General features: G+C 43.3%; 1 protein-coding gene across 2 annotated transcripts; it reads left to right on the top strand.

Annotated features, from left to right (window-relative positions):
* Positions 1–15,673: 15,673 nt before the first annotated feature.
* PLPP3 (phospholipid phosphatase 3) lies at positions 15,674–103,509 on the top strand. Of its 2 annotated transcripts, XM_069592655.1 has the most exons (6): positions 15,674–17,057; positions 60,160–60,317; positions 75,550–75,830; positions 76,228–76,285; positions 87,890–88,066; positions 102,412–103,509. In XM_069592655.1, exons 1-6 carry the CDS (start codon positions 16,919–16,921, stop codon positions 102,535–102,537), a joined length of 939 nt encoding a protein of 312 aa, XP_069448756.1. In that variant the 5' UTR covers positions 15,674–16,918; the 3' UTR covers positions 102,538–103,509. The 2 variants fall into 2 exon arrangements, with proteins under 2 accessions (XP_069448756.1, XP_069448765.1); XM_069592664.1 differs by lacking the exon at positions 87,890–88,066 and having other exon boundaries at positions 15,928–17,057; positions 102,412–103,503.
* Positions 103,510–137,000: the final 33,491 nt, after the last annotated feature.

Genomic DNA, 137,000 nt, shown 5'->3' with positions numbered 1-137,000 from the left:
GGATGGGAGGGGTGTTTTGGGGAGAATGGATACATGTATATGTATGGCCAAGTCCCTTTGCTGTTCACCTGAAACTATCACAACATCGTTAATTGGCTATACCCCAATACAAAATAAAAAGTAGAAACAAAACAAACAAAAAAACCCCAGCTAGAATGAATCTTTAAAAAATTAAGTTAGATCATCACTCCTCCAATTCCAGCTCTAAAATAGATTTTCATTTTACTCTGAAAAAAGGCTAATGTCCCTTTCATGAAACAAATGTTTACAGCAGCTTTAGTCATAATAACCAAGAAGTGGAAACAACTCAATGTCACTAAATAAAATGTGGTGTACCCCTAAGGTGGAGTAATAATTGGAAAGAAAAAAGTTAAAGATTAATACATGCTACAACTTGGATGAACCTTGAAAATATTGTCCAAGTGAAAGAAGTTAGTAAAAAAAGACCATATACTGTACAACTCCCTTTACATGAAATCTTCAGAATAAGCAAATCCATAGATTAGTGACTATTTAAGGCTGGATGGATTGGAGGAAATAGAAATGACAGCTAAAGTGTACAAGTTTCTTTTTTAAAAAAACTATTAAAGTATAGTTGATTTACAGTGTTCTGTTAATTTCTGCTGAACAGCAAAGTGATTCAGTTGTATATGTGTATATATTTTCAGGTTTCTTTTGAGGATGATAAAAATGTTCTAAAATTGTGGTTATGACTGCTCATCGCTGTGCATATATTAAAACCATTGAACTGTACACTTTAAATGAGTGTATTTTATGGTGTGTAAATTACATCTCTATAAAGCCATTAAAAATAGAAGCATTAAAGGGGAAAAGAACATAATAAAAGGGGCAGTGCATGTAAAGACCCCAAATTGGGAAAGGACTTAACGTCTATAAGGAACAGAGGGAAAGCCAATGTCCCCAGAATGTATGAACAAGGTGGGAAATAAGCTGAAGAGTTAGTTAGGGACCATATCAGGCAGGATTTTAAATTTTATCATAAGCCTCAAAGTTTAAAAAGCAGGTAAATGACATAATCAAATTTATGTTAAAAAAATCATTTTGGTTGTTGTGTGGAAAATTGTGTGTGTGTGTATGCTCATTCACTTAATCATGTCCAACTCATTGCAACCCCATGGACGGTAGCGTCAGGCTCCTCTGTCCATAGGATTTTCCAGGCAAGAATACTGGAATGAGCAGCCATTTCCTTCTCCATGGGATCTTCCTGACCCAGGGATAGAACCCATGTCTCTTGAGTCTCCTGCATTGGTAGGTGGATTCTTTACCAGTGAGCTGTCTGAGAAGCCCAAAGTGGGCAAATGTAGAAACAGAGCAATTAAAAGGTTATTGTAATAGATTAGAAAGAAAGGATGGCTGACATTGAGACAGGGATAAGAGACAGATTTTGTGATCTACTTTGGAGGGAGAATCAATGAAAGTAGGTGATTGATTGGATGTAGAGCATGAGGTAGCTGGAGATTCTGTTTACTCAGATGGAGACTCCTAAAGGTAGAGTGGTTTGGGATATTGTATTTCTGGACATTCTTAATTTGAGATGCATTTGAGAACAACCCAGTGTCTATGTACATGGGTAGTTTGATAGATGGTTTAGATTGGGTTCAAATATGGGCTCTGCCATTTACTAACTCTGTGACACTGAGAAAAATTACTTTTTTTCCTGATCCCTTCACCTGTTAATGGAAATAACAATAACCTCTAATAGCCAAATAATAGCATACTGGGTTATTAGAGCTTGTTGGTTAAGAGCACAGATGGTGGACCCCAACTCTCTGTTTTGGATCCTGGCTCCATCATGACTATTGTTGTGTGACCTTGGGCAAGTTATTTAACCTCTTTGAATCTCATTTTCCTAAACCCCAAATGGGGTTAATAAAAGCCCTTGTTTCTTAGGGCCTTTAATTAGTATATGCATTAGATAATGCCAAGCAAAGTGCTTTGGACTTGGCATATAAGCACAATGTAAGTGGTAGCTATTACTATTATTTCACAGGGTTAACATGAAGAGTTGAGCTAATACATATGGAAGATACTACTGTATTGTCTGAAGAATGGGACTAAAATTTCTTTATTTGTCCACCTGAATTTTGTCTTAATCAAAATTTTACTTTTATCCTGACTGGATCAACCCAAGATATTCTCTCCTAAGGGAAAGCACACTACACTGCCCAACAATCTAAGATGGGAGAGAAAGGCCAGTTAACATTGTTGAAGAGAGGACAAAAGATGGGGAAAAAACAATGTCTAAGGGGAGAAACAGTCCAGGCTGGGGAGACAGAATGCCAATAGCAAACTTGGAATTCATCTTAAACAGTAAAGCAGACTGTAGTTCCTAAGGAACTGTAGTTTGTGAAAAAAGGAGAGTTGGGCTGGCCTGGGACACTGCTGCTAAGAGACGAAACCCTACAGCCATGTCTCGTATCTAACAAATATCAATAGAGCAGGCCTCCTACAGTGAGGACTCTGGCTTGACAATATTTAAAATTATCATTAACTCTTCCTGAAGTGTTCACGAGTGCCATCCCAGGTAGTCATTCATTCATTCACTTGCTTGTTTGATTATTCACTAATTCAATTATTTACTAAGTTGGTTATTTACTAATTCAAACAAGTATTTGTCAAGCGCCAATCACTAAGGAGACACAAGGCAAAAAAGAAAAAAGACATAAATTCTTTTCAGAATTTGAAATCTAGTGGAGAGAGATAGGAAAGAAACAGCATAAATTCTATGGGACAAAAGGTAATGGCATCAGGAGAGATGCAGATATGGTAAATAAAGTAAAGGGCTGAAGGAGGACAACATTTCAACAGAGAGAACACTCAGGGCAAAGGCCTCACATTATCTTGCCTCTACCATTCTGTATATTTCCCTACCCTCTAATGTTTAAAGAAAGAAAAGATTTTTTGGACTGAAGAAAGTAATGTACTTAGTAAATCAAGCTATTAGTTTCTTAGGGCTGCTTTGAGCAGCTTTTATTTTCAACGCTTTGTTTGAGAGATTCATCCATTCTCCTCTGTGTGGATGCAGATCATTCTTTTCGCCGCTGTATAGTATTCCACTGTATAATGTATGCTAATTCATTTAGTTATTCTATTTTTGATGGTCACTTGGGTTGCTTCCATTTGTGAGCTATCATGAATAAAGCTGCTCTGAACTTTCTTGTGTAAGTCTTTTGATAGACATATGCCTTCGTCTTTGTTGGGTCATAGGAGATGTATATATATACATGTGAAAGTGAAAAGTGAAAGTGAAGTTGCTCAGTCATGTCCGACTGTTTGCATGGACTATAGCCTACCAGGCTCCTCTGTTCATGGAAATTTCCAGGCCAGAGTACTGGAGTGGGTTGTAATTTCCTTCTCCAGGGGATCTTCCGGACCCAGGGATCAAACCTGGGTCTCCTGCATTGCAGGCAGATGCTTTACCATCTGAGCCACCAGGGAAGCCCTATATATATATATATATGTATATATATGTATATGTATATGTATATGTATATGTATGTATATACATCAGTTCAGTTCAGTTCAGTCGCTCAGCCATGTCTGACTCTTTGCGACCCCATGAACCGCAGCACGCCAGGCCTCCCTGTCCATCACCAACTCCCGGGGTCCACCCAAACCCATGTCCATTGAGTCAATGATGCCATCAAACCATCTCATCCTCTGTCTTCCCCTTCTCTTCCTGCCCTCAATCCTTCTCAGCATCAGGATCTTTTCCAATGAGTTGGCTCTTTGCATCAGGTAGCCAAAGTATTGGGAGTTTCAGCTTCAACATCTGTCCTTCCTATGAACACCCAGGACTGATCTCCTTTAGGATGGACTGGTTGGATCTCCTTGCAGTCCAAGGGACTCTCAAGAGTCTTCTCCAACACCACAGTTCAAAAGCATCAATTCTTTGGCGCTCAGCTTTCTTTATAGTCCAACTCTCACATCCATACATGACCACTGGAAAAACCATAGCCTTGACTAGATGGACCTTTGTTGGTAAAATAATGTCTCTGCTTTTGAATATGCTGTCTAGGTTGGTCATAACTTTCCTTCCAAGGAGTAAGCATCTTTTAATTTCATTGCTGCAATCACCATCTGCAGTGATTTTGGAGCCCAGAAAAATAAAGTCTGATACTGTTTCCACTGTTTCCCCATCTATTTCCCATGAAGTGATGGGACCAGACGCCATGATCTTTGTTTTCTGAATGTTGAGCTTTAAACCAACTTGTTCACTCTCCTCTTTCACTTTCATCAAGAGGCTCTTTAGTTGTTCTTCCCTTTCTGCCATAAGGGTAGTGTCATCTGCATATCTGAGGTTATTGAGATTTCTCCCCGCAATCTTGATTCCAGCTTGTGCTTCCTCCAGTCCAGCATTTCTCATGATGTACTCTGCATATAAGTTAAATAAGCAGGGTGACAATATACAGCCTTGACGTACTCCTTTTCCTATTTGGAACCAGTCTGTTGTTCCATGTCCAGTTCTAACTGTTGCTTCCTGACCTGCATATAGATTTCTTAAGAGGCAGGTCAGGTGGTCTGGTATTCCCATCTCTTTCAGAATTTTCCACAGTTTATTGTGATCCACACAGTCAAAGGCTTTGGCATAGTCAATAAAGCAGAAATAGATGTTTTTCTGGAACTCTCTTGCTTTTTCGATGATTGAGCGGACGTTGGCAATTTGATCTCTGGTTCCTCTGCCTTTTCTAAAACCAACTTTAACAGCTGGAAGTTCACGGTTCACGTATTGCTGAAGCCTGGCTTGGAGAATTTTGAGCATTACTTTACTAGCGTGTGAGATGAGCGCAATTGTGAGGTAGTTTGAGCATTCTTTGGAATTGCCTTTCTTTGGGATTGGAATGAAAACTGACCTTTTCCAATCCTGTGGCCACTGCTGAGTTTTCCCTATTTGCTGGCATATTGAGTGCAGCACTTTCACAGCATCATCTTTCAGGATTTGAAATAGCTTAGCTGGAATTCCATCACCTCCACTAAATGGTTGTCTGAGGAGGCCTTACAAATAGCTGTGAAAAGATGGGAAGTGAAAAGCAAAGGATAAAAGGAAAGATATACCCATTTGAACGCAGAGTTCCAAATAATAACAAGGAGAGGTGAGAAAGCCTTCCTCAGCGATCAATGCAAAGAAATAAAGGAAAACAACACAATGAGAAAGACTAGACATCTCTTCAAGAAAATTAGAGATATCAAGGGAACATTTCATGCAAAAATGGGCTCAATAAAGGACAGTAATGGTAGGGTCCTAACAGAAGCAGAAGATATTAAGAAGAGGTGGCAAGAATACACAGAAGAACTGTACAAGAAAGATCTTCACGACTCAGATAATCATGATGGTGTGATCACTCACCTAGAGCCAGACATCCTGCGATGTGAAGTCAAGTGGGCCTTAGGAAGCATCACTATGAACAATGTATATACATACATACATACATATATATATATATATATATATATATACACACATATATATATATACACACACACACATATGTATATTCAACTTTAGTGGATATTGCCAAAGAGTTTTTCAAAGCAGCTATACCAATTTTTACTTGGTCCACATCTGCCAACACCCAGTACTGTCAGGATTTTTAATTGTAGCTATTCTGATAAATATATAGTAGTTGATTTGCATTTCCCTAATAACTAATTTTTCATACTCTTCATGGGGTTCTCAAGGCAAGAATACTGAAGTGGCTTGCCATTCCCTTCTCCAGTGGACCACATTCTGTCAGACTTCTCCACCATGACTCGCCCATCTTGGGTGGCCCCGCGGGCATGGCTTAGTTTCATTGAGTTAGATAAGGCTGTGGTCCTAGTGTGATTAGATTGACTAGTTTTCTGTGATTATGGTTTCAGTGTGTCTTCCTTCTGATGCCCTCTTGCAACACCTACCATCTTACTTGGGGTTCTCTTACCTTGGACGGGGGTATCTCTTCACGTCGCTCAAGCAAAATGCAACCATTGCTTCTTACCTTGGAAGAGGGGTATCTCCTCACCACCGCCCCTCCTGACCTTGAACGTGGAGTAGTCCTCTAGGCCCTCCTGCGCCCCTGCAGCCACTGCTCCTTGGACATGGGGTTGCTCCTCTCAGCCGCCACCCCTGACCTCAGGCATGGGGTAGCTCCTCGCGGCTGCCGCCCCTGGCCTCAGGCGTGGGCTAGCTCCTCCCGGCCACCAGCCCTGATCTCAGACATGTGGTAGCTCCTCTTGGCCACCGCCCCTTGGGCATGGGGTCCTCCCGATTTCTGCCCTTGACATCGGAGGTGGTCAAGAAATAGAGGAAGACAACAGAATGGGAAAGACTAGAGATCTCTTCAAAAAAATTAGAGATACCAAGGGAACATTTCATGCAAAGATGGGCTCGATAAAGGACAGAAATGGTATGGACCTAACAGAAGCAGAAGATATTAAGAACAGGTGGCAAGAATACACAGAAGAACTGTACAAAAGATCTTCATGACCCAGATAATTACAATGGTGTGATCACTCACCTAGAGCCAGACATCCTGGAATGTGAAGTCAAATGGGCCTTTCAAAGCATCACTATAAACAAAGCTAGTGGAGGTGACGGAATTCCAGTTGAGCTACTTCAAATCCTGAAAGATGATGCTGTGAAAGTGCTGCACTCAATATGCCAGCAAATAGGGAAAACTCAGCAGTGGCCACAGGATTGGAAAAGGTCAGTCTTCATTCCAGTCCCAAAGAAAGGCAATTCCAAAGAATGCTCAAACTACCTCACAATTGCACTCATCTCACACGCTAGTAAAGTAATGCTCAAAATTCTCCAAGCCAGGCTTCAGCAATACATGAACCGTGAACTTCCAGCTGTTAAAGTTGGTTTTAGAAAAGGCAGAGGAACCAGAGATCAAATTGCCAACGTCCGCTCAATCATCGAAAAAGCAAGAGAGTTCCAGAAAAACATCCATTTCTGCTTTATTGACTATGCCAAAGCCTTTGTGGATCACAATAAACTGTGGAAAATTCTGAAAGAGATGGGCATACCAGACCACCTGACCTGCCTCTTGAGAAACCTATATGCAGGTCAGGAAGCAACAGTTAGAACTGGACATGGAAAAACAGACTGGTTCCAAATAGGAAAAGGAGTACGTCAAGGCTGTATATTGTCACCCTGCTTATTTAACTTATATGCAGAGTACATCATGAGAAATGCTGGGCTGGAGGAAGCACAAGCTGGAATCAAGATTGCGGGGAGAAATCTCAATAACCTCAGATATGCAGATGACACTACCCTTATGGCAGAAAGTGAAGAGGAACTAAAAAGCCTCTTGATGAAAGTGAAAGAGGAGAGTGAAAAAGTTGGCTTAAAGCTCAACATTCAGAAAACGAAGATCATGGCATCTGGTCCCATCACTTCATGGGAAATAGATGGGGAAACAGTGGAAACAGTATCAGACTTTATTTTTCTGGGCTCCAAAATCACTGCAGATCATGACTGTAGCCATGAAATTAAAAGACACTTACTCCTTAGAAGAAAAGTTGTTACCAACCTAGATAGCATATTGAAAAGCAGAGACATTACTTTGCCGACTAAAGTCCATCTAGTCAAGGCTATGGTTTTTCCAGTGGTCATGTATGGATGTGAGAGTTGGACTGTGAAGAAAGCTGAGTGCCAAGGAATTGATGCTTTTGAACTGTGGTGTTGGAGAAGACTCTTGAAAGTCCCTTGGACTGCAAGGAGATCCAACCAGTCCATTCTGAGGGAAATCAGCCCTGGGTGTTCTTTGGAAGGAACCATGCTAAAGCTGAAACTCCAGTACTTTGGCCACCTCATGCAAAGAGTTGACTCATTGGAAAAGACGCTGATGCTGGGAGGGATTGAGGGCAGGAGGAGAAGGGGACGACCAAGGATGAGACGGCTGGATGGCATCACCGACTCGATGGACATGAGTTTGAGTGAACTCTGGGAGTTGGTGATGGACAGGGAGGCCTGGCATGCTGGGATTCATGGGATCGCAGAGTCGGACATGACTGAGCAACTGAACTGAAATGAATGACTAATTACGTTGAGCACTTTGTCCTATATTTATTGTTCATTCAAGACTTTGTTGAAGACTTTTCCCTTCTTCCCTGACCCTTTAAAAGTTTTAAGTGATGTCTATATTTTTGATTGATTTATAGTTACTTATACATTCTGAATATGTCCTGTTTGAGGGTATATGTATTTTCCTAATCTGTCCTAATTGCCTTTTTACTTTCTTACTTATGTTTTTTAGCTGTCAGCAAACTTTTTCTGTAAAGTGCCAGATAGTAAATATTTTAGACTTTGTAAGCCATGTGACCTCTGTTGCAACTACCCAACTTCACCTTTGTAGCACAAAGCAGCTGTGGAAAGTCATACATTAAATGAATAAGCATAGTTGTTCCAATAAATCTTTACAGATACCAAAAATTTGGATTTCATGTACATTCCACATATCATGAAACATTATTGTTCTTTAAAGTTTTTTCAACCATGCAAAAATGTAAAAACTATTCTGAGCTCACAGACTGTACAAAGACATGTAGTGGGCTGAATTTTAGCCCATGGTTGGTGACCTCAGGTGTATTTTATAAATGTAAGTTCTTAATTTTAATGAAATCCAATTACATCTCTTCTTTTGTCATTATTACTTTTCATTCCCATATAAGAAATCTTTGCCCACCCAAGGTCATGAATAGATTCTTCTTTGTATTTTATCATTCATATTTATGTCAATTATCCATCTTCAGTTAGTTTTTGCAAATATTTTTTTCTCTTTTGTTTCTGTGTACTCAAGTTACATATCTTTTCCAGGTTTTTTTCATAGCCCTTCCTTATCTGCTTTGTGAAACTTTCCCTGATAGCCTGTGTGAAACTTATATCTCTTTCATTCAACGTCTACTTTTTGATGACTTATTATGTACCATGCTAAGCACAAAGATTTGGCTTATGTCTAAAGAATATAGATTTTTGAAGAAAGCAATTAAATCTTTACAATAAAATGTGATGTGTCAGGATAATACTGCAAGTATTTGTTTATTTTTTTTTTCCTACTAAGAATGAGTCATTTGATGAAAGAGACCATAAACTTTCATTTGATTATCTCTAGCATCTAGCATGGAGAAGGCGATGGCACCCCACTTCAGTACTCTTGCCTGGAAAATCCCATGGGAGGAACCTGGTAGGCTGCAGTCCATGGAGTCGCTAAGAGTCAGACACGACTGAGTGACTTCCCTTTCACTTTCCACTTTCATGCATTTGAGAAGGAAATGGTAACCCACTCCAGTGTTCTTGCCTGGAGAATCCCAGGGATCGGGGAGCCTGGTGAGCTGCTGTCTATGGGGTCGCACAGAGTCGGACACAACTGAAGCGACTTAGCAGCAGCAGCAGCAGCAGCATCTAGCGTGAATTCTAGTATAGAATAGGTGCTCATGAAAATGTGTGATTAAATTAATAAATAACCATATATATATATATACAGTGAATAAATGCACATATATGTATACAGTGAATACATATATGGGATATGTATACATTGAATTCAGTAAATAATGCAATAGATGTGTATGTATGTATATGTGTGTGCTAAGTTGCTTCAGTCGTGTCTGACTCTTTTGACCCCATGGAGTGTAGGTCGTCAGGCTCTTCTGTCCATGGGATTTTCCAGGCAAAAGTAATGGAGTGGGTTGCCATAGCCACCTCCAGGGGATCTTACTGACTCAGGGATCGAACCCACATTCCTTATGTCTCCTGACTGTTAGACAGATTCTTTACCACTAGCACCACCTGGGAAACCCATATGTATACACACACACACACACACACACAACACCTTCACACATTCTATTCTTTTTCCAGACACACACAGCTGAAGTGCCACTAGGGCAAAGCTCTAATTTCTCCCTTGTATACCTAGACAGAGGACAAATTTATTCAGATTGATGATGAGAGTCTCAATGACTCATGTATCAGATGGCCCTAGTTCAAATCCAGGGTCTACCACCTTGTAATCTCAGACCAGTTTCTTAAATTCTCTGGGCCCCAGTAACCTCATTTGTAAAGTGGGAACAGTTTCCTTATAGAGTTTTTACTGAGTTCATACGTATAAAATAACTAGAGGCCAACAGGCTCAAAAAGGATAGGAATTTTTATCTGCTTTGTTGATTGCCATATCCCTTTTTCCTAAAAGAATGTTTGGTACATATCAGTTCAGTTCAGTCAGTCAGTCGTGTCTGACTCTTTGCAACCCCATGAACCGCAGCATGCCAGGCCTCCCTGTCCATCACCAACTCCCGGAGTCCACCCAAACCCATGTCCATCGAGTCGGTGATGCCATCCAACCATCTCATCCTCTGTCATCCCCTTCTCCTCCTGTCCTCAATCCCTTCCAGCATCAGGGTCTTTTCAGATGAGCTGGCTCTTCACATCAGGTGGCCAAAGTATTGGAATTTCAGCTTCAACATCCGTCCTTCCAAAGAACACCCAGGACTGATCTCCTTTAGGATGGACTGGTTGGATCTCCTTGCAGTCCAAGGGACTCTCAAGAGTCTTCTCCAACACCACAGTTCAAAAGCATCAGTTCTTCGGTGCTCAGCTTGCTTCACAGTCCAACTCTCACATCCATACACGACTACTAAAAAAACCATAGCCTTGACTAGATGGACCTTTATTGGCAAGGTAATGTCTCTGCCTTTTAATATGCTGTCTAGGTTGGTCATAACTTTCCTTCCAAGATGCTCAATAAATCCTTGTTGCATGAATAATAAATACTGGATCAGGAAAATATCAAAAATTATTGACTATTATCATTTAATGTACAATATAAAAATTCTGAATTATTCTTACAGTTATTCCACCAGCTACAATGTTCACTTTGGGAATCCTAGCATTTTTCTAAAATGACACAAGGTGGCAGCATCAGTCTCCTTTTGAGTTAGCAGCCATGCTCCAGTTTTACTTGGTCTAGAGACAAACTGCCACATCTTAAATTTGCAAGTTCCTTTGTCCATTCTGGATTTTTTAAAAAAATTAATGAACAGCATTGATTGTTTAAATTATTATGCAGTTAGTTCTTAACTGTGTAGTTTTAGCTAAAGAAAAGACTGTTGCTTGTAGAAAGGTAAAAATATTGACATGAATTGAGGCTGCTTTACAGTAATACTAGTGATTTGTGTTCTCAAACTTCCTTTTGGTAACAAATAACTGCTTGACAAACAGCGGATCCAAATCTTCCTTTTCAGTGACACACAGTGCAACAATATCATTCTTTTCCAAATCTATAAGAAAAGACAAAACAGTGTAAAACTTTTTCTAGTTCTTTTTAATAAAGATGTGAGACTAATTTTGCACTCCCTTTAACGTACTCTGAAACCATAGATGAGAAGCAGAAATTTCTGATCATCTTTGAGGATGTAAAGAAAAGAATCTTGATTTAGAAATTAAAGAGTGCTTCTGGAATTCTAGAGATTCCCTGGTGGCTCAGCTGGTAAAGAGTCTGCCTGCAATTCGGGAGACCTGAGTTTGATCCCAGGGTCGGGAAGATCCCCCACAGAAGGAAATGGCAACCCATTCCAGTATTTTTGCCTGGAGGCACCCCATGAACTGAGGCACCTGGGGTGCTACAGTCCACAGGGTTGCAAAAGAGTCGGACCTGACTAAGGGACTTCACTTTCACTTTTCACTTTCAGGAATTCCAGTGCTTCAGGAATCCCCTTAACTCCAACTTTAAGTAAATCTCTTATCTTTCAAAAATTCAGTGCCTTCACTTCCAAAATGAAGATAATGATCTCTGCCTTACCTACCTGAAATGAGATCAGTGAATGTAAATACCTTTATAAACTGTAAAGGGCTCTATTTTACACAGCATGAGCTAATGTTAGAATCATTTCCATTTTACCTTCGGGGAAAACCATTCCTAGCCAGTTAAATGGGCTTGCCTCAGTTTTCTCATCTATAAAATGGTCTAATGATATCAACCCCACCTACTCTGGTGAGCTGTAAGAATAAAATAACAGATGTGAAAGTGCTTTTAAAATGAAAGTACTCCACTTGTACAAGATCATTAGTTTAAGCAAATAGCTTTTCTTGAGTTTCACAAACAATCCTGAAGAAAACCATGTGTAACTAAATAGTGTAACCGAAATAAGCATGCTTGATTTAATACCTTCAGAATTCTCAAGAAACTGCACATTTAAAAAACATATAGATATAAAGATGCTGAAAGTGTTATTTCATCTAGAGGAAAAATCAATAAAATTAAATGATACATTCAGAGTTAGTACTGGATGGGTGTTAGTCACTCAGTTGTGTCCAGCTCTTTTTGACCCTATGGACTATAGCCCACCAGGCTCCCCTGTCTGTGGAATTCTCCAGGCAAAAATGCTGGAGTGGATTGCAAATCTCTCTGCCACATCTTTATTTGCATCCTAGGCAATCTGATACAAGAATCACAAAGACTTTAACCCTCGATCTATACTGGATAACTTTTAAAATCTGAATTTAGAATAGGTATACTGTAGAAATAAAGTGCTCATTTAGGATTGTAACATTTAATTAACATTTGTCAACTATCTGTTGTATGTATGTGGGTGCACATGCTCAGTCATGTCCCACTCTGTGACCCCATGGACTGTAGCCTGCCAGGATCCTCTATCCATGGAATTTTCCAGACAAGAATACTGGAGTGGGTTGCCATTTCCTACTCCAGGGAATCTTTCCAATCCAGGGACTGAACCTGGGTCTCTTGAGGCTCCTGCACTGGCAGGTGGATTCTTTTACCACTGTGCCACCTGGGAAGCCCATTTGCTGTGGTGTACTAGGTATTTTCAAATCTTATTTCATTACTAATGTTTTAGTCCCTGAAACCAGAGAAAAATGTCAGTTCCATTGAAAAGTTGAGGAAATTAAAGTTCAGAGAGGTTGTTGAGTGTTTCTCAAATCAAACAGCACTCCCAAGATATTCAGACCTTAAATCCTCTGCTCCTTCCTGCCTTTCCTCCAGAGTGTTGCTCTGGAGGTCTCTGCTTAGTTCAGTGGGAGCTCTTGTGCTATTGAATCCAACACTTAGGAGCAGCAAGCCAACAAGTTTTGTTTAGTGAAAACCAGAGATGGAATGTAACACTTTAAAAGAACCTGGATAAATGGGTACTTGTTAGCCAAAACTTAGGTCTCCTTAAGTGAATTTCAACGACTTGGGAAATTTGGGCTCTGACCTTTTGACTACACAATTTTATGTAAAGAAACCCAGTTACCTTTCCTTTAAATATTTCCAAAGCCAATTCATGCCTTTTCAAAAAATAAAGAAATGATTAATTATTAAATGTTAGGGGTTAAAAAGGGAGAGAAATAAAGTTATGAGGTAACGAGAGATCTTAGAAATGAAGGCCATTTAAATCTCTTGGGAGGTATTAGTTATTTAAGAATGATGTGCTGTTGTTGCCACACATAATAAGTTAATCTTAAGAAGGCATTTATCCCCGCTGATGTTATAGTCTTTATACAAACTAGTTTAGTGAACTGAATGTCATTTTCAGGTGTGCATTCCGGTAGGCTATGTTTACCAGGAATTTAAATTATGTAATTACTTTGAAATGACACCACTCTAAACTATCAAGTCAGTTCTGTTGCATTTTACTTGCTAGTTGGTTTGTCCAATTTTAGGATTTAAAGCAAAGAGGCCTTCAAATGTATGCATCTGGGGAGGCTGTTTTATATCCTATTATCTAAAGAATGATACTGACACTATGCTTATGGCTTGTTCAAGTCCATTTTAATGAGTATCTGTAGTGTTCTGCTCCTTTGAAGAGTTATCCAAATGTAATGGTTGTTTGCACCCAACAACATGCATCAATTAGCACTATGATCTTTTTGTTATGGAAAAAGTAGCCCACAGAGCCTTGTAAATGGAAATATAAAGCTCTTATTTAAACATTCATTTATTTTCCCCCTTTTTCCACTCCTGGAATAACAGATTTTTATCCTTCTTAATAAGTAGCTGAATTTAATCCAGGGAACCTTAAAGCCAAAAAGGTTCCTGGTATTCAGTGTAGTGCTGAAGTTTACCATCAATCTTACTCAGTAACTTTAAGGAGCCCAACAGCTATTGTTGAGTTATACCATTTAACTACAGTAAAAATCTAGCTTTTCAAAACGAGTATTCTTAAATTAATAAAAGTCATTCCATAGAGAGGGAAAAACAGACAGGAGATGTAAAGGGAGGTAACTTAAAATTCAGATAACAGAACAGAGGAGTCTACAGTGGATATAAGTGGCTGTCAGTGGCACTTAATGATCCTCAGAGGACTTTTGATGCTCGGAGGAGGGAAAAATCAGAGGGGGCTGCTGAAGTCTCAGGGGCTTGTTTTTACTTTTCATCTGGGATTCCAAAGACGTAGTTTGGTGACTTAGAACTTCAAGGACGATCGTCATAACAAGGAGCGTGGGGTGGGCAAGGGTAGACATCAGAATCCCAGAGTTCCTTTTAGAATGTCAGTAATGGTGAATTGGCCTTGTAATTGTTGTAATTGACCTTCTACTGTTTCTGCTATTTTAACATGTCAGGAAGAAGCATTTCTCACTGTAAAGGTGTCTAAGGGATCGGTTCTCTTAATTTCCCTGACTTTTCCTTGCTGCTATTTGAATGGAGAATGCTGGGTCTAATCTGTATCTAGATACCGCAGCTCCAAAACCGTCTTGGAGACAGAAGACAGTGATTTTGCCTCTCTGTGCCAACCCACTGGTTGCTATGCAGTCTAGACTTGAGCTTAATTTTGCAGGCACCAAACTCTGTGCAAGATACCTGGGAGATGCTTCAGAGCTGATAATCTATAGAGGGCACTAGTCTTTACTAACTATAGTACCAAATCAGATTGTGATAAATGCTACGAGAGTAAAGTGTTGAAGGGGAAATTAATTCTATTCAGGGGTCAAGGAAGGGCTCAGAGAAAAGGTGACATTTCAGACCCTAAAACAAGAGAAGCATTTTGGTAGTTAGAGAAGGGATAGATGTGTATTACAGGCAGAAGGAGAAGCAGGACAGAGTGTGGAGTGGGAAATGACTATTGGAGACAAGCCAAGTGGCTTGTGGTGGCTGGATATAAGGTTACTGAACCCCATAACAAGTCAGTATAAAAAAGAACATGATCAATATAATGCATAAAAAGCTACAATATTTCTATTTCTGGATGTACAGAAAAAAGACATCTGGAAGGAATACCTATTTATGGTACTGTGTGCCCAGTTTTCCTATAGGCACTACAGAAGTTAAAAGGAAAGGCCCTTGCCTTGGAAATGTTTGTACTCTACTTGGAAGAAAAATTAAGAATTAAATACATTTTAAAATAAAATTAAAAATGAAATCAATTAAAAATAAAGTAATTTAAGCATATAACAATCTCTAAGGCAAAGCATTAGATCACCCCCAAACTACCCCACACCCGCCTCCCTCACCCCCCGCATAGTGGTATAGGTGGGTTGGGGGCCAGTTGATCTAGTGGAGGGCTTGGAACTCCTTCACCCTGGAAACAGGAGTAAAAATCACAGTTAACACCTATACCTGGCACTGTTCTAGGCCCTGAGGTAGATTAGCTATTTAAGTCTTCACAGTTCCTCTGTTTTGGAGAAACACATTAACTCCAGTTTACATATTGGGAAATCCAAGCACAGAGCTGTGGCCAGGCCAGGATTTCAAACCACAGGTCTAGTTCCAGAGTCCTGCAGTTCTTTTCCTGCTCCTATCCTCGGAATCCTGGGCTTCCCCACCTGCAGTGCAGGAGATGCAGGAGACGAGGGTTTGATGCCTGGGTCAGGAAGATCCCTTGCAGAAGGAAACTGGCTACCCACTCCAGTATTCCTGCCTGGAAAATTCCATGGACCACGGTGCCTGGCGGGCTACAGTCCATGGGTCCATACAGTCACAAAGCGTCAGACACGATTGAGCACACATACACACACGCACCCTCAGATTTTACCCCAGTATCTGGTGCTGGGTGTTAAGATCTTAAAAACAATAAAAATAGATTTTTTTCTTTGAATATTTTTGGGATAATACGATTCAAATCAAAATAAAGACTTGAAAGCCCCAAACGTGTCATGGAGAAGAAACGCTTTTGAGCTGTACAGCTTAAACTTTTGCCTGACCCAAGGCCAGCAAGAAAATGTTTCTTTTTATACCGTTTTTCCCCCTCCTTTTGTGACAGTTCAGTGTTTCTGAACGCTAGGGGCTCCCGGATTCTCTGGTTTGAGAGTAACTTTTCCTTTTAGGATTTTTTTTTTTTTTTTTTGGAAGGGGGTGGGGGAAATGTGGCCTTAATTATCCTACGTCTTAGGCTGCTTAAGGAAGGGGCTGTGCTTTCAGAATCCCTTCTGAGCCAAGTAAGGAGGTCCCTCTCTTTCCCTCTCTCTTTTTTAAAAGGACCTCGTGCAATAAAAGTGCTGAAAACAAACCCTGGTGATCACAGCGGCAGCCGCGGCGGCAGCAGCAGCAGCAGAAAGAGGAGGAGGAGGAGGAAAGTTGGAGTCGCGGCAGCGCTGGAGGGTGGCTGGGCTCCGCTCAGCTCCGCTCCGCGCAGCTCCCATTCATTAAGCAACCAGGCGCGGAGGAAGGTGGCCGAGCGCCCGAGCTGCCCACTCGCAGCTTTGCGCACAGACACGCCAGCTCCGCGCGTTGCAAGCAATACAGCGCTGCAGAACTTTCCTCTCGAGAAGTTGGCTCTTTTCACCCTGGACTTTCGAACGATTCGCGGTTGAGACAGGAAAAGCAGAGGAGCTCCAGGGGGAGCAGAAAGCACCACCGCTTGCCTTTGGAAGCGGGCAGCGGGGCCGCACTCTCCCGCCGCGCCCCGAGCAGTCTCGGCCGGGAGGCGACCCGGGCGTCTGGGTGTGTGGTTGCTGTCGCCGGGCGTCTTGACCAGCGCCATGCAAAACTACAAGTACGACAAGGCGATCGTCGCGGAGAGCAAGAACGGCGGCAGTCCGGCGCTCAACAACAACCCGAGGAAAGGAGGCAGCAAGCGGGTGCTGCTCATCTGCCTGGACCTCTTCTGCCTCTTCATGGGTGAGCCCGGCCCCTCTGTCCCTCGGGCCCTCGGCGCCCGGCGCGCGTCCCAGCCCGAGTCGGGCTGCGCGCGGGGCGGCGTCTCCCGGCCGCGCCGCGCAGTCCGCCTCGGGGGCCCCTGCAGGCTTCTCGGGGAGCGTTCGCGCGGCTCTCGGCCCCCGGGTCCCCGCCCTCTCGGTTCCCGCCGCCTCCCCGGCCTGTAGAGGAGTCGGGAGCGCTGTAGGCTTTCGCGGGCCACTTGGCCACCGAATCCTAAAAGCCAAGCTGCAGTTGGAAACCCGGGCAGAATCCCACGGAAAGAGTGGGCTCGTCCCGCTAGGGAAGGGGAAGTCGATGGAACTGGGACCCGGAGCCGGCGTAGAGCTGGTTGGACATCCATCCAAGTAAGATGGATCTCCTGGAGCGCCGGGCTCCCGCCTGGAGAGCGCTACCTTCTCCCGGCTGAATGTAAACATCCAGCCCTTCCGCTGAGACTGCCCTGGCCTTTTCACTTGCTTTCACTCTCCTGAACGCCCCCCAGGGGTTGGGAGGGTGCTCTCTAGGGGCTTGATGCGTGGTGCCTACCCAGCAGTCACTTTTAAAGCGCCTACTGTGTACCAGGTGTTAGTTTTGACTGGCCCTCTCCGTGACTCGGTGCAGTATGAGCGAGGAGGTCCATTTCACCAGTGAGGAAACTGAGGCACTGGGAAAACTAGCTACCGTCCTGCACTGGGACCAGCATTAATTGTACTCCCGAAAAGTTGAGGCAGTAGCTTTCTTCTGCTTTCCAAACTATTTGGAAGTCACAGCTAGAAGGAGTATAGGGCGTGGGGTGGGAGGGTCAGGAGGATTTGTGAACTGCCCCCGGGGCGCGGGGTGGCTATTGACACGAATATACAGGAGTTCCAAGGTTGAAGTCAGCTTAGGGTTGTTTTTTTTTTTTTTTTAAGCTAATCATGGTGAAATGGAAAGCGCGCAGGACTTGTCATCAGAACAGGGCCACTCTGCCACTTGCTGAGTGTACCACCTAACTGCCTCTTTGGCCTCAGTTTCCTTATCAATTGAGTGAGTGGGTTGAACTAGTTGCTCTCTGAGGCCCCTTCCTGCATTAAGAACTCGGATCTGGTCCAGGGGCTGTTCTGCCAACTCTGCTAACTGAAGAAACATCTGTGTTCCCAATTTCATTCCCTTAAAATAGAACTCCTGCACAGGAGGTTCAAGTCCCCTTTGAATTGGATTTGTGCACGCAGAGTGTGCAAACCAGAGGCTTCTTGGGCTGGAGTCCCGGGTCCCTGTGTTCATGACTCTGTAGCAGGGTCCTTACTGAGGTCCGTCTGTCCTTGGCTTGACTGTCCATAGTGAATTTTCAGAGTCAAAGGAAGAAGAGACTCTTGGAGTTTAAATGGAAGAATGGCCTCCTTTAGATACACAGAGACAGCTGAAGGTCAGTTGTGCTCTATGGAAGGGGAGAAAGGTGCCTGTAGAAAGGTGGCAAATCCCATTCTCACCTCTTCATACAAATTCAACATTAAGATGTTATGTAAAGGAATTGTCACTGGGGGGCCCACCTTCCTGAAGGCAACAGACTTATGCACAGTGGGGAGATTAGTGCTTAAAGTCTCCTTGCCAAGCTATTGAAGTTTTAAGAGATCCTCCCTGGTCCTGGGGGAGTACCAGGAACCCAGAAACACATTGAAGCTGTTTGCTGTAAACTTATCTGGGGCTTCCAGTCTTTACTGGTGTGTTTTGTTGGTGGAAGGGTGAACTCTTTCTAGACTGTCTGTTGCCATGTACCCTCCTATCTCCTACTTGGTGGTTAGGGAAGCAGAGCTCAGACAGTTTTGTTACCCTTCCCTCTGCTTTCCACTCTGATTTCAGAAGGCAATCCCAAGAGATGGTGTGTCTTATCAAAGGAAAAAGTGTGAAGGAATTTGCAGAAAGACACACCTATCAGCTATAGTTTAGCCAGGGACACACAAAACCAAAGATACTGTTGTGCGTTGAAGGTGTAAGTAAGGTGTACATTTGTGCATTTCAGCTCTTCATCTGTCCCGAATCTCCCTGTGTCCCTTCCAAAGCTAACATTCTATACCTAGCTGTTTGTTAAGTTTATTTACCCTTGGCCTGTTCCAGCAAATGGTTTTGTTTACTGTAAAAAATGTTTATAAGATAACAGAATCTTTTATTTTACCATAAGAATCACACAGCTCTCCATTTTAAGGGTATATGCCCTGCCATTAACATCATGTCAACCAAGTCATTTAAAATGTGTGCATATCCCCTGTGCATAGACCAAATCACAATATCACTAATTTGATGCGTCTTGACCTCCTATAATAGGAAACACTGCAAGGTAAACATTTACTTGGGAAATTTATGCAGGAGAACTCCCTTTGACTTCCAAAAGAAAATTATTAACACAACATGTGATTTTAATATTCCACACATCACAGTCCTAAAAAATTGTTTCTACTTGGTTCACTTTTTGCCTGGGACTGTCAGTCATGATTTAATTTTTATGTAGTCTATTGATCATGTGGTCAGGATTACAAAGCCCTAGTATATGACAAAAGGGAGACACAGTTTTTTGTTTATTCTCTCACAGGAATGAATATACACCAAGATTCCTCTCCTTGTGTCTGGAAAAAAATAAGAGGCAATGTGCAATATATGTGTTGTTACCTTTTTGGAATGTAAAATTCTTGGTGAAACAACAGAAGTCCACTCGCCTTTGAGAGTGAAAGGAATCTGGTGTCAGACAATCACCTGTGGGAGTTTATATCTCAGAAAATAGCTATCTTTGCCAATTATTGCTTATAAATATGGTTATGAATCTTTGCATAGTAGTTTTTCTGAAATCAATTTTGTTTTTCTTTTGGTTGCATAATATGGATGGCTTTCTGTTTTTTTTTAATACAATGTTTTTGCTGTACCAGGTTACAAGAGAGCAGCAGAGACAATTCCCATACAAGGAGGAAGGAGCATCTTTTCTATCTAAGCTCTATTAGACTCTTTGTCAAGTAAATTAGTTTATGTACTTTTCACTGCAACTGATGAAGAGACTATCTCCGTTTTATAGATGAGAAAACTGAGATTAACACAAGTCAATTTGAGTTGATCCCAGCGGGCTTGACTGGAGTCCATCCCCCTTCCCTCATCAGAAGAATCCTAAAACTCAGATTATTAGAAAATTTTTAAAGCTCTGTTGGTAGAAAGCCAGGATTTCTCTGGTGGTTCAGTTGGTAAGGAATCTGCCTGCAATGCTGGAGACAGGGGTTCGATCCCTGGGTTGGGAAGATCCCCTGGAGAAGAAAATGTCAACCCACTCCAGTATTCTTGAGTGGGAAATCTCATGGACAGAAGGAGTCTGGTGAGCTACAGTCTATGGGGTTGCAAAAAGTTGAACACACTGAGCAACTAACACACACACACAGTGCCCCTCCACATTTTCCAGCTAATTATTCGCAATGAAACAGATGGATAAAGGTGGTTCAGCTCTTCTGGTCAATGATATGGTCTTGTTGCCCTAAGGCATTGCTTTGATTTGGGGCTGTTCTAACACTGAGTTATTCCCAAATTTTGAGGGTGCTTTTTTACCCTAGGAGACAGTGGTTCCAAAGAAAGCACAAACAGCAGTGCATAACTGTAGTGCAAATGTGCAAATTTGGTAAATCTATGTGGAGCTTCTCTGCTTCATCTCACCTCTTCCTCGTCTCTCTCCCCAGGTATTTACTGACTGCCTCCTCCCAGCCCGTGCATTTTGATAAGTGGGCAGAGTTAGACAGGTCTAGCTTTTTGTCAAGGGCTCTATTCAGGGGCCTTCATCCTCTGAGGTCAGTGAGCCCATCTGTGAGATGGTGATCAGAGTAGCCGTTGCATTACGTGGCCGTGAGCATCAGAGGAAATATTGGATGTGAAAATTATTCGTCATCTCTCAATCCTTGGGCAAATGCAAAGGATTTATAACCCAGACCCCTATATGAAGCTTTTGTTGCTGTGTTTATATGCTGTGTCTCAGAATCATAGGTAGATGAGACCATGAAACAAAAACTCAAGAACAATATTATAGCAAAGACCACAAAGCATCCACGTCCAAAAGGAGAAGTTCACACTGGCCTAGTAGGTTGAAGACAGATGATTTTCATTCATTGTTGATCTAAACTTTAGCTGAGAAGGCAACCCCTAAAATTTAGCAGTATTTTGAGCCATCACATCTTCACAGTATATTCTGAGCATGCTTTAGAGAAGGTTCTTTGTTCAGAATTTTGAGCATTACTTTGCTAGCATGTGAAATGAGTGCAGTTATACGGTAGTTTGAAGACTGTTCCTCCTTTGACTTTTGATCCTAGAAGGTGGGGTAACTGAGTTTATGGTGGGGGTGGGAGATCTTTGAAGGAGCAGGTGCTCAGGCAGGTTTGGTTTGAAAGGCTTGGCTCCTGTGTCATTCCTAACCAGGAAACACAGTTAGTGAAGCAAAGAGAAAGAAACTCAAATGGGTAAAAATAGTGAATTTGGATAGTCAGCAACTATGCTAGTAACTTAGTGGTTCTAGAATGTTTTTGGACACTTCTTGATTTGCAGTTAAATGGCTGAAACAAAATTCTAGAACTGGTTCAGTCTATGGGATAAATAAAATTATCATGTATTATTATTAAACTCTTCTCTTTTACTAGTGAGAGGGAGGCAATGTGATGTAGTGAAGAAGATGGGAGACGTGGAGCCAGAAGTTCAGGTTCCAGGGCGGCCAGTGCCAGCAGCTAGTTGTGTGGTTGTGGCAAGTTAGTTTTTAATGGGTCTCAGTTTTTTTCCAACAGTGAAATGACTGGTTGGGCGGGATGATGTCTAATGTCAAAAGCTGCCTTGTGACATTCCAGGACTGATTTCTAGTAGAGAAGAATGGCACTTGGATTCATTGAATGTCTACCTGGTACCTGATACTTGCGCTCTGCTTAGCTCTTGGTTGTATATTAGCTCAGGAAGTCACAAGAATAAGGGCCTAGGAGTAGGAGCTCTGGTCTTGTATCGCTGTGTTGCTGTGTGACTTTGAGAACATTCCTTTGAATTTTGTGGGCCTGATTTCTTGATTATGATCACAAAGGAAAGGGATTAGATCATCTCTCAGACCCCTTCTAGCACTAACGATTTTATGAATCTGTGCTGATAGATAACTGGTGTAGAAACCCAGAAATTTCTTCTCCTCGATTATTTATCAACAGTTGAATTTTTATGTTTTTGTATCAGAGAAGTATTGCTGACAATTAGCTTGAATTGGGGTTCATTCCGGAGGGATAAAGAGCATTGTCTTTTCTTAGAGCTCATCCAGTATGCTGAGAAACTGGCTAGATTTTTTTCCCGGCCAGATGCGTCCTTTCACCTGCTTCCTAAAATTTATAGGAATTACAAATGAACAAGGAAGCAAGCCCAACAGGTTTTTCCCTTCTATTTTTTTTAAACTCTGCTATTATAGTCACTAAGTATGTGTTTTTGATAATGCAGCAGACTTTGATAACTTAATCTACCACATGAACCAAAGAATTTAGAAATATATTTTCACTTAATAACTAGTGAACCTTCCAGCCAAGAAGCATCCTGCACTGATTGAAATGAGAAGGGAGCCTCCATTTCGTAGGTAAGCCCTGCTGACTCTTCCAGGACAGTTGAAAACGTTTGTTTCTTCATTGTCTGGATTGGCTAGTTTTTTCTTTCCTCTTAGCTCTTTCATCCCTTTCTCTTGTACTTGATATATACCGTAGTGGTATAGCTGCCTTTGTAGGAGACTGTTAAAGTCAGGGTTGGCAGCCTCTTCTACTTTTAACGCTATTGATCTCCTGTCAATTTGACATTCTTTCTTTTCTACTTCCTGTGCAGTTGTTTGGGCTGGCAAGCCCTGTTGTGCATAGCATGATATTAATAATGCCAACCCCCTGGGGCTACTTCCCAGCTTAAAAAGTTTTATTAATGGAGACTCACTACCCTGGGTGTCAGTTCAACATGGTACACATTATCTGGGGAGTGATAACTTTCAGGATTCCTGCTATTCAGGATTCAGTACTTCATAGCCTCAGCTAATAAGAACACCTGTTTGTGTGAAATACAGATTCTCAGGCTTCTTTCCAGAAGATTAAAATTCAGTATGCTCTGGACCACGGCCTAGGATTCTGTGTTTTGTAAAAGCTTCTAATGATTCTTATCAGGCTAAATTTGAGAATCACTGTGTTGTTTAATAGCTAGTGTCTTAATGGCGATTGAAAAAAAGCTATTGGTTTATAGAGAAGGATTAAATATTCTGGCACTTTTTAAATTGTTAGATGGTCTGTATTTTTTTTTTTCTTTTTCTGTTTGTGGTCAGTATACCTGTCTTCTCCAATAAAAATGTTTAAGACACCTAGAGATGACCATCCTAAGTGAAGTGAGTCAGACAAAGACAAATAACATATGCTCTCTCTCATATGTGGAATCTAATTTTTTTAAAAAATAATACAAATGAACTTCTTGACAAAACAGAAACAGACTTGCAGATGTTGAAAACAAACTTATGGTTACCAAAGGGGAAATGTCCGGGCAGCAGAAGGTGGGACAAATCAGGAGCTTGGGATGAACCCATAGATACACTATAATATATAAGATAGATAACCAACAAGGACCTACTATACAGCACAGGAAACTCTACTCAATATTCTGTGATAACCTATATAAGAAAAGAATCTAAAAAATGAATATGTGTATATGTATAACTGAATCACTTTGCTGTACCCCTGAAACTAGCACAATATTGTAAACCAACTATACTCCAATAAAATTAAGAAAAAGATATTCAAGACTTTTAGAACTCTTTCAAAAGGAAAAATTACCACTGGGTGCTTGCCTGAAAGTCTCCTGTGATTTTCAGTGTGAGGACTTGGTGAATGTGAAAGTGTCCAGCTCTATGCAACCCTATGGACTGTAGCGCACCAGGCTCCTCTGTCCATGGGATTCTCCAGCAAGAATACTGGAGTGTGTTGTTATTTCCTACTCCAGGGAATCTTTCCCATCCAGGGCTTGGTGGTATCTCCTAGTTGCTGAGAATCTGGGATTTTTATTTAAACTGAGCTCTCGGTAGTATACTTATTGAAGGCCAAGTAACCACTTTGGATAAATGAAGTGTAAACTCTATAAATATTTTCTTTTGAGATATTGAAGTTTGTTGTGTGTGAGTAAAAAGTAAAATGAATGAATTAGATTTCTAAAGAGAGCCTTTAAAAAACCAAAGTTAGCTTGGCAGAGTACTGGAGAAACAGTACAAGCTTTGGATTCACCCAGAGCTGGGTTCAAATCCTGACAGAATGTCCTCTACACATGTGACTTGGGCAAAGACTGTTTAATCTTTCAGGCCTCAGTTTCCTCATCTGTAAAATACAAAAGCAAACCTCGTGACACTCATGTATGGTACAGCTTAGATGATATCATAAATCTGAAACTACTTGGAAAAGTTTTAAAAGCACTAAGTCATTATTGGGTCGTATGTGGCTATTATTATTCATAGTAACAGGATTTTCCTTTCCTTCCCACTGTTCTTACTCTTCAATGGTTCTATGAAATCTTTTTTAATGTTTTGGTTGCAAAGTTGCCTGAAATATATTAGGGGAAACAATTGTGAAGAGAATCTAAGAAAAAGCCAGACAGGGAATACAAATGTTTTCCATTAACCAGAGGAGAGCAGTGGCAGGTTTGGGGAAAGTCAGTGTGTGGGAACCTCAAGAGCCTTTGGTGGTTACTTTCTTCTCCTCTGGAAGTGACATGGCCGTATCACTTTAAGGGAAAGACAGATACACCTTAGGAAGGCTGGGAGGGAGTTTGGACAAAGGGCCTGTTTCAGGGTCAGCTGTTTTATGTGTCTTTTGAAAGCCCAGGGGGAAAAAATCTAACTAAAAAGAGCAGCCATGTTTGAAAATAATTGAAATGCTTGTCATCCAGGGCATTCTCCATGTCTCTTGAGGAAGGGAATAACTGTGACAGTCATTATATTCATTGCTCATGCCAACCATGTGCTATAGATATTAGATCCCTTTAGAGAGGAGGAAACTGCAGTTCAGAGAAGTTAAGTAACTTGAACAAGAGCACCCAGCTAGTAAGGAGTCACTAAATTTTCCAGAACTCTTGTCGGCTTACCTTGCTGCCCACTTTTCAATGCAGTTTATGCCATGAAGGCTCCCTCTTTCTATTCCATTCCATTTCATTTATGTCCATTTTATTGGGTGCACATATGTACAAATGTGTTCTGTAGGCCCAATATCACTTCGTGTGTTATGTCTTAGTTCTTCGACCGGAAGGCATGTGGGATCTTGTCTCCCCAACCAAGGATTGAGCCCTCTGCACTGGGAGGCAAAGTGTTAACCACTGGACCACTAGGGAAGTCCCAATATAGGGTGCAAATATGAGTCTTTTTTTTTTTAATTTTTTATTTTTTTCAAATATGAGTCTTAATGCAAGGATCACATTGGGCAGTAAAGGGGACAGAGTTATATAGAGATAGCTGTGGAACAGCTTGGCCTGTGCTGACAAGCCTCTCTGTGGACATAAAGAAAATTCCATCAGAGCAATTTCAGTGCCTAGATTTGTGGACACTTGAGAATTTGAAAGTACCTTGAGGATTTCATTATCAACAATACTGAGATCATTTTTCTATCTCAGTCAGAAAAATAGGCCTCTTTGAACAGGGGACAGGTAGGAGATCTGAGGAGGAAGCACAGGCTTTGGAGACAGACAGGTGGGAGTTTGCTTGCGGTTATAAGCTGTACACCCTTGGGCAAGTTGTGGCTGTCTCTGAGGTCTCTGTTTTCTCACCTGTGAAATGGGATGGTATGCATTGTGGACCTGCGAGATGATGCCTGGTAGAGTGCATGGCGCTGGGCATTCGCCAGCTGCGATTGTCACTGTCACCATGTCCTAGTCGGTGCTCCTCACATAGGAAGACGTGGAGGCTGGGACTGGTTAGTGGTTGTCCAGTGACAAAGGAGCAGGGCCTAGAACCAGTGCCTTTTTGCCACTTTGCTTTTCTGGTGTGTCCTTGTCAGTTTGAAACTTGATGTCATATATGAGGTGGTTCTCCAGAGAGCTCTATTCTCGTTTTTCTCTTGCCTGGGTCAATTAAAAGAGGAACAAGACAAACAGGTTTAACTTTTAATCCAAATCAGAGGATGATAGTTGAGTGAGGCTAGAGACACGTGGTGCAGATTTGGACTAGGCAGTTTTTTTTTCCTATATCGCGTTTCTTCAAACTGGCCCTTGTTCTAGAAAGTGCTTATTACCAAAGATCCCTGCTGACTGATTTGAACTTGAACAGGCACCATCTTTTTCAAATGACCTGTCTCAGGAAAGGAGAAAGAGAAGCCAATGTTTTCAAAGTGTTTGCTTTTGACTGAGGAGGAAACTGAGTCTCAGATGAAATAATTTCCTCAAGCTCATGCATGAGTTGGTGGTCCCCATATTCAAAAGAAGGCTAGGTCAGTTTGTCTGACATCCTTGTGAAACTATTCTTCCCTTAAGTCCAAGTTAAATTATAAATGATGATCTGCATTAAAATTCCCAAATTTAAAACAAACTGAACCAAACAACACACTTGAGATCCAACTGGCGACTTATGAAAGGAACTTGATGATTTCTGTGTGCTTTTAAACTATACATTGCAATCAGAGTATTGGTGGGAAGTGTGTTTTTGAGGTTTGTCACAAATTAACAAAATTATATGCCTAGAGAGTTTTGCAGAGAAATGCAAATCAGTGTAAGCGCCTTGTCATAATAAGCAGTATGCTTCGGTTCCTGTTTATGTGTCCTTAAAGCACATAAGACACATGATTATTGACATGAAGGAAGCTGTTCTCATTGATGGTTTCTTTATATCTGGCCTCCAAATTAGTTTGTGGCATCAATCTGTATAATTTCTAGAGAATCTATTTAATTTTTATGTTTATACCTATCTTTCAAGTATGTCTCCTCTTCTGCAGTTGTTTCCTGAGCATCCACTATGTGTAACCCTCTCAGTCCCTCTTCCCCTCGGTTTGGGTCGGGTGGTAGGGCTCCTTGCACTTCAAAAATTCCCAGATTGGAAATGGGTACAGACTTTTTAATAATTTCACACATTTAGTCCCAGTGACTTGGGAGTGGTAAGGGAGGGGCTATAGCTGCACAAGGAAAAGCAATGAATTTGCCTGAGGGTATGGAGCTGGATCTTGCTAGAGAAATGATAGCCCACATTATACAGAGTAGAGAAGGAAATGGCAACCCACTCCAGTGTTCTTGCCTGGAGAATCTCAGGGACGGGGGAGCCTGGTGGGCTGCCATCTGTGGGGTCGCGCAGAGTTGGATACAACTGAAGCAATTTAGCAGCAGCAGCAGCAATATTCCATTATATGGACATACCACATTTGGTTTATACATCTATTGGTTGCTAGCGCATTAGGTTATTTACCCTTTTTGGCTCTTATGAATAGTGCTGTTATAAATGTACATATACAGATTTTTGTATAGACACAGAATTTCAGTACTCATGGGTATATTTACCTGGGAATAGATATGCAGGATGATATAGTAACTCTATGTTTAACTTTCTGAGGAACTGCCTAACTATTTTCCATAGTGGCTGTACCATTTTATCAATAGAGGTGTCTTAAAATTAATTAAGATATATATGGAAAAAATGCAAACGTTTTACTGAAGACTTTTGGAATTAACATATTTATGAAAACACTATAGTGTTGCTTTGTTTGTCAGAGAGTTTTTCACAAAGAAAGTTTTCAACCAGTTTAGCAGTGTCACTGGGTTTAAGAAGAGTGAATGGAGAATAACAAAACTGCTTGAGGAATAGCTGGGTGGTCAGCTAGACCTACTCATCCACTGAGTAACATACTTCCAGAAACTCGAGTGTGACAAGCAGATTCCTGCTTCAGTAAAATGAAAAGCAGCCTTGGATCTTCAGAGTACCCTGAAAACAGTTAAAAGTACAAATATTGGAATCTATATATTAGATTGGATTTGCTTTATGATATTTTTAAGACTGTGAAATAGAACTGTAGGTCCTGATAAGACTGATTTCTTTTTTCCCATCCTTTCACCACTGGAGATACAGCTGTATATGTGATCGCCTCTCAGAAACTAAAATTACTAAATCTAAAATTACATCTTTTAGATTTATGTGCTGGACACTGGGTGATATTAGAGTATAAGACACAAGGACAAATCTTTAGAAATTGGTTGGAACTGCAAATTATAGTGCAGATTAAGCTATAAGTTAATGAAAAATTAGACCACATACAATTCAAGAGGGTGAGGAAAAGGCACTCAACCTTGAATATTAGGAACTTTAGATGATATTTCAATTGATCTTTCCAATCACAGAATAGGGTAGATGTCAATAACTGGTTTTGCAACTCAGAGAGGGTAAATGATTTGCCCAAGTTCACACAACTAATAAGTGTTAGGTCTGGGGTTTGGACTTAAGCCTGACTAAATAATGACATTTGCTAACGTTTACTGAGCACAAGTATGCACCTCTCACTGGGCTACCCAGGGTGCAGGCATTCTCTTATTTAATCCTCCCAATGTGCCTATGAAGTCTTTATTACTATTATCTGCATTCACAGAATTGAGATTCAGAGATATTAGAAATAACGAAAGTTACGAGCAGGTGAGTTTAAGTTGGGGTCAGACCTGAGAAATCCGTCTCATGAGGCCATTCTTAAACAATAGGCTCTCCTGCTTGTGTTCTATTTCTGAAGCTCAAGTTTTCCCCACTGTTCCCTGCCAACTCTCACATCAGTAACACATGAAGACTTGTCCAAGATGAATTAGTCTTGTGATCTTTACCATGGGTTCTCTGGACCCATCAGTGTCTACTAGGGCAATCACAGGACATCTCGTGCGCTTTTCAGAGCTTCAGAAATACCTAACATGTACTGTACATTGTTGAATGATTAACTTGCCTAGGTTAACTGAGAGCATCGGCCTCTGCCCAGACTGGTCAAAGCGCTGGCTTTCTATGCTTGTGATTTGAGGGTGGAATGACACCTGGCAGATCCCTCTGGTCTTGCTGGTTATTTCCACTCATTAGGAGATGTGATTGGCGCTTCCCATGCTTTGATTAACAGAAACAGACAAATGACTTACACGTAGTTTACCTGGTAAATAAAGATGTCATAGAGAGCCATGGAAGAAGGGCAAGGGATCTTTGGTGGTGAAAATGTTGAACATTCTAGAATGGACGGGCAGCTCTGTGGATAGTGGACACTAATTAAATGCCTAGTGTCTTCTTTTGAAGCAGCCGCTTGTATTGCTAGCAAAGGGAGGAACTTCTGGCAGGCTGAGATTTAAAAATATTTCCGAAGGTGTCACCAATTTATAGTAGTCCTCCTTTAATCTGCTGTTTCCTTTTCCATGTTTTCGGTTACCCTTGGTCTGAAAATATTAGGTGGAAAATTCCAGAAATAACTCAAAAGTTTCAACTTGCACACAGTGTGAGTGGGGTGATCAAATCTCTCACCAGGACCCCCAGCTGTCAACATGGGCTGCTACTGACCTCCAGCCATCCATGTTGTTATGTCTTGATGATCCGCAGTCACCTGATGCAGATGGTCCTGCTCCTGACGTAAGATCAGAAGGTCAATAGTAGCTTAATACTGTGTCGAACTTTATCTTATCATGTAGGTATTGTATCATCTTACATCATTGCAAAAAAAAGGGTGGCTACAGTACGAGCAGATATTTTGAAAGAGAGACCACATTCACTTAACTTTTATTGTAGTATTATTATCATAATTGTTTTTAATTTCTTCCTGTGCAAAATTTGTAAATTAAACTTTCTCATAGCAAGGGTATGTACATACAGGGAAATTCTTAGTACTTATATTATTCAGTACTGTCTACAGTTTCAGGGACCCACTGAAAGTGAAAGTGAAGTCACTCAGTCGTGTCCGACTCTTTGCGACCCCGTGGACTGTAGCCTACCAGGCTCCTCCGTCCATGAGATTCTCCAGGCAAGAATACTGGAGTGGGTTGCCATTTCCTTCTCCAGGGGATCTTCCCAACCCAGGGATAGAACCCAGGTCTCCTGCATTGGAGGCAGACGCTTTAACCTCTGAGCCACCAGGGAAGTCCTATATGCTAAGTCTCTTCAGTCGTGTCTGACTCTTTGTGACCCTATGGACTGTAGCCCGCCAGGCTCCTCTGTCCATGGGATTCTCCAGGCAAGAATACTGGAGTGGGTTGCTATGCCCTTCTCCAGGGGATCTTCCCAACCCAGGGATCGAACCCAGGCCTCCCGTCTCGCCAGCAGATTCTTTACCATCTGAGCCACCAGGGAAGCCCCAGAAGTCTCGGAAGTCTCCCCAAATAGGAAGGCTACTGTACTGGAATCTTGTGTTTAGCAGGCTTCTCATTTAACTGTTTAAAGAGAGTGGCTACAGTGACACAGAAGGAGGGATGATGGTCCCACTCTTTGGATGGTCTGTACTGTAGGCCTGGTGTGAATGCAGACTTCTCTGGGGCTGGCTGGGAAATTAAAGTATACTTCTTGGGTCAAAGCATTCAAAATACAGAGCTTTCAATCTCAGGGGAAAATAAGCCCTCTTGATTTTAGGTTTAATTTTCCAAAGGCCAATTGATGAAGTTGAAGAACTTTAATTATAATTTTGCTTTAAATTGGTTGTTTGTAGCTGTGTTGGCCTCTGCTGTGAAATCCAAACACTAATTATTAATTAATAATACCTTTCACTGAATAGTGCTACCAAATGATAATGTGTGCATTAGATAATTTGAATGTAAATATTCTTTCTTGCCTCAGTTCATTTTTCTCATTCTAGCTCTTAAGCTTCCCAGCCCTGAAAAGCCCACAGAAAAATATAACCAAACCACCCTACTGAGGAGGTCATTTTCCAGATGTCAACATGAAAAAGACTGGGAAAGGAACATTTTTGAACCCTTCCACTATAGTCGAGCACATTCCCATATCTCATCAAAGTCTACAATGGTGAAGGGAAGATATTACTGTAACTGATTTTACAGATGTGGCAGTCGCCCTTGGGAGAGGTTGAGGAGCTTTTGGGGATCCTGTATCTAGAAAATGGTGGAATGCCTGGGATAAGAACCAGCCAACACTTATGTGGACTCCTTCCTCCCATGGTGAGGACTGGCATTGAAATTTGCACTGGCTGCTATTTTCAATAATAAGCATATGAAGAGCCAGCAAACCAGCCAGAAAGTTTTAAAGTGAAATGACCAGGCCTTGTGAAGTAGTCAAGTGTTATTTGGGGGTTAAAGCATTTTGCCCATTTTTTACTATTGTTTGTTTCTTTCTAAATTCCTGGAAGATAGAGATTAGACTCAAAAACCTCTGGGGTGGAAGTGGGAAGGGCATCTATCTCCATTGCAGGCAATCATGCAAGGGGCTGGTTAACCTTGAATTTCACAGCAACCTATGGAGGAGGGTGCAGAGTTCATTTCAGTTTTCTCAGAACCTGGTTAGCCCTACCTGTCTCAACTTTTTTTGGTGGGTGGTATATTAATAATTTAGCTAGTTCATCACTAGCAGAGATTGTTTACTGAGATTCCAGGGGAACTGCTTTGCTAGAATCTACTTGGAGCTGGCAGCTTGGACCATGTATCCATTTTAATTGAAACTATGTCACAGAGCTTCCCAACTCCAGTTTTGCAGAACTTCAGATGAAAAGGGCAGAAGCCTTGGCAGGGGAATACTTTGCCGATTTTGTACAGGAAGGGAATGACCTCTCTTCATGCAGAGGGATAGCAGCCTCAGATGATATTGTTAATTCTTCTTATTGGTCTTCTGCAAAGGAGTTTAAAAGGCCGAGAAATGCAACATTTTGAGTGCAGCAGCTTACACTTGGGTTAGAGGCTCTGTGTATTTCCCAGGCTATTGTAGGGCTCCTATTCAGCTGGGATTTGAATGGAGTGTGATTTGCATAAGAGCAAGTGTATAAAGTAGGTCTTTTTTTCCCTTTCCTCAAAGAAGTTTTGTGCCGTTTCTTATTCTGACAGAGTTGGCATGAAGCTTTGACAAACACAGAGCCATGGAAAAGCTAAACAGGACTGAGAGCAAGCCCATTTTGTACAGATCCTTCACACTTAGAATGCAGAGCAGCTGGCAGGAGGCAGCTCAGATCATAGGCGTCATGGCAGAGGCTGTTCGTCTGCTGTGAACTGGTGATGAATGGGAAGCGCTCACAGGACCAATGGGAAAATGGCTCATTGCCTATTTACCATTCTTTGTGGTTGGGGGAAACTACAGATGAGAACATTCCTGGGACTCAGCTGGCTATCTTATCTATCCTTCAGTATTTATTGAGATAAATACAAAGAGATAGCAAAGAAATACTAAGAGGCCGATCTTTCCCTCAAGGAGTAGGTAAAAAGATGAGAAGGGAAACACACACTCATTCTTGGGGAAAACATGACCTGGTGTCTTGAGCTGATCATTAAATGAAAGTTTAAAAACAGGAGGTCTACAAGGCAGCTCCATGCTGATCCTGGGCTGTGTTCCCAGCTTTGCTGTATTAGTTGGGTGATAGAATGGAGATGATGATTCATTCCTTGCCTACTTCATGAAGCTCTTGAGACCAAGAGTATGGTATCATGTTTATATAAGGAAAATGCTTTGAAACTGTAAAGTCATATTTGTACAATGGATATAAATGTATGTGCATGTGGCTTCCCTGGTGGCTCAGACAGGGAGACCTAGGTTCAGTCCTTGGGTTGGGAAGATCACCTAGAGAAGGAAATGGCAACCCATAGTCTGAATCTGCTGTCCTCTGTTCTCCCTGTTTCTATCCCATTTTATCTTTAATTAAAAAAACATTTATTTATTTGGCTGTGCTGGATCTTACTTGCACCGTATGGGATTGAGTTTCTTGATCAGGGATCAAATCTGTGCCCTCTGTGTTGGGAGTGCAGTCTTAGCCACTGAAGCAGGGAAGTCCCTATTCCATTTTAAATTCATTTCTTCATATACCTAGATCTGAAAACATTCCTTTATAGGTTTTATTTCTAGGGGGATAGGCTCTCTCATATATTATTTATGCATTAACCATATAGGAATAATTTCTCAAAACTGCAATTTTAATGACACAGGTCTTTCTCTTTGGGATTTTTTTGACCACCACCACCCCCTCTGCCCCCACCCTGCCACCCTGGTTGACTATACTAAGACTTAGTATATTTGAGGCCTTTTAGAATCTGGCCCCAACCAACCTGCTAGTCCCTTTCTTCCCATCCTCCCCAATCCCCACTTTGTGCCTTTGCCCAGATGTTTCCATTTTGTGACTATTCCAGGAACTTTCCTACCAAATCATTTCTGTTTGTTCCATACATGTTATTCACCTCTTATAATCAACTCAAATGCCACCCAGTCTGTGAAGCCCTTTCTAATTTCCTCTGGGCAGAATTAGTTTTTCTTTAGGCAATCATAGTACTTTGTGTTGACCTTTTTAATGTCAAAATTTTTGGCTTGTTTTATAGTTTGGTACAGGTCTGTCTTAATAGACTATGACTCCCTTGTATAGAACTAATGCTTGAAATTTTTTAATAAAGTCAATGCATTGAAGAAAGTGTCAATAAAAGGCTGTTTTGGTAAATATAAACAAGAAGCAAACAGAAAAATACAATTTTTGTTGCCTATACTGTACAATCTTAAAGCAGCTACTGGCACAATATCTCTTCTTTCTATAAATAGCTGAATTATTATTAAGTATAACTATAAAGCTAAGCACTGGGTGCTTAATACATACTTCCTGCAAATTAGTGTGATGGAATGGAAAAAACCTTCACTTGCTAGAGTTTGTAATAGCCTATAATAAAGTATTAATTAACCTGAGAGATTGGGAGTATGTACTTAACTAAAGGCAGCTAGATATTTTAAGTTCAAGTTTTACATTTATATAGTGTTTTGAACTTGGTCAACAGACTGAATTTGTACTAACCATGATAGCTTCCATTAAAAAAAAAAAAAAAAAAAGCTGAAGTTACCCTAAAAGCTAGGGCTATATTTTAGGATGATTTTTTGTTTTTTTTCATCCTAGTCCTGCCCTATGGAGAGGCTCTGTGAATGATCAGAGCAGAAGCCTCCCCTCAAAGATGCCCAAGCGGAGAGTTAAGAAATCTGGGTTTATGTCCTACCTTTCTTGTTAACTTACTGGATCACTTTAGCCAAGCACCTTTCCTTCTCTGTGACTCTGTTGCCTCATCTGTGAAATGGGGCATGGAGAATTCTCCGGACATTTCCTCTGAAATCTCTCTGTTCTGTAAAATACCATGAAGTTCACATTGAAGGAGGAAGAGAAGGCTTTTTCCTCCTTTCAGCTCTTTTCTATCATATCACTATTCTATTTCTGCTAGCACATCAACAGTATTTGATTCATTGCCTTTACCCACTGGAAAAACTTTTAAAAACAATCTCTTAATATCCTAAGACACCACAGTTTGTATGTTTACCTTTTTAGATATTTATCTGGGTTAATCTTCCTTCTCATAATTCTGAGAAGGCTGGGATTGAAGTACCAAAATGTCTGATTCAGAAGAGAAAGGAATTCATAGAACAGAGCACATAATGTGTTTTAGTCAATCCTTATGATATCCTTGTGTAATGGATTATCACTTGAATTTTACAGATGATAAAACTGAGGCATGAAGAGGTTAGGTACTAGGAAGTAACCCCAGTGTCTACCTTCCTATAATTTTAACCCAGCATCAACTATGTTTGGTTGTCATGCTGGTAAGTCATTATTAATATTAATAATAGTATCAGTCAGTTTTATAGTTAGAAGCCCCTGACTGATTGGTGGTGATACATCACTTCAACACATCCATTGAACACCTTTCATGTACCAAGTACTGTGCTTGGTGTTGGTGTCTAATGACTTGGATGTAGTCTTCTAGAGTCTTCTAGAATGGACACTGGGCAGTAGCAGTTCTAGAAATTCAACCTGGACACTGTATAGAGGTAGCAGAATTGAGCTGGGGGTCTGGGGGTAGTGACATCACCACTTGTTTGGATGGCCAATTCAGGAGAATGCTCTTGTGCACTGTTGTTGAAAACGGCATTGTACTGAAGAACTTCATTGAGCTGAGTGATTCCTCTGCCTGAGTTCTAACAGTTGGTACAGTCACCATCCTTTAGAATACTCTTAAAATGCAGGAGTGGAGGGGCCCAAGGATCAAGGGTTTCCCCTTACCCACTCCCATCACATAGGTGGGGAAACTAGGCTCAGAGAAGTTTACTCTCTTGAGAAAATGAGTAGAATCCAGAGCAAATAAAACCCTTACCTTGTGCAGGTTCAAGTTTAAATCCAATAAATACCTTATTTTAAAGCATCCCTTTACACCGTGGATTTGGTTATTCTGTAAATCAGATAATGGTTCTGTGTGTCATAATCTACAAAGCCTTTTAAACCTTAACATAACATCCCAAAGCACAGTAATGCACTCTTATAGTAAAAATATTCCAAAAATATGATTATGTTAAAAGGGGATAACCCTCTCACCATCCCTCCAAATTCCATTCCCTGGAGGCATTGCTGTTAACAGTTTGTAGTTCCTGCCAACCTTATTTTGAATGCACAGGTATTCTCAGTGGCATCCACCTTCATCCACATTGGTCTTATTTTTTTTTTTCCCTTGACACACCCCCACAGACGTCTTCCTTCTGGCCTTGAATCATGTCTTTGCTCTTCAAAGCACCCTCCCCTTCTTCTCTGCCTATGGGAAACAGTATCCACCCCTAGGTTGGTTTCTGCACATCTCGTGCCCTTACTAGTCCAACCTTAGGGAACTTTCACCTCTCATTTAAGTGCTTCCAGCTGAAACGCTAGGTAGTGACCTTCAATCATTTGTGTTCTGTTGGTCTTTTCCTTCCTAAATAATGGGACAGGTGAGTGAGATGATCTTTAAGCTTTGCTGAGTTCATCAAATATAAAGGACTCCACATTTAGTCAGTGCTTCCTGGTTGGATATCTTGATCCATGTTGAATTGCTGAATCCTATCAGAGGGTTGCGACATAAGAGAAGAGATGAAGAGAGTCACCCTAAGAAGTTCCCACAGTTTAAACTCAAGTCAGAAAGTTTTAAACTTTCAAAGGCCACATGACATAATGGAAAGAGAATGTGTCCTTGGGGACAGTTCTGAACTCAACTCTTGGCTCCACCATTTGCTAGCTTATAAGTGGAGGCCAGGGTTGTAACCTCTCTGAACTTCAGTTTCATCATCTGTAAAATGGGAAGAACAGTTCCTGTCTGACAGAGCATCCCAAGATCGGGAGATACAGACAGTAGGCACTTCCACATTAATCTCTACCCTCCTTCCTAAAATCTTTTTGTTTGGAAACTCTTTTATCTGTCAGAGATGGCAAGCTTCACAAGGAATACAAGATAGCATTACCTGGATGTATAGCAGATGTAGTGTACAGAGAATGGATGAGATGCAGTTTACCTGATCTGTGAAAAGGAGAACTTTGGAGTCCTTCCAGGGAATCACCAAGCAGCTGCACAGAGGTAGTTACCTTTCCATCCGCGCTTGCTGAAGGAAGGTATTTTCCCATTTGGAGAGAACCTGTTGGAAATGTGTCTTTAATGCATTCCAGTGTTCTGAGGCAAAACTTCCCAAGAGATTGAGCAGAGCCTATGAACCAATATCATTGAAAGTTGATTAAAACTATCATCTTAATTAAATACAAGGGAACAAGAAGTTCTCAGTATTCTGGTAGCAATTAAAGACTAAAAAGTCAATTTGAAGTTGTTTTCGCAACTCTTAAAATAATACTCCCTCTCCCCCACCCCTCATGAAAAGAGTTTTTAGCTATAGACATGCCCTCACATTGAGGTTTTTGAAAGCTGTGAGGACCACAAACCTGCTGGCAAAGCCTTCTGCTGCCAAGACATCGAAGTTCTCAAAAGCAAGAGGGTTCAAGCTCAGGATACGCTGATTTGGAAAGAGAGTCCAAACAAAGGGCCTTTTGAGGCAGGAAACTGGGCTTTGGCTTCAGCACAGAGCAATGTGGGATTGGAAAAGCGCCCTGGGACTTGCTGAGGAGGAGAGGGACTATGAGATCGATGGAGGAAGTATAAAGTTTCTCTATACAGTGAGAGTTTCTTTCCAAATCCTCGAAAGTTGGTTTCAGAAGCTGTTATCTTTCCTCTGTCAGCTTCATCCGCATGCCTTTTAAACGTGGACTTCACAACATGGTATGTCTTTGAACGGAAAAGGGGAAATGAGTCTCAAAGGCACTTGTGGATGTTCCCCTTTTAGCATGACGCCTGACCTGAAGGCCAGTGGTTTTCTTTGAAAACCAAAGCAACCACATGCATGAATTCATTCATTCACTCGCTTAATTGCAGTATTTTCTGATCACCTGCTACATGCTAGGTTGATGGGGCTGTAAAGTTAAACGGCACAATTCCTACTCACGGAGCTCAACATCCAATTAACCAGAACTTGAAGTATGTCCCACTGTGTTCTGTACACATGACTCTCCTCCCCTCCATCACCCTAATAGGGTTTTACATGTGACCTTTCCCGAGGTGAAACTTGTCATACTCACCTTTACAGGTATTCCAAATAGCAGCACACGCACCAACAGGAGTCCAGCAGGGCCAGTCCCGGCAGAGGAGCGCTATACGCACAGGGGAAGGCTCAATGATGGAGATGAGGGAAGAGAAAATAAATTCTGATGGATTCTAGTCTTCAAGGTTTTTTCTGTTTTTCATATTTCATTTGTATATATAAATTCACTGTCCACTGCTTGGTAAGATAGAGGGAGGGGAGTGGAAATAGAACAGCAGGAGGAACAACAGGAGGGAAAGGGTGGGTTTGGCAGAACCGCTGGCACGAGAACTTAATCTGGAGGGGCTGAGTCAGTGGAGTCTGTCCGTCACTGTAGAAGAGGAACAGTGGCTTTGGGTTATACATTTGGAAAACTGAGTTTCCTGGAACACAGAGGACTCAAAGATTTAAGGCAAAAAGGGATGAACTTCCGTGTATTAGCGATCTTAAATGTTTATTCTATGCCCCAAATGTGCATTGATAACGTAGCCCATGCTTATGTGTCTTCCAAGAATCAAGACTCCAAGCTTACCCAGTCTCTGCCTCGTAATGTTATGTGCCAGGTTACCATTAATTGCTCCTAAACAGTAGTTTTACCAACATATGCTCAATCAACAAATGCAAACATGCTTGAATTCAGAGGTGTAAGGGCTTTGAATTTGAGTAGAGGTTACCCTAATATTAGATGTTGTCCTGTGCATTAGGGATGTCTTGATTCCTACTACAAGTGGTGTTTTTGATGACTGGACTTAATCAGAGAAGTTACAATGGCTGGTTGGTAGATTGAACAAGATTTAGACGAAAACTTTCTGGTGTGTTTGTCAGCACTGGACCACACACATGGCTTTTCTCTTGCTCTTTGAATTGGAGCATTTGTATGGTAGATTAAAATTTTGGGAAAATACTGTGTTCCCTATGTATATGGAGAGATATAAAGAATAAGTGAGGGTTTATGTAGAACCTTGACAGTGAAATCTGAGGTGGGGACCTTCTTTTTCTTACTTTTCTATTTCTAGTGCTTAACTCGGGCCAGTACATATAAGTTGTTCAGTAAAAATTGAACAAAATAGAAAAACCCAAGTCAGTTTTGACACTCACATAAGTTTTATAGCCTTTTTTCTAAAGGTAAATTTGTCTTTCAACACTGATATGTTAAACTACATCACCTAAAATATAGGGAAAAGAGGGAGGATCATGTATAATTCACCAACTTGCACAAACATTATTACTATTGGGCATATTCCCTTTTAATCATTTTTTATTTAATGTTCTTTCAGTTACTTAGATTATTTCTGTGTTGCTAATAGTCACCATAATGAAAGTTACTTTGTCTTTGCTTGATTGTATGACCCTTTACAATCATTCAGAATCAAGCATCATCCTTTAATCACACAAATTTCTCTTTCACCCTCTTTCTTTTCCTTCATCCTGCTCCCCTAGACCAAAATTCTGTTGGGGGAGGCACTGTTGCCCCCCGTTTGCTTGGATGCCTGTAACAGCAGAAATGTGTTGTCTAAGAGAGATGGAGACGGAAGTCTGAACTCAGAGTGGTGCAGGGGACTCTTCCTGAGGGCCACGCAGCAGGGGTCTGCTCCCTACCTCTCTCTGGCCTGTGGATGGCTGTCTTCATGTTCACATGGCATTCTCCCTGTGCACCCTGCCTGCACCTCTGGATCCAAATATCCCTTTTCTGCAGGTTACCAGTCATATTGGATTAGGACCCACCCTACTGTTGTCACTGTAACTTGATTTACCTCTCCAAAGACCCCCTTTCCAAGTAAAACCACACTTGGAGGCCCTGGGAGGTTAGGACTCCAATATATGAAACTTAGGGGAAGGCACAATTCAATCTCTAACACCTCCCATTTATATGTGAGAAAATTGAGGCCCAAGCCAAGTAGCTAGAGATTTGATTTTCGGCCTAAATGACTCTGAGGTCATGTGCTATCATCACATCCTGTTTTCTCTGCATGAACTGAGAATATCATGAAGAAAAGGGGAAAAAAATCTTCCTTTATCTGAGTTTATTTATTTATCATGAGATAAGTTTGATGGTTATTAACTGATCAATTTAACTGAATTTGAACAGCTGAAACCTGTATAGATCATGTTATTTAAAAATAAAGTCAAGTATAGCACATTATGCTTAGTTAAAATGTTTTATTGCTCTGAAGCATCTGCTAAGCCTGTTACACAGATTCTTCTGTTCTTATTTGAAAGTACCAGGGAATACAATGACTGGTAGGCTTTATAGTATCCCAGTAATTGTCTGGCAATTGGACCACACTTTATAGCAAAATCAATCAATATTAGATATGGATCACCAGTTTTTATCTTGTCTGTCTTTCCTGTAGATTCCTTTTAGGTTTTTCATTTTCCTTCTCCTGGGTTAGTGACTATGGCAAGCTGCCCCAGGGAAGGCTGGGGCCAGCACAACAATAGTCAGCTGGTGTAGCCCATCGTGGTGCAGTTGGTCAGTGTATGGGCACCTGTGTCCTTTTGTCATTGAGTGCACTTAGGCAAGACACTACTACTCTTAATTTCCTCCCATGAATTAAACAAACAAACAAACACTTTGACTTAATGATCACTGCATCACCCCAGTTGCTCTTTTCTGTGCTTTGTTCTTTGCAGGTGCATAAAAATATTTACTGGGCAAAAGTGATTGAAGAGAAAGTGAACACATAGTCTCAATAGATGTGAACCAAGGAAGATCCAAGTGACATTCCATACAAACCAACATGAAGTGCTGAGAAAATCCCATTATTTTCTTTTAGCTGGAAATAATCAAACATTGAAAAGATGTTGGTGTTTTAGAAAACTCTGCATATACTGATGGCCTTGCCTGCTTTAAAGGAAAGGAAAGCTCCCACATAGAGACATAGGGCTACCCCCATCATCTTTCTTCATTCTAATGTATTTTGTGGGGAGACCATGGGAATAACCATAGCTTCATGAATTGAGTGCACTCTGAGATGGTACTGTACCTCCAAGCTTCACAGTAACCCCTCTACTGACCCCAGTTTGCAGATTTCCTGAGGAGGTTAGCAGCTTACCCAGTATCACAGGACTAAACAGAGAAAGAGCTGAGCTTCAAATCTATTTGACCACAAACGCTGTGCTTTTCTTAATCATCTGTATTGTCAGTTACCCACTCCCATTTCATAAAGAAACCAGAGGCTTGGTGATTTTAAGATACACGTTCAGTAACTATATGTGAAGTACATCATGCATTTTAAAAATATATTTATTTATTAATTTAGCTAAGCTGGGTCTTAGTTGCAGCACATGGAATCTTCAGTCTTTGTTGTGGCGCACAGGATCTTTAGTTGCAGCTTGTGGGATCTAGCTCCCTGACCAGGGATTGAACCGGGTCCCCTGCACTGGGAGGGTAGAGCCTTAGGCACTGGACCACCAGACAGGTCCTCATAATGGATTTCTTAATGGACCAAAGTAACACTTGTCTCGCTCCGTCTTAGAGAAGACACACCATCCCATATTCATGATACCAGTAATATTAATTGAGCATTTCAGTGTGCCTGGCATTATATGAAGCATCTTTGCATATCATATCTTTTTCATGTCATATCCCTATGGAGAGTTAACTGATGTGTTTAAGGTGGAGGCAGGACTCAGGTGTGTCTGACTCTGAAATCCACACCGTGCTACTCTTTGCCATGTTCTTCAGTAGCCAACAGATAGATTGCCACTCCCTTTAGCTGCATACTTCTTGTCTATACCTAGTTATGCTCCTGAATAGTGCTGTGTGTTAAGATAACCTGAGAGAGTCTGAAACTAGCAGTGAGTTTCATAGAGGTGCAGGAAACAAAGAGGGGAACAGCCCTGGCCACTCCTGGAGAGAAGGCAGTGATTGTTAGGGTTGCGCTCTCCAGGACCTAGCATGGTGTCAAGGCTTTCGTATCTCTTTTTAAGGGCTAATGGAGATGTGTCTAGAAAATACAGATTTTTTCCTTGGGAAGATGCTTGGTCATGCATCATAAGCAGGGAGCTTTAGATATGAAGTCCTATGCTCCAACCCCTTTTCCCTGTGGCCACCAGGGTGCTCTTTCTCAAACACAGCCTGGCCATGCTGTCTACCCCACACATATCCCCTTATTCTGAGTCTCTGCAGTGCACCCAGCACTATATGACTGAATGGCATTACCAACTAATAGGATAGGATTTAAAAAAAAAAAGATAAATAAAAAAAACAGACTGATGGCTAGGAAATCAGTCTCATTTGAAAGCCATATCCTCAAAACATAATTTTGGAACTGGTTAGAGATCATTCAGGCTAGGTTTTCTTAGGGAGGGCTCTGGAGAACTCTAGTTCTTCTAGGTTGTACATTTCCCTGTTGAAACTCAAAAGTGAACTCTGATGTAAGCTCCAAGGAAAACAGTTTGTGCCAAATATGCTTTGAGATATAACTGAGTAGTGCAGCCTCCTCTCCTTAATAGAAAAGGAGGCTTGGTGAAGAAAAGGGACTTTCTGAAGACATGGAAGTATCCAGTGTTGGGCTCCAAGACCCAGCCGTGGGCTGCTTCTGCTGCGCAAAACCTCCCTAACATTACTCTCCACTCTGTTTCTGTCTTTAGACCAGGCAGTCCTAAAGTATGTATTTTCTCCTGTATCTTGAAACCATATGTTTTTTAAGGTTTTTTCCTCCCCTCCCCTCCTAAGATAAGCCTCTGATGTTTTGTGTCTGAAATCATTCTGGGTTTTTTTCAGAGCCATTTCAGCAAAAACATTAGAAAGCTAGGTTTATGATGTGGCAGAAGAGAATGTGAGAGGAGGATTGCAGGTGTGGATTCTCCCAGGAGCTCTAGTAGGAAAGACAGGGTTTCTATGGGAATGTTACTGGCCCCCTAAATAGAGAGCTGATTGAGGGCAGGAACCCTGCTTTACTCGTTGTGATATTTCCCAGCTCCAACACACAACAGGTGCTCAGTAAACCTTTGATATTCAATATGATTTAAAATTTTGTTTATGCTTTTTAGAGTAGTGATTCCCAGATTGCCTTGGGATAGAATCATTTTGAGGTCCTATTAAAAATGGGAACTTTCAGGCCTTTGCCCCAGAAAGTCTCATTGAGTTATCAAGTGGGTTCTAGGCCATGCCCAGAATGTGTTTTTTAATAAGTGTCCCTGATGGTTTGGATGATTGACCAAATCTGAGAGTCACTATCCAGAAGATAATCTTGTTTGATCCTCCATGTCACTCTTAAAGACAGACATGAAAATAAGCACTGATCTTCAGGCCTGGAACCTTCACACAAACACACCCACAAAGAGGTGTGTGCAGAGGAATACGGAAAGGATGTATGCAGAACAATTGGCCAGTATAGCCTGGGTCAGATGGAGAGGGGCGATGGGCAGAAATGATTTGCAAGCCTAATTAGACCTGCTCCCCAGTTCTCAAACCTGCAGCTCTAAGCCTCCTGCTAATTGGCAGTCCCTTAATAGATTAGGACTTGGCATCAGGTCTGCATGTTATTATAAACCACACACAGAAAAACCCAGTGGCTGAGGAACTCCTGCCAAACTCAGGCCTGGGTTTTTGTGAGGCTTTTGAAGTGCGCTGGCCTTTCAGTATTTTGTATAGTCCGTGTACTAAAAGGCATCCAACCATTCCTTTGGATGGGATTTGTGAAGGGTGAGTCTGTTGAATAATTAATTCCCCAAGACCCATTCTGTCATCTTGATGGACAGGCCAGAGCCCACATACACAGCTCTGCTCTCAGAGGTCCTTGGAGCACGACGGGAGAGATGATTTCTCACAGGTCCTGTCCTGTTCTTAGGAATCTGTCCCCCTCCCCTTTGTGCGCTTGTGGGATGGGGAAGAAGAAACGTTAAGAGCCCATCTGCTGGAACCGGGCTGTGTGATACACCATCTCAGGAAATGCTCACAGCAGCCCTTCCAAACTGCCTGATCTGTTTTGCCAGGGAGGACGCAGATGTCCTGAGAGCTCACGAGTCCAGGGTTACTCTGCCACATGTGTCAGAGGGACTCCTACCTGAGTCTGCTCCCTCCAAACTGCCACCAGACCACACCAAAGGCCAAAGACCCTTTTTATTTTTCTTGGTGTTCAGCTGGTTAATCTGGGCAGTGAAGGAAAGTTTTCTGTGATTTACAGCACCTGCAGACATACCTGTTTGCATACCTGGATAATATATGTCTTGTAAGTCCTCCCCTCCCCACTCATGTTAGATAATAGGGTCCCTGCCCAGAGGCGTGGTACCTTTACAGGGTGCCATGTTGTGCAGAGGGGCACAGTGGACAGAGTGGGGCTGCAGAGAGGGGCTTTGCTGGAGTGCGAAGGCCTTCTAAGGGCTGCCAAAGGCACACTCAAGTATTCCTGGAGCCTTTCAACCATTCCATGGGCCTTGCCCTCTGCTCTTGTCTGCCCAATTAGGTTTCTGTGGGGGCTCCTTCCATTTTTTTGCAAGTCCATTTCCACAAAGGGTGAGCTGTAGTGGAGCCTGAGATTTCCATGAAAACCTTCCATTTTTCAGGCAAACATACCAGGCAGCTCTCGTGGCAATACCATGGTGAAGGAGAATAATGTTATTTGGCATTTCGCCCTTTTAAGAAAGTGTATGTGTTGGGGGGGGGGGGGTGCGGGGAGGGGGCGTGGGGGTGTGTGAGGGGGACAGGTTCGGGGGAGGATGGGTAGAGAGAACAGTGGGGGCTTTGTAATTTACTGCAATAGAGAGGTCAGTGGGCAGGGTCATGAGGAAAAGAGGGGAGCAGAGAAGGCCTGAACGCCCCCCCAACCCTTGGGCTTTCAATATCCTCTACTCCCTGTTTTCCTGATTCATACATTTTGAGAGGTTGTAAAGGGGACATTGACGAGTTCTTTTTATGTTTTTATTTGGAAGAAGGACTCTAGACATTCTGTCCCTCTGAGAGAAGCTGGCTCCTTGCTGCTTTGCAAGGATTAAGGGCCTGGCTTCCAGAACCGTTGAAGAAACATCCCAGGAGCTACCCCTTTCTCTTCACAGCTGAAAAATGCATCATGGAGCAGTGGCTTCCTGCAGAGTTTTGGCACAAGAGCTTCCCTCTGGAACAATAGGGTTCCTATAGCAAGCCACCTAGGAGTTCTTTACTGCTGCTGGCTCTCCCACGTGTATCTGAATGCCCACATTTTGTTTCCCTGATCCTGGTGGGGATGGGGCGGGGCCAGAGCAGCAGAGGGTGGCCCCAGCGCACAAGGATTTCTAGCTAAGGAGGGCTGACCAGTTTATGAGAAGTACCCCTTTGGAGGTCCAGTCAAAGTCGCCTACACATAGGAAATGTGATGGCTGCGGGGCACTGTGCAAAGCCAGCCTGACCTGGCAGCATTCCTGCACTGCTGCTCTGTGGACTTATTTCTCATCTTCAGTTCTGGCCTTTGCAAAATCAAGCGGGTACTGTTTACTGGAAAGGATTGCTGGGTGGTTTAGATAGCTCAGACAGTAAAGGATCTGCCTGCAATGCTGGGGACTCAGGTTCGATCCCTGGGTTGGGAAGATCCCCTGGAGAAGGAAATGGTAACCCACTCTGGTATTCTTGCTTGGAGAATCCCATGGACAGAGGAGCCTGGCGGGCTACAGTCCATGAAGCTACAGACAACTGAGCAACTAACACTTTCACTTTCACAAATGAGAGGCAGCTCAAACTGCCCAGAATGGTATCCAGTTTGCAGGAGTAACTGATGCTAATTCCCCCCGCCTCTAATCCACACTGAAATGTTGTTGATATCTACTTCTTTGACTGAGCCAAGAGCTGCCCATCTTGAATTTGGTTTGTATCTGAAGATCGGCAGATTTGGGGATGTTTTCTGAGGCTCTTTATTTTTATAAATGAGCATCTTTGAAATTTCACATACTTAAAATAGCCTGGTCCCCAGTGGCCCCAGCTGGGATAATGGACAGGAGGTGATGCCCATCTGCTCTGTGAGGATGCCATGGAAACAAAGCCTTTGGTTTGTTCAAAAATTGCCTTGCACTCCTTGGATAAAGGTGACAGCTCCAGAAGGTCCATTAGATACCTGGTAGGACCACCTCTTTCATTTTGCACTAGGGATTGCATACCTATTGGCTGCCAGGTCATGTGCTATCTTCCATGCTCCCTGAATATTTTAGAAATGCCTCTGTCAAAGTTTCCATGAAGAAATAGAACCCAAGTGAGCTGAAGTGTGATGATATAGTTAGCAGCAGAGTTAGTACTGATGAATAAACATTTTTATTATTACTTATCAGGAGAAGGCAATGGCGACCCACTCCAGTACTCTTGCCTGGAGAATCCCATGGATGGAGGACCCTGGTAGGCTGCAGTCCATGGGGTAGCGAAGAGTCGGACATGACTGAGCACCTTCACTTTCGCTTTTCACTTTTATGCATTGGAGAAGGAAGTGGCGGCCCACTCCAGTGTTCTTGCCTGGAGAATCCCAGGGACGGGGGCGCCTGGTGGGCTGCCATCTATGGGGTTGCACAGAGTCGGACATGACTGAAGCGACTTAGCAGCAGCATTATTAGTTATCATTTGTTAGTATTTGTTTTTAAGGTGGCCTTAGCTGTGGCTCAAACGGTAAAGAATCCACCTGCGATACTGGAGACCCAGTTTTGATCTCTCGGTTGGGAATATTCCCGGGAGATGGAAATGGCTACCCGCTGCAGTATTCTTGCCTAGAGAATTCCATGGACAGAGGAACCTGGAGGGCTACAGTCCATGGGGTTGCAGAGAGTGGCTACGACTAAGTGACTAACTCTTTAGCTAGAGAAACTTAAATTCCCCAAACTCACTTGTGCTGTCTTTTTACTACCAGGCCTTACTCCACTGAATTAAAAACTAGTGTGGAGATCATTTTCCTTCCAGGATATTGGTCGAGCTGAGCCAGCTCAGACTACTCAAGACTCCTCCTTGCTCAGTAGGTGAAATTTACTCAGTAGGCTAATTTACTAGAATAGAAACAAAGCTGAATGACTCTAATATACTGATCTACCTTCAACTTACTACAACTTACAGTGATCCTAGTGATGAGAAGGAGGAGAAGGGGATGACAGAGGATGAGATGGTTGGATGGCATCACTGACTCGATGGACATGAGTTTGAGTAAGCTCCAGGAATTGGTGATAGACTGGGAAGTCTGGCATGCTGCAGTCCATGGGGTTGCAGAGTCGGATGTGACTGAACAACTGAACTGAACTGAATTGAGTGATGATTAAGTTAGAAACTTTTTTCCTGCAAGGAAGAGATTTTTTCTGGAATGAGTAACATTTTAAATTCTGTTTTTTCTCTTTTTGCATCTTTTCAGTATCTGAGTTTCAGGAATTAGGTGGGTTCCCTCACACTACTTTTCTCTGTTTTTCTCAAGGGTAAACGGTAGGTAGGAGATGTGGGTGAAACACTGAAGCAGTTTGTGGGGGGTGGGAGAGGCTTTCCTGTTCTGGATTTTTCTTTTCTGTTTTGTATTGCCTTAAGTACAAAATTGGCATTGGAATGACAGCAAGGAATCTTTGAAATGCATTTACTGGGCTAGTCAATAAACCGGTATTGCATGCCTATTGGCTGCCAAGTCATGTGCTAAAGGGCGTCTTCCATGCACCCTGAATATTTTAGAAATGCCTCCGTGGAAGTTCCCGTCACGTGGCATCATGGGTAGTTGTCCCCAGAGTATGGCTTCTTAGAGGGCAGAGACCACTTCTTATTAATTTCTGTAGCTCATAATTCTCTCAGTGAGGAGTTTCCTCCTTCAAAGCAGGCTTTTTCTTCTTCACTTTCTTGCCACCCAGTCCAATTTGGAGAACTCAGTGAGGCGTGCATCAAGCCTCAGATGTCTGGGAGAGAAGTTTGACTTGTACTTTAATCAGGTGTTCTGTAATGCCATTCACTCCCTGGATACGTCTAAAACGAAAATATGGCCTAGAAGGACAGCACAGAGAGAGGAAATAAACTACAAATTAAAAAGTGATTAGTGAGTGTTTAGGCAGAAGGTCAAAGGGATTATTTTGGACTTCAAACTTTTCAGCTTTCAGGGCTTGTATTCAGTTACAAAATTACATCCTTGAATTATTTGTGCAGGTGGCAGCTGTCAGATTTGAAGAAGGTTTCTGTGTTTTACAAAAGGAACATTGACAGGGCCAGGAGTGGGGAGGGTGCTCCTGGGGTGAGGGCTGTCTTCTCAGCCGCGCACTGGAATTGCTGTCATCTTGGGCAACCTGCGTGACAGTCCTTGTCTGAGCTGACACAGCCCTGTCCAGGTTAGTCCAGCCACCTTCTGGAGGAAACCAGTCAAGCTGGTTAATTGGTATCGTGGAAACGGCCAGAGAGTAGATTTTTAGGACTGTGTTAAATGCAAAGGTACATTTAATAAATACCTTGATTAAATGTGGTATTTCATTCTCACGGCTCTTCAAAGTGGCTCTTGGCGTCCTTTTTTTTGTAACTGGGCCACAGTGAAGTTAAGCAATTTGCTGAAGATTGCTTAGATGATAAGTAGCAAAACTGGTTTTCAAATCCAGGTCTGTTGCTTTCTTGAAATCTGTGCTCTTCCTCTTACTGGGAACTTTCTTCAGGGCAGAAATTCCCAACAAGATCAGAGCAACTGGATTAGGTCGAGTTGTGCTGAAATCGATCCTTAGCCCTTAGCCGGCAGGAGAGGGTGGACCAGGTGCTGAATCACCGCAGCAGCCTCCTCACTTTACCCCTTCCTAGTATTTTCTGATAGTTCCAAGGCATGAAACACCTGGGAAACTCTGAAGATTAACTGTCTTAAAGATTATCCAGTCTAACCACCCGTTTGGTACTTGAAGCTGGTTAGGTTCTCCATAATTTATTCCGGTACAGTCATCTGTGCTTTATGAGGGTACTGTGTTGCTTTGGGAGACTGTGTTCAAAAAACAGGATTTAGGGATATGAAAGAGATTAGATTAAGTTCAGAAGGAAGGGAGTATGGCGGGGAGGATTCACAGATCATAAAGTGTGTTAGGGGTGGAGCCTTTTCTTCTGAATTTTAGTCTGTTTCCTATATATCGGGCTTCCCTTGTGGCTCAGCTGGTAAAGAGTCTGCCTGCAATGCGGGAGACCTGGGTTCGATCCCTGGGTTGGGAAGATCCCCTGGAGAAGGGAAAGGCTACCCACTCCAGTATTCTGGCCTAGAGAATTCCATGGACTAGTCCATGGGGTCACAAAGAGTCGGACACGACTGAGTGACTTTCGCTCGCTTTCGCTTTCCTATACATCTATTCAGTACATGTTTGTTGAGCACCACTAAGTGCCAGGGATTATTCTTTGTGCTGAGGATACAGAGATAGATAAAGTAAGGACCCTTTTCTGAAGAGATTTCCCAGAAAGGAGTAATCACGATGCTAGGGTGTGATGGATCTCAGTATTCCCATCTAGTAAATGGAATATACTATAAAGAAAGCTGAGCACTGAAGAATTGATGCTTTTGAACTGCGGTGTTGGAAAAGATTCTTGAGAGTCCCTTGGACTGCAAGCAGATCGAACCAGTCCATCTTAAAGGAAATGAGTCCTGAATATTCATTGGAAGGACTGATACTGAAGCTGAAATTCCAATACTTTGGCCACCTGATGCAAATAACTGACTCATTTGAAAAGGCCCTGATGCTGGGAAAGATTGAGGGTGGGAGGAGAAGGGGATGACAGAGGATGAGATGCTTGGCATGGCATCACCAACTCAATGGACATGAGTTTGAGTAAAACTCCGGGGGTTGGTGATGGACAGGGAGGCCTGACATGCTGCAATCCATGGGGTCACAAAGAGCCGGACACGACTGAGTGACTGAACTGAACTGAAATGGAATAACTGATGCCTCGGATCTCTTGTAGTTTCAGAACTCTACCAGCATATTACTATAATGTTCCTGACTCCGCTAGAGTAAGATTTGTAATTACCAGCAACTATTTGGTGGATTTTTATTTATAAATTCCTTCTCACTTGGCTTTTACTTTTTAGCATGAATGAGCTTCTAATCAGAAAGAGGCTTTTTCTTTTTTTAACACTATTGCCTTGAAAAATAGAACTCTCTGATAACTTCACCTAGTATATTACATAGACATGTGTAAGTTGTGTTTACTTCCTTCTCCTGAAGCATAACCATGTAATTTATTAACACGTACACCTTCCTTAACTTGCCAGTAAGGCAGATTCGTTCTGGCCCCACTGCCACCCTCATTGAATAAACTTGCAAAGAACTTTGTTGTTCAACAAGCCTTGGCTTCCTACCTCATTCTTTTTGCTAACCGTGAAATCTTTGGCAAATCACTTAGCTTCTGAACTTCAGTTTCCTCATGTCTAATACGCAGCTATTATTAACTGCCTTGCAATGGTGACTTGACACCATGTTTGGCTTTGAAAACATTGATAGGAGGCACAGTCTTTGGTTAAGTCTTTGACATACCTATGTACATACCCATGCACTTGGGTCTAATATGGCCATCACTTACCACGGAGGAGATGATAAGTTGAATCAAGTGTTCATTGTTTCTGTTTTTCTGGGTTCCCCTAAAGACTTTATATTCTTCAGAGCAGGGGTGGAAAAACCAAACATCTCCAGGGATCAGATATTACTATTAACATAAATGACTGAAGTGCACCAGTTACACGAAGATTGACAGTACAAACTCAATGGGAATGGAACCAAGATGTAGCCTTGGTATCAGGGGGACAGAAGGGCATGGTAGTGCATGGAGAATCTGTGTAGCTAGTTACCACTACCTACATTGATTGCCACTGGACAGTAGAGCTGGCTTAAGATGCTGAAATCTGGGACTTCCTGGTGGTCCAGTGGTTGGGAGTCTGCGGCCAAAGCAGGGGACACAGGTTCAGTTCCTGGTCGGGGAAGATTCCACATGCTGTGGAGCTACTAAGCCCATGAGCCACAACTACTGAGCCCTCGCACCCCTAGATCCCATGCTCCTCAACAAGAGAAGCCAAGGCAATGAGAAGCCTGAGCACCACAACTGCAGAAAACCCTTGTGCAGAATGAAGACCCAGTGAGACCAAAAATAAATAAATAAAAGAGGCTGAAATCTGAATGTTATGTAAGACCTCCTGTTATTAAATATTAATAATGAATTTTAAAATATCTTAAAGACTGGGGGCGGGGGGAAACAGAAGATCTCTGAAGGCTAGATTTGGCCTTGGGCTGCCAGTGTGTCAACTTTGACCTAGAACTTGGTAGGGCTGTGTATGAGTTGGCTTAAAGTGCCCTGATGGCCTTGGATTACCTGCCAGCTTGTTTTTATTCTTGCAAGCATCCACCTCAGTTCTTCATTTTTGGCGCTGCATCTGGCTCCAGCCTTGCTTTTTGACTATCTCTAAAGTGTCTGATGTCCTGCCAGTCCCCGTGTTGTTTATTGTACCACCACGTGAACTTGGTGTTTGTGTACACCTGGATAGCATGACTCTGATGAGAGCACACTGCTGACGAATGTATGTTTAACTGTTGGAAAAATAAGATGTGCTTTTCACCCTTATTACACCTCCCCTTCAGCCTCCTGTGATCTTCAAGAATGCGGGGCAGGGTGCCTGCTGTGATATTTCTTCTCTGTGTCAGGGTGCCAGGTCCTGCTAACCCCTTCTGTTTACACAATCCCAAGAAGTCCCTGGAATTAAAGGATTTTATGAGCATGCTTTTCCCGTGGGATCAGATTGCATTGGGAAAGGGGCTGGTGGGGCTGTGGCTTTTGACAGAACTCTCATCATGTCTTGTCCCTGCTTAAAAGCTTTCTGTGGCTTCCTATCACATACAGAAGCAAGAAGTAACATTTACAGAGCCAAGTGACTACTGGATGCTTTATAAGTTGTCTCAGTTAGTCCTCCCAATCCATTCTGTATGTTGAGAACTATTGCACGATGATGGAAATGGAGTTCAAAGAGGTCAAGTGACATGCCCAAGGTCATACAGTAAGCATAACAGGTGATAGAAGTAGAATCCTGTCTGCCTGATTCCAAAATTTCTGGTTAAATTGGAAAAAAGTAACTCTGCCAGAGTGGGTTACATGGCTAAGTGGCTCCTTTGTAGAAAAGATATTCAGGTCTTGAATCAGAGTTTGCCAGTGATAGTTTAATCCAGATGTTAAAAACATTACTTTCCAGAACTGTCAGGCAGATCAGAGGTGATCATTTACCTAAGAACTGTGAAACCACACATGTGATTCTTACCATGTCCTAGTTCTGGGCAGTATGTTGCAAATGAACATCTCTGGCTCATAAGAGAGACTGAGAGTAGCTGGATCTGTACAAATGCATCTCAACGTCTCAGGCTTTACTTTTTAGTCCTTGTTTAAGGTCAACCTCCTTGCAAACCATCTGCATAGACAGAGTTCATGTGTGCTTAAGAAGGGCAGGCTCACTGGCCCCATCTCTGAATGAACTTTAGAGTCAGAGTATTTGATCACATACTCTGGTTACACCTCTTGTTAGCACAGTGGACACTGAGGCAAATTATAATCTCTGACCTTCTGTGCTTTGGTAATTAACTGATAATTTAGAGGATTGGAGAATTAAATTAGTTGATATATCCAAACCTCTTGGCACACAATAAATGCCCAATGAGTGTACATGGACTGCCACCCTTATTTAAAGAGGCATCAAAAGAGAGAAAGGAGGTCTTGACCTATTTTTACCTGGAGGAGAGGAATCATAAGTCCTTTCTGTAGTAATAAAAATAAAGTATCCCATTTGTGAAATATATAATGGCAACAAAAGAGGTCTGGAATTCTCAGTGAAAGGTATAAATCACTGACTGTTGGTTGACCTGTTTTTTACTTCTTGGGGATATGGCAGCCCTTTAAAATTCCAACTGCAAAAGCCAAAACTGCCAGAGCTGAGACTTTTAAGGTGGCTCTTATTTATTCTGAAGGATAAAATGCTTTTATAATACTTTCAGTTCAGTTCAGTTGCTCAGTTGTGTCCAACTCTTTGCGATCCCATGAATCGCAGCACGCCAGGCCTCCCTGTCCATCACCATCTCCCAGAGTTCACTCAGACCCACGTCCATCGAGTCAGTGATGCCATCCAGACATCTCATCCTCGGTTGTCCCCTTCTCCTCCTGCTCCCAATCCCTCCCAGCATCAGAGTCTTTTCCAATGAGTCAACTCTTCGCATGAGGTGGCCAAAGTACTGGAGTTTCAGCTTTAGCATCATTCCTTCCAAAGAAATCCCAGGGCTGATCTCCTTCAGAATGGACTGGTTGGATCTCCTTGAGAGTCCAAGGGACTCTAAAGAGTCTTCTCCAACACCACAGTTCAAAAGCATCAATTCTTCAGTGCTCAACTTTCTTCACAGTCCAACTCTCACATCCATACATGACCACTGGAAAAATCATAGCCTTGACTAGATGGACCTTTGTTGGCAAAGTAATGTCTCTGCTTTTGAATATGCTATCTAGGTTGGTCATAACTTTTCTTCCAAGGAGTGTCTTTTAATTTCATGGCTGCAGTCACCATCTGAAGTGATTTTGGAGTCCCCCAAAAATAAAGTCTGACACTGTTTCCACATCTATTTCCCATGAAGTGATGGGACCAGATTCCATGATCTTCGTTTTCTGAATGTTGAGCACTTTCAAATTAGAAAGACCATTCAAGGTTCTTTTTCATACCCCCAAATAGACTAAGTCAGGTGTCTCTTTGTCATGGAACCTGAGACTTTCTGAAGTTATGGAATGTAAAACAGTGCTCAAGGTTGTGTGCTGAGCACCTCACCCAGTGCCCAGTGCTCAGGAACTGTCCATATGTGCTTGTGGAATCCAATTAAAGACCTAGGATTTAGACTCAAGAAACCCAGGAGCCAGGGCTGGACCTGCCATTCCTTTCTTCATTTCTACCATGTGCTTGCTTTGGGTTCTGACAATCTTCTTTCTGTGAAAAAAAAAAAAAAAAAAAAAAGGCCTGAGCTTTCCAGGACCAAAGAATTGAGCATTTGTCAAAGAGAACCTCTAGACCAGAATACTGAATGTTCACACCAGCCAACAGCAAGTGTTTTTCATGGCACCCTCTTTCAAAGGTGGGAAACGCCTTCATAGTAAACTTAGTTTTGTCTCATCTGGATTGTGTCCAGTCTAAAAATCTGGACAAATATCGTAAACCAAAGAAAGTTTGCACACTTCTAAGACCAGTAGCAATTAATTACTTTAAATAGAAACCCTGTCACTTACAAGCAACATAAATATTTGTATTTTGAACCTCTAAGTAGTAGTTGGGTTGACCATTCTGGCCTTAAGTGATTAAAAAAAAATCAGTTGGTCATATTTTAACAGGGAAGACATTTATAAAGAAAGGGAGGGTCAGGTCATGGAGTAAGAAAACATAAGCCAAAAGAAAGACAGACCTGAGTTCAAATCCCAGTGACCAGTTGACTCACTTGGGAACCTTGGCCACATTATACAAGTTCTGGCTTCAATTTTCTGTTGGGTAAAAATGAAAATAAGAGCCTGTAACTTTTCAGAGCTGTTGTGGAGATTAAAATACATTAATTCCTAATTAGATTCTAAATTCTTTGGAATCAGAAGCCCAGTGTGGTCCATCTGTATTTTTCTCTGTTTTTCTTAATATTGATTCATTTTTGGCTGCATTGGTCTTAGCTGTAGCAGCAGGATCTTTCACTGCGGTGTGGGGGCTTCTCTCTTGTTGAGGCATGCAGGCTCCAGAGCACATGGGCTCAGTAGTTGGGACACACAGTTTTTGTTGCCCCGTGGCATGTGGGATCTTATTTCCAGAATCAAGGATCCATCCTGTGTCCCCTGAGTTGGCAGGTGGATTCTTTACCATTGGAAGTCTGCTGTCGAGCTCTACTTCTGTACTGGTCTGAATTGGTGCCATTTGCTCACTTTGACTTCAGATGGACTTCTTAACCTTTCTGAGCCTTAATTTTCCATTTGCTAAGGGAGTAAAACAGTAAAATTTATAGAACTCTATACCCTAGCTAAGATGTATAAATTCCTGTTTCAGAATCATTAAACACCTAGACTGTACATGGGCTCTTTATCCAATATTATTTTGTGAGTAAATATGTAGGCTTTCTGCAGGTATTAGTTGAATGCTAGACTTGGCTCACTTTAGGGCAACTACAGTTTGGGTGAAGTGGAAAGTTGGACAGTTCTGGAAAAGGTCTACAGGAACGATGGGAAAAATCTCTCCCTGATGCTCTGATTTCAGCCACGCAAAAGTGCAAAAATTTCTCATTCACTCTCCCACCCCACTCTTCTCCTACCCTCACAAATGCTTTCTAAAAATCACTTTGAGAACAGGAGGCTGTGTTTAATTTTGCACAAACTTGAAGCTGTGGCTGGAGGGAGCAGGGCTCTGGGGTTGGGTCACTTTGGTAACACTTCCCACATGACTTTATCAATGGGTGGGCCACGAAAACTTATCCCATGTTTTTTTACACCCCACCCCCAAACCACCCAACCAGCCCAAGTGTTAGTTTTTCAAAGCCCAAGAACTTTCAAAGGCTGAACCCAACACAGGGGCTTTTCTTCATGCTTTGATTTTCTGCCCATTAAGTGTTTGTCAGTGAGTTCGTATTTCACCTCCCCTGCAGCCTACACATCCCAAGAGGTCCCTGGAGGTTTAGGAAGTTAATTGATCCTTGATTAAAAGAAGGAGAAATGCTTGAGTCCGAGGTCTTAGAATCACCAGATGGGGTGTGTCTGTGTGTGTGTGTATGTGTGTGTATTCACTTACATTTTTGTTTTGCTTTGCAAAAAGCTTATAATGTATCTTTCAGTATAGATAAATTTAATTCCAGGATATTGGCCTCAAAGTTTTAATAATATTAGACACTAACGTGTGTAGTACACGGTAAATGTTCAGGGAACAGGAGCCAGTGCTGTTGCCTTGACTGTTCCAAACAAAGCACTTTCTTTCTTCAAAGACCATGAGATTTGCTGAGCTTCAATTAATTATTAATACTCACAGGTGCTTCTATTTTAAGTGACTCATTTACTTTAGAATGTGCCCAGGAGTCAGAGCATTTGAGCCCATCCACCTCCACAGCTTTTCTGACCCAGTGACTCTGGTAAGTCACTTTAATCCCTTTGAACCTTAGGGTGACTTAATGTGTTAACTTTTATGACTGCTTCTCCTATTGGCCTTTGGGCCACTGGAAGGCTGGTATTCCAACTCAGTAGTTCCATCAGTGCTGAGAACAGAACAGGCAGCAGCTTTGTCTGACTTGCTAGTTTATGTGGGGATCCTCTGCACCTTGGGTATCTCTCCCACCTCTGTGGCCAGATTTCAAATTGTATTTTCATCATAGCAGTGACCCTCATTTTGTTGATAGCTTATTGCAGTCCCTGTACTCTGTGCTCAGTTGCTTAGTTGTATCTGACTCTTTATGACCCCACAGACTGTAGCCCTCCCAGGCCCCTCTGCCCATGGGATTCTCCAGGCAAGAATACTGGCTGGGGTCACCATTTCCTCCTCCAGAGGATTTTTCCTGACCCAGGGAAGGAGCCTGTGTCTCTTGAGTCTCCTGCATTGGTAGACAGATTCTTTACCGCTAGTGCCGCCTAGGAAGCCCTATTGCATCCCTAAGCTACACTGTTTTTATGAGTGTATTTAGGACCCCAGGCAGAAGGAAATGGCAACCCACTCCAGTATTCTTGCCTAGAGAATTCCATGGATAGAGGAGCCTGGTGGGCTGCTGTCCATGGGGTTGCACAGAGTTGGACATGACTGAAGCGGCTTAGCATGCAAGCCTGCATTAGGACCCCAGAAACCTACTCACAGGAGTGTCAAATTAAACCTCCTCTCTGGACCATCTGTAGTGTCCCCTGTAGAGTGCCCTTTTGTGTGTCATTGTACTTTCTACATCGGTCAGTCCTTACACTATAAAAATACTTTAGTGCACTTGTTTTCGTGACTTTTTTACACCACCATGAGCTTCTTGAGGCCAGGTACTTTGATGTACTGTCACCTCAATTTCCAGTGCCTATCACTAGGAATTTTCTTGAAATGAAACGGTCAGGAAATATAGTGATTGGTCATAAAGATAGTGCCAACATTGGAAATGGAGATCCTGCTTTGGATTAGAATGGCCTCATCTCTGTGTCCTGGAGAGGCAAGGCGTTATGTCACTTGAGGACTGGCTGCCCCATTGAGGGAGACATATTTACGCTTTTCCCATCAACCAAAGGGAATCTGAGGTTATTCTTTTCCTGGAGCCAAATCAAGACTCGACTGGCATCACCCCCAATCATGCCACAAGTCTGCAGGGGAGACAGAAAAGGCCACTGGGTTTTCTCAATGCTGTCTCCATGCCTTTCAAGAAAATAAAACGAACCATATTCAGATCCAACTTCTTGTCTGCTTGTGGTCATCATCCATATTATTGGAACCGGAAACTCTCCCCAAGCCTTGGACTAGGAAGGAAGGAAGAGGGTTTGGATGGCTCCCAGGTTGAGTGCAAAAGAACTGACTAGACAGATTTTCTTTCCTAACCTTCTCTGTGGGACTTTCCCTTCCTTCTTCCTTACAGAATTTTTGAGTGTCCACAGTGTGCACCAGACTCTGTGCTGACCCTTCCCCATGCTCTTGCCTGGTTTTTTCCAACTAAAACAACTCCCTGTACTGATTTCATTCCATGATCTTTATCTTCCCCTACTAGACTCGAAGCTTCCTGAGGGCAGGACTTATGTCATCCCCTGTATTCCTTGTACTTCACAGGCATATTTGAGACTCAATAAATACTTGTTGAAGAGTGAGTGAATACATTAATGTATTATACCATCCCATCCATCTCAAAGCAAGTCTTCATTTTTCCCATTGAGCAGATGAGAAGGGGGTCGTGAGATGGGGAGTAACTCGCTCAAGCAGTGGCGAGCAGAGTTGAAATCATTAACCGAGTTCAATCTGACTCCACAGCTCTCTTATATGTGTTTTATTGTCCTTAGAAACATATGCTTTACAGACCTATCATGTGAACACTATTAAAAATAGAAGTTGGAGGCCTAAGAGCGGAGCACAAATGTAAGGAACTGGGGGTCTGTTCCTTCCTGAGTTTATTAGCAACGCTTTGGCTCCTCGGCACCACAGAGGCTGTGGCCGGGCTCAGATGCGAAGCTAACAGTGTTGATCACGACGGGTGGAACTTTAAAAGCGGACTATTAATATCATACTGCTGGCTTCGCAGCTCCTTTTCATAGCCAACTTGGCCACATTTCAAAGTGTTCAGGCAGTGGAATGAAGATGGCTCAGGCCCACAGGATATCTTCTCTCTCTAGCCCCCAACCCAAGAGGACCAGCTAACTGCACTTGCCGCCACTAAGCCAGAACATGCATTCACTGTCTGCCTTCCTCCACCTTTTCTCCGTCCTTGCAGAGACAGAATTTCAAGAGCTGCTGGTGATTGCCTTCCAGGGCCCCTCTGTGTTTACTTTCTGAAGGTCAGGCACAATGCTGTGGTGTGTGGCTGGGCTTTCTTTTCAAAGCACCAGTATGAATTTGATAAAGTAAATTGTTGTTCTAGCAGGAAGCAGTTAGGGGTCACAAAATAAATAGCCGTAGAATTCAAATAAATCCAAAGAATAAAACCAAATAAATCCATGTGTGTATGCACAATGATACATAAATACACTTTTTAGAAAGTGAGCATTTTTATCACTGCTGGCCTGGACTAAAGTCATTGAAAAACTGTGGAGTTCATGGTACATTTCTTTTTTTTTTTTAAAGGCAGTCTGGGCCTTTGAGTAATATGATGTGAGCTTAATTCTTTTGGAGAAACATGAAAATGGAATCTTATCTTTTAAATGGCTGCTTATCACATTTTTTCCCCCCACTAATGAAATTCCTATATGGATGAAACCAATTTGTAAAGTTAAATTGGGGATTCAGGCACTTTGGAGGTGGACTAAGAGACTCTGAGTGAGCTAAACAGTCATTCTGAGCTTCTGTTTTCTCTACTGGGAGATGAGTGATAGTAGTGCTTAGATGATTTTAAAATGACAACTCAGGGTTGTTAGAGGGTTCAATGCAAAAATGGATGCAAAGTGTCTTATACATTGTTGGCGGATATCAGCAGTGGCTATTATCATTGACCAGATATTTCTCATGGTCTTCCTCAGTCTTGACATTCAGTGGCTCACCTTTCACTTTTATTTTACCTTTTCCTCATCTTGGTGAGGTGGCAGTGGGGCTTGGTGTTGAACTTGGAGGTAAGGGAGGAAGTGTCTTTCAAGCTAGAGCATGAACCAAGACAGAGGTCCCGTGTCGTTTTGTTGGAGGGTGTGTCAAGGAGGTTCGGGTTGTGGGAACTCCAGAGGTTGGACTTAGGGACGTCATCTTGTCCTGTGTGGTGGGGAACCATTGACAGACCTTGAGCATAGCCGTGACATGCTCATGCCCAGGAAGTAAATGGGTGGATATGTGTGAGAGGCACAGAAGGCCAGGAGACCAATTTGGAGGCTGCTGCCTGGTCCAAGCAAAAGAGATTGTGGGCCTTCACTTTTTGCTTCAGGCTTATAAGGGCCTTTCCTGGCAGGTGATGAAATCTATTTTCCATGACCTTTAAGAAAATGGCATCTGAACTGGACGCTGATAAACTAGCAGCAGCTGCGAGAGTGCCTCGCGGTGTTCCTGATGCCCTTGGGCTCTGCTCCAGGTCTGCAGGCAGCAGGGCCCAGCTCAGCTCTGTTCAGTCTTGTCAATGACCTGTTGAACAGTGAAAGGAAAGACTTGGAAATGCTGTTTACTGAGTAGCTTCTGTGTGCCAGCACTCTGCTAGGAGTTTTGAATGCTTTGATCCCCTTTAGGCATCAGTACAGCTCATTTGTGAGGAAACTGGGGCTCAGGAAAATGGAGAAAGAAGCAGAAGTCCCATTGCTAGGAAGTGGTGGATCTGGGGGTTCAAATTTAGGTTATCTTACTTCAGGGTTTTCAGAATTCCATGTCTGAGTGCCTTGAGGTGAGCTTTTCAAAGGGGAAGTAGTTGGCTTAAGAGAGGAAGGCACTTGGAGGCATCGTGAGACCTCATTAGATTTGGAACTTTGTTAGTGATAATTACAAATCGTGCTTTGACTTTAGCAGGATGACGTAGAGTAGTGGGAAAGCTCCTGCCCTGGTGCTTGCACTGTCTCCCTCTGTGCTCTTGGTCAAGACAAGAGGATCATGCGACATCTCTTAGTTATGAGTAAAGGCAGAAAGAGGGTGCATGTAGAGAAGGCTTTGTTGTTGTTTGGTCACTTAGTCAGTCTTATCCGACTCTTTTGTGACCCGTGGACTGTAGCCCGCAAAGCTTCTCTATCTATGGGATTTCCCATGCAAGAATCCTGAAGTGGGTTGCCATTTCCTTCTCCAGGGGATCGTTCCAACCCAGGGATGGAACTGTCTTTCCTGCACTATAGTCGGATTCTTTCCTGGGAAGCCCCAGAGAAGGCTGTAGGTCACTACAAAGGCAAGGAATTGACATCACTATCGATGCTGTTATCTGGGGTGGTGTTTGCTGTAGGCCCTTCTTCTTCGGCCTCTTTGCACTGATGTTTTCCCTCTGTTTTGTTTTCTCCCCTCTATATGGTGATGATGGTTCCATCTTGACCAGCGGGCCTGCCTTTCATCATCATCGAGACAAGCACCATCAAGCCTTACCACCGGGGGTTTTACTGCAATGACGAGAGCATCAAGTATCCGCAGAAAACCGGGGAGACAATCAACGACGCTGTGCTCTGCGCTGTGGGGATTGTTATTGCCATCCTCGCGGTAAGTGCCCAGACTGCGGTGGGCAACCTGTCTGATTCCCTGGCAGCACATCATGGTCTCTCTGATATAGCAGAGGTTTAGAAGATCAAGGGTCAATTACTTGATTAACACTATTTCATGCAGTTATTACTATTATTAAAAGTATTGGGTTGGGCAAAAAGTTCGTTTGGGATATTCAAAACCCAAAAGAGCTTTTTGTCCAACTCAATATTTTAAAATAGAAAAATACATATACACTGTAAGTATTATAAAAGTATGCTAAGCAACCTTCTAAAATACTTTGCATACATTATTTCTGCAATAGTCAAAGTGTAGATATTGTCCTTATCTTTCTTCTGCAAATTAAGAAACGGAGGTCTGCAGTGTAAAAATAATTTGCCTAGGTCACTTGGTTCATGAGTGATAGAGCTGGGGTTTAAACCTAGTTGTCTTCCTTATCCCAGGCTTCCCAGGTGGTGCTAGTGGTAAAGAACCTGGCTGCCAGTGCAGGAGCTGTAAGAGATGAAGGTTTGATCCTTGAGTTGGGAAGATCCCCTGGAGGAGGTCACAACAACCCACTCCAGTATTCTTGCCTGGAGAATCTCATGGACCAAGAAGCCTGGCAAGGCTACAGTCTGTGAGCTCACGAAGAGTTGGACACGACTGAGTGAGCACGCATGCACGTCCCTTACCCCAGAGTCTGAGCTCTGAGCCACCATGCTGTAAATCTGAGCCCCGGAGGACAGGAGAAATGCCTTACTGAATATCTTGGGCATTTTCTGTATTTTTTTCCACACTATTGTGCTGCTGCGCTGACAGTGATAATGCCGCTGGCGTGATCTGGCATATTGTTTAATTCTCTCGCCTGGTAAATGAGACTCGCAGTCCAGAGACCTGGGTTCTAGTCCTGGCCCTCCACTGCCAAGCGGTACATCTTTAAAGCCAAGGGTGACCATCTTGCTTCAAAGCTTTGCAGTGAGAAATAAAAGAGATCATAAATATTGAAGTACTTGATAAACTCTTAATTGCTGACCAGGTCGCTCATATCCAGGGGAAAAGTCTAGACTTATATCCAGATCTTTCCTTAGAGGGTGAAGCCCTCACTGCAGGTGCAAAAATGTGCTACCAGCTTGACAAGGTCCAGAATTATTTTAAGCAATGGTAGCCATGTGGGAATTGGGGTATCGTCTATCTGGGCTGTACTTAGATCACAGCTTTGTTTTAGATGTGTCCATTTAGAGCAGAGGAGGGGAAGAGTGAGGGGATCCAGTCTTACAATTTGTCGTTCATATGTTTTCACAGACATCCATTCCACATCTCCGCTATTTTCATTTTTTTCTTTGTCCTTGAACCCCAGCAACGTGGGCAAAGGGCTAGGCATCATGTCCACCAAGATCAAAAATTCTCTCTTCTAGATTCTGAGTCATCTTTGTGTTAATCCAATCATGGAAGCTTATCTTTGGCCTGTATTAGCAAGCCAAGAAGGGAGAAAGTTAATGGACTTCTCCAGGCCAGAATACCGGAGTGGGTAGCCTTTCCCTTCTCTAAGGGATCTTCCCAACCCAGGTCTCTCACCTTGCAGGTGGATTCTTTACCAGCTGAGTCACCAGGGAAGCCCAAGAATGTTGGAGTGGGTAGCATATCTCTTCTCCGGCATATCTTCCTGACCCAGGAATTGAACCGGGGTCTCGCATTGCAGGTGGATTCTTTACCCTCTGAGCCACCAGGGAAGCCCAATATTAAGAACACTGCATGTAAAATAGGGGCTTAGTATTCCCATCATTCAGATGGAAAATCTGAAGCTCAGAGGAGTTCAGTGATATCTCAAAGTCAAAAGCAAGTAAAAACTGGGGTTCAAGCCTAAACCTGGTTTATTCCAAAGCCCTCTGTCCATGTTGCTGACTTGATTGTGGACAGGCTGTTGGCTGTCCTATTCAAGTGCTCGGTGGGATAGGCAGTTAGCTACTCTTGCCTTCTCTGCATCAAATATAAACAGCTGATGGTCCACGGAGTGCACTCCATGAAGTTTTTCTTTTGAATTCCCCACTCTGGGGGTGGGTTATAAACTTTGAGACCCCTCTTTGTTTTTTAATAACATCGTAAACCAGGCACACAATCAACAGTTTGACATTGGGGAGGGGGCAGGGAGGCAAGTAGAATTCTTTCCAACCTTTAAAAGAAAAACAGTCCATTTGGCAACTATAGTAAAGGTGGGCTAAGGATCTTTCTGTTCAGAAACTGAGAAATACAAAATCTCATTTTACTCTTTGCTCCAAAGTTACAGTTGGGGTTGAGTTCTTTAGGAAGAATGGCTTTGCCTGGAAAAAATGTTTGTAATGGAAGGTGAATACTTAACACGGTGTCTGGTGCTCAGGTTTGAACAGGTGTTTTTGACACTTGGAAGCTCAGTTAAATTGAATCCTTTTAGAAGTTGGCTCTAACTCGGGAGCTGTTGAGATAAGAATATCACATTCACAGGGATGGTCTGTGGCCTCTGCTCTCTTTACGTGCATTTATTAGTGGTGTGCCTAGTGGGCTGCTCCTGGGCACGGCACCAGGGAGAGAGACTTGGGGCCCCTCGACTATGTGAATTAGGTAAATCCCTGGGCTGCCCTGGTGGCTCACTCAGTAAAGAACCGCCGGAGGCCCCGGTTCCATCCCTGCTTCGGGAAGATCCCCAGAGAAGGAAATGGCTACCCACTCCAGTATTCTTGCTTGAGAAATTCCCATGGACAGAGAAGCCTGATGAACTACACACAGTCCATGGGGTCACAAGAGTCAGACGTGATTTAGCAACTGAACCGCCGCCACCTGGGTTTTCTAGGCCTCATTTTCCTCATCTGTAAAATGAGAGTCCTGTTTGATTTCACACCTGGGGGCACATCCTTGGCTGCAGAGGGCTAGGACACAGGGCATTCATGTCTCTTCTGGATCCTTGCTTCTTCCTCCCTCACTAAGAGAAACCTGCTTTGAAGAGCTTAGTTGTGACTGGCTTCCCTCCTCGTATCATGTGGAAGTTTTAATTAAAATGCTCCCTGACCTCCCAGATTCCCCTGAAAGAGTCATGCACTGTGCCTCGGTTATGGGATGGGATGTTATGGGATGGGCATCGAGGACGTTTCTCCCAGCCGCACAGTGCCAGCAGAATAGGTCTGGAGGTGCCTCCCTTTGGTTCTGAGAAAGCCATCCTTTGCCAGGTGCTACTGTTGCATCATGGAAACCTGGGGCTGTGTTCAAGACTTTTGCACCCTCCCAATACACACACACACACACACACACACACACAGTTTTTTGGTGTCTCAGTTTCACATAGGGTTAAAAGTGTGGGCTCTGGTTCACCCCCAAGCTCCTCTGCTATGGAACGTGTAGAAAATTAGTAAGCCTCCTTGCTTTCATCTATGAAATGGAGATACTATGAAGGTTTTCAGAAATAAATGAGCTAATATGTGGAAAGTAATTCAGTGCCTGATACAGGCAGTATATTCAGCAAATGTTCACTGTTTTTATTGTGAGTAAACAGCATCAAAAAGTGATGAAGTAAAAAAAAATATTGATGAAGTGACTTAGTCAAGACCTTTTACTTGGCAGAAGTACAGTTAGGAAAGGCCCTCCAGCCTATGGATTCATCACATCTCCCGCTCTTCCCTTGTAGTTTATTCATGAGAACTCAGGTCTCTCGACTCTCATGCCAATACTCTTTGCAAGAAAACTTTAGCCTCCTGATCCAGCTGCCCCTGCATTTCAGCTGGAGGCGTGTGTGAGTTCTGGGCTCCTAATGAGGTATGCTCACCCGCTTACCTGTCATTAAGGACCAGAGTAATCATGAACAAGAGGAAAAGCAAAGGCCTCGGAGGAAAAGTGAATAATTCCCATTAATGCATATGGTCAATTCTGGAAAATCTATACAACTTGAATTCAACAACAACAACCTTCTCTCCCGTTGTGACTGGCCAGAGAGCCTGGCTAGCTCCATGCCGAATCTGCTTCTGATCAGAGGGCGTGAATGACAGTCAGGGAGGGTGAAGGGGGACCCAGAGCTGGAAATCTAATCAGCCTGCTACTTGCTGCCCTGGCCTCCTCCTGCCAAATGTCAGGTTTGTTTAAAACAACAAGAGAAGCCTTGACTGATCTGGGTGCCCCTGCTCCAGTCTGAATAGTCCCCACAACAAAGGAATGGCACACCAGTGGGGTTTCAAGATGCAAATTTCAGAAGTTATAGAGAAAGCAGACACCTTTCTATGGCAGGAGACGTGGAAAAATCGGGTCATTTTGACCTCTTTTTCAGATGTATCTTAGATTTTGAAATTATAGCATAATAGGAATTCCTTCCAAATCCACAAGGCAATGGTTCCTATCCCTGCCTCCTAAGGGTTTAATGACTCTAGCAGCAGTGAGATTAGGAGCAAAAACAGTAAATATCATCTTTTATCTAGCCTTCTCTCCAATTGCCTTGCACCATGCTGTGCAAAGAATTATGCACAAAGATTTTAATATGGAAAAAATGCTTAGTATTCCTTTTAAATAAACAGGGGCTCAAGTGCTTGCTTTGGTCAGACCCTGAAAGGGGTTTAATAAAGATTCTTAATGTCTAGGAGTTGAAGTATGATGAGTCATGAGTGAATCCACTTCTCCCTCTGGCCATAAAAATGCTCCTTTTCCTCACATCCCATCCATTTTGAACCTCTGTTATGACATTCCTAACTAGAGAAAAAGCTCAGATTTTGGCTTTGATTGAGGTTCGTGGCCTAAAACTTCTGAGATTCTTCATTCTGTGACTTATCCTTCAACTTCTGTCAAGGCATTGACCCCTTTGGAAAAGAACTATACCTACGTTTACTGTAAATTGGTGAAATAGTTCACCAACTCCATAGGCTAGTTCTGGGAGTCCAATCAACTGACATTACATGTGTCGTGAGTGAGGATCGGCCTTTTCGTCTCTATAGTGGTGTACAGTTTACAAAGTGCCCTTCATGTGCGCATTCTCTTATCTGCACCTGGTAGTGACTCTGTGATTCTCAGGGGTGGATTGGTGTGGCTAAGGGAACTGGAGATCAAGAAATGAAGTGACTTTCCCGTAATTAATGAGTGGCAGGGCCAGACCAGGAGTCCTCTGATTCTAAGGCAAGGCTTTTTAAAATGAGACCATTGCTGCCTTCTAAAGCCTGCTTCCCTTCCACAATTACTTATTAAGCCCACAGGGCATGGCAGGTGCTGGTGATCCAGAACTGAACCCTCGCCTAACAAGCTGTGTGTTATCTCTTGTCACTAAACTGCCTGGAAGCTGCCCCATCTCCAGCAGACAGACAGCACCTTCAATATATATCACCTTGTAATGTGATTTGTGTCTACTTTTCATCTCCCCAGCTAGATAATGGGTTCTTGCAAGGCAGAGATCAGATCTTTCCCTCTTGCACATGGTAGGTACTAACTAAACACTAACTAAACACCAAGCCAATGTCACCTTCTCCAGGAAGCATTCCTTGACTGCCTCCTCCCCCACCTTCCAAAGGTCCCAGAGGTCCCTGGGCCCACCTCTGTCTTTGCAGTTATTGTATCGAACTATCATGTCTGTTTACCTGACTATTTCCTGGTAATTCTGCTAGAGTAGGCATCCTCTGATTTTGATTTTATTGCTAGCATAAGGCAGAAACTTGGGTACTCAATATATGTGATTGTAAAAATCATAGAGGAGACCATACATTTAGAGCAGAAACTGACAAGCATTAGGTCAAAAGATGTTAGAGGACCTAGGCGAGCAGGGATACGTGTCCTGTTTGTCTCCCTAAAATCTGGATGATGGCCTCTGATGCACACGGGAGCCTGCTCTGTACCACATGCACATTTCTGGCTGGAGAGACAAGAAGAAGAACTTATACCTCCAAAACTTGTTTATTTAGGATCAGGCTTCGGTTTGCCCACATCTGGACTTCATTACTTCCTCCCCACCCCCCATCTCCCTTTATCTGAGAGAGCACTGCCAAGAAAACAAGGTTCCCCAAGACTGCCTCCTCATTAAAGGTTAGTCGAGTCTTCAACTCTGAAAAAAAATGTGAAGTCAGGCTGGCCCAGCGGTGCCTTGGTGGGAGACCCAGTTCCCCCAGTTTACAATCCACTATATCTGTGCAATTACCAAGACCACCAACAGAGAATGATCACGTTACCCCTTCAACTGTGTCATCCCTGATCAGAGGGCTACAGAGTTCTTCAGACCTCCCTACTGCCTGAGGAGGGGGCGGGGGGAGGGGCCCTATTTGCAATGTAACAAACACAGGCACTGAGATTAGGATTTAGGTCCGCGCGCCCCCCTCCCCACCCCCAGCAACCACACACACGCTGTAGCAATTCTTCCTTAGTTACTGTCATTCTTAGGGGTTCAGGACTATTTGGAAAATCTATCTAATATGAAGGTGATGATATTCTCCACTTTAAGTGACAATTCTTAGGAGGCTGGGCAATCTATTCATGTGAGTCAGTGTTAGGGGATGGGATAGAGGATTAGATACCATTGACCCACTATCTAGTGGGCTGGAAACTAATATGCCTTATCTTAAATCCTCTTCAGCATCTGCGGGGGTAGGTATTATTGACCCCATTTTACTAATGAGGGAGGGTCCTAAGGTTTACAAGGGGAGTGTGGCCAGTGTGAAGTTATTCTGCTTGGTGAACAGGGAGCAGGAATTGATACCCAGGTCTGTCTGTCTTCAAAACCCAGCACACGGAGCTGACATTGAAGATCCACTGTGTGCTTGGGGCTATGCAGAGTGCTCTGCAATTAGTGAGCTAGAAAATCTGTAGTTCCTGGTTGTAAAGAGCTCTTTGTATGGAGGAGGACAAAACATCTAGGCCCCTGGGCAGATGATTGCCCAAGACTGACAGTGTAGGATAGTGGGTTTTCCTTTTTTTAAAAACAATTTTTTTGTTTGTTTTAAAATAGATTTTAATTTATTTCTTACTCTCTTTTTAACTATTATTTGTTTTTTGGCCTTGCTGTGCAGCATGTGGGATTTTAGTTCCCCGACTAGGGATTGAACCTGCAGTCCCTGCATTGGAAATACAAAGTCTTAACCACTGGACCACCGGGGAAGTCCCTGGGATAATGTTGTGTAGGAAGTGGTTTGTCAGAAAGTGAAAGCCTCTCTGAGTGAGACCTTCCTTAGAACATACAAGCAGCTTCTAGGCTTCCCCTTAGCCTAGAAGCTGAGATACAAGACACAGATACTGTCCTTGAAGCTTATGGAACAGGCCAAGTGCATGATTGACTGTACCATTAGACCCTCAAGGAGACTAAAGAACTGGTCCGGGAGCTAGAAGATAGTCAGGGCAGTGAAGGATAGTAAGACCCAGAGAGGTGAGAGCTTCAAGGACAAAACAAGAGAAATGCTGTAAACTAGCAGTCCTCAACCTTTCTGGCACTAGGGACTGGTTCTGTGGAAGACAATTTTTCCACCCACCAGGGTGAGGCGTTGGGGTTGGGGGGCAGTGGTGCGCGGATAGTTTTGGGATGACTCAAGCACAATACATTTAGTGTGCACTTTATTCCTATTATTACATCAGCTCTACCTCAGATCATCAGGCATTAGATCCTAGAGGTTGGGGACTTCTGCTGTAGATGGTCTAAGGCAGAAATAAAGTACTGTGGGAGTTGATCGGAAGATCACTCAAGGTCGTTTTCACTGGTGAAGGCTTCACCATCATCATCATCACTATTCATGGAGCACTCCATTTAATTATCACAACAACCCTTGGGCTCTTGCTACTGCCACCATATTATCTCCCTTTGTACACATAAGGAGACTGAGAGTCATAGAGCTCAGTTGCCTAAGACTCTTGAGTAAAGGCGCCCTCTAACCTGGTGCACTAGCTGGCATCCAGCTCTACTTTGAAGCAGAGGTGAGACTTTCGTCAGAGATCCTGGCGTTCCAGACAGAGGGGATGGCTTCACCAAGATTGAAACAATAGGGCCTTTTCAGGAAGTGTCAAGCAGACAGACCTGCTCAGCTAGAGAAACAGAGTATAAGGGAGAAGACAAGAGATAAGGTAGGAAGAGATGACTGCAAGATTGTGAAACTCCTTGAGTGCTGAGGAGTTTTTACTCTCATTAATAGGCTACAGATTGGTGAAAGTATTTTCAGCTCACGTGGCCAACTTTTCAACCAACGTCAAGGATGAGGTCTGAACTGCCGTGGTGGTAATGCAAAGAGAAGAGAGAGAATCGGATGGATATGACATCCCACCTTGCAGACATGGGATAATCAGAATTGGGTTACAATGAGGGTAAAGGAGAGGGTGCAGTCTAAGATTTCCTGTCTTTGCAGTTCTGTGTTTGGTGGCATCTTGAGTAGGAATGGAGGGAAGAGAAGTGAGGTTTGGGGCAGAAATTGAAACAAGTGTGACTTGGTCAGGTGGACATGCTGATAATACTGGTTTGATAACTAGTTGGAAGCTTTGGCAGAAGATTGGAATAAGACTGATGGGGTAAAGAGTGAGCTGAAACTAGAGAGTGAAAGAAATGCCCTTTTGACGGTCATTTTCACAGGTGAAGTCACAGAGAAAAGTCAAGGATACAACCCTAGGAAGACTGACATTTATCTAACAGTACCCAGAAGTGGAGCCACTGGAAAGAGAAAGGTGTTTGAGAAACAGGAAGAAAGCACAGTGGTGATATTAAGGATGGTAGGAAATTCAAGGTCAAAGGAGCGAGAGAGAGAACTCTTGCATGGAGAGGCAGAGCTGATCATCTAGGAGACTCATGCCTTTGAGTCCCTGACTTTGGAAAATAGACTGTTTCATCTTTCAAGATGCCTCCTCTGTAAAGCTAGAGGGCTTAGGGCGGCCACTGTTGATTTCAACCGTAAATAGCTTCTGTGACCTCTCTCTGGCTTCTTTGCTGTCCATGTTCTAGACCTACCCATAAAGCCTAGGAACTCCACTGGTGGCCTTGGACAGATTTGGGTCCCCATTGCCTTTCCTGATCTGTGAGGCACTGATCTCCTACCAAGAGGTTACAGACAACTGAGTGGGAGAAGAATGGGAGACTGAATTTCTCATCAGTTATTTCCAGTCGCTGAAGATACTGCATTTCATTGTAGTAGATGGAGCAAAGCTCAAAGAAGATAGAGCAACACTTCTGTCTCCATCCTTAGAAGCAGGACTTGGATATGTTACATTGCCCTTTCCCTTACTGAGAAATCAAGTGAGAAAAATGATTCTTCCTTCATTAACCTCCATCATTCAGTGCCTGTTGAATGAAGGAATCTCTTCTGGATTGGAAAAGATTCATGAATCCACAGAGCTGAGATGTGAAGGGGGAGTTTGGTGCTCTGTGGCTGACGGGGATCTGGATGTGCAGGTGCCTGGCAGGGTGACATGATCTTCATAGGTGTTCAGGGAATGCCTGTCTCACTGGAGACTTCAAACCTGCCACCTGCTAGGGCTTCTAAGACAAAGCCAGCTAGATGCCACCGGGCAGAGCATGGGAGGCCCAGGCTGCAGCAAGCGCCCTGCCACTGTCCACTACCTTATCCCCAAGGGTGATGCAGTGGCCTCTCTGGCCTTCATCACACTCATTTATAAAGTGTGGAGAATAATTTAGCAAATCTTAGGGTGTTGTGAGAAGCAGGTAATGCAGTGGATAGGGAAAAGTTTTGTGTTGTTATAGACTCTGCAGATGTTATCACTGAAGCCGATCAGAATATTAGGGAAGTTTGTCCTTCGAATTTGGCAGCAGACGATGAGTTCTCAGACTCTGTAAGAGGAATTGTTAGGATTCTGTGCAAAAGTCTTACTTTTTTTGGGATAATCTGTATAGTGGACTGTTACAGATAACACGAACAATGTAGTAGGGTAGCCCTTGCTGCCTGGAATTTAGACTTTCTTCCTGCTTTGTTCCCCTGAAAAAGACATCCTAGATGAAATGGTCAAAAACCAACATCTCCATACTCATATTTTTCTGGTTCTACCCTGGAGAGGTAGTACTCCCAAATTCTTTAGTGTGATATGTTCTTTTCCAGGGATCTCTTAGAACTATTTTGGAAAAGATGTTTTATACAAGTACAGACATTTCCTGGAGCTATTGCACGTTCAGTTTAAGATCATTGCAATAAAGCGAATATTACAATAAAGTGAGTCATGGGTGTTTGGTTTCCCAGGGCATGTAAAAGTTAGGTTTACACTAAACTGTAATCTGTTAAGTGTACAATTGCGTTATGTCTAAGAAACAATGTTTACGCCTGAATTAGAAAATACTTTATTGCTAAAAAATGACCACTGATCATTGATTGTAACAAATATAATAACAATGAAAAATTAGAAGTATTGAAAGTATTACAAATTTCAAAACATAGTACACATAGACATGAAGTGAGCAAATGCTGTTGGGGAAAAAAAAAGCCGATAGACTTGCTTGATACAGGGTGGTCACAAACCTTCAATTTGTGAAAAAACAGCAACCACAATAGTATCTGCAAAGTGCAATAAAATGGTATGCCTGTGTTAATTTTTTGTTTCTTTTTTCCCAAGGGAAGGAACAAAAAATAAAACATTATTGTTTGCAGAGCTCTTCTGCTAGGTGCCACATAGTTGATATATCATCTTGATTCCCCTGGCAATCTTGCCAGGTAGATTTTAGTCCTTTTAAAATTTTTAATTTCTTTTTTTCCCCTTAAAATTTTTGTTTTATATTGGAGTATAGTTGATTAACAGTGTTGTGTTAGTTTCAGAGGTACTGAAAAGTGATTCAGTTATACATATACACATATCAATTCTTTTTCAAACTCTTTTCTCATTTAGGTTATTACAGAATATTGAGCAGAATTCCTGCTGCTATACAGTAGGTGCTTGTTGGTTGTTTTAAATATAGCAGTGTGTACTTGTCAACATATTACTCTTATTTCATAGACAAGGAGACCTAAGCCCAGAGAGGTGAAGTCACTTCTCTAGGTTTATGGTAAGAGATGGGATATACAGATCAAGATTTTTCTGGCTCCAAAAGTCAGTGCTTCTTTCACCACTGTGTAATCTCTCCTTTCCAAAATGTCTCTCCTAATGTGTTTTCAAATTTCTTCTCCAGAGCAGCTCAGTATTTGTGAATATGTGGGCAGTTGAGCCCTTGTATACCAGAAAAGACAGGAAGAGGAGCTGTCTTAAGAGTTGGAGCCAACTTCCCTCAAACTCAGCCGTTCTCTGGCGAGGACTGATTGATCCCGTTCTGTCCCCTCATAGCTTAATTGCAATGCTTTCCCACTTTATTAGTTTCCAGATTTTGTGCCAAATGCTTTAAAAGGCAGGTAGGGGAGAATTCTCCTCTGCTCGCCTGGCAGCCTGCCATCACCCCCAGAATCTGTTGCTGTTTCAGAAAGGGATCGACATTGAAGGCATTTTTCTCAGCCGTGAAATTTACATATCACAACTTTGCTGACTGAAGCAGAAACCAGGGCTCCCGGGGCCAGAGTGTGCGAGTGGGGACAGGGCCTTTGTAGGGGGAGGGGGGGAGGGAAGAGCTTATTTTATTACCCGGGAATAAAAACATTGCGAGTAATGAATAAAGTCCGAAAGCAGTAAATCTGGAACTCCAGAGTTAGGTGTGTAACGTGTCGGAGAACAATTTAAGCCTTCGTCTCTTCTGCAGAAGTGAGGTATTTGGGCAGCCCGAATTTCATTAAATGGTCTTTTAAGGGTTAGGATTACAAGAAGCCAAACCTGGCCAGTTCATAACGATGATTTATGGCTGTATTGTCGACTCCCCGACCCTTCTGTACAAGGGGATGGAGAAAATACATAATTTGTTGCTCATTAGCTCCAAGATCTATCAGGGCTGCCCCAGAAGCCATGTGGTCCTGGAGTCATATGTCTGCTAAATGGCTTCAGCCTGATCCTGTCCTTGAAAATACAGTTGCTATTCTATAGTGGAAATTGTTTTTAATAATAGAAATAATAAAATGATCTTAATGTAGTCTTCTTTGGGTCTTTGAACTTGAGAGTTAGAATATCTGGGCTCTACTTTTAACTGTCAGCTTTCTAGCCTCAAATCCTTCAGATCAGTCACTATTTCTCAGTGCCTTAGTATTCCCACCAGTAAACTGGGTATATTGTCCTCACAGGTTGCAGATTAAATGAAACTGTAAGTTGCAAAAGAAATTTAAAAGATTGCTAGTATTATTAGAGTTATTATTGGGAATTTGAGGGGCCACCAGATGTTCTCTTTATATCATTATCTTCCCATGAGAGGAGGAAGCATTTTACTTAGCAGCTTGCTATTTGCAAAACTGTGGCATTGAAAACTGAAGTTTCAGAATGAAGGATGTGAGAGCTAAAGATTGTCCTTGCGGTGTAACCAAACCCTTTCTCCCTGAGATGACTGAAGCAGAGAGGTGACTCCCCTGGGATTAATCAACCATAAAATGATGTAAGAGATGCTGATCTGCAGTGGAAACCCACGTGTTCTTTTTCTGCATCAAACTGGAAATCATGCCCAAGACATGCCCATTTAGAAACAGTTTCTTAATCTGTTTCAGTGGATGGTTCAAGGAACTCAGGAGCCATCCTAGGGCAGGAATTATGCATGGGGTCTTGATTCTGTTCTTGGCTTGTGTCATCTCACAAGTACGTTTCCTTTCCTGCTGCTTATTATCTTTGCTTTGATGAGAGGCTACTGGTGAAGGTAGCACAGGAGAGCTGGGAATAAATGTCACTGCAGTTATGAAGGAATTAATCATGGAGTCTAGTGCCTTCATTTTGCAAATGGAGAAGCTGACTTGTCCCAGATCACTCAGTGAGTAGGGACTTGAACTCTGGCCCCTTGACTCCTAGCTTAGTGCTTCTCCCCCATGTCTAAAGTCAAGTGAGCATGATTTATAAAAAAAAGAAGAAGGAAGAGCGAACATGATGGTGGTTATAAACATCTGGAACATGTTAGCCTATAAGGTTACACAGGGTAAAAGTATAAACAGGTTCAAAAGGGGAATTAGACCATGAATGGTAGGAAAGAATGCTGGGTGGAGAATTAGAACACCTGGGTCTAATCTTTAGATGTGAGTTAATTTGAACTTCAGTTTCTTCCATATATAATGGACCCTTTCATTTATGACTGGCTAGGCTTCTCAGATTTTAATCTCTGCAGCATGTTGTCAAAGGACTCTTGGTAATGTTTAGAGGACATTTCCAATTTTCCAATAAAAACAACCTTGTGGACCACCATCTTGCCCCCTTTCATTCATTGATTCATTCAGCTGATGGTCCTGCTGCTCTCCCAGAGAACGGCTAAGCCAGGATGCCAGACGGGGCTGGCCTTTGACCATCTCTCTAATGGAATCATATGATCTCAGAAATTCAATATGATCCAGGAAACCAAAGGGTAGCACTGAGAAATCGCCAGCATTTATAAACACAGAATCACTGTATAAATGTTAGCAGCACTAGGAGGTGTTCTCACGACTGCACCTGCTTGCCCCTGGGCCCAGCTGGCATTTCACGGCCATCCTCCCCTCCAGACTTGGGAGCCCTGGACTGGGATCAGACACCCAGCCTGGATGCCTTCCCCAGCTAGAAAAGAATGAGGGAAGCCCATGAGAAGAGTGCCCGGATGTGTCAGTCTATTGCTTCCCTTGTGGTTGTGAACACGCTGTCTGTTCCCTGAAAGGGCAAGTGTGGCTCATCAGCCTTCCCTGTGAGGAAGTGTGAAAGGGACTTTGTGGTGAGTGATGAGTTGAACATCACTGTCCCGGCACTGTGGTTGTGACCAGGAAGTGGCCAGAACTGTGCTGTGGAGTTAAGTCAACGGCAGCAGGCTGAGCGGTGGTGTATCACCAGCACAGAACTTATCCTCAGCTGTGTAGGCATTTAAGGTGTTTACCTTACAGAGAGTCAGCTGACCCCTTTCCCAGCCCTAAGCCCCCACCATTCTTAATGTAAAAGCAGGCAGTTTTGGTTAGAGAGCTTTTCCTCTCTCAGTCTCAATCTATCTCCTGGTAGTTGTGGGGGTGTCATAAAGTATATAAAAAATAAATGCTGACATGCTGTTCATAATCGATGGTTGCTGGCTCTTTTTTTCTTCTTTTTAAAGAAGTGATGAATCTCCCTCCCCTTAACATTAAAGAGTAGACGCAGTGGGATGGAGGAAGGATATGAAAACCCAGACTTGCTCACTGTCTTTCAGGATGGAGGAGACAATGCAGGCACCCTTGGGAATTAACAAACTCTGAAGGGCCTTGTATAAAAGTTTCTTGGTTTGAAGGCCAGTGCTCTTTTCATCATGTCCTACTTAAGAGTAAAATGAAAGAATCCCTTTCTGTGACCCAGGGCATTTCCACCACTTGCCACATTTCTGACTACCTCTGTAGAGGTTCAAGTTATTTTAGGACACCAGGTAGGTGACAGAGCCTGGATTCAAACCCCAAACCAAGTCAGGGAGCATTCACCCTTTCGCAAAGAAACCTCAGCCAGGGCTCAGTGTGGCACAGGCGAAGGCCCTGTGTAGGGTTTGATCGTGGTTGGTGATTCGTGACCCCCAATCCTAGAATCTGGAAATTTGCTCAGACCCTCTGACATCTTGCCATGCTGTGCTAAGTCACTTCAGTTGTGTGTGACTCTGTGCAACCCTATGGACTATAGCCCTGGCTCCTCTGTCCATAGGATTCTCCAGGCAAGGATACTGGAGTGGGCTGCCATTTCCTTCTCCAGGGGATCTTCCCGACTCAGGGATTGAACCCACGCCTCTTATGTCTCCTGCATTGGCAGGCAGGTTCTTTACCACTAGCACCACCTTGGCCACCCTTAATCATGATTTTGGTTCCTCAATAGCTAAGTCCTTATTTGTCTCTCTCTTTGGTAATGTGTGTGTGTGTGTGTGTGTGTGTGTGTGTGTGTGTGTGTGTGTATCGGGTTGGCCAAAAAGTTCATTCAGGTTTTCGCTTAATGGAAATACCCTTACCAACTGTTTGGCCAACCTGATATACACACACACACGGATATCTATATCTTAATATATATATTAATATATATTTTATATATTTGCGTATGACTGTATTTGATTACATATGTTTCTTCCTAAGGAACAAATGACTGTGTTAGTATTTCAGTCTTTTCTCCCATGCACATTGGTGTCTCATATACTTCTTGAATAGAAAATCGGGATTTTTCTAGATTCTAACCTATAGCTATGTACTGAATATCTTTTTATGTCACTGAATATCCTTTCAGCCTCACTTTTGTTGATGGGTCCTGATGCCGCCTCACTCCCCTCTTCGTTGTCTTTCAGATCATCACAGGGGAATTCTACCGCATCTATTACCTGAAGGAGAAGTCCCGCTCGACGATTCAGAATCCCTACGTGGCAGCCCTCTACAAGCAGGTGGGCTGCTTCCTCTTCGGCTGCGCCATCAGCCAGTCCTTCACAGACATTGCCAAGGTCTCCATAGGGCGCCTGCGTCCTCACTTCTTGAACGTCTGCAACCCCGATTTCAGTCAAATCAACTGCTCTGTGGGCTATATTCAAAACTACAAATGCAGAGGCGAAGACAGCAAAGTCCAGGAAGCCAGGTGAGAGTCCACCTCCCGTGGCACTAGGTTCACGCCTTTGCTGCAGGCAGTTCAGTGAGTACTTACTGAGTACCAAGCTCAGTGCTGGGGCCCTGATTCAGTTGGATGAATAAGGCAAAGTCCCCATTCTTAAGGAACTCATAGTCAAATAACTGAGATCATAAAAGCGATTACAGTGGAGCTGTGGTAAGTCCATTCATTCATTTGTTTTTTCCCTTATTTATTTGTTCATTCATGGGTGCTTGCTACGTCCCGGCAAGGAGTCCAAAGCACTACCATGGGTGCAGCAATGAGCGAGGGCTACTCTTGGGGTCACAGTCCCGGGAGGGAGCAGACAGACCAGCAGGTAGTGGGGATGTGAACATGGCCCTCACACGCCCATCTCTTGCCCTTGCAGGAAGTCCTTCTTCTCTGGCCACGCCTCCTTCTCCATGTACACTATGCTGTATTTGGTGGTAAGTACTCTGTCTCTGATTCCAATGAAGTCCAACCCCAACTTAAATCTCATCTGTACCTAGAGCCCTTGTAATGGTTAGGAGCAGACTTCACTGAGGAATCTTTGAAAAAGAGGTTGGCTAGAAGAATTAGTTTCTATTCTGAGCCCTGCCACTGCATTAGCAGAAGTCATTTCACTTTCCAGACTTTTCCCGTTTTTCAAATAAAAATAATATTTACCATGGCTGCTTGATAAGGATTGAGCACCCATTTTGGAATGATTAAGTGATAAAGACACTTGTCTAACATTTTGTGGTAACAAGCACCATTTTCTGAAAATCCATTAACTCAGTTGATCCTTCCAGGAAATTTGTTATAAGTAATATTATCTCTACTGTGGGAAAGGATCACTAAGTAAGGTTCAGACAATTCAAGCAAACTGCCAAAATTCACATAGACACCAGAACTATCGCTCAAATCCATGCCTTCTGATCAAATTCCTCATAATGTTCTCCATGCCATGTCCTCCTCCATTATCTTCTGATGGAAAGGCTTTAAATGTCACTATCTGTCTACAGAGTGATTTTGAGTTTTGCAGAATCCTTCTGCATCCATGAACACAGGTGACCTCATAATAACACAGTGAAGTAGGAAATCCTCAACCCCAGAGCTCAGATCTAGAGACCAAGGCCCAGAGAGGATCACAGTGTGTTGGGGGGCCTTCAGCAGGTGGTGGACCCGTCTGAGGCCCCATGTTGGCCTCGCCATGGCCATGCTTCCTGGAAATGCTGGGGCGGTTGGTGCAGGTGGAGCACCCTACTTCCCTCTGGCCGCCACACAGCCAGACAGCTGCTGGTCTGTTTCTGTTTGTCAGTTAAATATGGTCCCCCTGCCTTTCCTCTCCCCTTGAAATGAGGTTCCTATGCCAAGGCACTTCCTGCTTTTGGCTGCTTTGATGGAGTTCAGAGCAAGAAGGCGCTGAGAGGTCAGACATAGCTCAGAGGAGCATAAAGTTGTTTGGAAAAAGAGCATTTTGCTTTTGTATTTAAAAAACGTAATTAAGAGTTGGCAAAAACAGCAGAGAGGTTTCTTTGTTTTGTTTTTTTTCCCCGAGTCCTTTCCAAGTCTGGAGGTGTCCGGGCTTCGCATTACCTAGGATAGAGAGCTACAAGGTGGGCCCCAACCTCTAAAAGCATTAAATGTAGATTTTTAAAATTCATGGATAGCACTTCCCACCATACTTTATTTTTCTGTTGTTTTTGTTTTCTCTTTGCTCTGAGTCAGGACAGTTTAACAATGATATTTCATTTCCTGCTGCATTTGTATTTTACCCAGGTCTGGAAGCAATTTTACAAAATATAATTTGTAAAGTAACAGTGCTGACAGGTTTCTGGTGCCATCTATGTGCCAGGCACTGTGTCGTGCTCGTGCTATGACTTGGAGATCCTCTCAGTAACCCAACGAGATGTGTTTTGATTACACTATTTTCAGTTTCAGACACAGAAACAAATCTGAATTTAAGAGGCAGGAAAGGTATTTGAAGGCTGGTCTTCATGACCCGAGCCTCGTTGTATGTTCTTCTCATGGTGCTGTGTGATAAAAAAATCAAACAAACCTCTGCAGGATAAACTTACAGATACAAGCTCCAACCCTAATTCCAATGTCACTTGAAGGCGACCTGCTTTTCTTCAGATCTGCTCTAATGGGTGAGATGCCGCCTTACCCCCACTGCCCATCACCTCCTGGCAGCTATGATTATAGCAAGAGCTCTCTACGAGGGTGTTGGGTAAGGCCTGGATTGTGACTGTTTATTTACATCTTCGAGGGAGGAAAAAAACTACAGTGGCTTTATATTCCAAGAAGGAAGGAAAGAAAGAGAGGAAGAAAGAAAAGAACCTCCTTAATCCTTCATCTCTGCAGCATATTTTCACACACTCTTTGGAGCGCCTGCACACACACATTCGCAATTCACAGGCACCCACACATACAATGTGCAAACTCAGGGCTCTCTTTTTAGCTCTAAGTTTATCTTGTCTTAAAATAACTCTGAAAGTAAGAGCTGAGAAGTAGGGAGGACAGTGTCCTTCACCATGGCTCCTTTTTATGTGATGTTGCACAGAAATCTCAACCCTTTGAAAGTCCAATTTGCAAAGCTTTCCAAGGAAGTTTGAAGAACTCTGTTGCCGCCTGTCTGGGGAAGTCGAAGATACTGCAGTCCCTCAGAGAAGCTCCTCCCGCAGCTTTTATGTTGAGCTGCAGGAAGTGCCTGAGTTGGACACATGAGATTCTGGCAGCCCCCAGAGCCCTGTGGGATTTTGTTCAGGCAACCTGGGCCCCAGCTTCCTTGGAGCCTTGGGAATACTCCCATTTGGACTGGCCGAGTATGGCATTGCCAGTGTTTGCCTTTAGAGTCAGACAGACCTGGGAGATTCTGGCCATGCAATTACTAGCCACGGAACTGTGAGTTGGCTTCTTAGGTTTTGAACCTCAGTGTCCTCTTCTGTCAAGTGGAGACAGTTGTGTCTGTTTTTGGAAGTTGGGGCCACTTTTCTTCTCCAGGCTCTGCTTTCACCAGCTGTCAAATGTCAGAGTGGAATTAGATGGTGTCTACCGTCTAATTGATTTCTCAATCCCTCGTGGTTGTTTTTAAAAGAAGTTTGGATTAGGTGTTGAAAGGGAAGATGGGAAGCAGGCAGAGACAATTTTGTCCTGATTTCCATGGAGTTCAGAGAGTGGCGGACCAGAACACCAGCCATCCCTTTGCCAGGCTGCCATCTAGAGCCTCCCATGGCTTTAGAGGGCGCTCCGTATTAGGTTTTGATTTGTAAAATGGATAGCTTGGAAAAACCATAGCTCGAAACACCAAATTATCTCTGGGTACAGAAGCTTAAGGATGAGGTTAAGGCTTGTCGGAGATTAATGCAGATACAAATCAGAGAAATCCCACAGCATATATAAACCTAAACGGCGCTCCCTACCCTTGAGCCCTGGTCTAAACTCCAGAGGACCACATCTGGATTGGCCCTGGACCTCCATGTTCAGGGACTGAGGATGACCTGGCTGTCTGGATAAAACGCCAACATGGTTGAGGGAGGGAGGGGGGCACCAATTCACATAGCATGTCTGGAGTTCCCTCTGTTGTACCAGGCACGCTGCTGCCTTCTGGGGCTACTAGATTAATCAGCCCTGGTCCCTGCCCTCAAGGAACTCACCTATGCTTTCAACATTCATCATTCAGCACTAGTTTAGTGAGGAATTGCTTCCCAGGTGGAGCTAGTGGTAAAGAACCAGCCTGCCAATATAGGAGACATAAGAGATGCAGGTTTGATCCCTGGGTTGGAAAAGTTCCCTAGAGGAGGAAATGGCTACCTATTCCAGTATTCTTGCCTGGAGAATCCACTGGACACAGAAGCATGGTGGGGCTACAGTTCTTGGGGTCACAAAGAATTGGACATGACTGAAGCAACGCAGCATACACACGTGCAAGCCCCATGCTAGAGGTGGGAACGTAGTGATGGGCAGGGCAGGGCCATGGTCCTCAGGGAGTTCAGTCTAGAGGAGCAGATGGACAATGAGGATAGGCTGGTCCATGGTGCAGGAGGGACAGGGGTCTATAGGTTATTATGGAAACTCTTGCTAAATTGCAGAGGGGGGTAGAAGCCAAAGAGGGTGTCCTGTAGGGTAGTCTCTTGATGGTAGGAGGTTGGAAGGACATGAGGACAGTGGTATGGGGTCTGCACATGTTCAGTTGAGCATGGCTTTGATGGCTGATAGGAAGCAGACCATGGAGGGTACACTGAGAGCTGAGAAGACCCCGTGCGCATCAGCCCTGGCTCCTCCTCCTGTTGCTCAGATCAGGCAGCAGCAAGTTCAAGGGAGGCCTTTCCTGGACTGCTGAGTTCCTCTCCCAGGAATCTGCACCTTGCCCCTCCACCTCCTCGGGACACTGTCAGAGAAGCCTTCCCTGGCTGCCCCACCTTATGCTCCCTAGCTTCCTTTGCAGCCTTGTTTTCCCCCCAGTTTCTCACCATCTGAAACAGCCTTTGTGTATCTCCACTAGATATATTACCAGCTTCGCGTAGTAGAGGTTTTTGTCTCTTGATTTATTGCAGTCTCTCACTTCCCCAAACACTGTCTGACAATTAAGAATGCAACGAATGCTTGATGAATGAATGAACGAATGGACCCAAGTAGTGTCTGACAGTTAAGTATGCAGTGAATGTTAGATGAATGGATGGATGGATGAATCCTGTATCTTCTGACACTTCCAGGCCACACTGCTTTCCATTCCAATCAAAATTTTGTTCACCTCCTCATCACTGACTTATAGACCATGAAGGGCCCATGTGATGTAGGGAAGGACTTTGCTGCCTCTGAAGTATTTACCTGTGGGCTCTTCACCGTGGTGCCCGTGAGAACTGGTGTCAGAGGGTTTGTCGGGTACCAAGGAAACAGGGAAGTGGCTATGCTCTGACAGCCATGTTCTCCATCCTGTGGCTGTTAGTCATTGAGGTTTTGTTCAACATGTTTAGAATCCCAGAGCAGTGGGGTCTGGTATGTCCACGAGACATGCCCACAGATCCTGGGAGTGTCTGGTGAAACGCCTGCCAGGAACAAGATTGTTGTTTCCACGGGGGAATAAAGAAACCACTGGACCAGATGTTTTTCCTCTTCTTCCTCTCTGCTTCATCCATCCATCCTGCATTTTCTGAGTACATGTTCTGTGCCAACACCTGGGGACATGAAGAGAGCTCACATTTTGTGAGGAAAGCTTGAAAAGTAAATAGTTGCAAAGCAGCTGGCTGAGTTCTCTGATTGGGGTGGACTGAGGGTTTGGAGGTCAGAGGAGAGGGCTCTGAGGCATGTTGAGCCAGTTCACAGGCTCTGCTGAACTTAAGATCAGGTCAGAGACTCCTCTGCTCTAACTCTTACGAAAGCTATAAATCTGTTTTCAGACATGCACACTTAAAAGGTCTAACAGGTGAATTAGAGGAGCTTGAAGTTCTAAATGTCCCATTCAGGTTGTCCTCTAGTCCACGACACCTGTGTAGTCTCCTCAGATTGCTTCTCCAGAGACAGAAATCCAATACAAAAGACCAGTACCTGGCTTGCAGAGCACTCATTCCCTAAGGAAAGCCAGGTAGTTCTGTGGTTAGAGCATGGACCTAAAAGATAAAGAGGCAGATCTTACTCAGTGTCAATCATGATCCATTGTTACCTTGAGCAGGTGGCATGGCCTCTTTTGACCTTTATCTCTTCAACTGTAAAGTGGGCACAATGGCGTCTGCCTACCAGGATGGTTGTAACAATTGTAGGGAATGTAATTTAAGGCCCCTTGCTCAGTGTCTCAATGCTGAGCAAACTGATAGTTTCTTTTCCTTCCCCTGATGGTGACAGAAAGCAAGACCTCTTTCCTTCTCAACGAAGAGAAAAAACTAAAAACTCCTCTTTGTCCTGAATGTAGTTGAATAACTTCCCAGTTCTATACCGTGTAGACTCACCAGCTCTGTTAACCAGAGTCAAGTATGAGCTATGGAGGAGATGGGAGAAGGGAGAAAGTTTCTCCCTGTGGATGTCAGCAATCTAGACAGACTTCCAGGAAGAGAGTGGGCAGGGACAGAGGAAGGACAAAAGCCTCCTTCTCACTCTTAGCAGAGAGCTCCCAAGAGCAATGGAAATGAAGCCAGAGGACTGTACAGACCTGTTTCACCCGTATGCAAATCATGTAATGAAACACAAATGACTTAGCAAGAACCAGTGAGACTCACCCAGGTCTGACTTGCTGGTTCAGCCCCAAGCCAGCCTGAACTCAGCCAGACTTTTCTAAGGAGGTTTTGTTGGAATTCCACAGGACCACAGTTTGGAAGCTCAGACCAGAAAGAAGAGAGCTCCATTTCTGGAGTGAGTTCTGTGTGCTGGGGACTTTCTTGTACATTGGGGTTGGGGGCAGATGTATACTTTTCTACTGTGGTTTCCATATCTACGATCAGCAGTTTTGTTTTAGAAATTGGAAGAACAATCTTAGCCCCAGAAAAAGACGGAAAGATTATATTCTTTTTGTGTGTGTGTGAAGGAATTTGTTTTATTCATGTCTGTGTCTCACAGAGGTTTGGACAGAATTGATACTTACAACATTTTTTTAAATGAAAAAAAAAAAATCTACTTATGTTACATATGGGAAAGCAGAAATTCAGAGAAGCGAGTGCTTTGTCCAGGTCAGACAGCTGGTATGTAGGAAAAAAAAAGATTCAAATCCGGTTGTTCTGTTTGCAAGTTAGGCACTTTCTGTGGCATCACACTGATGCCCAGGAAGTGGGTTCTCTGAGCCCAGAGGCCTTCACACCGTTGGGGAAATAAAGATAGAGAACTAAGGACCTTGGGGTTGCTGACCCCCAGGAGAGGTCAGGCTGATTTAGGTTTTCTGGTGTTGTCCAGTTCTGCTCACTTCTTTCTAAATCACCCTTTTCAGGGAGCCTGAGACTTTGCTGAAGCCCCTGCAAGAGTTTTGAGTCTCGGAAAGTCTCCATGCTCTTTGGCCCATAACAGGGCATTACATCCTTGTGGCTGGTATGTTTGACTCCGTCTTCTGGATAAGGGCTACCTGCCCCTATGGAGTATGGAGCCTCCTGACCCAAGTAGCATTCCCAGGTTGGATTTCCAAAGGAGCAGGGCGCTCCAGAATGTACTCACGGATTCTGAGGGGGCCCGAGCCTCTGGCCCTGGTGTGAGTGGCTCGTATGAACTGGGCTCTGAACTGGCAAAATCCAATCCATTCAGCACTTAGACTGGGGTTGGGTAGAGGGTGTTATCAGATTCTTTGATCAACCTCAAAGCCTACTGCCCTCAGCTGACTTCTCATTTATGAAGTAGTCACTGGGCTAAAGGTCATTGCACAATCTTCTTCTTTAGTGATTCACTTATTTTGGTGAAATCAACTGCAGTCATTTGAGTCAGTCTCATCTATCAAGGCGAATGGGTGGTGTTGATTTCTAAAGAATGCCTTCAGTCCCTGTCTTCTGCCAGACAGGGTCCTGTGATGTCTCATTTGATGCTGGCAACCCTGAGAGGAAGATCCTGTCCTTCCTGTTTCACGGAGAAGGAGACTGAGGCTTAGAGAAGTTAGTAAGGGACTGAAATAGGGGCCTATTTAGATGCTAAGTCATGTCTGACTCTTTTGTGACCCCATGGACTGTAGCCCACCAGGCTTCTTTGTCCTTAGCATTTCATTTTCCACAAGAAAACTGGAGTGAGTTGCCATTTCCTTCTCCAGGAATCAGGGTAATCTCACCCCAGAATTCACTTGATTATTGCTGTGCCCCAGCTGCGGACACCAGGCTTGATCCTGAGATCTTGAGACATTTCTCAATAAAGGTACTGGTTACCAGTGGATGTAGGGGAACAAGCTTCCATCTGCCCACTAATTCCATGTCTGTGTGTGTGTGTGTGTGTGTGTTTATGCTCAGTCATGTCAGACTCTTTGCAATGTTAGGGACTGTAGCCCACCAGGTTCCTCTGTTCATGGAATTTTCCAGGCAATAATACTGGAATGGGCTGCCATTTCCTTCCCAAGAAGATCTTCCCAACGCAGGGATCGAACCAATGTCTCCTGCATTGACAGGCAGATTCTTTATCGACTGCCCCACCTGGGACTGCCTCCCAAAGGGATTCTAGCCCCAAAGTGGCCCCCTCCTCCTTTCTAAGCACTCCCTTCCTGAAGCTGTTCTGATGACGCGTCTCTTCCTTCCTCCTCAAGCTCCTCTCACATATTTATTCTTTTCTTGTATTAAGCTCTAGCCTTCAGTATCTGAGTCGGTGGATGGGGAGATGTATGCCTCGTCCAGTTGCGAAACCTGCCCTTCCTCTGCTCCCCCTACATCTCCAGGGCCGATGATTTAAAGGCTACAAGGAGGGGGCCAGGGAGACTTGGAGGATTTTGAACAGTCATTTTCTGAGGACCTGTAGATTTTTAAGTTGAGAGAAATGAGAAAATCTTGAGGTTATCAGCTCCAAAATAAGGAAAAGAAAAGTGGTTAGAGAGTAAAATCATCTGTTTCTTTGAGCAGTGCCGGGCGTTTATCACCAATCTGTGCTACAGCCTATAAGGTAGTTGTTACATTTATTTTACATAGGAGAAAAGGGAGGCTCAGTGAGGTTTATCTGATGAAAACCTGTGCCGTTTCAGCTACTCCCTTCATCCCTGTTCCTTGCCAAGACTGGCTGGAGGAAGGCTGGACCATGGCAGTCACACTGCTTTATGGACTAGTCCTCCTTCCCTGAACTTGCCGTTGTCTTAAGGACCAGGTTGAGTTGGTGCTGCCAACATCATTCCCATTCTCACTCTCAAAAGGAAGAGATTCCTTTGACTCATGATTGCAGAATCTGCTGTTTGTTGGGTTATTTCACTAGAAATAAGGGAGCAGCCTTTGACCTGAACATTATTTTTGGGGGGGTACTGAGTCTCTTACTTAAAAATAACTTGATTTTTTCACCATGGCTAACAGTAATATTTCCCAGTTGGGATTCAATAGGTTGATACTCTATAAAAGTAAGTCTTATAAGTGATAAAAATAAGGATTTCATATTTATCAAATTTTTTCTTTTATTTTCTTTTTAAAACATAAATTTACTCATTTTAATTGGAGGCTAATTACTTTACAATATTTTATTGGTTTTCAACCTTTTTTTAAAAAGACCTTTGGAATGTTCTATGAAGTATGGTTTGGGAAAGAAAGACTGACCTAAATAGAGGCCACATTCCTTTGACATGCAACCCCCTTCATGAATTGCCCCTGCTTGCCTCTGTAGCCCTGTGTCTCACACCCTGCCACCCCACACCCCCGCTGGTTGCATATACACTTTTCTGTTATTACTGAACTTCCAGAAGTTCTTTGCAGCTCTGACTGTTGGCTTCTAGGCCACGGAGCTGCCTGGAACACACACTTCTCAATACATCCCCTTAACTCCTAGCAAATACTTAGGTATCTTTAGGATTCAAATCAAGTATGCCTACCCCTTAGTAATTGACCCTGGTTCCCCAGCTTCTTTCATAGTTTCTATAAAATCCATAAGTGCACTTAAACCTGTTTTCATATATTCATCTATATTTAATATATTTCATATATTGCCCCTCGTAGGGGAGGAATGATAACTTCTCATTTCTGTGTGCTTCAGTTCAGTTCAGTCGCTCAGCCGTGTCTGACTCTTTGCGACCCCATGAATTGCAGCACGCCAGGCCTCCCTGTCCATCACCATCTCCCAGAGTTCACTCAGACTCACATCCATCGAGTCCATGATGCCATCCAGCCATCTCATCCTGGGTTGTCCCCTTCTCCTCCTGTCCCCAATCCCTCCCAGCATCAGAGTCTTTTCCAATGAGTCAACTCTTTGAATGAGGTGGCCAAAGTACTGGAGCTTCAGCTTTAGCATCATTCCTTCCAAAGAAATCCCAGGGCTGATCTCCTTCAGAATGGACTGGTTGGGTCTCCTTGCAGTCCAAGGGACTCTCAAGAGTCTTCTCCAACACCACAGTTCAAACGCATCAATTCTTCAGTGCTCAGCGTTCTTCACAGTCCAACTCTCACATCCATACATGACCACAAGAAAAACCATAGCCTTGACTAGGCGGACCTTAGTCGGCAAAGTAATGTCTCTGCTTTTGAATATACTGTCTAGGTTGGTCATAACTTTTCTTCCAAGGACTAAGCGTCTTTTAATTTCACGGCTGCAGTCACCATCTGCAGTGATTTTGGAGCCCCCAAAAATAAAATCTGACACTGTTTCCACTGTTTCCCCATCTATTTGCCATGAAGTGATGGAACCAGATGCCATGATCTTCGTTTTCTGAATGTTGAGCTTTAAGCCAACTTTTTCACTCTCCTCTTTCACTTTCCTCAAGAGGCTTTTTAGCTCCTCTTCACTTTCTGCCATTAGCACTTAGCATAGTGCCTGGGCTTATGTTTTGATCTATTTGTTTGTTTGTGTGTGTATGTATGTATTTATTTGATCTTTTAGGTTAATTTTATAATAATTTTTAAAAGTTTTTTCTCTAAACCTTTTTAGGATGTTCATAGGAGTCTGATTAAATTTACATATTTACATATTATCTTTTGAGCTTATAAGTTGAGGGTTCTTATAAATGAGTGTTCTTAAAATTAAAATTCTGTCTATTCAAATTGTCCTTCATGTCCTTTGTTTCATCTTGGGTCTATGCAGTTCTTGGTGAGCTAATTTCTACTTATATCATCATCTGGGCTATTATGATGATTTTACCTCTTCTTTGAGATTAAAAAAATTTTTTTAAATTAGCAGATAATTGCTTTACTTCTTTTTGATATTTAATGGGGTATTTTTAATATTTGAAAAATAACTAGTTTTTATCACTTGCTTAGCAGCCAACAACATCAGCACATTGTCTTTTTAAATTTTTATCTGTTCTTAGATTTCCCCAAAATATATTTATGTGATTTCATAATGATTATAAAATTCCCTGCTGTTTTCCAGGTCTGGGTGTTTTGAAATTGTCTCCCAAGCAGTTGAGGAGTCAGTGTTAGGCACTCTTTCTACATGGGCAAGAATGATTCTGGAACCTTCCAGTCTTCCATCTCTCAGATTTGCTGCTGGCTTGTCTTTCCTGACCACCCAGAGGAAGGTGTCCATTTGTCTCAGGAAGGGCAGAATCACTCCCTTGCCGCTGCCCCAGGTCTATCTTTCGGCCGCCGCCCCACTCCTCCGCTCTTTTCCCCTTTCCCTGGTCTCCAAGCGCCTCGCTTTGATTTGTGTCGAAAGTTGCTCTTCGTCCTCTTGCCTCTTCCCCTTCATTTCCCAAGTTCCCACAGGAACCTGAGAAGTAGGCTGTGCCCAGAGGTTAGGACGGAAACTGCAGCAAGATAACTTCAAGGGACAATACCCAGCTGACGTCACTGCAACTTCTTTGCCTCGGCCAGAGTGGCTTTTTTTCCTTCCATTTTCCTTCAGGTCACTCTTCTACCCCACCCAGTGCAGTCTCTGTCAACCTCTGTTTGAAAGGTCTCTTGCATTGTTTGGTTGGTCTATGTGTTTCCTCATGTTGTGATGCAGAATCCATAGTTCCAGGTGGAGACTTGGAGATTTGTCCTTTGTTAGAGCTGCTTTCTTCTGAATCGGAAGCATTGCCTTGTGACTGACATAATAACCTCCCCTGCGCAGCATGCATGAGTTTCCAGGATGCTTCTGAGAGGTGGAAAGTGAAGGAATTGTATAGCCATAATGTCTAGGAAAATACACAAATGCATTGAATGAATTGTCACTGAATATAAAAAAGAAGCTGTTGTGAACCCTGGTTAGTATTCTTTAATTGGTTTCAGTCAAAAAATGAGAAAAGGAAACTCCCATTTATGGAATGTCAGGCAGCGTGCTAAGGCCATTCTCTTGAATTTTTTTCTTCAATTCTCTCTAGCTTAGCTCCCTAGAAAAGCTCCATTTTATAGTTTTTAGTAGAGGAACTAAGGCTTAAGTTAAAAAAAAAATGGGCTTGAGGTCAAGTCCAATTTGAATGCTCTTTCTTGCAGATGATTCCATGCATGGGAATTAAATGCAGGTGAGCGGCCAGTCACTCAGTGTCTGTTCTTTCTGTCTCCTCCCTCCAGCTGTACCTGCAGGCCCGCTTCACTTGGCGAGGGGCCCGCCTGCTCCGGCCCCTTCTGCAGTTCACCCTGATCATGATGGCCTTTTACACAGGACTGTCCCGCGTGTCTGACCACAAGCACCATCCCAGCGATGTCCTGGCGGGATTTGCTCAAGGAGCCCTGGTGGCCTGCTGCATAGTAAGTAGCCTCTGGTCCTCAGCACATGAGCAGGGCCCTGAACAACCTGCTCATTAAATGTTTTTGGTTCAGTGACCAGAGCCAGGGCACTCTTAATCCTCTTCTCTGCCACCCTGCCCCAGGACCTCTCCAATGAACTGAGGATAATTCCTGCTTCTTTCCAACATGGAAGTTTTATTTTATTTTTAAATTTTTATTGAGTTATAACTTACCTACTATACAATTCACTTGCTTTGCTTGCATAATTCAATGATTTTTGGTGTATTTACAGAGTTGTATAACTATTGCCACGGGCATAGGATTTTTTCACCGCAAGGCATGTGGGATCTTATCTCCCCAACATAAGGGGGATCTTATGCTCCCTACATTGGAAACACGGTGTCTTAACCTGTGGAGTTCCAAGGAAGTCCCCATGGAAGTTTTAATCCAGCAGGACTTTATAAATCCTCTTCTCCAGAAGGGTTAGGCTCATAGTTGCAATAGCAAGGTATCTTAGATAGTATCCTACTCACTTACTCTATTCATGAGGGCATTTAGGGTTCAAGAGGGGAAGAAACTTGTCCCAAGTCACATGTCAAGAGTCTAAGTCTCTGACTCATCTGTTGCTCACATGCTGCTTTGGTGATCACTTACTATTCAGAGGCACTTTCCAGTTTCTTGAAAACTTTTACCCTTCCTACTGTGACCTTGGGCTTCCCTTGGAGCTCAGTCAGTAAAGAATCTGCAGTGCAGGAGACCTGGATTTGATTCCTGGGTCTGGAAGATCCCCTGGAGAAGGAAATGGCAACCCACTCCAGTATTCTTGCCTGGAGGGTCCCATGGACAGAGGAGCCTGGCGGGCTACAGTCCATGGGGTCTTAAGTGTTTTGGCATGACTTAGCAACTAAACCACCACCACCACCACCATGACCTTTACTGGACTTAGTCAGACCCTTGACTCAGTGTTGGCTGGGTAAGAGAGAGCTTGGTGAAGGCTCAGCTCTCTCCTAGCCTGAGGGCTTTGTACATCAAACCACAGAGCTTCCTGGAGAATGGTCTTGAATGGATCACATTCTGATTTGCCCCAAATGGCAGAGTTACCCCTTCACATACCTCCTTCCTGACTCCTGGTAAAGGTGGGGTGAGGCATTCTACCTCTGAGCCTCTGTGTCTTCAGGTATCTCTGCTTTTCTTGCCTGCAACAAATTGTTTTTAAGAGTCAAAAAGAGAAACTTGAAAAAAAAAATCTGTACAACATTAAATTTTGTGCTGGAACCTTTGAGAGCCTTATTCAGCCAACATAACTGAGCACCTCCTCTGACCCAATGCTTTCCTGTACTAAGGGGTACTTACCCCGGTCCAGCAGGAGTTCTAGAACAGAGTACTGGCTGGGTGTTCTAGTACTACACGTGCAGGTCATATTGTTAGTTTTAACCCTTGTTTGTTCCCAGTAAGAATCATGAGGTAGAGAGATCTAGACCAGCCCCTGGTCCTTTCCTGGGTACTCAGCCTGGCGGAAGCCTGGTGTCTCCCTGCACTAACCACCTTGTCGCCTATATTCATCACTCTGTGTTGAAACTGTGAACGTGTCTCCCTGTAGACTGTTTCTCCTGGACAGGGACCCTAGTCAATATATGTGTTATTCTGCTTATGTCACCAACACCTCTCAGGGATGATAGTTCAGACTAAGTGAGTGGGTGTGTAATCAACAAAGCTAGGATCCATGAGTTGACCCACTTTTTCTTGAGAACATTCTCTTGAAGGCAGGTGGATGGATAAGGCACAGTTGTTGCTTTCAAGGCAATCCCAGTTCAGTTGCTCATAGCCAGGCCAGGCACAGGAACTGCAGCAGGACGAGGGGCCATCATGGGGACTGGCCAGGACACTTTAGCAGGCATACGAGGTGAGAAAAGGGGCATGGAGTTGGGGCAATCAGAGTGGGCACCATGGAGAAAGTAGCATCTGAGCTGCCAGCCAGCCTTGGCTTGGGAGCCCTAGCCTAGGGACTGGCTGTTTGGCGGGCTTTATTCTTTACTTTCTTAAGTATTTTTTTGTTTGTTTGTTTGTTTGTTTCCAGTCAAGGCCAGAAGGGAGAGAAATTGGGGGAGCACACCCTTAATGAGAGCAGCTTTCACCGGGCAGCTTGTTCTCTGCAGCCTGGCCCTTTAATGTGAAGTGACAGCGGGGGATGGGTGTTTGCATGACAGGGTAACCCTCTGCTGACCGTGCTGTCTGAGCTTCACTCTAGGCAGGAGGTCGGCCCACGGGGGCCTGCTGTGGCGTTTCCTTTTCGGCGCCACTGCCCTAATTAAAATCTCCTGCACCCCCAATTAAAAAAATTGAAAGATTGGGGGTGGGGGTCCTTGATAGCCTTCCTGTCTTTTATAGAGCACGTTGTACTACGTACAATGGGACAAAGTGTATGGGAGGACCAAGGTTTATTTTCGAGAAGGGAAATGAGGGGTCTGACTTTTATCCTGTTTGGCTCTGGCAGGCTGGAGCACTGGATAGGAATTTGGTGCGAGCATTTGTCAAGCACCTACTCTGTGTTGCTCTATTCTAGATTCTTTACTCATCGGCTCCTGTTAAGGTACATGAAGCCATTGGAGACTATAGTCATTTTACAGATGAGGTAACTGAGACTCAGAGAGATGACTCAGGTCATCCAAGATAAGAGTTCCTGGGGATGCTCAAAGCTGTGCCCTCTGGGATTGGCAAGGAGGCGTGGTCACCTGAGCCAAAGTAGCCAGCTGCTTCCAGAGCAGAATTTAAGGGTGTCAGGGGCCTTCCCAAGCCTTTAGGCTGCTCTAGTTGCTGCTTTCAGTTTGTTAGCCTGTTTTATAGTGTAAAGATGGCTTAGAAAAGGGTTGTAAGCATTTTTCCCTGTCCCACTTAGCTCTGAGCACATGAGGGTAGGGACTCAATATTTATCATTTTTCTCCCAGTGCCTGACTCCCAGCTTAGTCCTCAGGAGCCTGTGGTCCTAACTGGTTCAGGATTCCAGCACCAAGTGAGCCATTTCATATAAGCTACTCAAAGAGGCCAGAGCAAGGTGTGGGATCAGCCTAGGAGCTTGAGAATGCTCAACTGGGGATAAAGAAGGCAGTGTGTTATTTTCCATCATAAGAAGTATGAGGAAGACAGAAACAAAACTCAGGATGCCAGGATGAGCTAGAGATGGGTCTGGGGAACTAAGAAGAGGGGACAGGAAGGTGGATGAAAGGCATCTGCCTTACAGGTTTTGCCGCACCTCTTATCAGGTGCTTTCTTGGAGTTGTACCAGGTAGCTTGCAGCCTAGGCAGGAGCCTGTGGTCTCTGCCCTGCTGTGTCTCATAGCAGAACTTGGTCCCAAGAAACAAAGCTGCCCAGGCACATCCCAGGCAAAGCCATATTCTCTTCTCACCCATAAATGTGGCTGATTTGAATGGATCTTGACACAGAGGCATCACTTGAGACTGGTTAGGAGGACCAAGAAGAGGCAGCCCAATAAGGTACAAGGCCACTTCCCAGGGGGCCAAGGAATGTATAAGCCATTTCCCACCCTTGCCAATAGTCTCCTGAGCCAAGCTTCAATGCGCCCCCAGTGACAAGGGCATCACATTTGCTCACATGCATGGAAAGCTCATGTGCAGCTACTATGTTAAGCACTTTACACTGATCAACTCCAGTGCCCAGAAAACCCTACACCCTTCACTGTCCTCACTAAAGAGATGAGGAAACGGACTAAGAAGGATGAAGTAACACAGAGAAAGGGTAGAAGGGTACAGGGTCGACTCCAGGCAGTTCAGCAGGGCCAGCTCTGAAGATCCCAGCCTCTGGTAAGACCTCATCTCCCACTCCTGTCACACCCGCTCCCCTCAGATTTTTCGGAACCCTGAGGTCCTGTCTTAGACAGACAGCTGTCCCCTTCTGATGGAGCACAGTTTCAGTCTCACTCCGTCGTTGAAGACACCTGTGTTACTTTTCCGTGTCGCTGCTCTAACAAATTGTCACAAACTTAGTAGCTTAGAACAACACAGATTAATTTTCTTAGAGTTCTTGAGTTCTGAATTCCAGAATGCATCTCACTGGGCTAAAATTGACATGTTGCAGAGTTGCATTCCTTCCGGAAGATCTGGGGAGAGTCTCAAATACCAATGATTGCTTGACATTTCCAGCTTCCAGAGGCTGCTTGCATTCTTTGGCTTGTGGTCACTTCTCCATCCTCGTAACCAGCAGCGTAGCATCTTCATCTCTCTTTCAGACTCTCTGGCCTCTGATCCCATCAGCACATCTTCTGTGTTTCTGACTCTCCTGCCTTCCTCTTTTGAGGGCCCCTGTGATTACATTGGGCCCACCTGGATAATATAGGATCATCTTCCCATCTTGATATTCTTAACTTAGTCACATCTGCAAAGTCCATTTTGCCATGTAGCATAACGTATTCGCAGGTCCTGGGGATTAGGGACCTGGGCATCGTTGGGGGTGGCATTGTTTAGTTTACCACATTTTCTCTTCTGCCTTTTCTGAAGACAGTTGCTTAACTTTCTTCTAATGGTGCCGTGGCCCCTTGAATGTTTTCCACTATGACATTCAGCCTGGTTCTGTCATAATTATTCAAATGTCTGTCTCCCCAAGTAGCCTTATGGGTACCTTGATGGCTTAACCCTTGGTTGTTCATTCTCAGTGCCTAGTGCTATAGCTGACACACAATAGCTGCTTGATAAGCATTGGTTAAAGAATGAGTGATGTTAAATTGGGACTTTCAGCAAGATACTTCTCCCTGAGCCTGGTTTCCTCATCTATGAATTGATCTTGGAAGCCCTTTAGCTCCATGACCTTCTCCCACAGAGATTCCGAGGCTCAGTCAACTTTGGGCTTTGTTGTAACTGAGCTGGATTTGCCTTCTTGGGACTTTCAGGTGGCTCAGCGGTAAACAATCCACCTGCCAATGCAGGAGACACAGGAGATGCGAGTTCTATCCCTGGGTCTGGAAGATCCCCTGGAAAGTGGCCATGGCAACCCACTGCAATATTTGTGCCTAGAAAAGTTCATGCACAGAGGATCCTTAGGGGCTGCAGTCCATGGGGTCACAGAGTTGGACACAGCTGAGCGCATATGCAGAGAGAGACCTGCCTTCTCAGACAGAACCGTCTCTGCAGTGTCCATGGAGATGGCCTGTACTGGGGACCACAGCATATCTTTAATGTCCCAAGGGTTACAACACATCACTCCAGAATGTGGGCTCAGCCACTGCAGAGCCTTGAGCAATAGGCTATGACAGCCAAGCACTTGACCTGGGTCTTGAGAGTAAGTCCTGTCTATCTTACAAAGACAGGACTTTGCTGTCTTACACAGCGAAAAGACATGTCTAGACAAAAGTCACATGCCAAACAGGAGAGGGTTCGGTTTCCTCCCCCACTGCTTGGTAGTTGAACTCTTTCCAGAGGAGGGCGGCAATGGTGCCCATCACAGACAAAAAACCTACACGGCATCGTGGACTAAACACGGAGACACAGACATATGGGATCCGAAGGGCAGGCACACTGATGTACACCTTCACACGTGTGGATGCAGGTGCGTGGCACAGAGGCACATGGTCAGACCCAGTTGTACATAGACAGTCATCCATCCTCTTCCTGTCACCAGCTCTCAGAACCACGGATACACAGATAGGCCAAGGCAAACACAGGCACATGCTCACCGTCCCCTCTCTCTCATACACACAGACACACACACAGTCACCGCTCCCAAGATTTGAACTCTACAGCTGGGCTCAGCATTCCCACCCTTGGAGTAACCCAGGGACCCGGATGAAGCGACAGACAGTGGGTTCATTTCCTGTCTGGTGACAACTTGCCTATCTGGCCACCTCCTCCCTGACCCTCCAACAGATGGCAAATTACGGGGCCCTGGGAGGGGTCAGGGCAGGGCCAGGCCGCCGTTGCTGTGGTGCAGCAGAGGAAGCAGCTGCTCGTGAATTTCATAAACACGCGGCAGAGTCTTTCCTGGTTTTCCTCTCGTGGGGGGTGTGGCTCAGCCCGCCATCGCTCTTTTGTGTGCTGCTGTCTTCCTCCAGGATGTAGGCAAGGGCAGGGGTGTTCTTTGTCTCTGCCTCAGAGAGCTGACCTTGAGGGAGGAGGCAAACGAGGATGTGAATGGAAGAATTCAGTGATGACAGCCTCCCCAGAGGAAACCGGGGTGCAGAGAGAGGGCGACACACCTGAGGACACATGGTGGCAGAGTAGGAACCAGATCTCGGCTCTCCTGGTCTTATCTTAAAAGATTAAACTAGGAAACCCCAACCATGTGCAGTCTATGCCATGAAGTTGTGGGATGATCGCCTTCTGTACCGGGAGATTTCCGTCTGTTTCCACTGGATTTGTTCCCTGCTGCCCAGGCACAGGGAATGCATGAAATAACCTCCTGAATCTCTGACCTTGCAAAAGCCTTGCTGTTTGTCCAGAAGCTCTGGGATGATCTCGCCACTCTGGGCCCCCATTCTCAGATGGGCAGGGGTGGCATAGGTGTGAGAGAGAGAAGAAAGCAGAGGCAAAGGTAAGCTCTGCCCCTCAGTAGAGAATGACAGTTTGCAGAGTCATTCTATTGGGTTGGCTGACATGTTCATTCAGGTTCTTCCGTAAGATAAAATCTCCTTTCTTATTCCCCTGCTGAGATCAATGGGGTGGATGCAAGGCCGACTCGGAAGGGGGGAGTTGTATTCTCACCACTTAGTTAGATATATTGGCCAAGTTACTTCCTCTCAGCTGCCTCTTCCCATCCCACCAGGTAGGGATGGTACGTCTTAACACACAACCTCATCTTTGGATTGGGGAGTCAGTGAATTAAAGATGCGTCATGCTGGCACATGCAGCGCATTGATTGAATGTGTATTCCGTGTTAAGTATGATGCTTCATTTTAAATATTCACAAGCTGAAAAGAGTTGGTCCTTAAAGAGCTTATGGTTCAGTGGTTTCCCAACCGCAGTCCGTAATAAGAAATACACTGTGCATCACAACCCATGAGAGTCAACTGTGCATGCATGCTCAGCTGTGTGTCCAACTGTTTGTGACCCCATAGACTGTAGCCCACCAGCCTCCTCTGTCCATGGAATTTTCCGGACAAGAATACTGGAGTGGGTAGCCATTCCCTCCTTCAGGGGATCTTCCTGACCCAGGGATTGAACCCATGTCTGTCTCCTGCATTGGCAGGCAGATTATTTATTGCTGAGCCACCTGGAAAGCCTAATAGAGGCACTGACGCATAACTAAAATATTTCACAAAATAAGACACTTACTGTAGGTGATACAGTCTAATGTTTTAAATCTAACCTTTAAAATGCTGGTTCCTGGGATTCTCCAGGCAAGAACACTGGAGTGGGTTGCCATTTCCTTCTCTAATGCATGAAAGTGAAAAGTGAAAGTGAAGTCGCTCAGTCGTGCCTGACTCTTAGCGACCCCATGGACTGCAGCCTACCAGGCTCCTCCATCCATGGGATTTTCCAGGCAAGAGTACTGGAGTGGGTTGCCATTGCCTTCTCCGAAAATGCTGGTAGTGACCACCTAATAAATTAATGTCATAATTTATCAATGACTTGCACTGTGCAGTTTAAAACACGCTGCTCTAGTGGGAAGGACATAAAACACCCAGTGCAGTAGACGGGCAGAGCCATTAGGATGGGCTCGTCTCCTGGGGACAGTGGGGCCACAAGAAGGGGAGTGCTCCTTTTTCTTGAAGGTGATGGAAGTCTGGAAAGAACTCCTAGAGTAGGAGAATATTGAGCAGTGTATAGGTATTTTCTCTGAGATACGAAAGATAAGGAAGGACATTTCATGTAGGAGGAATAACACAAAGACATGGGGATGGATGTGTATATGGCGTAACCTGTGACCCTAAAAATTTCAGAATGATGGAACATGTGGGATGCTTGGGAGAAGTCAGTTATAGTAGCCTCCTTTGCCCTTTCCACTTCAAGGGGTGGCATTTCTGGAAGTGGCCTTCTGCTTCCTCCAGTCTCTACAATTCTTGGGTACTATGTTCTTAAACTCTGGCTGATGCTGGATCTAGCATCCTAGTGACCAAGCGTCAGCTCTCTGGGTCCCCCTTACCAGCTACCCTCCTCTGTATTAACTGAGAAGTGCCCTCCTGTGAGGCTCTTTACAGGGTTCAGATGCCTGTCTCCTTCAGAACTGCCTATGACTTTCCTCCGCTGCTCCAAACCCTCTTTCTTTTCATGGGACTAATTTCCTTCATGACCCTCAGTCTTGATGATGGTCATGAAAGACAATGACTGAGGATTTGAAGACCCTTTCATAGGTATGAAGTGTTTTTACATGAATCCTTCCATTTAAGCCTTACAGAAACTGTAGGAAGGTAGATTTTTAAATAGCCATAGCACACAAGTGAAGGGCAGACCCATCATCTGAAATCACAAACCTCTTCATCTTGCACAAGTGCAAGCCTAGACAAGAGTGTGCATTGGCCTGGGTCACACAGCAGCAGCAATTTGGGGACTAGATCCCGTAGCCTGATGTCTTGTGTGACACTCTTTCTACCTCATCAAATTTCCACTCACATACACAAGGAAATTACTCAGTATGGACACTGGTAAGTTCCCAGGGCCCAAAAGTCACTGACACTGGCCTTGTTAACATCAGAAAGTAATTACCATAATAAAGTAACTCCTATTTAGTCAAAAGACAGGGCTGCCAAAGATGGCTTTTCTTTGCGTGTGTGCTCACTCACTCAGTCGTGTCAGATTCTTTTGCGACCCCATGGACTGTAGCTCGTTAGACTCCTCTGTCCATGGGATTTTCCAAACAAGAATACTGGAATGGGTTGCCATTTCCTCCTCCAGGGGAACTTCTGGACCGAGGGATCAAACCGTGTCCAGCATTGGCAGGTGGACTTCAGGTGTGAGGGTGAGCCAAGACCCAAGGCAAAGGATAATTATTCTGCAATCGGTGTGATTGTTTATTATGGTAGAGCAGGATGCTCGAAGGATATCCCAAGACCAAGGCATAGAGGGGTATGCAACAGGGACAGCCCATGGTTTCTAGCCTCACGAGGGGAGTGAGTGGACTAGATTTACTGAGGGTTACACATGCTGGGCTCTGAGCACAGCTCATTCCCTTGAGTAGCTTGTTGTCTGAAATCATGACATCACATTTAAAGCACTGCATCTGCACTGAAGTCTAGGCCTCATACTAAGATGGAAGGTCATTAAAAGTTCACTATGGGTACCGAAGAGAGCAGGTAAGAGCAGCTCAAGGAAGGGTTCATGGAGCCCCAGTGTACAGATAGGGGAGCTGCTCTCAAAGAGATTACAAGATGTCTAAGACACACAAGCCAGTGAATGGCAGGTCTAGCAGCCCATCTGATCGTCTGGAGCTTGGTGAGCTCTAGGCAGGAAGCCCCTCAACTGGGCGGGGCTGTGTCCTCTGGGGAGTGGCATATCAGAGCTGGTGAATGCTGGCAACACGGCACTGGAAGCGTCTTTCTTTTTGATTGGCTGACTCATTCCCTCCAAAAGCCCCAGAGATTATTAGACTTAGAGAGCAGATCCTATGTGTACTATGGAAAACTCCCATTTCACATGGCCTTCGTGTCTGACTTCAATCGATACAGGCTTTCACCTATTCATTCGTATTCTCGATCATTTCTATTTCCCCCTGATTTTTCTTGTTTCTACATCCTTCTCTTGTTTCTTTTCTTTCTACCCAAGAGGCTGGGGAAGAGAGGTGACTGGACGTGGGCAGGCACTGAACGCACAAGCCAGTGATCTCAGCTGTTTGCTATCAAGCCCCACTTGCACCTTTTGTGACACCACGTATTCCTTAAGTAAGCCTGAGGTATTGTATCCCTCATTTAGGTATTTTGCTGAAAGTGGCAGAACTTGGATTTGAAGACAAATCTGCCCTACTCCCAAGAGCAAAGCCTGTTACCGGTGCTGCATGTATAGGATGAGGAGTGGGAGATGGTGACCCATTGGCACAGTAATAAGAGTCACCGTTTATATAAGGAGACCCCTGTATATTTCTCATCTCATCACCTCCAGTGGGATTCCTCCAGCCTGGAGTTGTCATGTTTGTGTGTAGCCTTGCTCTGGATGGAAGGACTACATTGTCCTGAGTGCTTGCCTGAATCAGATCACCATACCCTCAGATTAAGATCCTCTCTGACTCAGGAGGTCAGAACCATATCTGTAAGCCAATGTCAGAGGGAGCCAGACTATTAGAAGACAGAGGAAAGCAGAACTACAATTCCCCCCCCCCCCAGGATAGTCACCCAAAGAGAGTTTTGATGGGAACAAGTGTAAGATTTCTAGAGTTGAAAACAAGACTAAGAAGAGAAACATAGGTCCCCCTGCACACACATCCACCCACATAAATATGCACACCTCTCTTAACCGCAGTTCTGGCCTCAGCCTTTCAAAAACCTGTCTTGCCTTCTTTGTCTTCACTGCGTGATGGTTGCACAGGACTCATCGTCTCCTTTTCTGCAACAGTGTCCTGACCAGTATCCCTGCTTTCAGGAGCCCAGCTCCCTTTCTGATGCCTTCTTCTTAGATAATCGTGATCTTAATGCAGGTCTCCCCACTGCGCTGCTTTCCTGCTTCAGCCTTGACTGTGGCTCCTCAGGCTGTGTCATACTCCTTCTTAAGATCTGGCGCCCCCTCCAGCCCCCCTCACCGCTCGGCCCTCCCTATGCTGAGCTTCCCGCAGCTCCCGGACTTGCTGGGCTCCCTCACCCCCTCTGCATGTGCTACTCCCTTTGCCTAGAACATTCCTGGCGTTCACCACCTGGCTCCCTCCTACTTATCCTTCAAAGCGAAGCTCAAATAGACCACCTCTGGGGGAAGCTTTCTCAGCCCCTCTTCCCTCCCCTTCATCCTGGGTTAGATGTCGTGTTCTCTGTACTGCTTTAACACCCTGGCTTCCCTCTATCATAATCCTAAACCACGCTATTGTATTGCTCTATTTACCTGGATCTCTCCCTCATTGACCTGTGAGCTCTTAAAGGGCAAAGAATTCTGTCTTCTGTATAATTATCTTTATCATCTCAGGGCTTGGAACAGAGCAGATGTTCAATAAGTGTTTACTGATGGTGCTTTTCAAAAAGGCAATTTATGAAATGCAGAGAAGAGGAGAATAGGAATTGAAAGCATATGCTCAGGGCGAGAGATCTTAGAACTCTTAGTGGTGCTTGGCACATCGATTTTGTTTGCTGAGACTGTTGTCTGCTGGTACTTTCCCATGGCAGAGAAGTTCTGTGCAGTGGGCTATGGGCTGGGAGGGGGTTTGTCCCACACACCTGGGGTAGTCACCTAATTTGTACAGACCTTTCACAGCCTGGGCTTCTGGGTTTTCTTTCTGGGTGGAAATCATCTTCTGTGGAAAACAGAACTGCTCCAGGACAAAAAGTTTTCAGTTTTTCTAGTCCTTTTTGTGTTCTGCTGCTCAAGCATGAAGAAGACAGAGCCCTGTTTGAGTCTCAACAGAATCATGTTTCATGATCCCCAAAAAAGTGTTTGTTGTAACTTCAAGCCACGCGGAAGGTGAAATATAGCTTACAGGGGGATCCTGCTGGACCAGAGTCTACTTTTCATCCTGCTGTGGGGCTGTGTGCAGTTGGTGTGGAAGGATTCGATCCCCCTGAGGTCTGTAAGAGTTCTACGTGGTGAGAAGATCCAAGGCCAGAGTGCCTGCTTCCAGTAGGGAGAAATGTAGAATTTCGACACCAAACATTTTATAAGCTCCTACTATATGCAAGGTTCAATGCAGTGTGCAGGGGATGCAGGATGATTGGGATTGGACTCCATCCTTAAGAAGCCTCCTATCAGAAGAAAGGCTGATGAGCAAAGTTTTGCAGACACAAGAGCACATGGCTTACTCTAGGCCCAGATATGACTCTGGTTCCCAGACAAGGTACACCTTTTATTGAACTATGTGCCAAACACAGGTTTAGAATTCTTATCAAGTACTTTCTCGCCTTTAACCTTCATTTCATTCTTATCTCGCAGTTAGGAAACGGAAACTTTTAATATGTATTGGGTGTGAGCTCAGGAAATTAAATTGGGAAATCAGCCAGTAGACAGAGGTGGTGTCAGGATCTTGAAGGGAGGGATGTTTGTTTGACGGTGTCCTCTACTCTCTTTGCCCTCAGTAGATGGCATGCAGGCTGGAAGAAAGATCTCTAAGAAATGAGATCAGTAAGAGCCTTTATTTGGTGAGGCTCGCTGCTGGGCTAGAGGAAGTGGAGTTGAGAGCCAGCAGTGGAGGGACTGACTGAAACCTCTTTCTTGGGGACAGAGAGAAGGAGGAAAGAGAAGGTAATTTCCAGGTAGCCATGAGGACATAGGTTATACACCTGTCAGAGAAGAGTTGAAAAGTTTTATTGATCTCTACATTTAACTGTGTTTGTTCAGATTTCCTTATACTGAGGCATCTGAAAACCCCCTTCCCCACTTTTTGGTAGAATTCCCAGGCAGGGCAGCCTCAGGCCTCCTGGCAGGACTGAACAGACCTTTTCTCTCCTGAGTCTCAACTTGTCCCTGGCTACGAGACACACCTTCCTGTGCCACGGCTCTCACTGTTCACACCTCCTTAGAAAATGAGACAAAATGTTTAATTTTTTCCTTTGCAAAGGGTCCATTCAATTGCACTCAGAATGTAAATGTTTTCAAATGTTCCATTTCTTGACTAATATTTCACTTTCTTTTTTCTTTTTTTTCACTTTCTTATAACTTAAGAAATTGTCTGGCCCTTCTTATTTTTTTTCAACAAAGGAATGATAAAATGCTTGAGTAGGTCATCTATGAAATGGGTACAAAAACTCAAAATGTACAAAGGATTTTGTGGTGGCTAGTAAGCCACTGTTTCCTTTTTGGTCTTCTAGTCACTGAGTTCTCCCAAGGTAACCAGTGTCCAGTGATAACCAGCATCCCCAGTGATTTTGGTTGCATTTTGCTGATGACTGTATCACTAGAGAGAACACTGTGGAAATTGGTTCAACAAAGGATACAAGTCCCTTCTGTGGCCAGGCTCTGGCTGTTACAGCCTTGGTGTTGGTGCAGTCTTACTAAGAACTTCATTTTTTTTTTTTTTTTTTTTTGCCTGTAATGTGTCCAGAATGAAGTCACAGGGCTGTCCTTATTAGTGAGTGCATTACCATCTTCAGGACAAAGACGCTTCCATCCAGAAAGCTGTTAGATGTAGGAACTTTGAAGTGTTTTAGTCCCCATTTCGAAACCCAGCCATATGTTTCCTATTAAATTACATGACTGACAGCTGCCTCTTACAGTTACTTAGTACAGACTCCTGTTGCTAAGTTGCTCAAATGGGGATCTGGGTATTTATTTTCTCACCTAATACAAAGCATAAATTTCTCTTACTTGGGTAACTGAGCAAGTTCTTGAATCTTTCATCATAAGCTAATTGAGGCAGAAACTCTGCCTAAGCCATCCTTATACACTAGTGAGTAAGCACTCAGTAAACGTTTCTCAGTGATTCTAAGACGACTTAGTGAGGTCATATGCTCAGAAGGAGGAAGGAGGTTGGGAATGAGTGATAGGAGAGTTTTCATTGACCTTTCCTCCGGGTTAGTTGCTGACTCCTTCAGCCAAGAGACCCTGGCTTCTTGACCTCCATCAGCTTGTTGACATCACTGGGCTTTCAGGAAAAAGTGATCATGACTACTTCCTTGCTCCAGTGCCTGCTGATAGGAATTCATATTGGCTGATCTCTTTGGGTTACACCCTAGATTCCTTTGTGAGGAAAGGGAAAGTATTGAGGACTAATGATGGTGACTAATGCTTCCTTTGTTTGAGAACTTATCTTTCACTGCTGTTCATTTACCTTGAGAAATAAGGAAGTGGGGCATGTAGATAGGGAGCATTGGACTGAGAGCCCATGGATATGAGGTCTGCTCCTACCCTGGCTGTGCAACTTTGGGCCTGTCACTACCCTTCTCTGGACCTCAGTTTCCCTCTCTGTGCAATAAGAATTGGACTCTGTGGTCTCCATGTTGTTGTGTGTTTAGTTGCTCAGTCGTGTCCGACTCTTTGCAACCCTTTGGCCTGTAGCCGCCTAGACTGCTCTGTCCATAGGATTTTTCAGGCAAGAATACTGGAATGAGTTGCCATTTCCTCCTCCAGGGAATCGTCTTGACTCAGGGATCCAACCCACGTCTCCTGTGTCTCCTGCATTGCAGGCAGATTCTTTACCTGCTGAGCCTTTGGGGAAGCCCGTAGTCTTTGTGGTCCTTCCCTATTTAAAGTTTGGGGGCCCCTTTTCCTAAAGTCCACACTCCTAGGATCTTCCCTTTGCCTGTCCCCAAGGCCCAAATATTAATGACTGATTGGGATCTCTGATTTTATGCTTCTAGGTTTTCTTCGTGTCTGACCTCTTCAAGACCAAGGCAACACTCTCCCTGCCTCCCTCTGCCATCAGGAAGGACATGCTTTCACCTGTGGACATTATCGACAGGAGCAATCACCACAACATGGTGTAGGTGCCACCCACCTCCTGAGCTGTTTTTGGAAATGACTGCTGACAGCAAGTTTTGCTGCTCTCCAATCTCATCAGACAGTAGAATGTAGGGAAAAACTTTTTGCCCGACTGATTTTTAAAAAGGAAAAAAAAAAAAAAAAAGTCTTACCTTGTGGCCTTCCAAAATAGGTAGCGTTCACCTATATGGAAACAACAGCAAACTAACAGCAAGTGCGGGAATCCTGGATATGCAGTTGGTTTAAGTGTTCATGTTCTAGTGAACACGGGCTTGTTCTGGAACAAACACTAAGACGATTTGAGTAGAGTCTGCTGGTCACCTTTGTGACCTGAGGAATTCCAGGCCTGTTGGGAAAGCTCACATTCACCTTGTAGCACATGACGCCAGAAATAGCACTGAATCAGCAAACTAGCCATTGGGGGCTCCCGTCTTGTGTCCACACCACTCGATTCTCCACTGTGATTCTGGTTCAGGAACCTTACTGGTCTGTTTGTTTTTGCTTTTAAATATAAGAAAAGAGCAGGTTTGCTCAGTCCAGAGATCAAATCCTGAATCCAGATTCCCAGTCATGAGGGCTCATCACTCACTTCCTCAGCCCATAGGCCAGCAACCACAGTCCCTCACTTACAGTGATTAGGTGACTCTTTGTGGATGAGTGAATTTCACAAATAGCACAATTTTGGAAGAGCTGGAGGGTTCAGGCCCTCCTGTGTCTTCTCTTGACGCACCATCCTGTGATGCTGAAGTGTCAGTTACAGGATGCTGATGTTGTGTACAGCAATCACCCGGGCACTGGCACACTCAAGTAGTGATGATTAGCTTCGGCTACTGCTTTCTCCCTGGAAACCCTTGCTGGGTGCCCACCGGGATGGCCTCTGAGGGCCTGGAGACGAGCACAGATGTGGTCTGCCATCAGCTGATGGAAAGCAGCCTTCCATGCAAGAGATGGAGGAACGAAGAGGGCAGAATGAAAAATGAAGCAACCCTTTGGCTACTCACAGTCTGAATGAGCCAGAGTAGCAGACAGTCTCCTATCCCAGAGGCAGCCCTTCCAGATAACGGAGCTGACAGGGGCAGGGTCTCTGGGGGAGCCACTCTTGCTAAGCTGTGTAAAGCACTATTGTCTTGGGGTCGATCTCTAGGGCAGTGTTTGGTAGGTTCTGCTGGGCAGAACACGTGGGTTAAATCTCCGTAGAGTTTCCTCATCCTCTCTCCATAAGTGTCCTTCCAAGCAAGGTCCCATTTGAGGCAGCAGTCAGGGACCGCTTCTACTGAACCTTTGAGGAAAGGAGGAAGGAAGAAATGCTTTCAGATCTCGGATGCACACCTTTCAAAGGGCTAAATGTAACCACATGGGTCAACCACATGCACAGCCTTACTACAGAAGCCGTCCTTTCATTTCAACTTATAGCAAGCTATGATTTTTATATATAAATATTATATAAATAATGTATAAAACATTAAAAGTTAACTATGTAAAATATTATTTCTGAAACAATTTTAGCTATATCCACTATGATTATAAACTGTGTCTCGACCTGTGTTATTTACATTAGCTGCTTAAAAAAGCATGGAATTTAATTTTTTTTAATATCAACTAAAATACCGTAGTTCTGTGGTAGATGTTTTTACAATGAAAGAAATAACTGCAACTAGAGAAAACTGTATAAAAACATTGAATTGCCAGTATTTTTGTAAGGTTCCATTTTGTAAAGAGAATAATATTCAAAGACTTTTGTAGAATACAAAGTGAAAACTTGTATCTGCGAAACTATACGTGTATTAAATGTGCTTTTTAAATAAAAGCTCATAACAACTAAGGAGGGAGCTGGAGACTTGGAATAGTTGAGGGGGGTTGGTCTCAGTGGTAGGGGGCTGGGAGGAGGCCATACTCCTTCATGGGCTCCCCTCCCCCGCCAGGCACCACCGTGGGATTCTCTCCCTGGAAAATACAGTAGCTGCGGTGTAGATACTGATGCCCTGAGCTCTTTCATCTCCAAGAGCCTGTTTGCAGAGTGACGCTCTGGTCCTGCTCTCCTCTCAGAAAGCCCTCAGCTTCTAAAGAGCTTTTGTATTCTAAAGGGGGGTTTCCCCAGGGAGGGGGGAGTTGTGGGTCCCCCAAAGGCAGATAAGGAGCAGGCTGTCAATCAGTTGTGCTTGGGGAGTTCACTGAGGCAATCCTTTACACACCCAGCGACATCAAAGGCAGGAGGGTGCACTGCTAAGAATGACATTTGGCTCCTGCTTTTCCTCTCTGATCCCCTGAAGAAGGGAACAGCTACCCACTCCAGTATTTTTTGCCTGGAGAATTCCACAGACAGAGGAGCCTGGTGGGCTACAGTCCATGGGGTCGCAAAGAGTTGGACACAACTGAGCGACTTTCCCTCACTCACTTTCTTCTGTGTTTCCTCAGCCTGGAAGAGGAGGGGAAGCTGGACACTAACATCGTTTAAGCACTAGTGTGCCAGGCACTGCAGCCTGTTTATTGCTTTTGATTCTTTCAGGAGTTCTGATTTTGAGAAATAAGGAATACGAAGGAATGCAAAGATGATGTTTAAGATTGTGGAGGAGTGAACCACAGGCCAGAACTCGGATTCCTTTCCTATTGCTGCTGTAAAAAAAACTACCCACTAACTTGTGGCTTAAAACAGCACAAGTGTATCACCTCCAAGTTCTGGAGGTGCTAGAGGCAGTTTCCTGGTCTTTTCCAACTTACTGTGGTCATCCACTTTCTTTGGTTTGTTTCCTCTCTTCAAAGCCAGCAATGTTGGGCTGAGTCCTCCTTATTCTGTCATCTCTCTGATTCTCTTCTGCCGCCCCTTCCACATTTAGGGCCCTGAAGATGACATTGGATCCACTCAGATAGTCCAGGATAATCTACCCAAGTTACAGTCAGCTGATTAGCAACCTTAATTCCATCTCCTACTTTAATTGCTTAATTCCCCCTTTGTCATGTTATACAACATATTCACAGGTCCCAGGGATTAGGACGTGGACATCTTTGAGGGGACCATTATTCTGCCTACCTCTGGCTCCCGAAGATTTACATCCATCCCATATTCAAAGTACATTCACCCTATCCCAACATTCCCCAAAGTCTCAACACATTATAACATCAATTCAAAATCTCAAATCTCATCATCCAAACTACATCATCTAAGTAAGGTAAGAATGAGGTTCTGGGTTTAGTCTATCCTGAGGCACAATTGCTCTCCATCTATAAATCTATGAATTTGTGAAACTGAAGAGATAAGTTATCTGCTCCCAAAATTCTTCAATGGGACAGGCATGGAATAACAGTGATAGATAGTCCTATTTAAATGAGAAAATGGAAGGAAAAAAGGAGTCACTGGTCTCAAGCAATTTTAAAATCCAGCCAGGCAAACTCCATTTGATATCCCCACTCAGATCCCTGTCCTAATTCAGCATTTTTTCGGCATTTTCCTGTGAGTAGACATAACTTTGGATCCCAGAATGCAGAGAGGGAGATTCTTAAGGCCAGAGTCTGAAGTTTTCCCTTCAAATCTAGGGGAACAAAGGTCCAGATAGATAAAATAACTTGCTAGCAGGAGGAGGGGGATACATAGCAAGTTAGTGGAGGAGCTGTGGAGATCAAGTCACTGCATACTACTAGTCTCCCTGTCTTCCCATTATACTTATCCAATAGTACTTGATGAATTAAACTAGTCTCAGTAAGAAGTAGCACCACTTCATGGGTACTTAAGGGAAAGATGGGCTTCCCTTATGGCTCAGTGGGTAAAGAATCTGCCTGCAATGGAGGAGACATGGGTTCGATCTCTGAGTCGGGAAGATCCCCTGGAGAAGGGAATGGCTACCCTACCCAGTATTCTTGCCTGGAGAATTTCATGGGGTTGCAAAGACATGACTAAGTGAATAACACTTTCACTTAAGCAAAGATGGAACCATGCCATAATATAGTGCAGCTCTGGGATTCAGATTCAAATTATTTCAGTTATTTGTTGATTAATACTTATTAAGTACTCTGTACCACGCACTGGTAAATCCATGAAGGACAGTGGGTAAAAGGGACGAGATCGCAACTTCAAGGGACTTGTGAGTTAGAGAAGGATGCAAAGAGTCAAATAATCATTTAGGTAATTAAGAACTAAGACGAGTGTTACAAAGAAAGAACAAGTTAAGAGAGATAACAGCTGGAGGACCTATCCTGTCTGATGGTGGCTTTCCTGAGATCTATCTACCAATGGCCAAAGCCTGTTTACACTATCTGCACCAACGACATGAATGGAAAGGGCTCTGCAAGATGTAGGTCTAGGAGAAGAGACAAGTGAGTGAGTAAGTGATTATCAGTTCAGTTCAGTTCAGTTGCTCAGTCGTGTCCGACTCTTTGCGACCCCATGAATCACAGCACGCCAGGCCTCCCTGTCCATCACCAACTCCTGGAGTTCAACCAAATTCATGTCCATCGAGTCAGTGATGCCATCCAGCCATCTCATCCTCTGTCGTCCCCTTCTCCTCCTGCCCCCAGTCCCTCCCAGCATCAGAGTCTTTTCCAATGAGTCAACTCTTGGCGTGAGGTGGCCGAAGTATTGGAGTTTCAGCTTTAGCATCAGTCCTTCCAATGAAGTGATTATGGTAGTATGATATTGGGCGGAGGAGCCTATGTGAAGTGTTGCAGGAGCGTAATGAGTAGAATGAGTTAATTAGACATTGATGTCCTCCATGTGGACCCTCTCCCCATCTCTGGTAAGCATCCCTTCTAGAACATCCAACCCTGAAAAAAATTCCAGCTTCTGGATGAACCCTTCCAATGATGCTAACTTTGCCTTCAACAGCCCACTGCAGTCTTTGGAAAACTTGAATGCACACATCACATTTGGATTCTCTTCACCTCCTTCGAAGAGAAGACAAGGCATGAATGGCCCCAGATATCAGAGGGGAATGTTAGAATCAGCGAGGCTTTGGTAGTATTCTTTTGATATCAGAATGGTTTGTGAATAATGATGACTAAGAAGAAGAGAGACGATCCATTTTTAGAACTTTCTAACAGAGGGTATCTCCTCAAAGTTCTCCAGTGCTGCACAGCCACCGCTCCAGTGCCTACCGTCTTGGTGGGGCTTCTCTGACCTTGGACATGTGGTGTCTCCTCAAAGTTGCTCTAGTGCGGCGCAGCCCCCACTCCAGGGCCGTATATTGACACCGTACTTATTTAACTCTCTATGCAGAGTACATCGTGAGAAATGCTGGGCTGGATGAAGCACAAGCTGGAATCAAGATTGCTGGAAGAAATATCAATAACCTCAGATATGCAGATGACAACACCCTTATGGCAGAAAGTGAAGAAGACCTAAAGAGCCTCTTGATGAAAGTGAAAGAGGAGAGTGAAAGAGTTGGCTTAAAACTCAACATTCAGAAAACTAACATTATGGCATCTGGTCCCATCACTTCATGGCAAATAGATGGGGAAACAGTGTCAGACTTTATTTTTGGGGGGCTCCAAATTCACTGCAGATGGTGACAGCAGCCATGAAATTAAAAGACTCTTACTCCTTGGAAGGAAAGTTATGACCCAACCTAGGCAGCATATTAAAAAGCAGAGACATTACTTTGCCAACAAAGGTCCATCTAGTCAAAGTTTTGTTTTTTCCAGTGGTCATGTATGGATATGAGAGTTGGACTATAAAGAAAGCCGAGTGCCAAAGAATTGATGCTTTTGAACTGTGGTGTTGGAGAAGATTCTTGAGAGTCCTTTGGACTGCAAGGAGATACAACCAGTCCATCCTAAAGAAAATCAGTCCTGAATATTCACTAGACGGACTGATGCTGAAGCTGAAACTCCAATACTTTGGCCACCTGATGTGAAGAACTGACTCATTTGAAAAGACCCTAATGCTGGGAAAGATTGAAGGTGGGAGGAGAAGGGCATGACAGAGGATGAGGTAGTTGGATGGCATTACTGACTCAATGGACATGAGTCTGAGTAAACTCCAGGAGTTGGTGATGGACAGGGAGGCCTGGCATGCTGCACTTCATGAGGCTGCAAAGAGTTAGATGCTACTGAGCACCTGAACTGAACTGAAATGAGGGTATACAAATGGTAGACAAACATAGAAGTGTGCTCAGCTTCATTAGTCATAGGGAAATCCAAATTAAAATCACAGTGAGATATTGCTTCATACTTGTGACACCCTTGTCTAATTAAAAAAAAAAAAACAACAACTGGTAGTACGAAATGTTGTTGAAGAGGTAAAACAGCTGAATTCTCATTCACTGCAGCAGGGATGCAAATTGGAAAATGTTGGGAGTATCTACTAAAGTCAATAATGTGCATACCCCATCCTCCTTAAATTCCACTCCTCCCTAAATATACACCCAACAGAGGGATGTATATATTCTCACCAAAACTGGAAACAACTCAAATCCACATCAATGACTGAGCAGGTCATTAAATAATGAAATTAAACATTCACACGAGGATACCATTTAGCAATGAAAATGAACAAACCCCTTCAATGCACAACAATACGAATAAATTTCACAGAATATTGAGTGAATGGAAACAGGCACAACAGAATACATACAGTATGTTTTTATGAAGTTCAAAATAAGCAAACTCACATCAAAAGAAACAATCAACAAAAAGCCTACTGAAAGGGAAGATAAATACCTGCAGACTTTACACCCTATAAGGCGTTAATACCCCCCAAATATAAATAAATCATATAACTCAATAGCAAAAAACATATAATCCAATTTAAAAATGGATAATGGTCCTAGGTAGACATTTTTCCAAAGTATATGGATGACCAACAGGTACACGAAAAGATGCTCTACTTTACTAATCACTATGGAAGTGCTAATCAAAACCATAATGAGATATTACCTCATGCCTGTTAGAATGACTAATATCAAAAAACAAGGTATAATAATTGCTGGTGAAAATGTGAACACAAAAAACAAAACCCAAACTCTTATGTGCCAAGAGGGAAAATGATGTCAGATAAGCGGTTAGTGATTAATGGAATTGGTAGAGTCAAAATAACTAAATTTAGGTTGTTTGCGCTCAGTTGCTCTGTTGTGTCTGACTCTCTGTGACCCTGCGGTTGTGGCCCATCAGGCTTCTCTGTCCATGAGATTCTCCAGGCAGGAATTTTGGAGTGGGTTGCCATTACCTTCTCCAGAGGATCTTCTCAACCGAGGGATCAAACGCATTTCTCTTTCATCTCCTGCATTGGCAGGCCAGTACTTTACCACTCTGCCACCTGGGAAGCCCAACTAAATCTAGGTTACTAAATCGCAAAAGAACAGACACGTCATGAGTGACACCAAAAGGGATTGTTATAAGCTTTCTCCAGTTCTTTTCATCACCTACTAGAAGAGCCCTCCAAATTGGGGCTCTAATCCCTCTTCTTTACATTTTATATCCTCTAAGTCTGGGTTATCTAGGAATTAGTATAATTATGAAAATGGTAAAATATATGAAAAGTCAGAGTTTCTTTCACTGGGGGTTTCAGGTCTAGACTCCTCCATTGGTCACTGATAAATGCATTTTCAAGAGTGGCTATTTGCTTGTTTTGATTTCTTTTATGTCCCAATAAACCAATTTATTTTTAAGATATACATCTTTTATAAATGAAAGAACATATGACAAACGGAGTTATAAATTACCAAAACAATGCGGGTTTAGGGATGCTAAGAGGTAGTTTAGTTAAATTGACATTTTCATTTTTAGAACTAAGTTATTTTGGCAAGAACTAACATGACCCTTTCAACATGATAGTCACATTTTAAGGCAAATTTAAGAATGATTATCGCTACTTTATCAGAAAAGATAATCTTTAGAGAAATGTTAATGTTTGTCCATTCTTTGCTGATATTTATTATATCCTGGGAATTTTTAATTTTATAGCATAAGCCAGGAACAAGGATTTTAATATATGTAATTTAATATACATAACCATTCAATATCACAGTTATCCAAGTCTATGCCCCAACCAGTAATGCTGAAGAAACTGAAGTGGAATGGTTTTATGAAGACCTACAAGATCTTTTAGAACTAACACCCAAAAAAGATGTCCTTTTCATTATAGGGGACTGGAATGCAAAAGTAGGAAGTCAAGAAACACCTGGAGTAACAGGCAAATTTGTCCTTGGAATACGGAATGAAGCAGGGCAAAGACTAATAGAGCTTTGCCAAGAAAATGCACTGGTCATAGGAAACACCCTCTTCCAACAACACTAGAGAAGACTCTACACATGGATGTCACCAGATGGTCAACACTGAAATCAGATTGATTATATTCGTTGCAGCCAAAGATGGAGAAGCTCTATACAGTCAGCAAAAACAAGACCAGGAACTAACTGTGGCTCAGATCATGAACTCCTTATTGCCAAATTCAGACTCAAATTAAAGAAAGTAGGGAAAACCTCTAGACCATTCAGGTGTGACCTAAATCAAATCCCTTATGATTATACAGTGGAAGTGAGAAATAGATTTAAGGGTCTAGATCTGATAGATAGAGTGCTTGATGAACTATGGACAGAGGTTCGTGACATTGTACAGGAGATAGGGATCAAGACCATCCCCATGGAAAAGAAATGCAAAAAAGCAAAATGGCTGTCTGGGGAGGTCTTACAAATAGCTGTGAAAAGAAGAGAAATGAAAAGCAAAGGAGAAAAGGAAAGATATAAGCATCTGAGTGCAGAGTTCCAAAGAATAGCAAGAAGAGATAAGAAAGCCTTCTTCAACAATCAATGCAAAGAAATAGAGGAAAAGAACAGAATGGAAAAGACTAGAGATCTCTTCAAGAAAATTAGAGATACCAAGGGAACATTTCATGCAAAGATGGGCTCGATAAAGGACAGAAATGGTCTGGACCTAACAGAAGCAGAAGATATTAAGAAGAGGTGGCAAGAATACACGGAAGAACTGTACAAAAAAGAATTTCATGACCCAGATAATCATGATGATGTGATCACGAATCTAGAGCCAGACATCTTGGAATGTGAAGTCAAGTGGGCCTTAGAAAGCATCACTACGAACAAAGCTAGTGGAGGTGATGGAATTCCAGTGGAGCTATTTCAAATCCTGAAAGATGATGCTGTGAAAGTGCTGCACTCAATATGCCAGCTAATTTGGAAAACTCAGCAGTGGCCACAGGACTGGAAAAGGTCAGTCTTCATTCCAATCCCAAAGAAAGCCAATGCCAAAGAATGCTCAAACTACCGCACAATTGCACTCATCTCACACGCAAGTAAAGTAATGCTCAAAATTCTCCAAGCCAGGCTTCAGCAATATATGAATCGTGAACTCCCTGATGTTCAAGCTGGTTTTAGAAAAGGCAGAGGAACCAGAGATCAAATTGCCAACATCTGCTGGATCATCAGAAAGCAAGAGAGTTCCAGAAAAACATCTATTTCTGCTTTATTGACTATGCCAAAGCCTTTGACTGTGTGGATCACAATAAACTGTGGAAAATTCTGAAAGAGATGGGAATACCAGACCACCTGACCTGCCTCTTGAGAAATCTGTATGCAGGTCAGGAAGCAACAGTTAGGACTGTACCTGGAATAACAGACTGGTTCCAAAGAGGAAAAGGAGTACGTCAAGGCTGTATATTGTCACCCTGCTTATTTAACTTCTATGCAGAGTACATCATGAGAAACGCTGGACTGGAAGAAACACAAGCTGGAATCAAGCTTGGCAGGAGAAATATCAATAACCTCAGATATGCAGATGACACCGCCCTTATGGCAGAAAGTGAAGAGGAACTAAAAAGCCTCTTGATGAAAGTGAAAGAGGAGAGTGAAAAAGTTGGCTTAAAGCTCAACATTCAGAAAATGAAGATCATGGCATCTGGTACCATCAATTCATGGGAAATAGATGGGGAAACAGTAGAAACAGTGTCAGACTGTATCTTTTTGGGCTCCAAAATCACTGCAGATGGTGACTGCAGCCATGAAATTAAAAGACGCTTACTCCTTGGGAGAAAAGTTATGACCAACATAGATAACATATTGAAAAGCAGAGACACTACTTTGCTGACTAAGGTCCGTCTAGTCAAGGCTATGGTTTTTCCTGTGGTCATGTATGGATGTGAGAGTTGGACTGTGAAGAAGGCTGAGTGCCGAAGAATTGATGCTTTAGAACTGTGGTGTTGGAGAAGACTCTTGAGAGTCCCTTGGACTGCAAGGAGAGTCCCTTGGACTGCAAGGAGAGCCCATTCTGAAGGAGATTAGCCCTGGAATTTCTTTGGAAGGAATGATGCTAAAGCTGAAGCTCCAGTACTTTGGCCACCTCATGCGAAGAGTTGACTCATTGGAAAAGACTCTGATGCTGGGAGGGATTGGGGGCAGGAGGAGAAGGGGACGACCCAGGATGAGATGGCTGGATGGCATCACGGACTCGATGGACGTGAGTCTGAGTGAACTCCGGGAGTTGGTGATGGACAGGGAGGCCCAGCGTGCTGCGATTCATGGGGTTGCAGAGTTGGACACGACTGAGCGACTGAACTGAACTGAATTTTGGTTTAAGGATAATTTCCCTCTCAAATATGTTGGCTGGAAAATGTATATAAAATTTTAAATTTAACTGTCACCCTTATTTTATTATATACTCCAACGCCATAGGCACTGTAAGTTCATTGTTTAAAACAGCTCGTGATTTTATCTTAGAAAAAAAAAGAAAGGAAACCAAACTCAAAGAAAAAGAGATCAGATTTGTGGTGGTTACTGGAGTCAGGGGCTGAAGGGAGGTGGAAGTTGATGAAGGTTGTCAAAAGGTACAGACTTCCAGTTACAAGATAAGAACTAGGATGTGATCCACAACATGATGATGTAATTAATGCTGCTCTATGGTATACATGGAAGTGGTTAAGAGAGTAAATAAATCCTAAGAGTTCTCATCACAAGGGAAAAATACTTTTCTTAATCTTTTTTTTGTGTTAGTGTGTTACAAGAGATGATGAATATTGACTAAACTCATTGTGGTAAACATTTCACAATATATGTAAGTCAAACATTATACTGTACACCTTAAATGTATACAGTGCTGTATGTCAACTGTATCTCAATAAAACTGAATAAAAAGAAAGAAAACAAACAAAACAAGCAAGCAAAAACAAGGAGTTAGGTAAGAACAGAAAATTCCAAAGCAATGATGACACATTAGTCAGAAAACATTTACACTTGAACCAAAAATAAATATCTGTACCACTTGATTCCTAGTATTGGCTGCTCCTGGTAGGAAACCAAGGACATTATATGACTGTCATAATGATACCCAATCTTGTTTTTTCTACTCATCTCCCATCACAGATTATCAAAACAGGGATCACTGACTTTCCCAGCCTCCGGGAAGCTGCTCATGTTCTATGTATTTGAGAAAACAGGAAAGCGCTTGAGATGTCTCAGTAGCCTGGTTATTGCTGCCTCCTTCCTTCAACGTTTTGTTGTGAGGTGTGATGTTTGGGGCTGTGGCAGCCATCTTGCCAGCCATAAAGGAAAAGTCAGAACCTCACAGAGTCACTGACCCAGTGCCCTGGGTGAATCAGCTCTGGAACCGACTGGCATCTGGACGACTCATTCTGTGTGATAACTACTGTGTGTGTGTGAGGTCTGCTGTGTCCAGCTCTTTGTGAACCCATGGACTGTAGCCTGCCAGGTTCCTCTGTTCATGGGATTCTCCAGGTAAGAATACTGGAGTGGGTTGCCATTTTCTCCTCCAGGGGATCTTCCCAATCCAGGGATCGAACCTGCGTCTCCTGTGTCTCCTGCTTTGGCAGGTGGATTCTTTACCACCCTGCCACCTGGGAAGCTGTGATAACTAAATGCCTCTGTTATTTCAATAAATTCAAATCAATATTTTAAACAGAATATTTATCTATAATGATAAATGTCAGGTTTGTGATCATCTTTAGGTGCATATTGACTGGGAGAGGACTTAATATGGGTACTGGTCACTTAGTGAAAATTTATTAAGCAGTGTACTTGGATTCATGTATTTGTCTATTGCTATGTCATACTTCAACTGAAAGTGGGAAAAGAGCAAAGTTTACTAAGAAACAAAACAAAACAAACCTCAATACCAAAGGAAAAAGATTGACAATATATTGGCAATTTTTACTTCATAAATAGCTTTCAAACTCACCCCTTCCCTTTATTCCCTTTATTTGAGGCCTCATTAACTCTTCAAAATATCATTTATTTATTCATTTGGCTGTACCAGGTCTTCTCTCTAGCTGTGGTGTACAGGCTCCAGAGTGCTTGGGCTCAGTAGTTGTGGTCTGTGGGTTTAGTTGCTCTGTGGTACGTGGGATCTTAGTTCCCTGAACCTGTGCATCGCCTGCATTTCAAGGTGAATTTTAACCGCTGGATCACCTGGGAAGTCCCTCATTAAGTGTCTCTTAACCAACTCCAAGAATCTCCAGTAATCAGGTTTTCCCTGCCTGAGTCTACATTCTGGTAAGAACTCTTCTGCACAGGGGCCAAAGGGAGCCTTCCAAACAGAAATCTGACCATGTCATTCACCTTCTCAGGGAATACAATCCTTCACATAGTATTTATTCTTCTTTTTAAATTTGAATTCATTTCAAAAATGTACAGAGAATAACACAAGAACCATGTGCCTACCACTCAACTACAAGAGATTAGCATATTGCCCTGTTTGTTCCAATCAAACATTGTTGCTAAGAAAGAATCAGTTAAGATACAATTTTAGCCCCATCCCTTAATTCCACAAGTCCCTCCCCATTATCCTGAATTTGATGTGTGTCTTTTCAAATCAGGTTTTCTTATTAACTCAACATAAGTATACACCCATGAACTCTATATAACTGTTTTGTGAGTTTAAAATATGTATATATGTAAATAGTATCAAAGTAGTTTTTTAAATAATCTGCTCTGATCACTTAACATTGTGTTTTTACAATTTATACGTGATGGCATACAGATCTACAATATTCGTGTAACATGCTATATAGCATCACTGTATGGGTAAACCATACCTTACTCATCTATTATAAAGTTGGTGAACATTTAGATTCTTTTCAGCTGTTTGCTGTTACAAACGATGCAGAAATGGACTCCTTTATGTATTTCTTCCTTTAGTTCCAGTATACGAAGAAATGGAATTGCTAAATGGTAGGAATATAATATACCGCCACTTAAACAGATAGTATTGCCTACATGCTCTCAGAAGTAGCTGTAAGAAATTTGTGCCATTACTATTAATAGCAGCATATGAAATTTTGCAACTGATTTCCATCCTCAACAACTGATATTATTAGAATTTTAAATTTTAACAATCTGGTAAGTATGAATATGTATAATCCCTTTGAATTTTAATCTTCATTTTGCATACTAGATAGGTTAAGCTTGTGTGGTCTATAATTTTTTTATTGCGAGCTTATCTACAGCAGGGCTTATGTTTTCTGTGGGAATCCCATGCACCCTGGTCTTTAGAAAGCCATTTTGTCTTTGTGCTGCTAGGAAGGAATCCCAGGGGGTTCATAGGTCCTAGCCTATGCAAATCTAATTTTATTATCCTCTTTTTAAACTTTCTACAGGAAAATTTCAGAAAATAGTCCAGTTTCATTGAATGGATATATAAGACTGCTTGATTTGGCTTCTACACACTTTAACTTCAGCTAGAAGCTTATTACCTTGATTTTATACTTTCCTTTTATTTCTGATACATGGAATGTCTGATCCATGCATCAGAGTTCATTTGATCTGTATTCAGTGGAGGGAGCTATTATATTTTATTCAGTATTTCTGTGTGTGTGCTTTTTTTTTTTTTCCCTTGGGACGGCAGTTCTATGTTAATGAAGTCTGCCATGTTGCTAGATTTGGAATTTCAGCATGAAATTCCTTTCATGAATTCATATTTCCTTATCCCTTTACCCCTATTTTTTTTTTTTTTTGTGATTCATCTACCTTTCCCCTTGTCCTCTAAAATCCAGTTATGCTGAACTGCTTGCAATTCTCCCAAACTCATATCACTTTGCTTTTGTAAATGTAGCTACCTTTTCCTAGTCATTGTCAAGGATCACATCTGCCTCTACCTCCCTGGAAAAACTCTGAGCTCAGAGGTTGGGCTGGATGGCTTTGTTGGACTTCCACTCTCATCTGGCTCTGCAATTGACTAGATGTCTATTTCATCTATTGACTGTGAACTCCTGCAGGCGATGACAGTGTCTTATCTTTCTTTTCTTTAGGATGGAGCATAGTGGCTAATACAGAGTAAATAATTAATTATTTTTTGACTAAATATATGCCCAGAGGGTGCCTTTTTTAGTATATGTGAAAACATGGTTATGTGTTAATTATATGCAAGGATGTACATATAATTGCAGACACATGGTTGTGTATCTCTGGACATGCATGCAAGTATGTGTGTGTGAGTATATGCATGTATGCAGATATTTGCTCTGCTACTTCTGACTGGGTGACACGAACTCTTAGGTGGCATTTGTGGGGATGCTAAGATGTTTGTGGTGACAGTGGAAAGAGAAAATAAAGGATAATTGCCACTTGGGAGACCAAATGTGGAATATGTGGTCCAAGCAGCTCTCAGAAACTCACCCCATGGAGGGTGCCTTTTATGGGGCTGGGGGTGGAACTCAATGTACCTAAGTAAACATTACATTGCTGTTGAAATCAAGGGTTTGAGGGGAAGGATTGGAAGGAGTTTTGACATCAGTGGGACAGCCTCAGTGGACAACTCCTATGGACCTGATCTCTGATTTAAACTGAAGCTCTGTGCCAAATTTTCAATTTTCCTTTTCTTTTTAACCTTTTAGGGGCAGTTCCTGCCTCACACTGGAGCCTCTTTCCATCCCATTAAACCTCTGCTTTCTATTTCTATGTTTCCTTTCCTCTCATCACTCTGGCATGTGTGGGCAAACAAACTTTCTACCAGTACTCCCAACTGACATCTTTCTCTTTCTGCTGGATTCACAGGATGCTGTCGGGGGGTCCACCTTGATTGGCAGAGGAGTTCTATGACCATGATGTCACCTCTGCTCAGTTGGCGAGCCCCAGCATGAATCAAGACATCAGAGGAAATGAGTGGTGATCCCCCAAGGAGACAAGCTCATAAAGTCATCATCGGTGACAGCAAAGGAAATTAAAGAAAATGGAAGTCAGAGTTATAAGAGTACAACCAGTGTTTGTTTATCCATTCCTCTTTCATTCAGTGACTATTCACTTTGTTCCTACACTGTGAATTAGACATAGTTCCTGCCCTCAAGGAATTTCCAGTCTAACGAGGGAGGCTGATTGGATGGACAAACAGAAAGACAAAGGGAAGCCCAGGGTATTCTGAAAACCTATAAAAGAGGAATCTGAATGGCAGGATGGGGAAACAGTGGAAATAGTGACAGACTATTTTGGGGGGAGCCTCCAAAATCACTGCAGATGGTGACTGCAGCCATGAAATTAAAAGATGCTTACTCCTTGGAAGAAAAGTTATGACCATCCTAGACAGCATATTAAAAAGCAGAGACATTGCTTTGCCAACAAAGGTCCGTCTAGTCAAAGCTATGGTTTTTCCAGTAGTCATGTATGGATATGAGAGTTGGACTATAAAGAAAGCTGAGTGCCGAAGAATTGATGCTTTTGAACTGTGGTGCTGAGGAAGACTATTGAGACTCCTTTGGACTGCAAGGAGATCCAACCAGTCCATCTTAAAGGAAATCAGTCCTGAATATTCACTGGAAGGACTGATGCTGAAGGTGAAACTCCAATACTTTGGCCACCTGATGCGAAGAACTGACTCATTGGAAAAGACCCTGATGCTGGGAAAGATTGAAGGTGGGAGGAGAAGGGGATGAGAGAGGGTGGGATGGTTGGATGGCATCACCGACTCAGTGGACATGAGTTTGAGTAAACTCCGGGAGTTTGTGATGGACAGGGAGGCCTGGCATGCTGCAGTCCATGGGGTGGCAAAGAATCAGACATGACAGAGTGACTGAACTGAACTGAAATGGCAGGAAGATCAGAGAGGAGACAAATTTTACACACATTGGTAAAGGACACGGCTCAGAGTCAGATCGACTTGGGTTTAAATCTCCACTCTGCCACTTAACTACAGAAGCCTGTCATTCCTCAAGCCTGTTTCTTCAGTTGATGTTGGAAATAAATACTTAGATAAAATGGTTGTGATTATAAAATGAAAAGAATTTTTTTCTTTAGTTTAAAGCCTGACTCACAGCAAGCAATTAAATGGAAAATCTTTTCTATCTTATACAGATGATGCTTAAAGTTAAACTTTGAATCAACAAATAGGAGATGGCTAGATGAAGAAAAGGGAACATGATGTTCTGGGCAGAGAGCACAACCATCTCCAAAGGACAGACATATTTCATGAGCTGATATTAATATATAGTATGTTGTGGTTAAAATAAAGGGGTTACATGTGGGAGCAGTGGCAGATGAAGTCAGAGAGGTAAGTTGAGGATAAACCATGTAGTCTTATAAATCTACCCAAGAAGTTTGAACTAGTTTCTGAGTTCTGTCTTTAGAGATTTTCAAAAGGGAATAACATGATTAAATTCACATTTTTAAAAAGTTTCTCTGATGTAACTTGACAAAAGTCTTAGGAGCCTTAAGCATGGCCATATAATTTGCTCTAATAATTTTATTTCTAGGAATTTGTCATAAGGAAATAATCAGAAATAAAGACAAAAATTTATGTCCAAGAATGTGCACTGAAGACACATTAGTGAAACTGGAAAGAATCTAAATGGTGAATAATTAGAAAATGATTAAACAAATTATACTACATGCAACTGATGTGATATTTACAGCGTTTAAATCATTTGGCAATATTTCAAGGTATAGGGACACATGCATAATAAAATGCCAAGCCAAAAAGAGAATGCATGATTCAGGTTTTGATTTAAAATAGATAAATAAATATGTGCACAGCAAAACCAGGAGGAACGGTACCCAAACCACAAAATAACTATAGTTATCTCTGCATAGTGGAATTGTTGGTGATTTCTGTTCTCTTTTTCAAGTTTTTCTGTACTTTCCATATCTTTAGAATGAAAATGCAGCTTTTACAATTTATATACTTTTAAATGATCACTTATAGAACAGAGTCTTATATAGGAGAGACAGAAAGAAATGAGATAATTAGTTGACTACTACAATAATTCAGGAGAGACATGATAAGATTTTCAACCAAGGCAAACCCAGAAAGAATGTAGAAGTGGGGGGACAAATTCTAGAATTATAAAGAGTTAGGAATTGAGAAGACTTCATTGCCTGTTAGATATGGGTAAAAATGGAGAAAGGAAATCAACAACGGTGCCCAAGCTTCTGACTTGGGCACTGGAATGTGCACTGATCTTAGAGGGAGAGGAAACGTGGAAAGGGTAGTTGGGAGGAGAGAGTAGCAGAGATGAGGAATTCTGGGATACACTGAATTTCAGGTGTTTGTGAGATGTTGAGATGGATGTGTCCAGTTAATAGTTGGATAGACAGTTCATTAAGTTGCTCATTCACTCATTCAACAAATGTTTATTCAGTAACTACTGTGTGTAAGACAATGCTTTGGTTTTGGAGAGCTTGCATTCCAGTTGGCGACAAGGGTCTGTAGCTCAGAATAGACATAACAGACATCTGGTCTGGAGGCAGACTTTTAGAAGTCAACAACCTGGACATGGTGGGTGGAGAAAGACACAAGAAGAGGATGAGATGGATGACCCAGTGGGAGAGTGTCAAATGAGAAGCGCGGCTTATTTTGGACCCAGTTCAGTCAGGATATTTCTTTTCTATGGCCTAGAGGATTGAACTGCTTTGGAAAATGCCTGCACACCCCTTCAATATGGTTACTTTCTGACTGTACCTAATTTCCAGTCTAGCTACCACTTCTGTGAGTGGTGGACAAGTGCCTGAATCTTAGATCTTACGGTCTTATCCCTAAATTAGAAATAATATAGCTTTAACCTGCATCAGTATAACTTTCTTGCTTTAGGACCTCTCTGGTCTCTGTTCTGTACAGAATGTTCTTCCCCATGACCTTTCCCTGCTGGGCTTCTACTTCTCATCAGATCTCTGACCCACTAACACTCCTGCAGAGAAGATGTCCCTGACCCTCCAGGAGAAAGCAGTGTAAACCCTGGCCCTTGCCTGCTATTTCTTTCACTGTGCTTCACTCACTGTTGATTCTCTCACTCGCTAACCAGAATGTGTTAGGAGAGTGTGAATAAAGTTTGCCTTGTTCTTTGCCATAGTCCTATCTCCTAGAACAGACTCTGGCACATAGCAAGCAAGTAGTACTTTGTGAAGCAGTACTATTTTTTTCCCCCCAGTAAAAATGGGTTTATATGGGATCAGCCAAGAATTGCACTCCAGAGTCTGCAACCATGGTGAGACTCAGGCAAGTCTCCTTGAATTATTTTGAATTTGAATTATTTGAATAATTTAGAACAAATAAAGGATTTTCCAGCTTTATCAGTACATTTTAAAAAACAACTATTGAACATTTCTATGTGCAAAGACTTCATTAAAGTCCTGGGGATACATAACTAAACCTTCAGTTCAGTTTCTCAGTCATGTCCGATTCTTTGTGACCTTATGAATTGCAGCATACCAGGCCTCCCTGTCCATCACCAACTCCTGGAGTCCACCCAAACTCATGTGCATTGAGTCGGTGATGCCATCCAGCCATCTCATCCTCTGTCGTCCCCTTCTCTTTCTGCCCCCAATCCCTCCCAGCATCAGAGTCTTTTCAAATGAGTCAACTCTTCGCATGAGATGGCCAAAGCATTGGAGTTTCAACCTCAGCACGAGTCCTTCCAATGACCCAGGACTGGTCTCCTTTAGAATGGACTGGTTGGATCTCCTTGCTGTCCAAGGGACTCTCAAGAGTCTTCTCCAACACCACAGTTCAAAAGCATCAATTCTTTGGCCCTCAACTTTCTTCACAGTCCAACTCTCACATTCATACATGACCACTGGAAAAACCATATCCTTGACTAGACAGACCTTTGTTGGCAAAGTAATGTCTCTGCTTTTTAATATGCTATCTAGGTTGGTCATAACTTTCCTCCAAAGAGTAAGCATACACACCGAGGAAACTAGAATTGAAAGAGACACATGTACCCCAATGTTCATTGCAGCACTGTTTATAATAGCCAGGACATGGAAACAACCTAGATGTCCATCAGCAGATGAACGGATAAGAAAGCTGTGGTACATATACACAATGGAGTATTATTCAGCCATTAAAAAGAATAAATTTGAATCAGTTCTAATGAGATGGATGAAACTGGAGCCGATTATGCAGAGTGAAGTAAGCCAGAAAGAAAAACACCAATACAGTATACTGACACATATATATGGAATTTAGAAAGATGGTAATGATGACCCTGTATGCGAGACAGCAAAAGAGACACAGATGTATAGAATGGACTTTTGGACTCTGAGGGAGAGGGAGAGGGTAGAGGGTAGGATGATTTGGGGGAATGGCATTGAAACATGTATACTACCATGTAAGAAACTAAGTGCCAGTCTATGTTTGATACAGGATACAGGATGCTTGGGGCTGGTGCATGGGGATGATCCAGAGAGATGATATGGGGTGGGAGGTGGGAGGGGGATTCAGGATTGGGAGCTCATATATACCCGTGGTGGATTCATGTCAATGTATGGCAAAACCGATACAGTATTGTAAAGTAAAATAAAGTAAAAAAAAAAAAAAAAAAAGAGTAAGCGTCTTTTAATTTCATGGCTGCAATCACCATCTGCAGTGATTTTGGAGCCCCCCAAAATAAAGTCAGCCACTGTTTCCACTGTTTCCCCATCTATCTGCCATGAAGTGATGGGACCAGATGCCATGATCTTCGTTTTCTGAATGTTGAGCTTTAAGCCAACTTTTTCACTCTCCTCTTTCACTTTCATCAAGAGGCGTTTTAGTTCCTCTTCACTTTCTGCCATAAGGGTGGTGTCATCTGCATATCTGAGGTTATTGATATTTCTCCCAGCAATCTTGATTCCAGCTTGTGTTTCTTCCAGCCCAGTGTTTCTCATGATGCACTCTGCATAGAAGTTAAATAAGCAGGGTGACAATATACAGCCTTGACATACTCCTTTTCCTATTTGGAACCAGTCTGTTGTTCCATGTCTAGTTCTAACTGTTGCTTCCTGACCTGCATATAGATTTCTCAAGAGGCATGTACTTGCTTCTTATTTGAAAACAGGTTTATAATCTCATCAGAGATACGGACGCTTACACAGCTATTATAAGGGAGTGAATAAAGATGGGGGCAGAGGTTTGGGTTGGTGTGAGGAAGGGTCTGGAGATGTGCTGTATGTGTGGAGGAAGGAACTAGGTGGTCTCAGGGCTCCAAACTGGCATACTGGCATCATGATGCCACCTTGATATTCTGACCCAAAAGCTTTATTTATGGATTAAAAGATAAGACAGGAGACGGAATCCACTTTCATCTACACTAGACTGTGAAAGTGTTAGTCACCTAGTCATAATACCTGTTTGACTCACATGTACAATACCTCCAGATGTATATAAACAAACATAGTAGGGGCTCAATAAATATTTTTGAATAAACAGAAGTCTCATTTCAATGTGGAATATAATTCACAGTTGGTGAATATGGAATGGAAAGTGGAATCTCGTTCAGCCTAGCAAGGAAGGAAATTCCAACACATGCTGCAACATAGATGAATATTGAGGACATTTTGCTAAATGAAATAAGCCAGTCACAAAAAGACAAATACTGAATAACTTCACATATATGAGGTACCTGAAATAGTTAAAGAAATAAAAGTAGGAAGTAGAAGAGTGGCTGCCAGGGACTACAGGGAGCGGGGAATGAATAGTTGTTTAATGGGTATAGAATTTCAGTTTTGCAAGATGAAAAAGTTCTGGCAATTGGTTACACAAGAATGTGACTATACTTAATGCTACTGAACTGTACACTGGTAGAACTGGTTAAGATGGTAAATTTTATGTTTTCTGTCTTTTATTGCACTAAAAAAAAAGAAGAACAGATAAAAATCAGAGTGTGACTAGTGATTCAGTTGCATATGAATCTGTGTTATTCTCCTAAGTTAAAGAATTCATCGAATTCTTTAGGAACATCAAATGGGTTCCTAGCGAGAGTTCCTCCTGCTTTCAGAATCTGTGTACATGCATGAAAGGCACAATGGGAAACTGAAGCTCAGAAAGAGCTTATTTATCATTTGTCCCAGGTCACACTGTCAGCAGCGCTGGTCCCGTCATTAGAACCCAAGTCATTGACTCAAGTGCAGTGTTCTCCCCATTCTACTTGTCAGGGTCAGGGGCAGTCTCTGCAGCCACCTCTCACATCCTGATCCTTCCTGGGGCACCCCCATTCTTTCCCCAGGACATAGGTACCTTGACATTTCTGCATGAAAGTCTAATAGGCACCTTGCAAATAGCTATGTGGAGCTCCGATTTAGTAGTTATCAGACAGTATATTTTAAAAAATATTTAAAAATATCATTTATTTTTGGCTGTGCTGGCTCTTTATTGCTGTATGAGGGCTTTTCTTGAGGTACAGTGAGTGGGGGCTACTCATTAGTTGCAGTGCTCGGGCCTCTCTTCTGGTGGAGCACCAGCTCTTGGGCACACAGACTTCAGTAGCTGCAGTGCCTGGTGTCTAGAGGACAGGCTCAGTAGTGTGGCTCATGGGCTTAGTGGTTTGGCAGCATGTGGGATCTTCCTGAACCAGGGATCAGGCCTGCATTTTCTGCATTGGCAGGCAGATTCTTCACCACTGAGCCACCGGGGAAGCCCCCTTAAAAATAACTTTTGATGACAGTTCACTATGTGATTTTTGGCATATAACTTAGAAGGAGTTCAAAGAATGAAGTCACATTTCTATAAACAAAACTCTTTTCCAGTGAACTGATTTTTGACACTAATTGCTCTCAGTGCTAACATCTGTAAATAAGAAAAATAGGACTAGAATTGACGCTTAATCCTCTGTCACTGCAGCAATAAATATTATATACCAGTGGATGTTGTGTATTGTTTAGTCGCTAAGTCGTGTCTGACTCTTTTTCGACTCCATGAACTGCAGCCTGCCAGGCTCCTCTGTACTCGGGATTTCCCAGGTAAGAATATTGGAATGAGTTGCCATTTCCTTCTCTAGGGAATCTTCCCAACCCAGAGATCAAATTCATGTCTTTTTACCACTGAGCCACCAGGGAAGCCCATATCAATGGATACATAAACTAATTAAAGAAACATTTCAGATATCTCATGAGATAATTTCCTATAACACTTTATATGCTTAGGAATTATTTCTTAAAAACCATATTTGCTATTTTGATCAATTGTGTACTATTAATCATTATGATAACTCAATGCAGATGGAATTTTTTAATGTTTACAACCATATGGTTAGAGGAAAGAAAACATTTTACATTTCTATTTATATACATTTTTTAAGAGATATATGACATGATCAATTAGAGACTCTCAATCTTACAAATTGTGTTGGTTAAGATTTTAGAGGAGAGGTAAACAGAATGAAAACATGAGTTCAAGAAATAAAAGAAACTAAAATTTCTGATTGTTAAAAGGAGTTCTTTCATATACTAATACTTTTTAGGTAAATGTAAACATCAGAATGCTATGATATTCACATTCAACTAGATCTTTTAAAAGAGTGACTTAGGATCTTCATTTCAAATTTTCAGTATTTACAAATTGTCATAAATTACCTCTTTACAAGGATTAAACTTACAATGAACAATTTTAGATGTCAGTTTGAAATATGGGTTAGAGTACATATTTTTCAAAATTCTTTTGTGGGTATGCAAACCAAACCAGTTTGAAAACCGCTGGTACAGACTGTCCTTGGTAAATTGTACTGTAAAGGATACTCAGAAATGGGTAGGTAGCCAGAGGAAAATATGGAACCTAAAGAGATGCTTGATTTGGGTTTACTCTTGTTTCTAAAGATGAGAGAAAATGCAGAATGTTTGTGCGCAGAGGAAAATGATTTCGACATGAAGGGAAAAGTGAGGGTGCCCGAAGGTGGTTTGGGGCAGTGAAAGACGTGGGCACGGAGTACCAAACGAGGTGAGTCCCTTGAAAGGGCACAGCAGAGGGACAAGGCAGCGCGAAGGGCAAGCGCGGATATCCATATGGGCTGGCGGGGAGCGGGTGGTGGCTGGAGGCAGCTTTGCTGGGATCGAGTCCATTTCCTCAATAAAACCAAAGCAAGATTAGCAGCTGTGGGGAAGGGTGGGGGAGGAGGTGTTGGGGATGACACGAGAGAGATGTCGAATGGTCGTTTAAAGAAGTGGGATGGAATCCACTCGGGAAGTGTATTAGGACTTCGGCTTGGTTTCTGGAATTTGTTGAGGAGTCAGCCAGGCGATGTCCGCCGGGTGGTCGCACGTGAAGACGGACGGGAAAATTGCATTTAACTGGCTTGGCAGGTGCTCACACTGATGCGTGAAAGTGCAAGGGAGCTGAGGCCGAGTCTTTAAAATGATGGAGTCTGGACTTGAAGTTGCGGAAGGAGAGAAGGGACGGCATAAGGATGGGTGATGCAATCCATGAATTATTAGTTCCCTGTGTGTGTGGGGGGGGGAGAGGGGGGGCGGTCAACTGCTGCGTTTGGAGTTAGGACTCTTTTTAACATGTCAGCCGTCTTATTTTCTTTTTCCTAAGTGCAATGACTCTCCGATTCTCCTCTTCCTTCCTCAATACTTCTGCCGCCGTTTTCACAGGTGGAATATCTTCTAACATCTTGAAAGAAGTCAGTTGCGGTTTCTTGCAGCGTTACTTCTGCTGTCCGATTGGCCCGCTTTGTGCATTATCTCGGAACTCACTTTTCAGTCTGTTTTAATCCGGGGCTTTCTTCCCGCCGCAGCCCATCGGGGCGGTCCCTTCAGGCTCTGGGAGAGAATGAAGCGCTGATTGGTTGCCCTGCGGACCGGGGCGGGGCTTGTCATCCGGGGCAGAGAGGGCGGCCTAGAGAAGAGGCCTCCCGGGTGCTTTTTGGGCCGCTGGTGTCTTGAGATCCCCAGGTCCCGTGTCAGCGAGACAGGCGCCAGGGACGGGACTACACGGGCTGCCTGGGACCTGATTCCTTGTTTTCTGCCCAGCTGGACGTTTTGGCATGCAATGCAGATACTTTGGTAGCTGGGCATTTATCTGGGAGAGAGTTTGCGATGACATCACAGTTAAAGGGTTTTGTTTGGCCGGCACGCTTCTCCTCCAGCTTCTTTGGGTGGGCAGGCACGGGCCCAGTGGGGGCAGCCTAGGGCTTCCTGCCAGTACTCCTTTTGAAGGACACAGGGTCAGAAGGGCAGTTGAACATTAACTCTTTGTGGCAGCACTATATCTATCCGGAGAGGCCTGGCGGCTAGCCTATTTGGACTTCAAGCAGCTCTCTCAATGGCAACCCACTCCAGCACTCTTGCCTGGAAAATCCCATGGACCGAGGAGCCTGGTGGGCTGCAGTCCATGGGGCCGCTAAGAGTCGGACACCACTGAGCGACTTCTCTTTCACTTTTCACGTTCATGCATTGGAGAAGGAAATGGCAACCCACTCCAGTGTTCTTGCCTGGAGAATCCTAGGGACAGAGGAGCCTGGTGAGCTGCCGTCTATGGGGTCGCACAGAGTCAGACACGACTGAAGCGACTTAGCAGTAGCAGCAGCATACACAGAGTGCCATCCACCAACACTTAATTTCCTGCTTCCTTTGTGCCACACCCTGGGGATGTTTCCAAAGAGAAAGGCAACTTCCAGCTCGTTCCAGTGACTCTTTCTCGTTCTCAAGTCCCAGCTCTTGGTGGTCCCTGCACTGAATTCTGACAGCCTGTAATGTCAACATTAGTCTCCCATTTTTCAGATGAGGCAGTTGGGTCTTAGAGAGTTGAAGTGACTTACCAATATCATTAGATAGGCGGTTGGGACAGAATTTGGTTTGGTCTGGATCTGTCTTTAAAGCCCAAGTAGTATCTATTATTCTGCTGGAGCCATGTCCTCCAGGGCTACTGGGTTTGCTGAGTGGGAGAAAAAAAGAGGAGTAAGTCGAAGTGCTGAATCCAGGGGACTGTTAAAAGCAGGAAAAAGAAGATGATTTTCATCTTCCCTTCAAACAACACTGGACAATACGACTTTCCCAATCCTTTCACACTAGAGAGTAATCTGGGATGTTGTCAGTATGACACAGTAGAAATATTAATAGTAGGGGTTAAGAGGGTTTGGGACTAGACCTGCCTTTACCATAACTAAATGTGTTACGAAGGGCAAGATACTTATTGCTATATCTCAGTGCCGCCATGTACAGCGGGGTGATAGGTTGTGGCACAGAATTAATGGAGATAATAATAAAGTCACTATATAAACATGAGAAAAAAATAAAAGCAGGGAAAGTACCGTGACTTACTTTGATTGTTTACTTTTTTCTGTGCCTGTCACGGAAGTATGCTCAGAGGAAGTCTGTTTAACCTGGCCCTACATGATGAGCAGGGAGTTCCACAGGCGGACAATGGACATTTCAGACCCCGAAGAGTTCAAAGGGGCAGAGATTCAGGTAACCACAGAATGTAATGAGGTAAAGCCCTTAGGGAGGCCCCGTCCCGTCATTTTACTGAGGGACTAAATGGAGGACCAGAGAGGGTATTTAATTATTTAAGATCAGGAAACAGGAATGCCCAAACTGGAGCTCCCAGGGTCATTGTTATTTAGTCGCTCAGTCGTGTCTGACTCTGTGACACTACAGACTGTAGCCCACCAGGCTCCTCTATTCATGGCATTTCCCAGGCAAGAATGCTGGAGTGGGTTGCCATCTCCTCCAGGAAAATCTTCTCAACCCAGAGATCAAACCTACATGTTTTGCATTGGCAGGTGGATTCTTTACCACTGAACTAATCTATGGTCTGTTTTTATTAGTAACTTAGTAGTCTGACTTATTCTGGTCAGACTATAACTCTTAGTACTAAGAGTTATTCATACTTGTTAGCTGCTGCTGCTGCTAGGTCGCTTCAGTCGTGTCCGACTCTGTGCGACCCCATAGACGGCAGCTCACCAGGCTCCCCCGTCCCTGGGATTCTCCAGGCAAGAATACTGGAGTGGGTTGCCATTTCCTTCTCCAATGCATGAATGTGAAAAGTGAGAGTGAAATCGCTCAGTCGTGTCTGACTCTTAGCGACCCCATGGACTACAGCCCACCAGGCTCCTCTGCTCATGGGATTTTTCCAGGCAAGAGTACTGGAGTGGGGTGCCGTTGCCCCGACACTTGTTTAGCAGTTACTAAATGAGTATATTATATGCATTCCTTTCTTTTAGCCCTTAGGACAACTCTGTGAGGTAGACAGTATTTTACAAGAAAGAAAACTGTGACTGAGAGAAGTAACTTGCCCAGGGTCACACTGCAAGTCTAAGCCGGGAGCCCAGGCTCTAGTAGTGATAAGCAGATAAAGAAAGAAGGGTGTGGCCCAAAAAACCCCTTTCAGTGTACATGTTTTTATCTTCCTTATTCAGATGAGGAAACCAAGGTTCAGAAACAGTCAATGACTTGCCCAAGGTCACAGAGCAATAAAGCGGTGGAGTAGGCAGTCGTCTGGATCACATTATACCCAAAGACTGAAGTGTGAGACCATTCCTGGGTTCTCTACTCCTAGCACAGCCCCCTTCTTGCATAGAGAAGCAGTTAAAGCCCCTTGTCTCTTGCTCACCTTTCAAATCTTCCAGACAGCTCTGCCTTGGGAATGTTGTCCTCTGCAGGCAAAGTGGCTTTAGTCAAATCTCATTTTCCAGTGAGGAGTTATTAATATTATCCTAACAGGACAGTGACCAGTTCTCCCAGCTGCCAATGTGGTGATTTTCTGCATTCCTCCTCACTTTTTCTTGCACAGCTTTGTTATCAGGGGGTCTGGATCACATTATACCCCAAATACCAAAGTGTGAGATGCTTTTAGCTCCGTGACCCTTTGCAGAAGCCACTTGGTCAAGCCTCTTTGGTTTACGTTTGCAGGATAAGCATCAAGGGGCAAAGCTTGGTCAGGACAGTGGTGCTGGAGGCACAGGGCCTACTTGAAGTTCACTAGCACCTCTTAAATCTGGGTGAAGAGTGACGAGTAGACAGAATTATGAATTGGGGGTGGAAAAATGAGCCTTATCAAATATTTCTGTTCATGAGTAACCCTCACTGACTGAGTGAACCAGCTGCATGCAAGGGTTCAAAATTAATTAGGCTCATCTGGCTCATCTTCACTGCTAAATAAGGTATCTCTGAGGGCTTGGCTTCCAGAAGCGGTGTTTGAAAGGAGGGTTTCTACTGTGGAAGGAAGCTCTAGACCAGACCCCAGGAGGTCTGGGGGTCTTGAGCCAACTCTGCTAATGGCTGACCGTGTCACCCTGGAAAAGGCAATTCACCTCTCTAGGCCCATCATTATTCATTCCCATTTCTAGAAGTGCTCCTGTGGGCCTGGTACTGTTGTAACGGTTGAGACAACTTCTAACAAGACAGCTGCTGCAGTGGAAGACCTCATGGCTTCTGTGGGGAAGTGAGCAAGGCCAGAGATTGTGGATTCCATGCTGCTCTGGGGTATGGCCAAAGGAGCCCTGGAAGACCTGATATCAATAGGACTCTAGCCTTATGGAAGCTGTGTGATAATTTAAAAAGTTTCCCCTTTTACTGGGTAAATGCAGCCCTTAACCTGGTTGCACAGCTTGATAAGCAGAGCCCAGGCAGATCTTTGTGTCCCCAGTTGCCTCCTGGGCTGATCACTCTTTTATTTTTTTAATTTAATTTAATTTTTGTTTTATCTTGGAATGTAGTCACTTTATAATATTGTGTTAGTTTCCAGATCACACTTGCCTGATGAACAACTTGCTTATCTGAACACAGCAGCCCTGAATGTCGACTGAGATAGAAAGGTCCAGTAGAGGAAAAGTTGGCAGAGGCCATTTCAGGCTGAGGAAAGAGCATACATAAACCCTGCAGGCTGGAGAGAGAGCTGCCTCAGCTTGGGGACCTGCCTTGGTTCACTGACTGGAAGGCTGAGTGGGTTGTGTCTTATTAGGGGGGTGTTGAAGAGAGATGAAGTTGGGAATATTGGCAGAGGCTGTTTCTTCACTTTTGAAGCAAATAGTGGGCATCAGTTCAAGTATAGTATTTAAACACTAGGGAAATAGTAGACAAAAATCAACCTAATCCCCTTCCCTGGGGGAATTCACATTCTAGTGAGACCCTGATGGGGCTCCAGTGTCTCTGACGGTATCAGGAAGCCATATTGATTTCTGACCCACTTCCCCTCTAGCACTGTAAGAACCGCCATCTGAGATAATGTATGTAAAAGGCCTTTGGGAGGTGGGAACTTCTGGATCATTCCAATGAATAATCACTTTTAATGTCGTTGTTGTTTTTGTGCTGCACACTGTATAGGATCTTAATTCTCTGATTCTCTGACCAGGAATTGAACCCAGGCCATGGCAGTGAAGGCGTCAAATCCTAACCACTGGACCACCAGGGAATTTCCAGTCACTTCTCCCCGGCGCTACCCCATGTTAAAAGTCTTTATTGAATTTGTTACAATATGGCTTCTATTTCATGTTTTGTGGGTTTTTTTTTTTAAGCCAAGATGCATGTGAGGTCTTAGCTGCCACCAGGGATTGAATCTGCACCCTTGGATCACCAGAGAAGTCCCCCCAATCACTTTGAATATTAATCTGATTGACCAATACTGGTGCTCAGGGATTTGGGGACCTGTTCCTGGCACCCACCTGATCCTCCCTTCTGGGAAGAAGACATCTTTGGTCGGGGTCATGATGTTGCAGGAAACGTGATGCCTTCCTTTGCTGTGCTCTCGAGACCCATTCTGACCAGGAGAGACCCTTCCTTCTCTGGGTCAGCTGAGCAGGCTGGACAGGATGTGACATCCTGCTGCCAGTATAGGAATTCACTGGCTCGTTCTCAGGCTGCAAGCACCTGCTGTGGTCAAAGTTTCTTTCCCTTCTGGCTGAAGGACCCATGCGAATGAGAGAGTCACTTAAAAATCACAAACAAAAGGGAAACTCTGTCTCTGTGGTAAGAGAGGGTTATCCCCGGGCCAGCAGTTGTGTCTATCCTGATTAATAAATAGGTCTGGTTCAGTGAAAGAGGCTGATTCCTAGGCCTGGGAACTTGTCCTCTCCCTCGCTGTGTGACTATAGGCAAGTCAATTCCCCTTTCTGGCTGCTAGTTCTTTCCTCTATTAACCAGGAAGTTGGACTTACTCAGGCTTGACCGCAGAATCATTTGAACTTTTCTGGGGAACCTCGATATATAAAGCAGATAAGAGAAATGAAGGTGCCGTTGAGGCAGGTTCCTGGAGATCTGTTGACCTCACCTCATCCTGTCTCATCCTCCCTGGACAGACTTCTCCCACTATTACCCTGCAGTCATAGTGGAATTTGGTTTAAAAATAAATGGATTATATAATTTTCATTCTACCTGGGTCTTCTGGTAGGCTCAGGGTAGGGGGTGAGGATAATTAAAAAGTCTCTAACGTCTACAATTTTGTGTATACATGGAAATGGTTATCCAACCCTCTTTCTATTCGATATAAATATAATTTGGATTATCTAAGGGACTCTCTATTTCCATGCATAGACATGAAGTTTCATTGGCCCCATTTGACTTTGTATTTATGACTGTGACAATACCATGAACGTGTCTAAAATGTTTCCCATTTCACTTTCCATGCCGTATGTTTCCCACATTGGACAATCTGTGATTTTTTTTTTTCCATAAAAGGGATGTACTTGCTAGAGGCAAGCAGCATAAACAAGATAGGAATTTATTTCTCTCTCACATATGAAGCTCAGGTAGATTACTGAGGGATAGAATGATGGCTTCTTTTCTTCTCACTTTATTTATTTTTTAATTGAAGGATAATTGCTTTACAGAATGTTGTGGTTTTCCATCTGTCATACAGCAACAAGAATCAGCTGTAGGTATACCCATATCTCCTCCCTCCCAAACCTCCCTCCCATCTTCCACCCCATCCCACCCTTCTAGATTGTGACAGAGCCCCAGTTTGAGTTCCCTGAGTCATACGGCAAATTCCCATTGGCTCTCTATTCTGTATATGGTATTGTAAGCTTCCTTGTTACTCTCTCCATACACATACATCTCACCCTCTCCCTCCTCCCCTCCCCCATGCCCATGTCCATAGGTCTGTTCTCTATGTTTCTTCACTGCTGCCCTGCAAATTAATTCATCAGTACCACTGTTCTAGATTCCATATAGAATGATCAAGAACTCAAGTTCTTCCCATCGTGCTGCCTTATAGTCCTCATCAGGTGCCTTCCATCCTATGATCCAGGATGGCAGTTCCTGCCATCAAGTATGCGTTTCATCCAACAGGAAGAGGGAAAGAGGAATTGGGGAGAGCTTACCATTTCTTTTTCAGGGAAGAAGTTGTACATATCACTTTTTTTCATATTCCACTACCTATAATTTGATCATATGGCCACCCTTACCTTTAAGTAAGGCCAAGAAATCACTTTACCTGGGTAGTCTTGTGATTAGATAAAAATTCTATCATTATGCAAAAGAAGAGAACAGACAAATGGGCCAAGTGGAAATCTCTACCAAGAGTCTATCCATTTCTTGGGTGTGAATTTTTACTTTTTTTAGATGTGAAATTCTGTGATGTGAGTAGCATCTAAAACCTTCAGCCTGGACAGGTACTCAAGATTTCAGCTAATCCAGTCTCTTTCATCAAATGATGATGAGGTTATGAACCCATTTTACAGATAAGGCAGCAGAGAGATTAGGTGACCAGGGTTAACTTTGTCAGTAGCCCAAGGAGAAATTCATGTTGTAGAGATAATCCCAGAAATGGTGGGATTCCATGAGCACCTGAAAGGGCCCATTTCTCTGTGCTTTTTATTCCTCTTCCCATGACATCCTAGCTCTTCAGACCGTACCTTACCACTGATGCTATAATTTTGGGGATAATGTGGACTCTGACCGGGGGACTGGGATGTCCTGAGGGAGCCCGAGCTTTGCAGTTACACATAGCTGGCTCTCAATAGTAGTTCTTCGTTTTATGACTGTGTTGCTGTGGGCAAGGCATTTCCTCTTGACTTTAGTTTCCTCTTGTTTAAAAAGAAGAGCCTATCCATCTCCAAGTTTTCTTCCCACCCTCCCTTCTTCCTTCCACCCTTCCTCGCTGCCCTTGTCCCCTTTCCTCCTTTCTTTTTTTCACTCATAGAATGAATATATAAAGGAATCTGGTCTGGGACTTAGTACTGATAAGTGAAAACTGGTGGTAGTTTCCTTCCTTTCTTCCTTCTTCTTTCCTCTTCTTCTTTCATTTTCTTTCTCTTGTTTCAGTTTCATGTAATTTTAAGATATTTTTTCCCACCAGGTTCATTAGTCACAGGACCCAGAGGACTTAGATTCTCTGGTGCCCAGAAATAGTTGCCCCGATGGGTGAACTTCTAGTTCCCTTTACCAGTTTTTTTTTTTTTTTTCTTTCTGAATCAGACAAAGAGAACTTCAGTACCTCTTGGGTTTCCCCCTCTGATACCTTATCACTGTACCCTAACTTGGTAATTTCTTCCCTTCTTCTATGTGTAAAATTTTTTGAATGCTTGGAAATATCTCGTGGTTCCTGTGGGGTTTTCTCTCCCTTGTATGTAGCTCTGGTTTTCTATAAGCTCCTTGAGGACAGGGAATGACAGCTGTGTATTCCCACCTTTACGTGTCACAGAAGTGATAACAGAAGCCTGATTGGAGATGAACTTCCTCTGAGCAAGGACCCTGTGTTCTACTTCTTTGCATTCATCATTTGTTATGTAAAGAACAAAGGAAGAAAAGAGGGGTGAAGGGAAAGGGAAAGAAGGAGGGCTGGGGGAGAAAGGGAGAAGATTGGAAAGTGAAAATGTTAGTTGCTCAGTTAGTGTCCTACTCTGTGACCCCATGGACTGTAGCCCACCAGTCTCCTCTGACCATGGAATTCTCCAGGCAGGAATACTGGGTTGGGTAGCCTCTCCCTTCTCCAGGGAATCTTCCTGATCTAGGGATTGAACTCGAGTCTCCTGCATTGTAGGCAGATTCTTTACTGTCTGAACCACTAGGGAAGCAAGAAGGAGGAAGGGAGAAGGTGGGAAATCAGCATTTATTAAGCACAAAAAGTGCCAGCTTTTAAAACATGCAGTCTTACTTAATCTTGACAGCACATATGTGAGACAAATTACAAAGGATAAGATTGAGGCCCAGAAAGGTGCTGTCACTTGTCCAAGTTCCCATAGCACATAGGAAACAAAATGAGAAGCGGAAACAAGGTCTGTGAAGCTGAGGTCAGGCTCGTAAGAGCCTTGAACCTTGAACCACGAGTCAGTTACTGACACAGTCAAGTGTGAGAATTAAATGGACTGTGTAGGAAGCCAGATCTGTCTCAGGGATTCCTTTTAACAATAGTAATAAAAAGTTCTGTGACCTTGACAAAGTCGCTGGCTGTCTTGGAACCTCAGTTTCCCCATCTGTCATGAAGGGGGCCCTCTGTAAGTGTGGGGGTCCCTCTCAGCTCTTGTGTGTGAGTTGCAGCCTCTCTCCCTGAATTCCTAACCATCAGTGTGAGCCATTTAAACATGATAGATTCTTCCAGGAGGAACCATGCCTCTTTAGCTAGGTCAGGCCAACCAAACTTATTTGGGGTTTTTGATGAGATTTCTCTTAATTGATTGGGGTGAGGAGTTCAGAGCTAAATTGGAAGACTGGCTTTTCGGCTCCAAGATGGAAGAGACTGGGGCCTGACATGACTTGAGGTTGTCTGCCCTTTTTGAAGGCTGATGAGAGAGCATTCTGCACCCAGCCACACTCCCTCCTCCCTGGAGAGCACAAGGGGAGCTGATGAACAATGAATAATAAATAAGCTGTCTTGGTCCTGGAAGAAACGATGTCAAATTTCTGGGGCTTTCCTTTTTGCCTCTCTCCATTGCCTGGACAGTTTTCAATGTTCTTTTGTTTTGTTTTGTCTATCTCTTTTTCTTTTCTTCTCTGCCTCCTCTCCTCCTTCTCTCCTTCCCTCTCTCAACTTTCTTCCTTCCAGACATTTTCTTATTCTAAGTTTCAGAACATTTAGGAGAATAAGAGCTTTGGAATGATAATGCTCTCTAGAGTCTAGTTTACAGTGATTTTTATGTCTTCTGATCGTTAGTATTTTCTGTCTCTTCCTTATTCGTAAAACTAAAGATTCATTAATAGTAGCGATAGTTACAACTGGGAGAACTTAACAATGGATACCAAGCACCATTCTTTCACGTCCTACAAGGCACTACATTCTTTCACTCAACAAATATTTGTGAAGCATCCAACCATTTCCAGGCACCATCATGGAAAAGATTCAGTCACGACCAAGGCAGAGTCTCTTTTCCTAATGGAACTTACATTGTAGTTAGAAGCAGACAATGAGCAAGTGAACAAATATTTAATGTATTTTCAGGTTATTTAATTACATCTTCAAAACAACCTCATGGCAGGTATTGTAAGTTCATTTTACACACGCATAAACACTGAGGTGTGAATAATGAAATTATCTGTCCAAAATCAGATGAGAAGTTTGAATGCGCCCCAGCCCAGTGGTCTTTGTAGGACCCAATGAAGCTTTTTATTATGAGTCCAGAGGCAACAAAACTGTGAGACTATGAAACTGAAGCTCCAGAGCTCTTCACTTGAATGGGCCCTTCCTCAAGTCACTCAGGACCTAAGTTTTAATTCCTTCCTTAGTGCGGGCCCAGTCACATTTTATAAGACTTGGCCTTCACAAAACCTGGACCAGTCTTCATTGACATGAGGATTCACAGACTTCTAGTGTTCCTCAAGAACTCAGAAGCCAATGGAGGAGAAAGGCATGAAAATAAAACATTGTAATACATAGAGATGAGTGCTATAATGGAGCTGTTATGGACTAAATTGTGCTCTTCAAATTCATATGTTGAGACTCTAACCCTCAATGTGTGATTGTATTTAGAGATAGGGCTTTTAGGGAGGCAATTAAAGGAGGTCATAAGGGTGGGGCTTTTTATAAGGAGAAGAAGAGACAGCAGAGAGCTATCTCTCGGTGTGAACACACAGAGAGAAGGCAGCTGTCTGTAAGCCAGAAAGAGAGCTCTAACCAGAAGCTGAGTTTGCTGACATCTTGGTCATTGATTCTAGCATCCGGAACTCTGAGGAAATACATTTTTGTTGTTTACACCACCCAGTCTGTGGAATTTGGCTGTGGTATCCCTGAGCAGACTTGTATAGGATGGATGTACAAGGGAGATGGATTTGAGGATGGGAAAGCATTCCAGGCAAAGAAAACAGCTGAGTAAAGGTGTGGAGACCTGAGATAGCGCAGCATACCTGTCCCCAAGGCGTGCGTGCCTGTGTATTCAGTCACTAAGTCGTGTCTGACTCTTTGCGATCCCAGGAACTGTAGCCCATCAGGCTCCTCTGTCCATGGGATTTCCCAGGCAAGAATATTGGAG

Source organism: Ovis canadensis, chromosome 1 (genome assembly GCF_042477335.2).
Source record: "Ovis canadensis isolate MfBH-ARS-UI-01 breed Bighorn chromosome 1, ARS-UI_OviCan_v2, whole genome shotgun sequence".
In the NCBI taxonomy this organism is placed as follows: Eukaryota; Metazoa; Chordata; class Mammalia; order Artiodactyla; family Bovidae; genus Ovis; species Ovis canadensis.
Note: the sequence above shows the minus strand (reverse complement) of the source record. Positions and strands in the feature narration are given on the sequence as shown.

Excerpts from the sequence above, each read along its gene's own strand:
- PLPP3 (XM_069592655.1), top strand. The coding sequence starts at position 16,919 with ATGCAAAACTACAAGTACGACAAGGCGATCGTCGCGGAGAGCAAGAAC. Across the intron at positions 60,318-75,549 it reads TTGTTATTGCCATCCTCGCG|ATCATCACAGGGGAATTCTA; the intron begins GTAAGTGCCCAG and ends GTTGTCTTTCAG. Across the intron at positions 88,067-102,411 it reads CCCTGGTGGCCTGCTGCATA|GTTTTCTTCGTGTCTGACCT; the intron begins GTAAGTAGCCTC and ends TTATGCTTCTAG.